The sequence below is a fragment of the Osmerus eperlanus genome, chromosome 10, assembly GCF_963692335.1.
Source record: "Osmerus eperlanus chromosome 10, fOsmEpe2.1, whole genome shotgun sequence".
NCBI classification, from domain to species: Eukaryota; Metazoa; Chordata; class Actinopteri; order Osmeriformes; family Osmeridae; genus Osmerus; species Osmerus eperlanus.
The window spans coordinates 17,365,443-17,509,621 of NC_085027.1; positions in this window are offsets into that span (position 1 = coordinate 17,365,443).

Consider the following 144,179-nt stretch of genomic DNA (forward strand, 5'->3'; position numbering starts at 1 on the left):
CTTGTCGTTAGCATGGATTAAGTGATTTACAGTTGATTTGAGTCAGTGTGGCCCGTTTTAGGCTGAAATCTAAGTCAAAGGCATGTAATGTGAACTAGTGCAATGCCAAACATTGTAAATGCCTTGAAAACGCTATTCAGGAGCTGAAAAGCACTTTAAAGCAATAAAAGAATGAAAGTCTCAATACTCGGAATCTAATGGCTAAATCTTGACAGTAGCATGGATTAAGTGATTTACAGTTGATTTGAGTCAGTGTGGCCCATTTTAGGCTGAAATCTAAGTCAAAGGCATGTAATGTAACTCGTACAATGCCAAACATTGTAAATGCATTGAAAACGCTATTCAGGAGCTGAAAAGCACTTTAAAGCAATAAAACAATGAAAGTCTCAAAACTCGCAATCTAATGAATAGATCTTGTCGTTAGCATGGATTAAGTGATTTACAGTTGATTTGAGTCAGTGTGGCCCGTTTTAGGCTGAAATCTAAGTCAAAGGCATGTAATGTGAACTAGTGCAATGCCAAACATTGTAAATGCCTTGAAAACGCTATTCAGGAGCTGAAAAGCACTTTAAAGCAATAAAAGAATGAAAGTCTCAATACTCGGAATCTAATGGCTAAATCTTGACAGTAGCATGGATTAAGTGATTTACAGTTGATTTGAGTCAGTGTGGCCCATTTTAGGCTGAAATCTAAGTCAAAGGCATGTAATGTAACTCGTACAATGCCAAACATTGTAAATGCATTGAAAACGCTATTCAGGAGCTGAAAAGCACTTTAAAGCAATAAAACAATGAAAGTCTCAAAACTCGCAATCTAATGAATAGATCTTGTCGTTAGCATGGATTAAGTGATTTACAGTTGATTTGAGTCAGTGTGGCCCGTTTTAGGCTGAAATCTAAGTCAAAGGCATGTAATGTGAACTAGTGCAATGCCAAACATTGTAAATGCCTTGAAAACGCTATTCAGGAGCTGAAAAGCACTTTAAAGCAATAAAAGAATGAAAGTCTCAATACTCGGAATCTAATGGCTAAATCTTGTAAGTACCATTGATTAGGTAATTACAGTTGATTTGAGTCAGTGTGTTCTGTTTTAGGCTGAAATCTAAGTCAAAGGCATGTAATGTAAACTCGTACAATGCCAAACATTGTAAATGCATTGAAAACGCTATTCAGGAGCTGAAAAGCACTTTAAAGCAATAAAACAATGAAAGTCTCAAAACTCGCAATCTAATGAATAGATCTTGTCGTTAGCATGGATTAAGTGATTTACAGTTGATTTGAGTCAGTGTGGCCCGTTTTAGGCTGAAATCTAAGTCAAAGGCATGTAATGTAAACTCGTACAATGCCAAACATTGTAAATGCATTGAAAACGCTATTCAGGAGCTGAAAAGCACTTTAAAGCAATAAAACAATGAAAGTCTCAAAACTCGCAATCTAATAAATAGATCTTGTCGTTAGCATGGATTAGGTGATTTACAGTTGATTTGAGTCAGTGTGGCCTGTTTTAGGCTGAAATCTAAGTCAAAGGCATGTAATGTAACTCGTACAATGCCAAACATTGTAAATGCATTGAAAACGCTATTCAGGAGCTGAAAAGCACTTTAAAGCAATAAAAGAATGAAAGTCTCAAAACTCGGAATCTAATGACTAAATCTTGTAAGTACCATTGATTAGGTAATTACAGTTGATTTGAGTCAGTGTGTTCTGTTTTAGGCTGAAATCTAAGTCAAAGGCATGTAATGTAAACTCGTACAATGCCAAACATTGTAAATGCATTGAAAACGCTATTCAGGAGCTGAAAAGCACTTTAAAGCAATATAACAATGAAAGTCTCAAAACTCGCAATCTAATGAATAGATCTTGTCGTTAGCATGGATTAAGTGATTTACAGTTGATTTGAGTCAGTGTGGCCCGTTTTAGGCTGAAATATATGTCAAAGGCATGTAATGTAACTCGTACAATGCCAAACATTGTAAATGCATTGAAAACGCTATTCAGGAGCTGAAAAGCACTTTAAAGCAATAAAACAATGAAAGTCTCAAAACTCGCAATCTAATAAATAGATCTTGTCGTTAGCATGGATTATGTGATTTACAGTTGATTTGAGTCAGTGTGGCCTGTTTTAGGCTGAAATCTAAGTCAAAGGCATGTAATGTGAACTAGTGCAATTCCAAACATTGTAAATGCCTTGAAAACGCTATTCAGGAGCTGAAAAGCACTTTAAAGCAATAAAAGACTGAAAGTCTCAAAACTCGGAATCTAATGGCTAAATCTTGACAGTAGCATGGATTAAGTGATTTACAGTTGATTTGAGTCAGTGTGGCCCGTTTTAGGCTGAAATCTAAGTCAAAGGCATGTAATGTAAACTCGTACAATGCCAAACATTGTAAATGCATTGAAAACGCTATTCAGGAGCTGAAAAGCACTTTAAAGCAATAAAACAATGAAAGTCTCAAAACTCGCAATCTAATAAATAGATCTTGTCGTTAGCATGGATTATGTGATTTACAGTTGATTTGAGTCAGTGTGGCCTGTTTTAGGCTGAAATCTAAGTCAAAGGCATGTAATGTGAACTAGTGCAATTCCAAACATTGTAAATGCCTTGAAAACGCTATTCAGGAGCTGAAAAGCACTTTAAAGCAATAAAAGACTGAAAGTCTCAAAACTCGGAATCTAATGGCTAAATCTTGACAGTAGCATGGATTAAGTGATTTACAGTTGATTTGAGTCAGTGTGGCCCGTTTTAGGCTGAAATCTAAGTCAAAGGCATGTAATGTAAACTCGTACAATGCCAAACATTGTAAATGCATTGAAAACGCTATTCAGGAGCTGAAAAGCACTTTAAAGCAATAAAAAAATGAAAGTCTCAAAACTCGCAATCTAATGAATAGATCTTGTCGTTAGCATGGATTAGGTGATTTACAGTTGATTTGAGTCAGTGTGGCCTGTTTTAGGCTGAAATCTAAGTCAAAGGCATGTAATGTGAACTAGTGCAATTCCAAACATTGTAAATGCCTTGAAAACGCTATTCAGGAGCTGAAAAGCACTTTAAAGCAATAAAAGACTGAAAGTCTCAAAACTCGGAATCTAATGGCTAAATCTTGACAGTAGCATGGATTAAGTGATTTACAGTTGATTTGAGTCAGTGTGGCCCGTTTTAGGCTGAAATCTAAGTCAAAGGCATGTAATGTAAACTCGTACAATGCCAAACATTGTAAATGCATTGAAAACGCTATTCAGGAGCTGAAAAGCACTTTAAAGCAATAAAACAATGAAAGTCTCAAAACTCGCAATCTAATGAATAGATCTTGTCGTTAGCATGGATTAGGTGATTTACAGTTGATTTGAGTCAGTGTGGCCCATTTTAGGCTGAAATCTAAGTCAAAGGCATGTAATGTAACTCGTACAATGCCAAACATTGTAAATGCCTTGAAAACGCTATTCAGGAGCTGAAAAGCACTTTAAAGCAATAAAAGAATGAAAGTCTCAAAACTCGCAATCTAATGAATAGATCTTGTCGTTAGCATGGATTAAGTGATTTACAGTTGATTTGATTCAGTGTGGCCCGTTTTAGGCTGAAATATATGTCAAAGGCATGTAATGTAAACTCGTACAATGCCAAACATTGTAAATGCATTGAAAACACTATTCAGGAGCTGAAAAGCACTTTAAAGCAATAAAACAATGAAAGTCTCAAAACTCGCAATCTAATGAATAGATCTTGTCGTTAGCATGGATTAAGTGATTTACAGTTGATTTGAGTCAGTGTGGCCCGTTTTAGGCTGAAATCTAAGTCAAAGGCATGTAATGTGAACTAGTGCAATGCCAAACATTGTAAATGCCTTGAAAACGCTATTCAGGAGCTGAAAAGCACTTTAAAGCAATAAAAGAATGAAAGTCTCAATACTCAGAATCTAATGGCTAAATCTTGACAGTAGCATGGATTAAGTGATTTACAGTTGATTTGAGTCAGTGTGGCCCATTTTAGGCTGAAATCTAAGTCAAAGGCATGTAATGTAACTCGTACAATGCCAAACATTGTAAATGCATTAAAAACGCTATTCAGGAGCTGAAAAGCACTTTAAAGCAATAAAACAATGAAAGTCTCAAAACTCGCAATCTAATAAATAGATCTTGTCGTTAGCATGGATTAAGTGATTTACAGTTGATTTGAGTCAGTGTGGCCTGTTTTAGGCTGAAATCTAAGTCAAAGGCATGTAATGTGAACTAGTGCAATTCCAAACATTGTAAATGCCTTGAAAACGCTATTCAGGAGCTGAAAAGCACTTTAAAGCAATAAAAGAATGAAAGTCTCAAAACTCGGAATCTAATGGCTAAATCTTGTAAGTACCATTGATTAGGTAATTACAGTTGATTTGAGTCAGTGTGTTCTGTTTTAGGCTGAAATCTAAGTCAAAGGCATGTAATGTAAACTCGTACAATGTCAAACATTGTAAATGCATTGAAAACGCTATTCAGGAGCTGAAAAGCACTTTAAAGCAATAAAAGAATGAAAGTCTAAAAACTCGGAATCTAATGGCTAAATCTTGTAAGTACCATTGATTAGGTAATTACAGTTGATTTGAGTCAGTGTGTTCTGTTTTAGGCTGAAATCTAAGTCAAAGGCATGTAATGTAAACTCGTACAATGCCAAACATTGTAAATGCATTGAAAACGCTATTCAGGAGCTGAAAAGCACTTTAAAGCAATATAACAATGAAAGTCTCAAAACTCGCAATCTAATGAATAGATCTTGTCGTTAGCATGGATTAGGTGATTTACAGTTGATTTGAGTCAGTGTGGCCTGTTTTAGGCTGAAATCTAAGTCAAAGGCATGTAATGTGAACTAGTGCAATTCCAAACATTGTAAATGCCTTGAAAACGCTATTCAGGAGCTGAAAAGCACTTTAAAGCAATAAAAGACTGAAAGTCTCAAAACTCGGAATCTAATGGCTAAATCTTGACAGTAGCATGGATTAAGTGATTTACAGTTGATTTGAGTCAGTGTGGCCCGTTTTAGGCTGAAATCTAAGTCAAAGGCATGTAATGTAAACTCGTACAATGCCAAACATTGTAAATGCATTGAAAACGCTATTCAGGAGCTGAAAAGCACTTTAAAGCAATAAAAAAATGAAAGTCTCAAAACTCGCAATCTAATGAATAGATCTTGTCGTTAGCATGGATTAGGTGATTTACAGTTGATTTGAGTCAGTGTGGCCTGTTTTAGGCTGAAATCTAAGTCAAAGGCATGTAATGTGAACTAGTGCAATTCCAAACATTGTAAATGCCTTGAAAACGCTATTCAGGAGCTGAAAAGCACTTTAAAGCAATAAAAGACTGAAAGTCTCAAAACTCGGAATCTAATGGCTAAATCTTGACAGTAGCATGGATTAAGTGATTTACAGTTTATTTGAGTCAGTGTGGCCCGTTTTAGGCTGAAATCTAAGTCAAAGGCATGTAATGTAAACTCGTACAATGCCAAACATTGTAAATGCATTGAAAACGCTATTCAGGAGCTGAAAAGCACTTTAAAGCAATAAAACAATGAAAGTCTCAAAACTCGCAATCTAATGAATAGATCTTGTCGTTAGCATGGATTAAGTGATTTACAGTTGATTTGAGTCAGTGTGGCCCGTTTTAGGCTGAAATCTAAGTCAAAGGCATGTAATGTAAACTCGTACAATGCCAAACATTGTAAATGCATTGAAAACGCTATTCAGGAGCTGAAAAGCACTTTAAAGCAATAAAACAATGAAAGTCTCAAAACTCGCAATCTAATGAATAGATCTTGTCGTTAGCATGGATTAAGTGATTTACAGTTGATTTGAGTCAGTGTGGCCCGTTTTAGGCTGAAATCTAAGTCAAAGGCATGTAATGTGAACTAGTGCAATGCCAAACATTGTAAATGCCTTGAAAACGCTATTCAGGAGCTGAAAAGCACTTTAAAGCAATAAAAGAATGAAAGTCTCAAAACTCGGAATCTAATGAATAGATCTTGTCGTTAGCATGGATTAAGTGATTTACAGTTGATTTGAGTCAGTGTGGCCCGTTTTAGGCTGAAATCTAAGTCAAAGGCATGTAATGTGAACTAGTGCAATGCCAAACATTGTAAATGCATTGAAAACGCTATTCAGGAGCTGAAAAGCACTTTAAAGCAATAAAAGACTGAAAGTCTCAAAACTCGGAATCTAATGGCTAAATCTTGACAGTAGCATGGATTAAGTGATTTACAGCTGATTTGAGTCAGTGTGGCCCGTTTTAGGCTGAAATCTACGTCAAAGGCATGTAATGTAAACTCGTACAATGCCAAACATTGTAAATGCATTGAAAACGCTATTCAGGAGCTGAAAAGCACTTTAAAGCAATAAAACAATGAAAGTCTCAAAACTCGCAATCTAATGAATAGATCTTGTCGTTAGCATGGATTAGGTGATTTACAGTTGATTTGAGTCAGTGTGGCCCATTTTAGGCTGAAATCTAAGTCAAAGGCATGTATGTAACTCGTACAATGCCAAACATTGTAAATGCATTGAAAACGCTATTCAGGAGCTGAAAAGCACTTTAAAGCAATAAAAGAATGAAAGTCTCAAAACTCGGAATCTAATGGCTAAATCTTGTAAGTACCATTGATTAGGTAATTACAGTTGATTTGAGTCAGTGTGTTCTGTTTTAGGCTGAAATCTAAGTCAAAGGCATGTAATGTAAACTCGTACAATGCCAAACATTGTAAATGCATTGAAAACGCTATTCAGGAGCTGAAAAGCACTTTAAAGCAATAAAACAATGAAAGTCTCAAAACTCGCAATCTAATGAATAGATCTTGTCGTTAGCATGGATTAAGTGATTTACAGTTGATTTGAGTCAGTGTGGCCCGTTTTAGGCTGAAATCTAAGTCAAAGGCATGTAATGTGAACTAGTGCAATGCCAAACATTGTAAATGCATTGAAAACGCTATTCAGGAGCTGAAAAGCACTTTAAAGCAATAAAACAATGAAAGTCTCAAAACTCGCAATCTAATAAATAGATCTTGTCGTTAGCATGGATTAGGTGATTTACAGTTGATTTGAGTCAGTGTGGCCTGTTTTAGGCTGAAATCTAAGTCAAAGGCATGTAATGTGAACTAGTGCGATTCCAAACATTGTAAATGCCTTGAAAACGCTATTCAGGAGCTGAAAAGCACTTTAAAGCAATAAAAGAATGAAAGTCTCAAAACTCGGAATCTAATGGCTAAATCTTGTAAGTACCATTGATTAGGTAATTACAGTTGATTTGAGTCAGTGTGTTCTGTTTTAGGCTGAAATATAAGTCAAAGGCATGTAATGTAAACTCGTACAATGCCAAACATTGTAAATGCATTGAAAACGCTATTCAGGAGCTGAAAAGCACTTTAAAGCAATAAAACAATGAAAGTCTCAAAACTCGCAATCTAATGAATAGATCTTGTCGTTAGCATGGATTAAGTGATTTACAGTTGATTTGAGTCAGTGTGGCCCGTTTTAGGCTGAAATCTAAGTCAAAGGCATGTAATGTGAACTAGTGCAATGCCAAACATTGTAAATGCCTTGAAAACGCTATTCAGGAGCTGAAAAGCACTTTAAAGCAATAAAAGAATGAAAGTCTCAATACTCGGAATCTAATGGCTAAATCTTGACAGTAGCATGGATTAAGTGATTTACAGTTGATTTGAGTCAGTGTGGCCCGTTTTAGGCTGAAATCTAAGTCAAAGGCATGTAATGTGAACTAGTACAGTGCAAAACATTGTAAATGCCTCGAAAACTCTATTCAGGAGATGAAAAGCACTTTAAAGCAATAAAACAATGAAAGTCTCAAAACTCGCAATCTAATGAATAGATCTTGTCGTTAGCATGGATTAAGTGATTTACAGTTGATTTGAGTCAGTGTGGCCCGTTTTAGGCTGAAATCTATGTCAAAGGCATGTAATGTACACTCGTACAATGCCAAACATTGTAAATGCCTTGAAAACGCTATTCAGGAGATGAAAAGCACTTTAAAGCAATAAAACAATGAAAGTCTCAAAACTCGCAATCTAATGAATAGATCTTGTCGTTAGCATGGATTAAGTGATTTACAGTTGATTTGAGTCAGTGTGGCCCGTTTTAGGCTGAAATCTATGTCAAAGGCATGTAATGTACACTCGTACAATGCCAAACATTGTAAATGCATTGAAAACGCTATTCAGGAGCTGAAAAGCACTTTAAAGCCATAAAACAATGAAAGTCTCAAAACTCGCAATCTAATGAATATATCTTGTCGTTAACATGGATTAAGTGATTTACAGTTGATTTGAGTCAGTGTGGCCCGTTTTAGGCTGAAATCTAAGTCAAAGGCATGTAATGTAAACTCGTACAATGCCAAACATTGTAAATGCATTGAAAACGCTATTCAGGAGCTGAAAAGCACTTTAAAGCAATAAAACAATGAAAGTCTCAAAACTCGCAATCTAATGAATAGATCTTGTCGTTAGCATGGATTAAGTGATTTACAGTTGATTTGAGTCAGTGTGGCCCGTTTTAGGCTGAAATCTATGTCAAAGGCATGTAATGTACACTCGTACAATGCCAAACATTGTAAATGCATTGAAAACGCTATTCAGGAGCTGAAAAGCACTTTAAAGCCAAAAAACAATGAAAGTCTCAAAACTCGCAATCTAATGAATAGATCTTGTCGTTAGCATGGATTAGGTGATTTACAGTTGATTTGAGTCAGTGTGGCCTGTTTTAGGCTGAAATCTAAGTCAAAGGCATGTAATGTAACTCGTACAATGCCAAACATTGTAAATGCATTGAAAACGCTATTCAGGAGCTGAAAAGCACTTTAAAGCAATAAAAGAATGAAAGTCTCAAAACTCGGAATCTAATGGCTAAATCTTGTAAGTACCATTGATTAGGTAATTACAGTTGATTTGAGTCAGTGTGTTCTGTTTTAGGCTGAAATCTAAGTCAAAGGCATGTAATGTAAACTCGTACAATGCCAAACATTGTAAATGCATTGAAAACGCTATTCAGGAGCTGAAAAGCACTTTAAAGCAATAAAACAATGAAAGTCTCAAAACTCGCAATCTAATGAATAGATCTTGTCGTTAGCATGGATTAAGTGATTTACAGTTGATTTGAGTCAGTGTGGCCCGTTTTAGGCTGAAATCTAAGTCAAAGGCATGTAATGTGAACTAGTGCAATGCCAAACATTGTAAATGCATTGAAAACGCTATTCAGGAGCTGAAAAGCACTTTAAAGCAATAAAAGAATGAAAGTCTCAAAACTCGGAATCTAATGGCTAAATCTTGTAAGTACCATTGATTAGGTAATTACAGTTGATTTGAGTCAGTGTGTTCTGTTTTAGGCTGAAATCTAAGTCAAAGGCATGTAATGTAAACTCGTACAATGCCAAACATTGTAAATGCATTGAAAACGCTATTCAGGAGCTGAAAAGCACTTTAAAGCAATAAAACCATGAAAGTCTCAAAACTCGCAATCTAATGAATAGATCTTGTCGTTAGCATGGATTAAGTGATTTACAGTTGATTTGAGTCAGTGTGGCCCGTTTTAGGCTGAAATCTAAGTCAAAGGCATGTAATGTGAACTAGTGCAATGCCAAACATTGTAAATGCCTTGAAAACGCTATTTAGGAGCTGAAAAGCACTTTAAAGCAATAAAAGAATGAAAGTCTCAATACTCGGAATCTAATGGCTAAATCTTGACAGTAGCATGGATTAAGTGATTTACAGTTGATTTGAGTCAGTGTGGCCCATTTTAGGCTGAAATCTAAGTCAAAGGCATGTAATGTAACTCGTACAATGCCAAACATTGTAAATGCATTGAAAACGCTATTCAGGAGCTGAAAAGCACTTTAAAGCAATAAAACAATGAAAGTCTCAAAACTCGCAATCTAATGAATAGATCTTGTCGTTAGCATGGATTAAGTGATTTACAGTTGATTTGAGTCAGTGTGGCCCGTTTTAGGCTGAAATCTAAGTCAAAGGCATGTAATGTGAACTAGTGCAATGCCAAACATTGTAAATGCCTTGAAAACGCTATTCAGGAGCTGAAAAGCACTTTAAAGCAATAAAACAATGAAAGTCTCAAAACTTGCAATCTAATGAATAGATCTTGTCGTTAGCATGGATTAAGTGATTTACAGTTGATTTGAGTCAGTGTGGCCCGTTTTAGGCTGAAATCTATGTCAAAGGCATGTAATGTACACTCGTACAATGCCAAACATTGTAAATGCATTGAAAACGCTATTCAGGAGCTGAAAAGCACTTTAAAGCCATAAAACAATGAAAGTCTCAAAACTCGCAATCTAATGAATAGATCTTGTCGTTAGCATGGATTAGGTGATTTACAGTTGATTTGAGTCAGTGTGGCCCATTTTAGGCTGAAATCTAAGTCAAAGGCATGTAATGTAAACTAGTGCAATGCCAAACATTGTAAATGCATTGAAAACGCTATTCAGGAGCTGAAAAGCACTTTAAAGCAATAAAACAATGAAAGTCTCAAAACTCGCAATCTAATAAATAGATCTTGTCGTTAGCATGGATTAGGTGATTTACAGTTGATTTGAGTCAGTGTGGCCTGTTTTAGGCTGAAATCTAAGTCAAAGGCATGTAATGTAACTCGTACAATGCCAAACATTGTAAATGCATTGAAAACGCTATTCAGGAGCTGAAAAGCACTTTAAAGCAATAAAAGAATGAAAGTCTCAAAACTCGGAATCTAATGACTAAATCTTGTAAGTACCATTGATTAGGTAATTACAGTTGATTTGAGTCAGTGTGTTCTGTTTTAGGCTGAAATCTAAGTCAAAGGCATGTAATGTAAACTCGTACAATGCCAAACATTGTAAATGCATTGAAAACGCTATTCAGGAGCTGAAAAGCACTTTAAAGCAATAAAACAATGAAAGTCTCAAAACTCGCAATCTAATGAATAGATCTTGTCGTTAGCATGGATTAAGTGATTTACAGTTGATTTGAGTCAGTGTGGCCCGTTTTAGGCTGAAATCTAAGTCAAAGGCATGTAATGTGAACTAGTGCAATGCCAAACATTGTAAATGCCTTGAAAACGCTATTCAGGAGCTGAAAAGCACTTTAAAGCAATAAAAGAATGAAAGTCTCAATACTCGGAATCTAATGGCTAAATCTTGACAGTAGCATGGATTAAGTGATTTACAGTTGATTTGAGTCAGTGTGGCCCATTTTAGGCTGAAATCTAAGTCAAAGGCATGTAATGTAACTCGTACAATGCCAAACATTGTAAATGCATTGAAAACGCTATTCAGGAGCTGAAAAGCACTTTAAAGCAATAAAACAATGAAAGTCTCAAAACTCGCAATCTAATGAATAGATCTTGTCGTTAGCATGGATTAAGTGATTTACAGTTGATTTGAGTCAGTGTGGCCCGTTTTAGGCTGAAATCTAAGTCAAAGGCATGTAATGTGAACTAGTGCAATGCCAAACATTGTAAATGCCTTGAAAACGCTATTCAGGAGCTGAAAAGCACTTTAAAGCAATAAAAGAATGAAAGTCTCAATACTCGGAATCTAATGGCTAAATCTTGACAGTAGCATGGATTAAGTGATTTACAGTTGATTTGAGTCAGTGTGGCCCATTTTAGGCTGAAATCTAAGTCAAAGGCATGTAATGTAACTCGTACAATGCCAAACATTGTAAATGCATTGAAAACGCTATTCAGGAGCTGAAAAGCACTTTAAAGCAATAAAACAATGAAAGTCTCAAAACTCGCAATCTAATGAATAGATCTTGTCGTTAGCATGGATTAAGTGATTTACAGTTGATTTGAGTCAGTGTGGCCCGTTTTAGGCTGAAATCTAAGTCAAAGGCATGTAATGTGAACTAGTGCAATGCCAAACATTGTAAATGCCTTGAAAACGCTATTCAGGAGCTGAAAAGCACTTTAAAGCAATAAAAGAATGAAAGTCTCAATACTCGGAATCTAATGGCTAAATCTTGTAAGTACCATTGATTAGGTAATTACAGTTGATTTGAGTCAGTGTGTTCTGTTTTAGGCTGAAATCTAAGTCAAAGGCATGTAATGTAAACTCGTACAATGCCAAACATTGTAAATGCATTGAAAACGCTATTCAGGAGCTGAAAAGCACTTTAAAGCAATAAAACAATGAAAGTCTCAAAACTCGCAATCTAATGAATAGATCTTGTCGTTAGCATGGATTAAGTGATTTACAGTTGATTTGAGTCAGTGTGGCCCGTTTTAGGCTGAAATCTAAGTCAAAGGCATGTAATGTAAACTCGTACAATGCCAAACATTGTAAATGCATTGAAAACGCTATTCAGGAGCTGAAAAGCACTTTAAAGCAATAAAACAATGAAAGTCTCAAAACTCGCAATCTAATGAATAGATCTTGTCGTTAGCATGGATTAAGTGATTTACAGTTGATTTGAGTCAGTGTGGCCCGTTTTAGGCTGAAATCTAAGTCAAAGGCATGTAATGTGAACTAGTGCAATGCCAAACATTGTAAATGCCTTGAAAACGCTATTCAGGAGCTGAAAAGCACTTTAAAGCAATAAAAGAATGAAAGTCTCAATACTCGGAATCTAATGGCTAAATCTTGACAGTAGCATGGATTAAGTGATTTACAGTTGATTTGAGTCAGTGTGGCCCATTTTAGGCTGAAATCTAAGTCAAAGGCATGTAATGTAACTCGTACAATGCCAAACATTGTAAATGCATTGAAAACGCTATTCAGGAGCTGAAAAGCACTTTAAAGCAATAAAACAATGAAAGTCTCAAAACTCGCAATCTAATGAATAGATCTTGTCGTTAGCATGGATTAAGTGATTTACAGTTGATTTGAGTCAGTGTGGCCCGTTTTAGGCTGAAATCTAAGTCAAAGGCATGTAATGTGAACTAGTGCAATGCCAAACATTGTAAATGCCTTGAAAACGCTATTCAGGAGCTGAAAAGCACTTTAAAGCAATAAAAGAATGAAAGTCTCAATACTCGGAATCTAATGGCTAAATCTTGTAAGTACCATTGATTAGGTAATTACAGTTGATTTGAGTCAGTGTGTTCTGTTTTAGGCTGAAATCTAAGTCAAAGGCATGTAATGTACACTCGTACAATGCCAAACATTGTAAATGCATTGAAAACGCTATTCAGGAGCTGAAAAGCACTTTAAAGCCATAAAACAATGAAAGTCTCAAAACTCGCAATCTAATGAATAGATTTTGTCGTTAGCATGGATTAGGTGATTTACAGTTGATTTGAGTCAGTGTGGCCCATTTTAGGCTGAAATCTAAGTCAAAGGCATGTAATGTAACTCGTACAATGCCAAACATTGTAAATGCATTGAAAACGCTATTCAGGAGCTGAAAAGCACTTTAAAGCAATAAAAGAATGAAAGTCTCAAAACTCGGAATCTAATGGCTAAATCTTGTAAGTACCATTGATTAGGTAATTACAGTTGATTTGAGTCAGTGTGTTCTGTTTTAGGCTGAAATCTAAGTCAAAGGCATGTAATGTAAACTCGTACAATGTCAAACATTGTAAATGCATTGAAAACGCTATTCAGGAGCTGAAAAGCACTTTAAAGCAATAAAAGAATGAAAGTCTCAAAACTCGGAATCTAATGGCTAAATCTTGTAAGTACCATTGATTAGGTAATTACAGTTGATTTGAGTCAGTGTGTTCTGTTTTAGGCTGAAATCTAAGTCAAAGGCATGTAATGTAAACTCGTACAATGCCAAACATTGTAAATGCATTGAAAACGCTATTCAGGAGCTGAAAAGCACTTTAAAGCAATAAAACAATGAAAGTCTCAAAACTCGCAATCTAATGAATAGATCTTGTCGTTAGCATGGATTAAGTGATTTACAGTTGATTTGAGTCAGTGTGGCCCGTTTTAGGCTGAAATCTAAGTCAAAGGCATGTAATGTGAACTAGTGCAATGCCAAACATTGTAAATGCATTGAAAACGCTATTCAGGAGCTGAAAAGCACTTTAAAGCAATAAAACAATGAAAGTCTCAAAACTCGCAATCTAATAAATAGATCTTGTCGTTAGCATGGATTAGGTGATTTACAGTTGATTTGAGTCAGTGTGGCCTGTTTTAGGCTGAAATCTAAGTCAAAGGCATGTAATGTGAACTAGTGCGATTCCAAACATTGTAAATGCCTTGAAAACGCTATTCAGGAGCTGAAAAGCACTTTAAAGCAATAAAAGAATGAAAGTCTCAAAACTCGGAATCTAATGGCTAAATCTTGTAAGTACCATTGATTAGGTAATTACAGTTGATTTGAGTCAGTGTGTTCTGTTTTAGGCTGAAATATAAGTCAAAGGCATGTAATGTAAACTCGTACAATGCCAAACATTGTAAATGCATTGAAAACGCTATTCAGGAGCTGAAAAGCACTTTAAAGCAATAAAACAATGAAAGTCTCAAAACTCGCAATCTAATGAATAGATCTTGTCGTTAGCATGGATTAAGTGATTTACAGTTGATTTGAGTCAGTGTGGCCCGTTTTAGGCTGAAATCTAAGTCAAAGGCAAGTAATGTAACTGTACAATGCCAAACATTGTAAATGCATTGAAAACGCTATTCAGGAGCTGAAAAGCACTTTAAAGCAATAAAACAATGAAAGTCTCAAAACTCGCAATCTAATGAATAGATCTTGTCGTTAGCATGGATTAAGTGATTTACAGTTGATTTGAGTCAGTGTGGCCCGTTTTAGGCTGAAATCTAAGTCAAAGGCATGTAATGTAAACTCGTACAATGCCAAACATTGTAAATGCATTGAAAACGCTATCCAGGAGCTGAAAAGCACTTTAAAGCAATAAAACAATGAAAGTCTCAAAACTCGCAATCTAATGAATAGATCTTGTCGTTAGCATGGATTAAGTGATTTACAGTTGATTTGAGTCAGTGTGGCCCGTTTTAGGCTGAAATCTAAGTCAAAGGCATGTAATGTAAACTCGTACAATGCCAAACATTGTAAATGCATTGAAAACGCTATTCAGGAGCTGAAAAGCACTTTAAAGCAATAAAACAATGAAAGTCTCAAAACTCGCAATCTAATGAATAGATCTTGTCGTTAGCATGGATTAAGTGATTTACAGTTGATTTGAGTCAGTGTGGCCCGTTTTAGGCTGAAATCTAAGTCAAAGGCATGTAATGTGAACTAGTGCAATGCCAAACATTGTAAATGCCTTGAAAACGCTATTCAGGAGCTGAAAAGCACTTTAAAGCAATAAAAGAATGAAAGTCTCAATACTCGGAATCTAATGGCTAAATCTTGTAAGTACCATTGATTAGGTAATTACAGTTGATTTGAGTCAGTGTGTTCTGTTTTAGGCTGAAATCTAAGTCAAAGGCATGTAATGTACACTTGTACAATGCCAAACATTGTAAATGCATTGAAAACGCTATTCAGGAGCTGAAAAGCACTTTAAAGCCATAAAACAATGAAAGTCTCAAAACTCGCAATCTAATGAATAGATCTTGTCGTTAGCATGGATTAGGTGATTTACAGTTGATTTGAGTCAGTGTGGCCCATTTTAGGCTGAAATCTAAGTCAAAGGCATGTAATGTAACTCGTACAATGCCAAACATTGTAAATGCATTGAAAACTCTATTCAGGAGCTGAAAAGCACTTTAAAGCAATAAAAGAATGAAAGTCTCAAAACTCGGAATCTAATGGCTAAATCTTGTAAGTACCATTGATTAGGTAATTACAGTTGATTTGAGTCAGTGTGTTCTGTTTTAGGCTGAAATCTAAGTCAAAGGCATGTAATGTAAACTCGTACAATGTCAAACATTGTAAATGCATTGAAAACGCTATTCAGGAGCTGAAAAGCACTTTAAAGCAATAAAAGAATGAAAGTCTCAAAACTCGGAATCTAATGGCTAAATCTTGTAAGTACCATTGATTAGGTAATTACAGTTGATTTGAGTCAGTGTGTTCTGTTTTAGGCTGAAATCTAAGTCAAAGGCATGTAATGTAAACTCGTACAATGCCAAACATTGTAAATGCATTGAAAACGCTATTCAGGAGCTGAAAAGCACTTTAAAGCAATAAAACAATGAAAGTCTCAAAACTCGCAATCTAATGAATAGATCTTGTCGTTAGCATGGATTAAGTGATTTACAGTTGATTTGAGTCAGTGTGGCCCGTTTTAGGCTGAAATCTAAGTCAAAGGCATGTAATGTAAACTCGTACAATGCCAAACATTGTAAATGCATTGAAAACGCTATTCAGGAGCTGAAAAGCACTTTAAAGCAATAAAACAATGAAAGTCTCAAAACTCGCAATCTAATGAATAGATCTTGTCGTTAGCATGGATTAAGTGATTTACAGTTGATTTGAGTCAGTGTGGCCCGTTTTAGGCTGAAATCTAAGTCAAAGGCATGTAATGTAAACTCGTACAATGCCAAACATTGTAAATGCATTGAAAACGCTATTCAGGAGCTGAAAAGCACTTTAAAGCAATAAAACAATGAAAGTCTCAAAACTCGCAATCTAATGAATAGATCTTGTCGTTAGCATGGATTAAGTGATTTACAGTTGATTTGAGTCAGTGTGGCCCGTTTTAGGCTGAAATCTAAGTCAAAGGCATGTAATGTGAACTAGTGCAATGCCAAACATTGTAAATGCCTTGAAAACGCTATTCAGGAGCTGAAAAGCACTTTAAAGCAATAAAAGAATGAAAGTCTCAATACTCGGAATCTAATGGCTAAATCTTGTAAGTACCATTGATTAGGTAATTACAGTTGATTTGAGTCAGTGTGTTCTGTTTTAGGCTGAAATCTAAGTCAAAGGCATGTAATGTACACTCGTACAATTCCAAACATTGTAAATGCATTGAAAACGCTATTCAGGAGCTGAAAAGCACTTTAAAGCCATAAAACAATGAAAGTCTCAAAACTCGCAATCTAATGAATAGATCTTGTCGTTAGCATGGATTAGGTGATTTACAGTTGATTTGAGTCAGTGTGGCCCATTTTAGGCTGAAATCTAAGTCAAAGGCATGTAATGTAACTCGTACAATGCCAAACATTGTAAATGCATTGAAAACGCTATTCAGGAGCTGAAAAGCACTTTAAAGCAATAAAAGAATGAAAGTCTCAATACTCGGAATCTAATGGCTAAATCTTGTAAGTACCATTGATTAGGTAATTACAGTTGATTTGAGTCAGTGTGTTCTGTTTTAGGCTGAAATCTAAGTCAAAGGCATGTAATGTACACTCGTACAATGCCAAACATTGTAAATGCATTGAAAACGCTATTCAGGAGCTGAAAAGCACTTTAAAGCCATAAAACAATGAAAGTCTCAAAACTCGCAATCTAATGAATAGATCTTGTCGTTAGCATGGATTAGGTGATTTACAGTTGATTTGAGTCAGTGTGGCCCATTTTAGGCTGAAATCTAAGTCAAAGGCATGTAATGTAACTCGTACAATGCCAAACATTGTAAATGCATTGAAAACGCTATTCAGGAGCTGAAAAGCACTTTAAAGCAATAAAAGAATGAAAGTCTCAAAACTCGGAATCTAATGGCTAAATCTTGTAAGTACCATTGATTAGGTAATTACAGTTGATTTGAGTCAGTGTGTTCTGTTTTAGGCTGAAATCTAAGTCAAAGGCATGTAATGTAAACTCGTACAATGTCAAACATTGTAAATGCATTGAAAACGCTATTCAGGAGCTGAAAAGCACTTTAAAGCAATAAAAGAATGAAAGTCTCAAAACTCGGAATCTAATGGCTAAATCTTGTAAGTACCATTGATTAGGTAATTACAGTTGATTTGAGTCAGTGTGTTCTGTTTTAGGCTGAAATCTAAGTCAAAGGCATGTAATGTAAACTCGTACAATGCCAAACATTGTAAATGCATTGAAAACGCTATTCAGGAGCTGAAAAGCACTTTAAAGCAATAAAACAATGAAAGTCTCAAAACTCGCAATCTAATGAATAGATCTTGTCGTTAGCATGGATTAAGTGATTTACAGTTGATTTGAGTCAGTGTGGCCCGTTTTAGGCTGAAATCTAAGTCAAAGGCATGTAATGTAAACTCGTACAATGCCAAACATTGTAAATGCATTGAAAACGCTATTCAGGAGCTGAAAAGCACTTTAAAGCAATAAAACAATGAAAGTCTCAAAACTCGCAATCTAATGAATAGATCTTGTCGTTAGCATGGATTAAGTGATTTACAGTTGATTTGAGTCAGTGTGGCCCGTTTTAGGCTGAAATCTAAGTCAAAGGCATGTAATGTGAACTAGTGCAATGCCAAACATTGTAAATGCCTTGAAAACGCTATTCAGGAGCTGAAAAGCACTTTAAAGCAATAAAAGAATGAAAGTCTCAATACTCGGAATCTAATGGCTAAATCTTGTAAGTACCATTGATTAGGTAATTACAGTTGATTTGAGTCAGTGTGTTCTGTTTTAGGCTGAAATCTAAGTCAAAGGCATGTAATGTACACTCGTACAATGCCAAACATTGTAAATGCATTGAAAACGCTATTCAGGAGCTGAAAAGCACTTTAAAGCCATAAAACAATGAAAGTCTCAAAACTCGCAATCTAATGAATAGATTTTGTCGTTAGCATGGATTAGGTGATTTACAGTTGATTTGAGTCAGTGTGGCCCATTTTAGGCTGAAATCTAAGTCAAAGGCATGTAATGTAACTCGTACAATGCCAAACATTGTAAATGCATTGAAAACGCTATTCAGGAGCTGAAAAGCACTTTAAAGCAATAAAAGAATGAAAGTCTCAAAACTCGGAATCTAATGGCTAAATCTTGTAAGTACCATTGATTAGGTAATTACAGTTGATTTGAGTCAGTGTGTTCTGTTTTAGGCTGAAATCTAAGTCAAAGGCATGTAATGTAAACTCGTACAATGTCAAACATTGTAAATGCATTGAAAACGCTATTCAGGAGCTGAAAAGCACTTTAAAGCAATAAAAGAATGAAAGTCTCAAAACTCGGAATCTAATGGCTAAATCTTGTAAGTACCATTGATTAGGTAATTACAGTTGATTTGAGTCAGTGTGTTCTGTTTTAGGCTGAAATCTAAGTCAAAGGCATGTAATGTAAACTCGTACAATGCCAAACATTGTAAATGCATTGAAAACGCTATTCAGGAGCTGAAAAGCACTTTAAAGCAATAAAACAATGAAAGTCTCAAAACTCGCAATCTAATGAATAGATCTTGTCGTTAGCATGGATTAAGTGATTTACAGTTGATTTGAGTCAGTGTGGCCCGTTTTAGGCTGAAATCTAAGTCAAAGGCATGTAATGTGAACTAGTGCAATGCCAAACATTGTAAATGCATTGAAAACGCTATTCAGGAGCTGAAAAGCACTTTAAAGCAATAAAACAATGAAAGTCTCAAAACTCGCAATCTAATAAATAGATCTTGTCGTTAGCATGGATTAGGTGATTTACAGTTGATTTGAGTCAGTGTGGCCTGTTTTAGGCTGAAATCTAAGTCAAAGGCATGTAATGTGAACTAGTGCGATTCCAAACATTGTAAATGCCTTGAAAACGCTATTCAGGAGCTGAAAAGCACTTTAAAGCAATAAAAGAATGAAAGTCTCAAAACTCGGAATCTAATGGCTAAATCTTGTAAGTACCATTGATTAGGTAATTACAGTTGATTTGAGTCAGTGTGTTCTGTTTTAGGCTGAAATATAAGTCAAAGGCATGTAATGTAAACTCGTACAATGCCAAACATTGTAAATGCATTGAAAACGCTATTCAGGAGCTGAAAAGCACTTTAAAGCAATAAAACAATGAAAGTCTCAAAACTCGCAATCTAATGAATAGATCTTGTCGTTAGCATGGATTAAGAGATTTACAGTTGATTTGAGTCAGTGTGGCCCATTTTAGGCTGAAATCTAAGTCAAAGGCAAGTAATGTAACTGTACAATGCCAAACATTGTAAATGCATTGAAAACGCTATTCAGGAGCTGAAAAGCACTTTAAAGCAATAAAACAATGAAAGTCTCAAAACTCGCAATCTAATGAATAGATCTTGTCGTTAGCATGGATTAAGTGATTTACAGTTGATTTGAGTCAGTGTGGCCCGTTTTAGGCTGAAATCTAAGTCAAAGGCATGTAATGTAAACTCGTACAATGCCAAACATTGTAAATGCATTGAAAACGCTATCCAGGAGCTGAAAAGCACTTTAAAGCAATAAAACAATGAAAGTCTCAAAACTCGCAATCTAATGAATAGATCTTGTCGTTAGCATGGATTAAGTGATTTACAGTTGATTTGAGTCAGTGTGGCCCGTTTTAGGCTGAAATCTAAGTCAAAGGCATGTAATGTAAACTCGTACAATGCCAAACATTGTAAATGCATTGAAAACGCTATTCAGGAGCTGAAAAGCACTTTAAAGCAATAAAACAATGAAAGTCTCAAAACTCGCAATCTAATGAATAGATCTTGTCGTTAGCATGGATTAAGTGATTTACAGTTGATTTGAGTCAGTGTGGCCCGTTTTAGGCTGAAATCTAAGTCAAAGGCATGTAATGTGAACTAGTGCAATGCCAAACATTGTAAATGCCTTGAAAACGCTATTCAGGAGCTGAAAAGCACTTTAAAGCAATAAAAGAATGAAAGTCTCAATACTCGGAATCTAATGGCTAAATCTTGTAAGTACCATTGATTAGGTAATTACAGTTGATTTGAGTCAGTGTGTTCTGTTTTAGGCTGAAATCTAAGTCAAAGGCATGTAATGTACACTCGTACAATGCCAAACATTGTAAATGCATTGGAAACGCTATTCAGGAGCTGAAAAGCACTTTAAAGCCATAAAACAATGAAAGTCTCAAAACTCGCAATCTAATGAATAGATCTTGTCGTTAGCATGGATTAGGTGATTTACAGTTGATTTGAGTCAGTGTGGCCCATTTTAGGCTGAAATCTAAGTCAAAGGCATGTAATGTAACTCGTACAATGCCAAACATTGTAAATGCATTGAAAACGCTATTCAGGAGCTGAAAAGCACTTTAAAGCAATAAAAGAATGAAAGTCTCAAAACTCGGTATCTAATGGCTAAATCTTGTAAGTACCATTGATTAGGTAATTACAGTTGATTTGAGTCAGTGTGTTCTGTTTTAGGCTGAAATCTAAGTCAAAGGCATGTAATGTAAACTCGTACAATGTCAAACATTGTAAATGCATTGAAAACGCTATTCAGGAGCTGAAAAGCACTTTAAAGCAATAAAAGAATGAAAGTCTCAAAACTCGGAATCTAATGGCTAAATCTTGTAAGTACCATTGATTAGGTAATTACAGTTGATTTGAGTCAGTGTGTTCTGTTTTAGGCTGAAATCTAAGTCAAAGGCATGTAATGTGAACTAGTGCAATGCCAAACATTGTAAATGCATTGAAAACGCTATTCAGGAGCTGAAAAGCACTTTAAAGCAATAAAACAATGAAAGTCTCAAAACTCGCAATCTAATAAATAGATCTTGTCGTTAGCATGGATTAGGTGATTTACAGTTGATTTGAGTCAGTGTGGCCTGTTTTAGGCTGAAATCTAAGTCAAAGGCATGTAATGTGAACTAGTGCGATTCCAAACATTGTAAATGCCTTGAAAACGCTATTCAGGAGCTGAAAAGCACTTTAAAGCAATAAAAGAATGAAAGTCTCAAAACTCGGAATCTAATGGCTAAATCTTGTAAGTACCATTGATTAGGTAATTACAGTTGATTTGAGTCAGTGTGTTCTGTTTTAGGCTGAAATATAAGTCAAAGGCATGTAATGTAAACTCGTACAATGCCAAACATTGTAAATGCATTGAAAACGCTATTCAGGAGCTGAAAAGCACTTTAAAGCAATAAAACAATGAAAGTCTCAAAACTCGCAATCTAATGAATAGATCTTGTCGTTAGCACGGATTAAGAGATTTACAGTTGATTTGAGTCAGTGTGGCCCATTTTAGGCTGAAATCTAAGTCAAAGGCAAGTAATGTAACTGTATAATGCCAAACATTGTAAATGCATTGAAAACGCTATTCAGGAGCTGAAAAGCACTTTAAAGCAATAAAACAATGAAAGTCTCAAAACTCGCAATCTAATGAATAGATCTTGTCGTTAGCATGGATTAAGTGATTTACAGTTGATTTGAGTCAGTGTGGCCCGTTTTAGGCTGAAATCTAAGTCAAAGGCATGTAATGTGAACTAGTACAGTGCAAAACATTGTAAATGCCTCGAAAACTCTATTCAGGAGCTGAAAAGCACTTTACAGCAAAAAAAGAATGAAAGTCTCAAACCTCTGAATCTAATGGCTAAATCTCGTCAATGCCATGGATTAGGTGATTTACAGTTGATTTGAGTCCGTCAAAGGCATGTAATGTGAACTCGTACAATGCCAAACATTGTAAATGCATTGAAAACGCTATTCAGGAACTGAAAATCAATTTAAAGCAATAAAACAATGAAAGTCTCAAAACTCGCATTCTAATGAATAGATCTTGTCGTTAGCATGGATTAAGTGATTTACAGTTGATTTGAGTCAGTGTGGCCCGTTTTAGGCTGAAATCTATGTCAAAGGCATGTAATGTACACTCGTACAATGCCAAACATTGTAAATGCATTGAAAACGCTATTCAGGAGCTGAAAAGCACTTTAAAGCCATAAAACAATGAAAGTCTCAAAACTCGCAATCTAATGAATAGATCTTGTCGTTAGCATGGATTAGGTGATTTACAGTTGATTTGAGTCAGTGTGGCCCATTTTAGGCTGACATCTAAGTCAAAGGCATGTAATGTAACTCGTACAATGCCAAACATTGTAAATGCATTGAAAACGCTATTCAGGAGCTGAAAAGCACTTTAAAGCAATAAAAGAATGAAAGTCTCAAAACTCGGAATCTAATGGCTAAATCTTGTAAGTACCATTGATTAGGTAATTACAGTTGATTTGAGTCAGTGTGTTCTGTTTTAGGCTGAAATCTAAGTCAAAGGCATGTAATGTAAACTCGTACAATGTCAAACATTGTAAATGCATTGAAAACGCTATTCAGGAGCTGAAAAGCACTTTAAAGCAATAAAAGAATGAAAGTCTCAAAACTCGGAATCTAATGGCTAAATCTTGTAAGTACCATTGATTAGGTAATTACAGTTGATTTGAGTCAGTGTGGCCCGTTTTAGGCTGAAATCTAAGTCAAAGGCATGTAATGTGAACTAGTGCAATGCCAAACATTGTAAATGCATTGAAAACGCTATTCAGGAGCTGAAAAGCACTTTAAAGCAATAAAAGAATGAAAGTCTCAAAACTCGGTATCTAATGGCTAAATCTTGTAAGTACCATTGATTAGGTAATTACAGTTGATTTGAGTCAGTGTGTTCTGTTTTAGGCTGAAATCTAAGTCAAAGGCATGTAATGTAAACTCGTACAATGTCAAACATTGTAAATGCATTGAAAACGCTATTCAGGAGCTGAAAAGCACTTTAAAGCAATAAAAGAATGAAAGTCTCAAAACTCGGAATCTAATGGCTAAATCTTGTAAGTACCATTGATTAGGTAATTACAGTTGATTTGAGTCAGTGTGTTCTGTTTTAGGCTGAAATCTAAGTCAAAGGCATGTAATGTAAACTCGTACAATGCCAAACATTGTAAATGCATTGAAAACGCTATTCAGGAGCTGAAAAGCACTTTAAAGCAATAAAACAATGAAAGTCTCAAAACTCGCAATCTAATGAATAGATCTTGTCGTTAGCATGGATTAGGTGATTTACAGTTGATTTGTGTCAGTGTGGCCTGTTTTAGGCTGAAATCTAAGTCAAAGGCATGTCATGTGAACTAGTGCGATTCCAAACATTGTAAATGCCTTGAAAACGCTATTCAGGAGCTGAAAAGCACTTTAAAGCAATAAAAGAATGAAAGTCTCAAAACTCGGAATCTAATGGCTAAATCTTGTAAGTACCATTGATTAGGTAATTACAGTTGATTTGAGTCAGTGTGTTCTGTTTTAGGCTGAAATATAAGTCAAAGGCATGTAATGTAAACTCGTACAATGCCAAACATTGTAAATGCATTGAAAACGCTATTCAGGAGCTGAAAAGCACTTTAAAGCAATAAAACAATGAAAGTCTCAAAACTCGCAATCTAATGAATAGATCTTGTCGTTAGCATGGATTAAGAGATTTACAGTTGATTTGAGTCAGTGTGGCCCATTTTAGGCTGAAATCTAAGTCAAAGGCAAGTAATGTAACTGTACAATGCCAAACATTGTAAATGCATTGAAAACGCTATTCAGGAGCTGAAAAGCACTTTAAAGCAATAAAACAATGAAAGTCTCAAAACTCGCAATCTAATGAATAGATCTTGTCGTTAGCATGGATTAAGTGATTTACAGTTGATTTGAGTCAGTGTGGCCCGTTTTAGGCTGAAATCTAAGTCAAAGGCATGTAATGTGAACTAGTACAGTGCAAAACATTGTAAATGCCTCGAAAACTCTATTCAGGAGCTGAAAAGCACTTTACAGCAAAAAAAGAATGAAAGTCTCAAACCTCTGAATCTAATGGCTAAATCTCGTCAATGCCATGGATTAGGTGATTTACAGTTGATTTGAGTCAGTCAAAGGCATGTAATGTGAACTCGTACAATGCCAAACATTGTAAATGCATTGAAAACGCTATTCAGGAACTGAAAATCAATTTAAAGCAATAAAACAATGAAAGTCTCAAAACTCGCAATCTAATGAATAGATCTTGTCGTTAGCATGGATTAAGTGATTTACAGTTGATTTGAGTCAGTGTGGCCCGTTTTAGGCTGAAATCTATGTCAAAGGCATGTAATGTACACTCGTACAATGCCAAACATTGTAAATGCATTGAAAACGCTATTCAGGAGCTGAAAAGCACTTTAAAGCCATAAAACAATGAAAGTCTCAAAACTCGCAATCTAATGAATAGATCTTGTCGTTAGCATGGATTAGGTGATTTACAGTTGATTTGAGTCAGTGTGGCCCATTTTAGGCTGACATCTAAGTCAAAGGCATGTAATGTAACTCGTACAATGCCAAACATTGTAAATGCATTGAAAACGCTATTCAGGAGCTGAAAAGCACTTTAAAGCAATAAAAGAATGAAAGTCTCAAAACTCGGAATCTAATGGCTAAATCTTGTAAGTACCATTGATTAGGTAATTACAGTTGATTTGAGTCAGTGTGTTCTGTTTTAGGCTGAAATCTAAGTCAAAGGCATGTAATGTAAACTCGTACAATGTCAAACATTGTAAATGCATTGAAAACGCTATTCAGGAGCTGAAAAGCACTTTAAAGCAATAAAAGAATGAAAGTCTCAAAACTCGGAATCTAATGGCTAAATCTTGTAAGTACCATTGATTAGGTAATTACAGTTGATTTGAGTCAGTGTGTTCTGTTTTAGGCTGAAATATAAGTCAAAGGCATGTAATGTAAACTCGTACAATGCCAAACATTGTAAATGCATTGAAAACGCTATTCAGGAGCTGAAAAGCACTTTAAAGCAATAAAACAATGAAAGTCTCAAAACTCGCAATCTAATGAATAGATCTTGTCGTTAGCATGGATTAAGAGATTTACAGTTGATTTGAGTCAGTGTGGCCCATTTTAGGCTGAAATCTAAGTCAAAGGCAAGTAATGTAACTGTACAATGCCAAACATTGTAAATGCATTGAAAACGCTATTCAGGAGCTGAAAAGCACTTTAAAGCAATAAAACAATGAAAGTCTCAAAACTCGCAATCTAATGAATAGATCTTGTCGTTAGCATGGATTAAGTGATTTACAGTTGATTTGAGTCAGTGTGGCCCGTTTTAGGCTGAAATCTAAGTCAAAGGCATGTAATGTGAACTAGTACAGTGCAAAACATTGTAAATGCCTCGAAAACTCTATTCAGGAGCTGAAAAGCACTTTACAGCAAAAAAAGAATGAAAGTCTCAAACCTCTGAATCTAATGGCTAAATCTCGTCAATGCCATGGATTAGGTGATTTACAGTTGATTTGAGTCAGTCAAAGGCATGTAATGTGAACTCGTACAATGCCAAACATTGTAAATGCATTGAAAACGCTATTCAGGAACTGAAAATCAATTTAAAGCAATAAAACAATGAAAGTCTCAAAACTCGCAATCTAATGAATAGATCTTGTCGTTAGCATGGATTAAGTGATTTACAGTTGATTTGAGTCAGTGTGGCCCGTTTTAGGCTGAAATCTATGTCAAAGGCATGTAATGTACACTCGTACAATGCCAAACATTGTAAATGCATTGAAAACGCTATTCAGGAGCTGAAAAGCACTTTAAAGCCATAAAACAATGAAAGTCTCAAAACTCGCAATCTAATGAATAGATCTTGTCGTTAGCATGGATTAGGTGATTTACAGTTGATTTGAGTCAGTGTGGCCCATTTTAGGCTGACATCTAAGTCAAAGGCATGTAATGTAACTCGTACAATGCCAAACATTGTAAATGCATTGAAAACGCTATTCAGGAGCTGAAAAGCACTTTAAAGCAATAAAAGAATGAAAGTCTCAAAACTCGGAATCTAATGGCTAAATCTTGTAAGTACCATTGATTAGGTAATTACAGTTGATTTGAGTCAGTGTGTTCTGTTTTAGGCTGAAATCTAAGTCAAAGGCATGTAATGTAAACTCGTACAATGTCAAACATTGTAAATGCATTGAAAACGCTATTCAGGAGCTGAAAAGCACTTTAAAGCAATAAAAGAATGAAAGTCTCAAAACTCGGAATCTAATGGCTAAATCTTGTAAGTACCATTGATTAGGTAATTACAGTTGATTTGAGTCAGTGTGTTCTGTTTTAGGCTGAAATCTAAGTCAAAGGCATGTAATGTAAACTCGTACAATGTCAAACATTGTAAATGCATTGAAAACGCTATTCAGGAGCTGAAAAGCACTTTAAAGCAATAAAACAATGAAAGTCTCAAAACTCGCAATCTAATGAATAGATCTTGTCGTTAGCATGGATTAAGTGATTTACAGTTGATTTGAGTCAGTGTGGCCCGTTTTAGGCTGAAATCTAAGTCAAAGGCATGTAATGTGAACTAGTGCAATGCCAAACATTGTAAATGCATTGAAAACGCTATTCAGGAGCTGAAAAGCACTTTAAAGCAATAAAACAATGAAAGTCTCAAAACTCGCAATCTAATAAATAGATCTTGTCGTTAGCATGGATTAGGTGATTTACAGTTGATTTGAGTCAGTGTGGCCTGTTTTAGGCTGAAATCTAAGTCAAAGGCATGTAATGTGAACTAGTGCGATTCCAAACATTGTAAATGCCTTGAAAACGCTATTCAGGAGCTGAAAAGCACTTTAAAGCAATAAAACAATGAAAGTCTCAAAACTCGGAATCTAATGGCTAAATCTTGTAAGTACCATTGATTAGGTAATTACAGTTGATTTGAGTCAGTGTGTTCTGTTTTAGGCTGAAATCTAAGTCAAAGGCATGTAATGTAAACTCGTACAATGCCAAACATTGTAAATGCATTGAAAACGCTACTCAGGAGCTGAAAAGCACTTTAAAGCAATAAAACAATGAAAGTCTCAAAACTCGCAATCTAATGAATAGATCTTGTCGTTAGCATGGATTAAGTGATTTACAGTTGATTTGAGTCAGTGTGGCCCGTTTTAGGCTGAAATCTAAGTCAAAGGCATGTAATGTGAACTAGTGCAATGCCAAACATTGTAAATGCATTGAAAACGCTATTCAGGAGCTGAAAAGCACTTTAAAGCAATAAAACAATGAAAGTCTCAAAACTCGCAATCTAATAAATAGATCTTGTCGTTAGCATGGATTAGGTGATTTACAGTTGATTTGAGTCAGTGTGGCCTGTTTTAGGCTGAAATCTAAGTCAAAGGCATGTAATGTGAACTAGTGCGATTCCAAACATTGTAAATGCCTTGAAAACGCTATTCAGGAGCTGAAAAGCACTTTAAAGCAATAAAAGAATGAAAGTCTCAAAACTCGGAATCTAATGGCTAAATCTTGTAAGTACCATTGATTAGGTAATTACAGTTGATTTGAGTCAGTGTGTTCTGTTTTAGGCTGAAATATAAGTCAAAGGCATGTAATGTAAACTCGTACAATGCCAAACATTGTAAATGCATTGAAAACGCTATTCAGGAGCTGAAAAGCACTTTAAAGCAATAAAACAATGAAAGTCTCAAAACTCGCAATCTAATGAATAGATCTTGTCGTTAGCATGGATTAAGTGATTTACAGTTGATTTGAGTCAGTGTGGCCCGTTTTAGGCTGAAATCTAAGTCAAAGGCATGTAATGTGAACTAGTGCAATGCCAAACATTGTAAATGCCTTGAAAACGCTATTCAGGAGCTGAAAAGCACTTTAAAGCAATAAAAGAATGAAAGTCTCAATACTCGGAATCTAATGGCTAAATCTTGACAGTAGCATGGATTAAGTGATTTACAGTTGATTTGAGTCAGTGTGGCCCGTTTTAGGCTGAAATCTAAGTCAAAGGCATGTAATGTGAACTAGTACAGTGCAAAACATTGTAAATGCCTCGAAAACTCTATTCAGGAGATGAAAAGCACTTTAAAGCAATAAAACAATGAAAGTCTCAAAACTCGCAATCTAATGAATAGATCTTGTCGTTAGCATGGATTAAGTGATTTACAGTTGATTTGAGTCAGTGTGGCCCGTTTTAGGCTGAAATCTATGTCAAAGGCATGTAATGTACACTCGTACAATGCCAAACATTGTAAATGCCTTGAAAACGCTATTCAGGAGATGAAAAGCACTTTAAAGCAATAAAACAATGAAAGTCTCAAAACTCGCAATCTAATGAATAGATCTTGTCGTTAGCATGGATTAGGTGATTTACAGTTGATTTGAGTCAGTGTGGCCCATTTTAGGCTGAAATCTAAGTCAAAGGCATGTAATGTAAACTAGTGCAATGCCAAACATTGTAAATGCATTGAAAACGCTATTCAGGAGCTGAAAAGCACTTTAAAGCAATAAAACAATGAAAGTCTCAAAACTCGCAATCTAATAAATAGATCTTGTCGTTAGCATGGATTAGGTGATTTACAGTTGATTTGAGTCAGTGTGGCCTGTTTTAGGCTGAAATCTAAGTCAAAGGCATGTAATGTAACTCGTACAATGCCAAACATTGTAAATGCATTGAAAACGCTATTCAGGAGCTGAAAAGCACTTTAAAGCAATAAAAGAATGAAAGTCTCAAAACTCGGAATCTAATGGCTAAATCTTGTAAGTACCATTGATTAGGTAATTACAGTTGATTTGAGTCAGTGTGTTCTGTTTTAGGCTGAAATCTAAGTCAAAGGCATGTAATGTAAACTCGTACAATGCCAAACATTGTAAATGCATTGAAAACGCTATTCAGGAGCTGAAAAGCACTTTAAAGCAATAAAACAATGAAAGTCTCAAAACTCGCAATCTAATGAATAGATCTTGTCGTTAGCATGGATTAAGTGATTTACAGTTGATTTGAGTCAGTGTGGCCCGTTTTAGGCTGAAATCTAAGTCAAAGGCATGTAATGTGAACTAGTGCAATGCCAAACATTGTAAATGCCTTGAAAACGCTATTCAGGAGCTGAAAAGCACTTTAAAGCAATAAAAGAATGAAAGTCTCAATACTCGGAATCTAATGGCTAAATCTTGACAGTAGCATGGATTAAGTGATTTACAGTTGATTTGAGTCAGTGTGGCCCATTTTAGGCTGAAATCTAAGTCAAAGGCATGTAATGTAACTCGTACAATGCCAAACATTGTAAATGCATTGAAAACGCTATTCAGGAGCTGAAAAGCACTTTAAAGCAATAAAACAATGAAAGTCTCAAAACTCGCAATCTAATAAATAGATCTTGTCGTTAGCATGGATTAGGTGATTTACAGTTGATTTGAGTCAGTGTGGCCTGTTTTAGGCTGAAATCTAAGTCAAAGTCATGTAATGTGAACTAGTGCAATTCCAAACATTGTAAATGCCTTGAAAACGCTATTCAGGAGCTGAAAAGCACTTTAAAGCAATAAAAGAATGAAAGTCTCAAAACTCGGAATCTAATGGCTAAATCTTGTAAGTACCATTGATTAGGTAATTACAGTTGATTTGAGTCAGTGTGTTCTGTTTTAGGCTGAAATATAAGTCAAAGGCATGTAATGTAAACTCGTACAATGCCAAACATTGTAAATGCATTGAAAACGCTATTCAGGAGCTGAAAAGCACTTTAAAGCAATAAAACAATGAAAGTCTCAAAACTCGCAATCTAATGAATAGATCTTGTCGTTAGCATGGATTAAGTGATTTACAGTTGATTTGAGTCAGTGTGGCCCGTTTTAGGCTGAAATCTAAGTCAAAGGCATGTAATGTGAACTAGTGCAATGCCAAACATTGTAAATGCATTGAAAACGCTATTCAGGAGCTGAAAAGCACTTTAAAGCAATAAAACAATGAAAGTCTCAAAACTCGCAATCTAATAAATAGATCTTGTCGTTAGCATGGATTAGGTGATTTACAGTTGATTTGAGTCAGTGTGGCCTGTTTTAGGCTGAAATCTAAGTCAAAGGCATGTAATGTGAACTAGTGCGATTCCAAACATTGTAAATGCCTTGAAAACGCTATTCAGGAGCTGAAAAGCACTTTAAAGCAATAAAAGAATGAAAGTCTCAAAACTCGGAATCTAATGGCTAAATCTTGTAAGTACCATTGATTAGGTAATTACAGTTGATTTGAGTCAGTGTGTTCTGTTTTAGGCTGAAATATAAGTCAAAGGCATGTAATGTAAACTCGTACAATGCCAAACATTGTAAATGCATTGAAAACGCTATTCAGGAGCTGAAAAGCACTTTAAAGCAATAAAACAATGAAAGTCTCAAAACTCGCAATCTAATGAATAGATCTTGTCGTTAGCATGGATTAAGTGATTTACAGTTGATTTGAGTCAGTGTGGCCCGTTTTAGGCTGAAATCTAAGTCAAAGGCATGTAATGTGAACTAGTGCAATGCCAAACATTGTAAATGCCTTGAAAACGCTATTCAGGAGCTGAAAAGCACTTTAAAGCAATAAAAGAATGAAAGTCTCAATACTCGGAATCTAATGGCTAAATCTTGACAGTAGCATGGATTAAGTGATTTACAGTTGATTTGAGTCAGTGTGGCCCGTTTTAGGCTGAAATCTAAGTCAAAGGCATGTAATGTGAACTAGTACAGTGCAAAACATTGTAAATGCCTCGAAAACTCTATTCAGGAGATGAAAAGCACTTTAAAGCAATAAAACAATGAAAGTCTCAAAACTCGCAATCTAATGAATAGATCTTGTCGTTAGCATGGATTAAGTGATTTACAGTTGATTTGAGTCAGTGTGGCCCGTTTTAGGCTGAACTCTATGTCAAAGGCATGTCATGTACACTCGTACAATGCCAAACATTGTAAATGCCTTGAAAACGCTATTCAGGAGATGAAAAGCACTTTAAAGCAATAAAACAATGAAAGTCTCAAAACTCGCAATCTAATGAATAGATCTTGTCGTTAGCATGGATTAGGTGATTTACAGTTGATTTGAGTCAGTGTGGCCCATTTTAGGCTGAAATCTAAGTCAAAGGCATGTAATGTAAACTAGTGCAATGCCAAACATTGTAAATGCATTGAAAACGCTATTCAGGAGCTGAAAAGCACTTTAAAGCAATAAAACAATGAAAGTCTCAAAACTCGCAATCTAATAAATAGATCTTGTCGTTAGCATGGATTAGGTGATTTACAGTTGATTTGAGTCAGTGTGGCCTGTTTTAGGCTGAAATCTAAGTCAAAGGCATGTAATGTAACTCGTACAATGCCAAACATTGTAAATGCATTGAAAACGCTATTCAGGAGCTGAAAAGCACTTTAAAGCAATAAAAGAATGAAAGTCTCAAAACTCGGAATCTAATGGCTAAATCTTGTAAGTACCATTGATTAGGTAATTACAGTTGATTTGAGTCAGTGTGTTCTGTTTTAGGCTGAAATCTAAGTCAAAGGCATGTAATGTAAACTCGTACAATGCCAAACATTGTAAATGCATTGAAAACGCTATTCAGGAGCTGAAAAGCACTTTAAAGCAATAAAACAATGAAAGTCTCAAAACTCGCAATCTAATGAATAGATCTTGTCGTTAGCATGGATTAAGTGATTTACAGTTGATTTGAGTCAGTGTGGCCCGTTTTAGGCTGAAATCTAAGTCAAAGGCATGTAATGTGAACTAGTGCAATGCCAAACATTTTAAATGCCTTGAAAACGCTATTCAGGAGCTGAAAAGCACTTTAAAGCAATAAAAGAATGAAAGTCTCAATACTCGGAATCTAATGGCTAAATCTTGACAGTAGCATGGATTAAGTGATTTACAGTTGATTTGAGTCAGTGTGGCCCATTTTAGGCTGAAATCTAAGTCAAAGGCATGTAATGTAACTCGTACAATGCCAAACATTGTAAATGCATTGAAAACGCTATTCAGGAGCTGAAAAGCACTTTAAAGCAATAAAACAATGAAAGTCTCAAAACTCGCAATCTAATAAATAGATCTTGTCGTTAGCATGGATTAGGTGATTTACAGTTGATTTGAGTCAGTGTGGCCTGTTTTAGGCTGAAATCTAAGTCAAAGGCATGTAATGTAACTCGTACAATGCCAAACATTGTAAATGCATTGAAAACGCTATTCAGGAGCTGAAAAGCACTTTAAAGCAATAAAAGAATGAAAGTCTCAAAACTCGGAATCTAATGGCTAAATCTTGTAAGTACCATTGATTAGGTAATTACAGTTGATTTGAGTCAGTGTGTTCTGTTTTAGGCTGAAATCTAAGTCAAAGGCATGTAATGTAAACTCGTACAATGCCAAACATTGTAAATGCATTGAAAACGCTATTCAGGAGCTGAAAAGCACTTTAAAGCAATAAAACAATGAAAGTCTCAAAACTCGCAATCTAATGAATAGATCTTGTCGTTAGCATGGATTAAGTGATTTACAGTTGATTTGAGTCAGTGTGGCCCGTTTTAGGCTGAAATCTAAGTCAAAGGCATGTAATGTGAACTAGTGCAATGCCAAACATTGTAAATGCCTTGAAAACGCTATTCAGGAGCTGAAAAGCACTTTAAAGCAATAAAAGAATGAAAGTCTCAATACTCGGAATCTAATGGCTAAATCTTGACAGTAGCATGGATTAAGTGATTTACAGTTGATTTGAGTCAGTGTGGCCCATTTTAGGCTGAAATCTAAGTCAAAGGCATGTAATGTAACTCGTACAATGCCAAACATTGTAAATGCATTGAAAACGCTATTCAGGAGCTGAAAAGCACTTTAAAGCAATAAAACAATGAAAGTCTCAAAACTCGCAATCTAATAAATAGATCTTGTCGTTAGCATGGATTAGGTGATTTACAGTTGATTTGAGTCAGTGTGGCCTGTTTTAGGCTGAAATCTAAGTCAAAGGCATGTAATGTGAACTAGTGCAATTCCAAACATTGTAAATGCCTTGAAAACGCTATTCAGGAGCTGAAAAGCACTTTAAAGCAATAAAAGAATGAAAGTCTCAATACTCGGAATCTAATGGCTAAATCTTGACAGTAGCATGGATTAAGTGATTTACAGTTGATTTGAGTCAGTGTGGCCCATTTTAGGCTGAAATCTAAGTCAAAGGCATGTAATGTAACTCGTACAATGCCAAACATTGTAAATGCATTGAAAACGCTATTCAGGAGCTGAAAAGCACTTTAAAGCAATAAAACAATGAAAGTCTCAAAACTCGCAATCTAATGAATAGATCTTGTCGTTAGCATGGATTAAGTGATTTACAGTTGATTTGAGTCAGTGTGGCCCGTTTTAGGCTGAAATCTAAGTCAAAGGCATGTAATGTGAACTAGTGCAATGCCAAACATTGTAAATGCCTTGAAAACGCTATTCAGGAGCTGAAAAGCACTTTAAAGCAATAAAAGAATGAAAGTCTCAATACTCGGAATCTAATGGCTAAATCTTGACAGTAGCATGGATTAAGTGATTTACAGTTGATTTGAGTCAGTGTGGCCCGTTTTAGGCTGAAATCTAAGTCAAAGGCATGTAATGTGAACTAGTGCAATGCCAAACATTGTAAATGCCTTGAAAACGCTATTCAGGAGCTGAAAAGCACTTTAAAGCAATAAAACAATGAAAGTCTCAAAACTTGCAATCTAATGAATAGATCTTGTCGTTAGCATGGATTAAGTGATTTACAGTTGATTTGAGTCAGTGTGGCCCGTTTTAGGCTGAAATCTATGTCAAAGGCATGTAATGTACACTCGTACAATGCCAAACATTGTAAATGCATTGAAAACGCTATTCAGGAGCTGAAAAGCACTTTAAAGCCATAAAACAATGAAAGTCTCAAAACTCGCAATCTAATGAATAGATCTTGTCGTTAGCATGGATTAGGTGATTTACAGTTGATTTGAGTCAGTGTGGCCCATTTTAGGCTGAAATCTAAGTCAAAGGCATGTAATGTAAACTAGTGCAATGCCAAACATTGTAAATGCATTGAAAACGCTATTCAGGAGCTGAAAAGCACTTTAAAGCAATAAAACAATGAAAGTCTCAAAACTCGCAATCTAATAAATAGATCTTGTCGTTAGCATGGATTAGGTGATTTACAGTTGATTTGAGTCAGTGTGGCCTGTGTTAGGCTGAAATCTAAGTCAAAGGCATGTAATGTAACTCGTACAATGCCAAACATTGTAAATGCATTGAAAACGCTATTCAGGAGCTGAAAAGCACTTTAAAGCAATAAAAGAATGAAAGTCTCAAAACTCGGAATCTAATGGCTAAATCTTGTAAGTACCATTGATTAGGTAATTACAGTTGATTTGAGTCAGTGTGTTCTGTTTTAGGCTGAAATCTAAGTCAAAGGCATGTAATGTAAACTCGTACAATGCCAAACATTGTAAATGCATTGAAAACGCTATTCAGGAGCTGAAAAGCACTTTAAAGCAATAAAACAATGAAAGTCTCAAAACTCGCAATCTAATGAATAGATCTTGTCGTTAGCATGGATTAAGTGATTTACAGTTGATTTGAGTCAGTGTGGCCCGTTTTAGGCTGAAATCTAAGTCAAAGGCATGTAATGTGAACTAGTGCAATGCCAAACATTGTAAATGCCTTGAAAACGCTATTCAGGAGCTGAAAAGCACTTTAAAGCAATAAAAGAATGAAAGTCTCAATACTCGGAATCTAATGGCTAAATCTTGACAGTAGCATGGATTAAGTGATTTACAGTTGATTTGAGTCAGTGTGGCCCATTTTAGGCTGAAATCTAAGTCAAAGGCATGTAATGTAACTCGTACAATGCCAAACATTGTAAATGCATTGAAAACGCTATTCAGGAGCTGAAAAGCACTTTAAAGCAATAAAACAATGAAAGTCTCAAAACTCGCAATCTAATGAATAGATCTTGTCGTTAGCATGGATTAAGTGATTTACAGTTGATTTGAGTCAGTGTGGCCCGTTTTAGGCTGAAATCTAAGTCAAAGGCATGTAATGTGAACTAGTGCAATGCCAAACATTGTAAATGCCTTGAAAACGCTATTCAGGAGCTGAAAAGCACTTTAAAGCAATAAAAGAATGAAAGTCTCAATACTCGGAATCTAATGGCTAAATCTTGACAGTAGCATGGATTAAGTGATTTACAGTTGATTTGAGTCAGTGTGGCCCATTTTAGGCTGAAATCTAAGTCAAAGGCATGTAATGTAACTCGTACAATGCCAAACATTGTAAATGCATTGAAAACGCTATTCAGGAGCTGAAAAGCACTTTAAAGCAATAAAACAATGAAAGTCTCAAAACTCGCAATCTAATAAATAGATCTTGTCGTTAGCATGGATTAGGTGATTTACAGTTGATTTGAGTCAGTGTGGCCTGTTTTAGGCTGAAATCTAAGTCAAAGGCATGTAATGTGAACTAGTGCAATTCCAAACATTGTAAATGCCTTGAAAACGCTATTCAGGAGCTGAAAAGCACTTTAAAGCAATAAAAGAATGAAAGTCTCAATACTCGGAATCTAATGGCTAAATCTTGACAGTAGCATGGATTAAGTGATTTACAGTTGATTTGAGTCAGTGTGGCCCATTTTAGGCTGAAATCTAAGTCAAAGGCATGTAATGTAACTCGTACAATGCCAAACATTGTAAATGCATTGAAAACGCTATTCAGGAGCTGAAAAGCACTTTAAAGCAATAAAACAATGAAAGTCTCAAAACTCGCAATCTAATGAATAGATCTTGTCGTTAGCATGGATTAAGTGATTTACAGTTGATTTGAGTCAGTGTGGCCCGTTTTAGGCTGAAATCTAAGTCAAAGGCATGTAATGTGAACTAGTGCAATGCCAAACATTGTAAATGCCTTGAAAACGCTATTCAGGAGCTGAAAAGCACTTTAAAGCAATAAAAGAATGAAAGTCTCAATACTCGGAATCTAATGGCTAAATCTTGACAGTAGCATGGATTAAGTGATTTACAGTTGATTTGAGTCAGTGTGGCCCGTTTTAGGCTGAAATCTAAGTCAAAGGCATGTAATGTGAACTAGTGCAATGCCAAACATTGTAAATGCCTTGAAAACGCTATTCAGGAGCTGAAAAGCACTTTAAAGCAATAAAACAATGAAAGTCTCAAAACTTGCAATCTAATGAATAGATCTTGTCGTTAGCATGGATTAAGTGATTTACAGTTGATTTGAGTCAGTGTGGCCCGTTTTAGGCTGAAATCTATGTCAAAGGCATGTAATGTACACTCGTACAATGCCAAACATTGTAAATGCATTGAAAACGCTATTCAGGAGCTGAAAAGCACTTTAAAGCCATAAAACAATGAAAGTCTCAAAACTCGCAATCTAATGAATAGATCTTGTCGTTAGCATGGATTAGGTGATTTACAGTTGATTTGAGTCAGTGTGGCCCATTTTAGGCTGAAATCTAAGTCAAAGGCATGTAATGTAAACTAGTGCAATGCCAAACATTGTAAATGCATTGAAAACGCTATTCAGGAGCTGAAAAGCACTTTAAAGCAATAAAACAATGAAAGTCTCAAAACTCGCAATCTAATAAATAGATCTTGTCGTTAGCATGGATTAGGTGATTTACAGTTGATTTGAGTCAGTGTGGCCTGTGTTAGGCTGAAATCTAAGTCAAAGGCATGTAATGTAACTCGTACAATGCCAAACATTGTAAATGCATTGAAAACGCTATTCAGGAGCTGAAAAGCACTTTAAAGCAATAAAAGAATGAAAGTCTCAAAACTCGGAATCTAATGGCTAAATCTTGTAAGTACCATTGATTAGGTAATTACAGTTGATTTGAGTCAGTGTGTTCTGTTTTAGGCTGAAATCTAAGTCAAAGGCATGTAATGTAAACTCGTACAATGCCAAACATTGTAAATGCATTGAAAACGCTATTCAGGAGCTGAAAAGCACTTTAAAGCAATAAAACAATGAAAGTCTCAAAACTCGCAATCTAATGAATAGATCTTGTCGTTAGCATGGATTAAGTGATTTACAGTTGATTTGAGTCAGTGTGGCCCGTTTTAGGCTGAAATCTAAGTCAAAGGCATGTAATGTGAACTAGTGCAATGCCAAACATTGTAAATGCCTTGAAAACGCTATTCAGGAGCTGAAAAGCACTTTAAAGCAATAAAAGAATGAAAGTCTCAATACTCGGAATCTAATGGCTAAATCTTGACAGTAGCATGGATTAAGTGATTTACAGTTGATTTGAGTCAGTGTGGCCCATTTTAGGCTGAAATCTAAGTCAAAGGCATGTAATGTAACTCGTACAATGCCAAACATTGTAAATGCATTGAAAACGCTATTCAGGAGCTGAAAAGCACTTTAAAGCAATAAAAGAATGAAAGTCTCAATACTCGGAATCTAATGGCTAAATCTTGACAGTAGCATGGATTAAGTGATTTACAGTTGATTTGAGTCAGTGTGGCCCGTTTTAGGCTGAAATCTAAGTCAAAGGCATGTAATGTGAACTCGTGCAATGCCAAACATTGTAAATGCCTTGAAAACGCTATTCAGGAGCTGAAAAGCACTTTAAAGCAATAAAAGAATGAAAGTCTCAATACTCGGAATCTAATGGCTAAATCTTGACAGTAGCATGGATTAAGTGATTTACAGTTGATTTGAGTCAGTGTGGCCCGTTTTAGGCTGAAATCTAAGTCAAAGGCATGTAATGTGAACTAGTACAGTGCAAAACATTGTAAATGCCTCGAAAACTCTATTCAGGAGATGAAAAGCACTTTAAAGCAATAAAACAATGAAAGTCTCAAAACTCGCAATCTAATGAATAGATCTTGTCGTTAGCATGGATTAAGTGATTTACAGTTGATTTGAGTCAGTGTGGCCCGTTTTAGGCTGAAATCTATGTCAAAGGCATGTCATGTACACTCGTACAATGCCAAACATTGTAAATGCCTTGAAAACGCTATTCAGGAGATGAAAAGCACTTTAAAGCAATAAAACAATGAAAGTCTCAAAACTCGCAATCTAATGAATAGATCTTGTCGTTAGCATGGATTAGGTGATTTACAGTTGATTTGAGTCAGTGTGGCCCATTTTAGGCTGAAATCTAAGTCAAAGGCATGTAATGTAAACTAGTGCAATGCCAAACATTGTAAATGCATTGAAAACGCTATTCAGGAGCTGAAAAGCACTTTAAAGCAATAAAACAATGAAAGTCTCAAAACTCGCAATCTAATAAATAGATCTTGTCGTTAGCATGGATTAGGTGATTTACAGTTGATTTGAGTCAGTGTGGCCTGTTTTAGGCTGAAATCTAAGTCAAAGGCATGTAATGTAACTCGTACAATGCCAAACATTGTAAATGCATTGAAAACGCTATTCAGGAGCTGAAAAGCACTTTAAAGCAATAAAAGAATGAAAGTCTCAAAACTCGGAATCTAATGGCTAAATCTTGTAAGTACCATTGATTAGGTAATTACAGTTGATTTGAGTCAGTGTGTTCTGTTTTAGGCTGAAATCTAAGTCAAAGGCATGTAATGTAAACTCGTACAATGCCAAACATTGTAAATGCATTGAAAACGCTATTCAGGAGCTGAAAAGCACTTTAAAGCAATAAAACAATGAAAGTCTCAAAACTCGCAATCTAATGAATAGATCTTGTCGTTAGCATGGATTAAGTGATTTACAGTTGATTTGAGTCAGTGTGGCCCGTTTTAGGCTGAAATCTAAGTCAAAGGCATGTAATGTGAACTAGTGCAATGCCAAACATTGTAAATGCCTTGAAAACGCTATTCAGGAGCTGAAAAGCACTTTAAAGCAATAAAAGAATGAAAGTCTCAATACTCGGAATCTAATGGCTAAATCTTGACAGTAGCATGGATTAAGTGATTTACAGTTGATTTGAGTCAGTGTGGCCCATTTTAGGCTGAAATCTAAGTCAAAGGCATGTAATGTAACTCGTACAATGCCAAACATTGTAAATGCATTGAAAACGCTATTCAGGAGCTGAAAAGCACTTTAAAGCAATAAAACAATGAAAGTCTCAAAACTCGCAATCTAATAAATAGATCTTGTCGTTAGCATGGATTAGGTGATTTACAGTTGATTTGAGTCAGTGTGGCCTGTTTTAGGCTGAAATCTAAGTCAAAGGCATGTAATGTGAACTAGTGCAATTCCAAACATTGTAAATGCCTTGAAAACGCTATTCAGGAGCTGAAAAGCACTTTAAAGCAATAAAAGAATGAAAGTCTCAATACTCGGAATCTAATGGCTAAATCTTGACAGTAGCATGGATTAAGTGATTTACAGTTGATTTGAGTCAGTGTGGCCCATTTTAGGCTGAAATCTAAGTCAAAGGCATGTAATGTAACTCGTACAATGCCAAACATTGTAAATGCATTGAAAACGCTATTCAGGAGCTGAAAAGCACTTTAAAGCAATAAAACAATGAAAGTCTCAAAACTCGCAATCTAATGAATAGATCTTGTCGTTAGCATGGATTAAGTGATTTACAGTTGATTTGAGTCAGTGTGGCCCGTTTTAGGCTGAAATCTAAGTCAAAGGCATGTAATGTGAACTAGTGCAATGCCAAACATTGTAAATGCCTTGAAAACGCTATTCAGGAGCTGAAAAGCACTTTAAAGCAATAAAAGAATGAAAGTCTCAATACTCGGAATCTAATGGCTAAATCTTGACAGTAGCATGGATTAAGTGATTTACAGTTGATTTGAGTCAGTGTGGCCCGTTTTAGGCTGAAATCTAAGTCAAAGGCATGTAATGTGAACTAGTGCAATGCCAAACATTGTAAATGCATTGAAAACGCTATTCAGGAGCTGAAAAGCACTTTAAAGCAATAAAAGAATGAAAGTCTCAAAACTCGGAATCTAATGGCTAAATCTTGTAAGTACCATTGATTAGGTAATTACAGTTGATTTGAGTCAGTGTGTTCTGTTTTAGGCTGAAATCTAAGTCAAAGGCATGTAATGTAAACTCGTACAATGCCAAACATTGTAAATGCATTGAAAACGCTATTCAGGAGCTGAAAAGCACTTTAAAGCAATAAAACAATGAAAGTCTCAAAACTCGCAATCTAATGAATAGATCTTGTCGTTAGCATGGATTAAGTGATTTACAGTTGATTTGAGTCAGTGTGGCCCGTTTTAGGCTGAAATCTAAGTCAAAGGCATGTAATGTGAACTAGTGCAATGCCAAACATTGTAAATGCCTTGAAAACGCTATTCAGGAGCTGAAAAGCACTTTAAAGCAATAAAAGAATGAAAGTCTCAATACTCGGAATCTAATGGCTAAATCTTGACAGTAGCATGGATTAAGTGATTTACAGTTGATTTGAGTCAGTGTGGCCCATTTTAGGCTGAAATCTAAGTCAAAGGCATGTAATGTAACTCGTACAATGCCAAACATTGTAAATGCATTGAAAACGCTATTCAGGAGCTGAAAAGCACTTTAAAGCAATAAAACAATGAAAGTCTCAAAACTCGCAATCTAATAAATAGATCTTGTCGTTAGCATGGATTAGGTGATTTACAGTTGATTTGAGTCAGTGTGGCCTGTTTTAGGCTGAAATCTAAGTCAAAGGCATGTAATGTGAACTAGTGCAATTCCAAACATTGTAAATGCCTTGAAAACGCTATTCAGGAGCTGAAAAGCACTTTAAAGCAATAAAAGAATGAAAGTCTCAATACTCGGAATCTAATGGCTAAATCTTGACAGTAGCATGGATTAAGTGATTTACAGTTGATTTGAGTCAGTGTGGCCCATTTTAGGCTGAAATCTAAGTCAAAGGCATGTAATGTAACTCGTACAATGCCAAACATTGTAAATGCATTGAAAACGCTATTCAGGAGCTGAAAAGCACTTTAAAGCAATAAAACAATGAAAGTCTCAAAACTCGCAATCTAATGAATAGATCTTGTCGTTAGCATGGATTAAGTGATTTACAGTTGATTTGAGTCAGTGTGGCCCGTTTTAGGCTGAAATCTAAGTCAAAGGCATGTAATGTGAACTAGTGCAATGCCAAACATTGTAAATGCCTTGAAAACGCTATTCAGGAGCTGAAAAGCACTTTAAAGCAATAAAAGAATGAAAGTCTCAATACTCGGAATCTAATGGCTAAATCTTGACAGTAGCATGGATTAAGTGATTTACAGTTGATTTGAGTCAGTGTGGCCCGTTTTAGGCTGAAATCTAAGTCAAAGGCATGTAATGTGAACTAGTGCAATGCCAAACATTGTAAATGCCTTGAAAACGCTATTCAGGAGCTGAAAAGCACTTTAAAGCAATAAAACAATGAAAGTCTCAAAACTTGCAATCTAATGAATAGATCTTGTCGTTAGCATGGATTAAGTGATTTACAGTTGATTTGAGTCAGTGTGGCCCGTTTTAGGCTGAAATCTATGTCAAAGGCATGTAATGTACACTCGTACAATGCCAAACATTGTAAATGCATTGAAAACGCTATTCAGGAGCTGAAAAGCACTTTAAAGCCATAAAACAATGAAAGTCTCAAAACTCGCAATCTAATGAATAGATCTTGTCGTTAGCATGGATTAGGTGATTTACAGTTGATTTGAGTCAGTGTGGCCCATTTTAGGCTGAAATCTAAGTCAAAGGCATGTAATGTAAACTAGTGCAATGCCAAACATTGTAAATGCATTGAAAACGCTATTCAGGAGCTGAAAAGCACTTTAAAGCAATAAAACAATGAAAGTCTCAAAACTCGCAATCTAATAAATAGATCTTGTCGTTAGCATGGATTAGGTGATTTACAGTTGATTTGAGTCAGTGTGGCCTGTTTTAGGCTGAAATCTAAGTCAAAGGCATGTAATGTAACTCGTACAATGCCAAACATTGTAAATGCATTGAAAACGCTATTCAGGAGCTGAAAAGCACTTTAAAGCAATAAAAGAATGAAAGTCTCAAAACTCGGAATCTAATGGCTAAATCTTGTAAGTACCATTGATTAGGTAATTACAGTTGATTTGAGTCAGTGTGTTCTGTTTTAGGCTGAAATCTAAGTCAAAGGCATGTAATGTAAACTCGTACAATGCCAAACATTGTAAATGCATTGAAAACGCTATTCAGGAGCTGAAAAGCACTTTAAAGCAATAAAACAATGAAAGTCTCAAAACTCGCAATCTAATGAACAGATCTTGTCGTTAGCATGGATTAAGTGATTTACAGTTGATTTGAGTCAGTGTGGCCCGTTTTAGGCTGAAATCTAAGTCAAAGGCATGTAATGTGAACTAGTGCAATGCCAAACATTGTAAATGCCTTGAAAACGCTATTCAGGAGCTGAAAAGCACTTTAAAGCAATAAAAGAATGAAAGTCTCAATACTCGGAATCTAATGGCTAAATCTTGACAGTAGCATGGATTAAGTGATTTACAGTTGATTTGAGTCAGTGTGGCCCATTTTAGGCTGAAATCTAAGTCAAAGGCATGTAATGTAACTCGTACAATGCCAAACATTGTAAATGCATTGAAAACGCTATTCAGGAGCTGAAAAGCACTTTAAAGCAATAAAAGAATGAAAGTCTCAATACTCGGAATCTAATGGCTAAATCTTGACAGTAGCATGGATTAAGTGATTTACAGTTGATTTGAGTCAGTGTGGCCCGTTTTAGGCTGAAATCTAAGTCAAAGGCATGTAATGTGAACTAGTGCAATGCCAAACATTGTAAATGCCTTGAAAACGCTATTCAGGAGCTGAAAAGCACTTTAAAGCAATAAAACAATGAAAGTCTCAAAACTTGCAATCTAATGAATAGATCTTGTCGTTAGCATGGATTAAGTGATTTACAGTTGATTTGAGTCAGTGTGGCCCGTTTTAGGCTGAAATCTATGTCAAAGGCATGTAATGTACACTCGTACAATGCCAAACATTGTAAATGCATTGAAAACGCTATTCAGGAGCTGAAAAGCACTTTAAAGCAATAAAACAATGAAAGTCTCAAAACTCGCAATCTAATAAATAGATCTTGTCGTTAGCATGGATTAGGTGATTTACAGTTGATTTGAGTCAGTGTGGCCTGTTTTAGGCTGAAATCTAAGTCAAAGGCATGTAATGTAACTCGTACAATGCCAAACAATGTAAATGCATTGAAAACGCTATTCAGGAGCTGAAAAGCACTTTAAAGCAATAAAAGAATGAAAGTCTCAAAACTCGGAATCTAATGGCTAAATCTTGTAAGTACCATTGATTAGGTAATTACAGTTGATTTGAGTCAGTGTGTTCTGTTTTAGGCTGAAATCTAAGTCAAAGGCATGTAATGTAAACTCGTACAATGCCAAACATTGTAAATGCATTGAAAACGCTATTCAGGAGCTGAAAAGCACTTTAAAGCAACAAAACAATGAAAGTCTCAAAACTCGCAATCTAATGAATAGATCTTGTCGTTAGCATGGATTAAGTGATTTACAGTTGATTTGAGTCAGTGTGGCCCGTTTTAGGCTGAAATCTAAGTCAAAGGCATGTAATGTGAACTAGTGCAATGCCAAACATTGTAAATGCCTTGAAAACGCTATTCAGGAGCTGAAAAGCACTTTAAAGCAATAAAAGAATGAAAGTCTCAATACTCGGAATCTAATGGCTAAATCTTGACAGTAGCATGGATTAAGTGATTTACAGTTGATTTGAGTCAGTGTGGCCCATTTTAGGCTGAAATCTAAGTCAAAGGCATGTAATGTAACTCGTACAATGCCAAACATTGTAAATGCATTGAAAACGCTATTCAGGAGCTGAAAAGCACTTTAAAGCAATAAAACAATGAAAGTCTCAAAACTCGCAATCTAATGAATAGATCTTGTCGTTAGCATGGATTAAGTGATTTACAGTTGATTTGAGTCAGTGTGGCCCGTTTTAGGCTGAAATCTAAGTCAAAGGCATGTAATGTGAACTAGTGCAATGCCAAACATTGTAAATGCCTTGAAAACGCTATTCAGGAGCTGAAAAGCACTTTAAAGCAATAAAAGAATGAAAGTCTCAAAACTCGCAATCTAATGAATAGATCTTGTCGTTAGCATGGATTAAGTGATTTACAGTTGATTTGAGTCAGTGTGGCCCGTTTTAGGCTGAAATCTAAGTCAAAGGCATGTAATGTAAACTCGTACAATGCCAAACATTGTAAATGCATTGAAAACGCTATTCAGGAGCTGAAAAGCACTTTAAAGCAATAAAACAATGAAAGTCTCAAAACTCGCAATCTAATGAATAGATCTTGTCGTTAGCATGGATTAAGTGATTTACAGTTGATTTGAGTCAGTGTGGCCCGTTTTAGGCTGAAATCTAAGTCAAAGGCATGTAATGTGAACTAGTGCAATGCCAAACATTGTAAATGCCTTGAAAACGCTATTCAGGAGCTGAAAAGCACTTTAAAGCAATAAAAGAATGAAAGTCTCAAAACTCGCAATCTAATGAATAGATCTTGTCGTTAGCATGGATTAAGTGATTTACAGTTGATTTGAGTCAGTGTGGCCCGTTTTAGGCTGAAATCTAAGTCAAAGGCATGTAATGTAAACTCGTACAATGCCAAACATTGTAAATGCATTGAAAACGCTATTCAGGAGCTGAAAAGCACTTTAAAGCAATAAAACAATGAAAGTCTCAAAACTCGCAATCTAATGAATAGATCTTGTCGTTAGCATGGATTAAGTGATTTACAGTTGATTTGAGTCAGTGTGGCCCGTTTTAGGCTGAAATCTAAGTCAAAGGCATGTAATGTGAACTAGTGCAATGCCAAACATTGTAAATGCCTTGAAAACGCTATTCAGGAGCTGAAAAGCACTTTAAAGCAATAAAAGAATGAAAGTCTCAATACTCGGAATCTAATGGCTAAATCTTGACAGTAGCATGGATTAAGTGATTTACAGTTGATTTGAGTCAGTGTGGCCCATTTTAGGCTGAAATCTAAGTCAAAGGCATGTAATGTAACTCGTACAATGCCAAACATTGTAAATGCATTGAAAACGCTATTCAGGAGCTGAAAAGCACTTTAAAGCAATAAAACAATGAAAGTCTCAAAACTCGCAATCTAATGAATAGATCTTGTCGTTAGCATGGATTAAGTGATTTACAGTTGATTTGAGTCAGTGTGGCCCGTTTTAGGCTGAAATCTAAGTCAAAGGCATGTAATGTGAACTAGTGCAATGCCAAACATTGTAAATGCCTTGAAAACGCTATTCAGGAGCTGAAAAGCACTTTAAAGCAATAAAAGAATGAAAGTCTCAATACTCGGAATCTAATGGCTAAATCTTGACAGTAGCATGGATTAAGTGATTTACAGTTGATTTGAGTCAGTGTGGCCCGTTTTAGGCTGAAATCTAAGTCAAAGGCATGTAATGTGAACTAGTGCAATGCCAAACATTGTAAATGCCTTGAAAACGCTATTCAGGAGCTGAAAAGCACTTTAAAGCAATAAAAGAATGAAAGTCTCAATACTCGGAATCTAATGGCTAAATCTTGACAGTAGCATGGATTAAGTGATTTACAGTTGATTTGAGTCAGTGTGGCCCGTTTTAGGCTGAAATCTAAGTCAAAGGCATGTAATGTAAACTCGTACAATGCCAAACATTGTAAATGCATTGAAAACGCTATTCAGGAGCTGAAAAGCACTTTAAAGCAATAAAACAATGAAAGTCTCAAAACTCGCAATCTAATGAATAGATCTTGTCGTTAGCATGGATTAAGTGATTTACAGTTGATTTGAGTCAGTGTGGCCCGTTTTAGGCTGAAATCTAAGTCAAAGGCATGTAATGTGAACTAGTGCAATGCCAAACATTGTAAATGCCTTGAAAACGCTATTCAGGAGCTGAAAAGCACTTTAAAGCAATAAAAGAATGAAAGTCTCAATACTCGGAATCTAATGGCTAAATCTTGACAGTAGCATGGATTAAGTGATTTACAGTTGATTTGAGTCAGTGTGGCCCATTTTAGGCTGAAATCTAAGTCAAAGGCATGTAATGTAACTCGTACAATGCCAAACATTGTAAATGCATTGAAAACGCTATTCAGGAGCTGAAAAGCACTTTAAAGCAATAAAACAATGAAAGTCTCAAAACTCGCAATCTAATGAATAGATCTTGTCGTTAGCATGGATTAAGTGATTTACAGTTGATTTGAGTCAGTGTGGCCCGTTTTAGGCTGAAATCTAAGTCAAAGGCATGTAATGTGAACTAGTGCAATGCCAAACATTGTAAATGCCTTGAAAACGCTATTCAGGAGCTGAAAAGCACTTTAAAGCAATAAAAGAATGAAAGTCTCAATACTCGGAATCTAATGGCTAAATCTTGACAGTAGCATGGATTAAGTGATTTACAGTTGATTTGAGTCAGTGTGGCCCGTTTTAGGCTGAAATCTAAGTCAAAGGCATGTAATGTGAACTAGTGCAATGCCAAACATTGTAAATGCCTTGAAAACGCTATTCAGGAGCTGAAAAGCACTTTAAAGCAATAAAACAATGAAAGTCTCAAAACTTGCAATCTAATGAATAGATCTTGTCGTTAGCATGGATTAAGTGATTTACAGTTGATTTGAGTCAGTGTGGCCCGTTTTAGGCTGAAATCTATGTCAAAGGCATGTAATGTACACTCGTACAATGCCAAACATTGTAAATGCATTGAAAACGCTATTCAGGAGCTGAAAAGCACTTTAAAGCCATAAAACAATGAAAGTCTCAAAACTCGCAATCTAATGAATAGATCTTGTCGTTAGCATGGATTAGGTGATTTACAGTTGATTTGAGTCAGTGTGGCCCATTTTAGGCTGAAATCTAAGTCAAAGGCATGTAATGTAAACTAGTGCAATGCCAAACATTGTAAATGCATTGAAAACGCTATTCAGGAGCTGAAAAGCACTTTAAAGCAATAAAACAATGAAAGTCTCAAAACTCGCAATCTAATAAATAGATCTTGTCGTTAGCATGGATTAGGTGATTTACAGTTGATTTGAGTCAGTGTGGCCTGTTTTAGGCTGAAATCTAAGTCAAAGGCATGTAATGTAACTCGTACAATGCCAAACATTGTAAATGCATTGAAAACGCTATTCAGGAGCTGAAAAGCACTTTAAAGCAATAAAAGAATGAAAGTCTCAAAACTCGGAATCTAATGGCTAAATCTTGTAAGTACCATTGATTAGGTAATTACAGTTGATTTGAGTCAGTGTGTTCTGTTTTAGGCTGAAATCTAAGTCAAAGGCATGTAATGTAAACTCGTACAATGCCAAACATTGTAAATGCATTGAAAACGCTATTCAGGAGCTGAAAAGCACTTTAAAGCAATAAAACAATGAAAGTCTCAAAACTCGCAATCTAATGAATAGATCTTGTCGTTAGCATGGATTAAGTGATTTACAGTTGATTTGAGTCAGTGTGGCCCCTTTTAGGCTGAAATCTAAGTCAAAGGCATGTAATGTGAACTAGTGCAATGCCAAACATTGTAAATGCCTTGAAAACGCTATTCAGGAGCTGAAAAGCACTTTAAAGCAATAAAAGAATGAAAGTCTCAATACTCGGAATCTAATGGCTAAATCTTGACAGTAGCATGGATTAAGTGATTTACAGTTGATTTGAGTCAGTGTGGCCCATTTAAGGCTGAAATCTAAGTCAAAGGCATGTAATGTAACTCGTACAATGCCAAACATTGTAAATGCATTGAAAACGCTATTCAGGAGCTGAAAAGCACTTTAAAGCAATAAAACAATGAAAGTCTCAAAACTCGCAATCTAATGAATAGATCTTGTCGTTAGCATGGATTAAGTGATTTACAGTTGATTTGAGTCAGTGTGGCCCGTTTTAGGCTGAAATCTAAGTCAAAGGCATGTAATGTGAACTAGTGCAATGCCAAACATTGTAAATGCCTTGAAAACGCTATTCAGGAGCTGAAAAGCACTTTAAAGCAATAAAAGAATGAAAGTCTCAATACTCGGAATCTAATGGCTAAATCTTGACAGTAGCATGGATTAAGTGATTTACAGTTGATTTGAGTCAGTGTGGCCCGTTTTAGGCTGAAATCTAAGTCAAAGGCATGTAATGTGAACTAGTGCAATGCCAAACATTGTAAATGCCTTGAAAACGCTATTCAGGAGCTGAAAAGCACTTTAAAGCAATAAAACAATGAAAGTCTCAAAACTTGCAATCTAATGAATAGATCTTGTCGTTAGCATGGATTAAGTGATTTACAGTTGATTTGAGTCAGTGTGGCCCGTTTTAGGCTGAAATCTATGTCAAAGGCATGTAATGTACACTCGTACAATGCCAAACATTGTAAATGCATTGAAAACGCTATTCAGGAGCTGAAAAGCACTTTAAAGCCATAAAACAATGAAAGTCTCAAAACTCGCAATCTAATGAATAGATCTTGTCGTTAGCATGGATTAGGTGATTTACAGTTGATTTGAGTCAGTGTGGCCCATTTTAGGCTGAAATCTAAGTCAAAGGCATGTAATGTAAACTAGTGCAATGCCAAACATTGTAAATGCATTGAAAACGCTATTCAGGAGCTGAAAAGCACTTTAAAGCAATAAAACAATGAAAGTCTCAAAACTCGCAATCTAATAAATAGATCTTGTCGTTAGCATGGATTAGGTGATTTACAGTTGATTTGAGTCAGTGTGGCCTATTTTAGGCTGAAATCTAAGTCAAAGGCATGTAATGTAACTCGTACAATGCCAAACATTGTAAATGCATTGAAAACGCTATTCAGGAGCTGAAAAGCACTTTAAAGCAATAAAAGAATGAAAGTCTCAAAACTCGGAATCTAATGGCTAAATCTTGTAAGTACCATTGATTAGGTAATTACAGTTGATTTGAGTCAGTGTGTTCTGTTTTAGGCTGAAATCTAAGTCAAAGGCATGTAATGTAAACTCGTACAATGCCAAACATTGTAAATGCATTGAAAACGCTATTCAGGAGCTGAAAAGCACTTTAAAGCAATAAAACAATGAAAGTCTCAAAACTCGCAATCTAATGAATAGATCTTGTCGTTAGCATGGATTAAGTGATTTACAGTTGATTTGAGTCAGTGTGGCCCGTTTTAGGCTGAAATCTAAGTCAAAGGCATGTAATGTGAACTAGTGCAATGCCAAACATTGTAAATGCCTTGAAAACGCTATTCAGGAGCTGAAAAGCACTTTAAAGCAATAAAAGACTGAAAGTCTCAAAACTCGGAATCTAATGGCTAAATCTTGACAGTAGCATGGATTAAGTGATTTACAGTTGATTTGAGTCAGTGTGGCCCGTTTTAGGCTGAAATCTAAGTCAAAGGCATGTAATGTAAACTCGTACAATGCCAAACATTGTAAATGCATTGAAAACGCTATTCAGGAGCTGAAAAGCACTTTAAAGCAATAAAACAATGAAAGTCTCAAAACTCGCAATCTAATGAATAGATCTTGTCGTTAGCATGGATTAAGTGATTTACAGTTGATTTGAGTCAGTGTGGCCCGTTTTAGGCTGAAATCTAAGTCAAAGGCATGTAATGTGAACTAGTGCAATGCCAAACATTGTAAATGCATTGAAAACGCTATTCAGGAGCTGAAAAGCACTTTAAAGCAATAAAACAATGAAAGTCTCAAAACTCGCAATCTAATAAATAGATCTTGTCGTTAGCATGGATTAGGTGATTTACAGTTGATTTGAGTCAGTGTGGCCTGTTTTAGGCTGAAATCTAAGTCAAAGGCATGTAATGTGAACTAGTGCGATTCCAAACATTGTAAATGCCTTGAAAACGCTATTCAGGAGCTGAAAAGCACTTTAAAGCAATAAAAGAATGAAAGTCTCAAAACTCGGAATCTAATGGCTAAATCTTGTAAGTACCATTGATTAGGTAATTACAGTTGATTTGAGTCAGTGTGTTCTGTTTTAGGCTGAAATCTAAGTCAAAGGCATGTAATGTAAACTCGTACAATGCCAAACATTGTAAATGCATTGAAAACGCTATTCAGGAGCTGAAAAGCACTTTAAAGCAATAAAACAATGAAAGTCTCAAAACTCGCAATCTAATGAATAGATCTTGTCGTTAGCATGGATTAAGTGATTTACAGTTGATTTGAGTCAGTGTGGCCCGTTTTAGGCTGAAATCTAAGTCAAAGGCATGTAATGTGAACTAGTGCAATGCCAAACATTGTAAATGCATTGAAAACGCTATTCAGGAGCTGAAAAGCACTTTAAAGCAATAAAACAATGAAAGTCTCAAAACTCGCAATCTAATAAATAGATCTTGTCGTTAGCATGGATTAGGTGATTTACAGTTGATTTGAGTCAGTGTGGCCTGTTTTAGGCTGAAATCTAAGTCAAAGGCATGTAATGTGAACTAGTGCGATTCCAAACATTGTAAATGCCTTGAAAACGCTATTCAGGAGCTGAAAAGCACTTTAAAGCAATAAAAGAATGAAAGTCTCAAAACTCGGAATCTAATGGCTAAATCTTGTAAGTACCATTGATTAGGTAATTACAGTTGATTTGAGTCAGTGTGTTCTGTTTTAGGCTGAAATATAAGTCAAAGGCATGTAATGTAAACTCGTACAATGCCAAACATTGTAAATGCATTGAAAACGCTATTCAGGAGCTGAAAAGCACTTTAAAGCACTAAAACAATGAAAGTCTCAAAACTCGCAATCTAATGAATAGATCTTGTCGTTAGCATGGATTAAGTGATTTACAGTTGATTTGAGTCAGTGTGGCCCGTTTTAGGCTGAAATCTAAGTCAAAGGCATGTAATGTGAACTAGTGCAATGCCAAACATTGTAAATGCCTTGAAAACGCTATTCAGGAGCTGAAAAGCACTTTAAAGCAATAAAAGAATGAAAGTCGCAATACTCGGAATCTAATGGCTAAATCTTGACAGTAGCATGGATTAAGTGATTTACAGTTGATTTGAGTCAGTGTGGCCCGTTTTAGGCTGAAATCTAAGTCAAAGGCATGTAATGTGAACTAGTACAGTGCAAAACATTGTAAATGCCTCGAAAACTCTATTCAGGAGATGAAAAGCACTTTAAAGCAATAAAACAATGAAAGTCTCAAAACTCGCAATCTAATGAATAGATCTTGTCGTTAGCATGGATTAAGTGATTTACAGTTGATTTGAGTCAGTGTGGCCCGTTTTAGGCTGAAATCTATGTCAAAGGCATGTAATGTACACTCGTACAATGCCAAACATTGTAAATGCATTGAAAACGCTATTCAGGAGCTGAAAAGCACTTTAAAGCCATAAAACAATGAAAGTCTCAAAACTCGCAATCTAATGAATATATCTTGTCGTTAGCATGGATTAAGTGATTTACAGTTGATTTGAGTCAGTGTGGCCCGTTTTAGGCTGAAATCTAAGTCAAAGGCATGTAATGTAAACTCGTACAATGCCAAACATTGTAAATGCATTGAAAACGCTATTCAGGAGCTGAAAAGCACTTTAAAGCAATAAAACAATGAAAGTCTCAAAACTCGCAATCTAATGAATTGATCTTGTCGTTAGCATGGATTAAGAGATTTACAGTTGATTTGAGTCAGTGTGGCCCATTTTAGGCTGAAATCTAAGTCAAAGGCAAGTAATGTAACTGTACAATGCCAAACATTGTAAATGCATTGAAAACGCTATTCAGGAGCTGAAAAGCACTTTAAAGCAATAAAACAATGAAAGTCTCAAAACTCGCAATCTAATGAATAGATCTTGTCGTTAGCATGGATTAAGTGATTTACAGTTGATTTGAGTCAGTGTGGCCCGTTTTAGGCTGAAATCTAAGTCAAAGGCATGTAATGTAAACTCGTACAATGCCAAACATTGTAAATGCATTGAAAACGCTATTCAGGAGCTGAAAAGCACTTTAAAGCAATAAAACAATGAAAGTCTCAAAACTCGCAATCTAATGAATAGATCTTGTCGTTAGCATGGATTAAGTGATTTACAGTTGATTTGAGTCAGTGTGGCCCGTTTTAGGCTGAAATCTAAGTCAAAGGCATGTAATGTGAACTAGTGCAATGCCAAACATTGTAAATGCCTTGAAAACGCTATTCAGGAGCTGAAAAGCACTTTAAAGCAATAAAAGAATGAAAGTCTCAATACTCGGAATCTAATGGCTAAATCTTGTAAGTACCATTGATTAGGTAATTACAGTTGATTTGAGTCAGTGTGTTCTGTTTTAGGCTGAAATCTAAGTCAAAGGCATGTAATGTAAACTCGTACAATGCCAAACATTGTAAATGCATTGAAAACGCTATTCAGGAGCTGAAAAGCACTTTAAAGCAATAAAACAATGAAAGTCTCAAAACTCGCAATCTAATGAATAGATCTTGTCGTTAGCATGGATTAAGTGATTTACAGTTGATTTGAGTCAGTGTGGCCCGTTTTAGGCTGAAATCTAAGTCAAAGGCATGTAATGTAAACTCGTACAATGCCAAACATTGTAAATGCATTGAAAACGCTATTCAGGAGCTGAAAAGCACTTTAAAGCAATAAAAGAATGAAAGTCTCAAAACTCGGAATCTAATGGCTAAATCTTGTAAGTACCATTGATTAGGTAATTACAGTTGATTTGAGTCAGTGTGTTCTGTTTTAGGCTGAAATCTAAGTCAAAGGCAGGTAATGTAAACTCGTACAATGTCAAACATTGTAAATGCATTGAAAACGCTATTCAGGAGCTGAAAAGCACTTTAAAGCAATAAAAGAATGAAAGTCTCAAAACTCGGAATCTAATGGCTAAATCTTGTAAGTACCATTGATTAGGTAATTACAGTTGATTTGAGTCAGTGTGTTCTGTTTTAGGCTGACATCTAAGTCAAAGGCATGTAATGTAAACTCGTACAATGCCAAACATTGTAAATGCATTGAAAACGCTATTCAGGAGCTGAAAAGCACTTTAAAGCAATAAAACAATGAAAGTCTCAAAACTCGCAATCTAATGAATAGATCTTGTCGTTAGCATGGATTAAGTGATTTACAGTTGATTTGAGTCAGTGTGGCCCGTTTTAGGCTGAAATCTAAGTCAAAGGCATGTAATGTGAACTAGTGCAATGCCAAACATTGTAAATGCCTTGAAAACGCTATTCAGGAGCTGAAAAGCACTTTAAAGCAATAAAAGACTGAAAGTCTCAAAACTCGGAATCTAATGGCTAAATCTTGACAGTAGCATGGATTAAGTGATTTACAGTTGATTTGAGTCAGTGTGGCCCGTTTTAGGCTGAAATCTAAGTCAAAGGCATGTAATGTAAACTCGTACAATGCCAAACATTGTAAATGCATTGAAAACGCTATTCAGGAGCTAAAAAGCACTTTAAAGCAATAAAACAATGAAAGTCTCAAAACTCGCAATCTAATGAATAGATCTTGTCGTTAGCATGGATTAGGTGATTTACAGTTGATTTGAGTCAGTGTGGCCCATTTTAGGCTGAAATCTAAGTCAAAGGCATGTAATGTAACTCGTACAATGCCAAACATTGTAAATGCATTGAAAACGCTATTCAGGAGCTGAAAAGCACTTTAAAGCAATAAAAGAATGAAAGTCTCAAAACTCGGAATCTAATGGCTAAATCTTGTAAGTACCATTGATTAGGTAATTACAGTTGATTTGAGTCAGTGTGTTCTGTTTTAGGCTGAAATCTAAGTCAAAGGCATGTAATGTAAACTCGTACAATGTCAAACATTGTAAATGCATTGAAAACGCTATTGAGGAGCTGAAAAGCACTTTAAAGCAATAAAAGAATGAAAGTCTAAAAACTCGGAATCTAATGGCTAAATCTTGTAAGTACCATTGATTAGGTAATTACAGTTGATTTGAGTCAGTGTGTTCTGTTTTAGGCTGACATCTAAGTCAAAGGCATGTAATGTAAACTCGTACAATGCCAAACATTGTAAATGCATTGAAAACGCTATTCAGGAGCTGAAAAGCACTTTAAAGCAATAAAACAATGAAAGTCTCAAAACTCGCAATCTAATGAATAGATCTTGTCGTTAGCATGGATTAAGTGATTTACAGTTGATTTGAGTCAGTGTGGCCCGTTTTAGGCTGAAATCTAAGTCAAAGGCATGTAATGTGAACTAGTGCAATGCCAAACATTGTAAATGCCTTGAAAACGCTATTCAGGAGCTGAAAAGCACTTTAAAGCAATAAAAGACTGAAAGTCTCAAAACTCGGAATCTAATGGCTAAATCTTGACAGTAGCATGGATTAAGTGATTTACAGTTGATTTGAGTCAGTGTGGCCCGTTTTAGGCTGAAATCTAAGTCAAAGGCATGTAATGTAAACTCGTACAATGCCAAACATTGTAAATGCATTGAAAACGCTATTCAGGAGCTAAAAAGCACTTTAAAGCAATAAAACAATGAAAGTCTCAAAACTCGCAATCTAATGAATAGATCTTGTCGTTAGCATGGATTAGGTGATTTACAGTTGATTTGAGTCAGTGTGGCCCATTTTAGGCTGAAATCTAAGTCAAAGGCATGTAATGTAACTCGTACAATGCCAAACATTGTAAATGCATTGAAAACGCTATTCAGGAGCTGAAAAGCACTTTAAAGCAATAAAAGAATGAAAGTCTCAAAACTCGGAATCTAATGGCTAAATCTTGTAAGTACCATTGATTAGGTAATTACAGTTGATTTGAGTCAGTGTGTTCTGTTTTAGGCTGAAATCTAAGTCAAAGGCATGTAATGTAAACTCGTACAATGTCAAACATTGTAAATGCATTGAAAACGCTATTGAGGAGCTGAAAAGCACTTTAAAGCAATAAAAGAATGAAAGTCTAAAAACTCGGAATCTAATGGCTAAATCTTGTAAGTACCATTGATTAGGTAATTACAGTTGATTTGAGTCAGTGTGTTCTGTTTTAGGCTGACATCTAAGTCAAAGGCATGTAATGTAAACTCGTACAATGCCAAACATTGTAAATGCATTGAAAACGCTATTCAGGAGCTGAAAAGCACTTTAAAGCAATAAAACAATGAAAGTCTCAAAACTCGCAATCTAATGAATAGATCTTGTCGTTAGCATGGATTAAGTGATTTACAGTTGATTTGAGTCAGTGTGGCCCGTTTTAGGCTGAAATCTAAGTCAAAGGCATGTAATGTGAACTAGTGCAATGCCAAACATTGTAAATGCCTTGAAAACGCTATTCAGGAGCTGAAAAGCACTTTAAAGCAATAAAAGAATGAAAGTCTCAAAACTCGGAATCTAATGGCTAAATCTTGACATTAGCATGGATTAAGTGATTTACAGTTGATTTGAGTCAGTGTGGCCCATTTTAGGCTGAAATCTAAGTCAAAGGCATGTAATGTAACTCGTACAATGCCAAACATTGTAAATGCATTGAAAACGCTATTCAGGAGATGAAAAGCACTTTAAAGCAATAAAACAATGAAAGTCTCAAAACTCGCAATCTAATGAATAGATCTTGTCGTTAGCATGGATTAAGTGATTTACAGTTGATTTGAGTCAATGTGGCCCGTTTTAGGCTGAAATCTAAGTCAAAGGCATGTAATGTAAACTCGTACAATGCCAAACATTGTAAATGCATTGAAAACGCTATTCAGGAGCTGAAAAGCACTAAAGCAATAAAACAATGAAAGTCTCAAAACTCGCAATCTAATGAATAGATCTTGTCGTTAGCATGGATTAGGTGATTTACAGTTGATTTGAGTCAGTGTGGCCCATTTTAGGCTGAAATCTAAGTCAAAGGCATGTAATGTAACTCGTACAATGCCAAACATTGTAAATGCATTGAAAACGCTATTCAGGAGCTGAAAAGCACTTTAAAGCAATAAAAGAATGAAAGTCTAAAAACTCGGAATCTAATGGCTAAATCTTGTAAGTACCATTGATTAGGTAATAACAGTTGATTTGAGTTAGTGTGTTCTGTTTTAGGCTGAAATCTAAGTCAAAGGCATGTAATGTAAACTCGTACAATGCCAAACATTGTAAATGCATTGAAAACGCTATTCAGGAGCTGAAAAGCACTTTAAAGCAATAAAACAATGAAAGTCTCAAAACTTGGAATCTAATGAATAGATCTTGTCGGTAGTATGGATTAGGTGATTTACAGTTGATTTGAGTCAGTGTGGCCCATTTTAGCCTGAAATCTAAGTCAAAGGCATGTAATGTAACTCGTACAATGCCAAACATTGTAAATGCATTGAAAACGCTATTCAGGAGCTGAAAAGCACTTTAAAGCAATAAAAGAATGAAAGTCTCAAAACTCGGAATCTAATGGCTAAATCTTGTAAGTACCATTGATTAGGTAATTACAGTTGATTTGAGTCAGTGTGTTCTGTTTTAGGCTGAAATCTAAGTCAAAGGCATGTAATGTAAACTCGTACAATGCCAAACATTGTAAATGCATTGAAAACGCTATTCAGGAGCTGAAAAGCACTTTAAAGCAATAAAACAATGAAAGTCTCAAAACTCGCAATCTAATGAATAGATCTTGTCGTTAGCATGGATTAAGTGATTTACAGTTGATTTGAGTCAGTGTGGCCCGTTTTAGGCTGAAATCTAAGTCAAAGGCATGTAATGTGAACTAGTGCAATGCCAAACATTGTAAATGCCTTGAAAACGCTATTCAGGAGCTGAAAAGCACTTTAAAGCAATAAAAGAATGAAAGTCTCAATACTCGGAATCTAATGGCTAAATCTTGACAGTAGCATGGATTAAGTGATTTACAGTTGATTTGAGTCAGTGTGGCCCATTTTAGGCTGAAATCTAAGTCAAAGGCATGTAATGTAACTCGTACAATGCCAAACATTGTAAATGCATTGAAAACGCTATTCAGGAGCTGAAAAGCAGTTTAAAGCAATAAAACAATGAAAGTCTCAAAACTCGCAATCTAATAAATAGATCTTGTCGTTAGCATGGATTAGGTGATTTACAGTTGATTTGAGTCAGTGTGGCCTGTTTTAGGCTGAAATCTAAGTCAAAGGCATGTAATGTGAACTAGTGCAATTTCAAACATTGTAAATGCCTTGAAAACGCTATTCAGGAGCTGAAAAGCACTTTAAAGCAATAAAAGAATGAAAGTCTCAAAACTCGGAATCTAATGGCTAAATCTTGTAAGAACCATTGATTAGGTAATTACAGTTGATTTGAGTCAGTGTGTTCTGTTTTAGGCTGAAATCTAAGTCAAAGGCATGTAATGTAAACTCGTACAATGCCAAACATTGTAAATGCATTGAAAACGCTATTCAGGAGCTGAAAAGCACTTTAAAGCAATAAAACAATGAAAGTCTCAAAACTCGCAATCTAATGAATAGATCTTGTCGTTAGCATTGAATAAGTGATTTACAGTTGATTTGAGTCAGTGTGGCCCGTTTTAGGCTGAAATCTAAGTCAAAGGCATGTAATGTGAACCAGTGAAATGCCAAACATTGTAAATGCCTTGAAAACGCTATTCAGGAGCTGAAAAGCACTTTAAAGCAATAAAAGAATGAAAGTCTCAATACTCGGAATCTAATGGCTAAATCTTGACAGTAGCATGGATTAAGTGATTTACAGTTGATTTGAGTCAGTGTGGCCCATTTTAGGCTGAAATCTAAGTCAAAGGCATGTAATGTAACTCGTACAATGCCAAACATTGTAAATGCATTGAAAACGCTATTCAGGAGCTGAAAAGCACTTTAAAGCAATAAAACAATGAAAGTCTCAAAACTCGCAATCTAATAAGTAGATCTTGTCGTTAGCATGGATTAGGTGATTTACAGTTGATTTGAGTCAGTGTGGCCCATTTTAGCCTGAAATCTAAGTCAAAGGCATGTAATGTAACTCGTACAATGCCAAACATTGTAAATGCATTGAAAACGCTATTCAGGAGCTGAAAAGCACTTTAAAGCAATAAAAGAATGAAAGTCTCAAAACTCGGAATCTAATGGCTAAATCTTGTAAGTACCATTGATTAGGTAATTACAGTTGATTTGAGTCAGTGTGTTCTGTTTTAGGCTGAAATCTAAGTCAAAGGCATGTAATGTAAACTCGTACAATGCCAAACATTGTAAATGCATTGAAAACGCTATTCAGGAGCTGAAAAGCACTTTAAAGCAATAAAACAATGAAAGTCTCAAAACTCGCAATCTAATGAATAGATCTTGTCGTTAGCATGGATTAAGTGATTTACAGTTGATTTGAGTCAGTGTGGCCCGTTTTAGGCTGAAATCTAAGTCAAAGGCATGTAATGTGAACTAGTGCAATGCCAAACATTGTAAATGCCTTGAAAACGCTATTCAGGAGCTGAAAAGCACTTTAAAGCAATAAAAGAATGAAAGTCTCAATACTCGGAATCTAATGGCTAAATCTTGACAGTAGCATGGATTAAGTGATTTACAGTTGATTTGAGTCAGTGTGGCCCATTTTAGGCTGAAATCTAAGTCAAAGGCATGTAATGTAACTCGTACAATGCCAAACATTGTAAATGCATTGAAAACGCTATTCAGGAGCTGAAAAGCAGTTTAAAGCAATAAAACAATGAAAGTCTCAAAACTCGCAATCTAATAAATAGATCTTGTCGTTAGCATGGATTAGGTGATTTACAGTTGATTTGAGTCAGTGTGGCCTGTTTTAGGCTGAAATCTAAGTCAAAGGCATGTAATGTGAACTAGTGCAATTTCAAACATTGTAAATGCCTTGAAAACGCTATTCAGGAGCTGAAAAGCACTTTAAAGCAATAAAAGAATGAAAGTCTCAAAACTCGGAATCTAATGGCTAAATCTTGTAAGAACCATTGATTAGGTAATTACAGTTGATTTGAGTCAGTGTGGCCTGTTTTAGGCTGAAATCTAAGTCAAAGGCATGTAATGTAAACTCGTACAATGCCAAACATTGTAAATGCATTGAAAACGCTATTCAGGAGCTGAAAAGCACTTTAAAGCAATAAAACAATGAAAGTCTCAAAACTCGCAATCTAATGAATAGATCTTGTCGTTAGCATTGAATAAGTGATTTACAGTTGATTTGAGTCAGTGTGGCCCGTTTTAGGCTGAAATCTAAGTCAAAGGCATGTAATGTGAACCAGTGAAATGCCAAACATTGTAAATGCCTTGAAAACGCTATTCAGGAGCTGAAAAGCACTTTAAAGCAATAAAAGAATGAAAGTCTCAAAACTCGGAATCTAATGGCTAAATCTTGTAAGTACCATTGATTAGGTAATTACAGTTGATTTGAGTCAGTGTGTTCTGTTTTAGGCTGAAATCTAAGTCAAAGGCATGTAATGTAAACTCGTACAATGCCAAACATTGTAAATGCATTGAAAACGCTATTCAGGAGCTGAAAAGCACTTTAAAGCAATAAAACAATGAAAGTCTCAAAACTCGCAATCTAATGAATAGATCTTGTCGTTAGCATGGATTAAGTGATTTACAGTTGATTTGAGTCAGTGTGGCCCGTTTTAGGCTGAAATCTAAGTCAAAGGCATGTAATGTGAACTAGTGCAATGCCAAACATTGTAAATGCCTTGAAAACGCTATTCAGGAGCTGAAAAGCACTTTAAAGCAATAAAAGAATGAAAGTCTCAAAACTCGGAATCTAATGGCTAAATCTCGTCAATGCCATGGATTAGGTGATTTACAGTTGATTTGAGTCAGTCAAAGGCATGTAATGTGAACTCGTACAATGCCAAACATTGTAAATGCATTGAAAACGCTATTCAGGAACTGAAAATCAATTTAAAGCCATAAAAGAATGAAAGTCTCAAAACTTGGAATCTAATGAATAGATCTTGTCGGTAGTATGGATTATGTGATTTACAGTTGATTTGAGTCAGTGTGGCCTGTTTTAGGCTGAAATCTAAGTCAAAGTCATGTAATGTGAACTAGTGCAATGCCAAACATTGTAAATGCCTTGAAAACGCTATTCAGGAGATGAAAAGCACTTTAAAGCAATAAAAGAATGAAAGTCTCAAAACTCGCAATCTAATGAATAGATCTTGTCATTAGCATGGATTAGGTGATTTACAGTTGATTTGAGTCAGTGTGGCCTGTTTTAGGCTGAAATCTAAGTCAAAGGCATGTAATGTAAACTCGTACAATGCCAAACATTGTAAATGCATTGAAAACGCTATTCAGGAGCTGAAAAGCACTTTAAAGCAATAAAACAATGAAAGTCTCAAAACTCGCAATCTAATGAATAGATCTTGTCGTTAGCATGGATTAAGTGATTTACAGTTTATTTGAGTCAGTGTGGCCCGTTTTAGGCTGAAATCTATGTCAAAGGCATGTAATGTACACTCGTACAATGCCAAACATTGTAAATGCATTGAAAACGCTATTCAGGAGCTGAAAAGCACTTTAAAGCAATAAAACAATGAAAGTCTCAAAACTCGCAATCTAATAAATAGATCTTGTCGTTAGCATGGATTAAGTGATTTACAGTTGATTTGAGTCAGTGTGGCCTGTTTTAGGCTGAAATCTAAGTCAAAGGCATGTAATGTGAACTAGTGCAATTCCAAACATTGTTAGCATTGTTAGCATGGATTAAGTGATTTACAGTTGATTTGAGTCAGTGTGGCCTGTTTTAGGCTGAAATCTAAGTCAAAGGCATGTAATGTGAACTAGTGCAATTCCAAACATTGTAAATGCCTTGAAAACGCTATTCAGGAGCTGAAAAGCACTTTAAAGCAATAAAAGAATGAAAGTCTCAAAACTCGGAATCTAATGGCTAAATCTTGACAGTAGCATGGATTAAGTGATTTACAGTTGATTTGAGTCAGTGTGGCCCGTTTTAGGCTGAAATCTAAGTCAAAGGCATGTAATGTAAACTCGTACAATGCCAAACATTGTAAATGCATTGAAAACGCTATTCAGAAGCTGAAAAGCACTTTAAAGCAATAAAACAATGAAAGTCTCAAAACTCGCAATCTAATGAATAGATCTTGTCGTTAGCATGGATTAGGTGATTTACAGTTGATTTGAGTCAGTGTGGCCCATTTTAGCCTGAAATCTAAGTCAAAGGCATGTAATGTAACTCGTACAATGCCAAACATTGTAAATGCATTGAAAACGCTATTCAGGAGCTGAAAAGCACTTTAAAGCAATAAAAGAATGAAAGTCTCAAAACTCGGAATCTAATGGCTAAATCTTGTAAGTACCATTGATTAGGTAATTACAGTTGATTTGAGTCAGTGTGTTCTGTTTTAGGCTGAAATCTAAGTCAAAGGCATGTAATGTAAACTCGTACAATGCCAAACATTGTAAATGCATTGAAAACGCTATTCAGGAGCTGAAAAGCACTTTAAAGCAATAAAACAAGGAAAGTCTCAAAACTCGCAATCTAATAAATAGATCTTGTCGTTAGCATGGATTAAGTGATTTACAGTTGATTTGAGTCAGTGTGGCCCGTTTTAGGCTGAAATCTAAGTCAAAGGCATGTAATGTGAACTAGTGCAATGCCAAACATTGTAAATGCCTTGAAAACGCTATTCAGGAGCTGAAAAGCACTTTAAAGCAATAAAAGAATGAAAGTCTCAAAACTCGGAATCTAATGGCTAAATCTCGTCAATGCCATGGATTAGGTGATTTACAGTTGATTTGAGTCAGTCAAAGGCATGTAATGTGAACTCGTACAATGCCAAACATTGTAAATGCATTGAAAACGCTATTCAGGAACTGAAAATCAATTTAAAGCCATAAAAGAATGAAAGTCTCAAAACTTGGAATCTAATGAATAGATCTTGTCGATAGTATGGATTATGTGATTTACAGTTGATTTGAGTCAGTGTGGCCTGTTTTAGGCTGAAATCTAAGTCAAAGTCATGTAATGTGAACTAGTGCAATGCCAAACATTGTAAATGCCTTGAAAACGCTATTCAGGAGATGAAAAGCACTTTAAAGCAATAAAAGAATGAAAGTCTCAAAACTCGCAATCTAATGAATAGATCTTGTCATTAGCATGGATTAGGTGATTTACAGTTGATTTGAGTCAGTGTGGCCTGTTTTAGGCTGAAATCTAAGTCAAAGGCATGTAATGTAAACTCGTACAATGCCAAACATTGTAAATGCATTGAAAACGCTATTCAGGAGCTGAAAAGCACTTTAAAGCAATAAAACAATGAAAGTCTCAAAACTCGCAATCTAATGAATAGATCTTGTCGTTAGCATGGATTAAGTGATTTACAGTTGATTTGAGTCAGTGTGGCCCGTTTTAGGCTGAAATCTATGTCAAAGGCATGTAATGTACACTCGTACAATGCCAAACATTGTAAATGCATTGAAAACGCTATTCAGGAGCTGAAAAGCACTTTAAAGCAATAAAACAATGAAAGTCTCAAAACTCGGAATCTAATGGCTAAATCTTGTAAGTACCATTGATTAGGTAATTACAGTTGATTTGAGTCAGTGTGTTCTGTTTTAGGCTGAAATCTAAGTCAAAGGCATGTAATGTAAACTCGTACAATGCCAAACATTGTAAATGCATTGAAAACGCTATTCAGGAGCTGAAAAGCACTTTAAAGCAATAAAACAATGAAAGTCTCAAAACTCGCAATCTAATGAATAGATCTTGTCGTTAGCATGGATTAAGTGATTTACAGTTGATTTGAGTCAGTGTGGCCCGTTTTAGGCTGAAATCTAAGTCAAAGGCATGTAATGTGAACTAGTGCAATGCCAAACATTGTAAATGCCTTGAAAACGCTATTCAGGAGCTGAAAAGCACTTTAAAGCAATAAAAGAATGAAAGTCTCAAAACTCGCAATCTAATGAATAGATCTTGTCATTAGCATGGATTAGGTGATTTACAGTTGATTTGAGTCAGTGTGGCCTGTTTTAGGCTGAAATCTAAGTCAAAGGCATGTAATGTAAACTCGTACAATGCCAAACATTGTAAATGCATTGAAAACGCTATTCAGGAGCTGAAAAGCACTTTAAAGCAATAAAACAATGAAAGTCTCAAAACTCGCAATCTAATGAATAGATCTTGTCGTTAGCATGGATTAAGTGATTTACAGTTGATTTGAGTCAGTGTGGCCCGTTTTAGGCTGAAATCTATGTCAAAGGCATGTAATGTACACTCGTACAATGCCAAACATTGTAAATGCATTGAAAACGCTATTCAGGAGCTGAAAAGCACTTTAAAGCAATAAAACAATGAAAGTCTCAAAACTCGGAATCTAATGGCTAAATCTTGTAAGTACCATTGATTAGGTAATTACAGTTGATTTGAGTCAGTGTGTTCTGTTTTAGGCTGAAATCTAAGTCAAAGGCATGTAATGTAAACTCGTACAATGCCAAACATTGTAAATGCATTGAAAACACTATTCAGGAGCTGAAAAGCACTTTAAAGCAATAAAACAATGAAAGTCTCAAAACTCGCAATCTAATGAATAGATCTTGTCGTTAGCATGGATTAAGTGATTTACAGTTGATTTGAGTCAGTGTGGCCCGTTTTAGGCTGAAATCTAAGTCAAAGGCATGTAATGTGAACTAGTGCAATGCCAAACATTGTAAATGCATTGAAAACGCTATTCAGGAACTGAAAATCAATTTAAAGCCATAAAAGAATGAAAGTCTCAAAACTTGGAATCTAATGATTAGATCTTGTCGGTAGTATGGAGGATTATGTGATTTACAGTTGATTTGAGTCAGTGTGGCCTGTTTTAGGCTGAAATCTAAGTCAAAGTCATGTAATGTGAACTAGTGCAATGCAAACATTGTAAATGCCTTGAAAACGCTATTCAGGAGATGAAAAGCACTTTAAAGCAATAAAAGAATGAAAGTCTCAAACTCGCAATCTAATGAATAGATCTTGTCATTAGCATGGATTAGGTGATTTACAGTTGATTTGAGTCAGTGTGGCCTGTTTTAGGCTGAAATCTAAGTCAAAGGCATGTAATGTAAACTCGTACAATGCCAAACATTGTAAATGCATTGAAAACGCTATTCAGGAGCTGAAAAGCACTTTAAAGCAATAAAACAATGAAAGTCTCAAAACTCGCAATCTAATGAATAGATCTTGTCGTTAGCATGGATTAAGTGATTTACAGTTGATTTGAGTCAGTGTGGCCCGTTTTAGGCTGAAATCTATGTCAAAGGCATGTAATGTACACTCGTACAATGCCAAACATTGTAAATGCATTGAAAACGCTATTCAGGAGCTGAAAAGCACTTTAAAGCAATAAACAATGAAAGTCTCAAAACTCGCAATCTAATAAATAGATCTTGTCGTTAGCATGGATTAAGTGATTTACAGTTGATTTGAGTCAGTGTGGCCTGTTTTAGGCTGAAATCTAAGTCAAAGGCATGTAATGTGAACTAGTGCAATTCCAAACATTGTAAATGCCTTGAAAACGCTATTCAGGAGCTGAAAAGCACTTTAAAGCAATAAAAGAATGAAAGTCTCAAAACTCGGAATCTAATGGCTAAATCTTGACAGTAGCATGGATTAAGTGATTTACAGTTGATTTGAGTCAGTGTGGCCCGTTTTAGGCTGAAATCTAAGTCAAAGGCATGTAATGTAAACTCGTACAATGCCAAACATTGTAAATGCATTGAAAACGCTATTCAGAAGCTGAAAAGCACTTTAAAGCAATAAAACAATGAAAGTCTCAAAACTCGCAATCTAATGAATAGATCTTGTCGTTTAGCATGGATTAGGTGATTTATAGTTGATTTGAGTCAGTCAAAGGCATGTAATGTGAACTCGTACAATGCCAAACATTGTAAATGCATTGAAAACGCTATTCAGGAACTGAAAATCAATTTAAAGCCATAAAGAATGAAAGTCTCAAAACTTGGAATCTAATGATTAGATCTTGTCGGTAGTATGGATTATGTGATTTACAGTTGATTTGAGTCAGTGTGGCCTGTTTTAGGCTGAAATCTAAGTCAAAGTCATGTAATGTGAACTAGTGCAATGCCAAACATTGTAAATGCCTTGAAAACGCTATTCAGGAGATGAAAAGCACTTTAAAGCAATAAAGAATGAAAGTCTCAAAACTCGCAATCTAATGAATAGATCTTGTCATTAGCATGGATTAGGTGATTTACAGTTGATTTGAGTCAGTGTGGCCTGTTTTAGGCTGAAATCTAAGTCAAAGGCATGTAATGTAAACTCGTACAATGCCAAACATTGTAAATGCCTTGAAAACGCTATTCAGGAGCTGAAAAGCACTTTAAAGCAATAAAACAATGAAAGTCTCAAAACTCGCAATCTAATGAATAGATCTTGTCGTTAGCATGGATTAGGTGATTTACAGTTGATTTGAGTCAGTCAAAGGCATGTAATGTGAACTCGTACAATGCCAAACATTGTAAATGCATTGAAAACGCTATTCAGGAACTGAAAATCAATTTAAAGCCATAAAAGAATGAAAGTCTCAAAACTTGGAATCTAATGATTAGATCTTGTCGGTAGTATGGATTATGTGATTTACAGTTGATTTGAGTCAGTGTGGCCTGTTTTAGGCTGAAATCTAAGTCAAAGTCATGTAATGTGAACTAGTGCAATGCCAAACATTGTAAATGCCTTGAAAACGCTATTCAGGAGATGAAAAGCACTTTAAAGCAATAAAAGAATGAAAGTCTCAAAACTCGCAATCTAATGAATAGATCTTGTCATTAGCATGGATTAGGTGATTTACAGTTGATTTGAGTCAGTGTGGCCTGTTTTAGGCTGAAATCTAAGTCAAAGGCATGTAATGTAAACTCGTACAATGCCAAACATTGTAAATGCATTGAAAACGCTATTCAGGAGCTGAAAAGCACTTTAAAGCAATAAAACAATGAAAGTCTCAAACTCGCAATCTAATGAATAGATCTTGTCGTTAGCATGGATTAAATGATTTACAGTTGATTTGAGTCAGTGTGGCCCGTTTTAGGCTGAAATCTATGTCAAAGGCATTTAATGTACACTCGTACAATGCCAAACATTGTAAATGCATTGAAAACGCTATTCAGGAGCTGAAAAGCACTTTAAAGCAATAAAACAATGAAAGTCTCAAACTCGCAATCTAATAAATAGATCTTGTCGTTAGCATGGATTAAGTGATTTACAGTTGATTTGAGTCAGTGTGGCCTGTTTTAGGCTGAAATCTAAGTCAAAGGCATGTAATGTGAACTAGTGCAATTCCAAACATTGTAAATGCCTTGAAAACGCTATTCAGGAGCTGAAAGCACTTTAAAGCAATAAAAGAATGAAAGTCTCAAAACTCGGAATCTAATGGCTAAATCTTGACAGTAGCATGGATTAAGTGATTTACAGTTGATTTGAGTCAGTGTGGCCCGTTTTAGGCTGAAATCTAAGTCAAAGGCATGTAATGTAAACTCGTACAATGCCAAACATTGTAAATGCATTGAAAACGCTATTCAGAAGCTGAAAAGCACTTTAAAGCAATAAAACAATGAAAGTCTCAAAACTCGCAATCTAATGAATAGATCTTGTCGTTAGCATGGATTAGGTGATTTACAGTTGATTTGAGTCAGTCAAAGGCATGTAATGTGAACTCGTACAATGCCAAACATTGTAAATGCATTGAAAACGCTATTCAGGAACTGAAAATCAATTTAAAGCCATAAAAGAATGAAAGTCTCAAAACTTGGAATCTAATGATTAGATCTTGTCGGTAGTATGGATTATGTTATTTACAGTTGATTTGAGTCAGTGTGGCCTGTTTTAGGCTGAAATCTAAGTCAAAGTCATGTAATGTGAACTAGTGCAATGCCAAACATTGTAAATGCCTTGAAAACGCTATTCAGGAGATGAAAAGCACTTTAAAGCAATAAAAGAATGAAAGTCTCAAAACTCGCAATCTAATGAATAGATCTTGTCATTAGCATGGATTAGGTGATTTACAGTTGATTTGAGTCAGTGTGGCCTGTTTTAGGCTGAAATCTAAGTCAAAGGCATGTAATGTAAACTCGTACAATGCCAAACATTGTAAATGCATTGAAAACGCTATTCAGGAGCTGAAAAGCACTTTAAAGCAATAAAACAATGAAAGTCTCAAAACTCGCAATCTAATGAATAGATCTTGTCGTTAGCATGGATTAAGTGATTTACAGTTGATTTGAGTCAGTGTGGCCTGTTTTAGGCTGAAATCTAAGTCAAAGGCATGTAATGTGAACTAGTGCAATTCCAAACATTGTAAATGCCTTGAAAACGCTATTCAGGAGCTGAAAAGCACTTTAAAGCAATAAAAGAATGAAAGTCTCAAAACTCGGAATCTAATGGCTAAATCTTGACAGTAGCATGGATTAAGTGATTTACAGTTGATTTGAGTCAGTGTGGCCCGTTTTAGGCTGAAATCTAAGTCAAAGGCATGTAATGTAAACTCGTACAATGCCAAACATTGTAAATGCATTGAAAACGCTATTCAGAAGCTGAAAAGCACTTTAAAGCAATAAAACAATGAAAGTCTCAAAACTCGCAATCTAATGAATAGATCTTGTCGTTAGCATGGATTAGGTGATTTACAGTTGATTTGAGTCAGTCAAAGGCATGTAATGTGAACTCGTACAATGCCAAACATTGTAAATGCATTGAAAACGCTATTCAGGAACTGAAAATCAATTTAAAGCCATAAAAGAATGAAAGTCTCAAAACTTGGAATCTAATGATTAGATCTTGTCGGTAGTATGGATTATGTGATTTACAGTTGATTTGAGTCAGTGTGGCCTGTTTTAGGCTGAAATCTAAGTCAAAGTCATGTAATGTGAACTAGTGCAATGCCAAACATTGTAAATGCCTTGAAAACGCTATTCAGGAGATGAAAAGCACTTTAAAGCAATAAAAGAATGAAAGTCTCAAAACTCGCAATCTAATGAATAGATCTTGTCATTAGCATGGATTAGGTGATTTACAGTTGATTTGAGTCAGTGTGGCCTGTTTTAGGCTGAAATCTAAGTCAAAGGCATGTAATGTAAAGTGGTACAATGCCAAACATTGTAAATGCCTTGAAAACGCTATTCAGGAGCTGAAAAGCACTTTAAAGCAATAAAACAATGAAAGTCTCAAAACTCGCAATCTAATGAATAGATCTTGTCGTTAGCATGGATTAGGTGATTTACAGTTGATTTGAGTCAGTCAAAGGCATGTAATGTGAACTCGTACAATGCCAAACATTGTAAATGCATTGAAAACGCTATTCAGGAACTGAAAATCAATTTAAAGCCATAAAAGAATGAAAGTCTCAAAACTTGGAATCTAATGATTAGATCTTGTCGGTAGTATGGATTATGTGATTTACAGTTGATTTGAGTCAGTGTGGCCTGTTTTAGGCTGAAATCTAAGTCAAAGTCATGTAATGTGAACTAGTGCAATGCCAAACATTGTAAATGCCTTGAAAACGCTATTCAGGAGATGAAAAGCACTTTAAAGCAATAAAAGAATGAAAGTCTCAAAACTCGCAATCTAATGAATAGATCTTGTCATTAGCATGGATTAGGTGATTTACAGTTGATTTGAGTCAGTGTGGCCTGTTTTAGGCTGAAATCTAAGTCAAAGGCATGTAATGTAAACTCGTACAATGCCAAACATTGTAAATGCATTGAAAACGCTATTCAGGAGCTGAAAAGCACTTTAAAGCAATAAAACAATGAAAGTCTCAAAACTCGCAATCTAATGAATAGATCTTGTCGTTAGCATGGATTAAGTGATTTACAGTTGATTTGAGTCAGTGTGGCCCGTTTTAGGCTGAAATCTATGTCAAAGGCATGTAATGTACACTCGTACAATGCCAAACATTGTAAATGCATTGAAAACGCTATTCAGGAGCTGAAAAGCACTTTAAAGCAATAAAACAATGAAAGTCTCAAAACTCGCAATCTAATAAATAGATCTTGTCGTTAGCATGGATTAAGTGATTTACAGTTGATTTGAGTCAGTGTGGCCTGTTTTAGGCTGAAATCTAAGTCAAAGGCATGTAATGTGAACTAGTGCAATTCCAAACATTGTAAATGCCTTGAAAACGCTATTCAGGAGCTGAAAAGCACTTTAAAGCAATAAAAGAATGAAAGTCTCAAAACTCGGAATCTAATGGCTAAATCTTGACAGTAGCATGGATTAAGTGATTTACAGTTGATTTGAGTCAGTGTGGCCCGTTTTAGGCTGAAATCTAAGTCAAAGGCATGTAATGTAAACTCGTACAATGCCAAACATTGTAAATGCATTGAAAACGCTATTCAGAAGCTGAAAAGCACTTTAAAGCAATAAAACAATGAAAGTCTCAAAACTCGCAATCTAATGAATAGATCTTGTCGTTAGCATGGATTAGGTGATTTACAGTTGATTTGAGTCAGTCAAAGGCATGTAATGTGAACTCGTACAATGCCAAACATTGTAAATGCATTGAAAACGCTATTCAGGAACTGAAAATCAATTTAAAGCCATAAAAGAATGAAAGTCTCAAAACTTGGAATCTAATGATTAGATCTTGTCGGTAGTATGGATTATGTGATTTACAGTTGATTTGAGTCAGTGTGGCCTGTTTTAGGCTGAAATCTAAGTCAAAGTCATGTAATGTGAACTAGTGCAATGCCAAACATTGTAAATGCCTTGAAAACGCTATTCAGGAGATGAAAAGCACTTTAAAGCAATAAAAGAATGAAAGTCTCAAAACTCGGAATCTAATGGCTAAATCTTGACAGTAGCATGGATTAAGTGATTTACAGTTGATTTGAGTCAGTGTGGCCCGTTTTAGGCTGAAATCTAAGTCAAAGGCATGTAATGTAAACTCGTACAATGCCAAACATTGTAAATGCATTGAAAACGCTATTCAGAAGCTGAAAAGCACTTTAAAGCAATAAAACAATGAAAGTCTCAAAACTCGCAATCTAATGAATAGATCTTGTCGTTAGCATGGATTAGGTGATTTACAGTTGATTTGAGTCAGTGTGGCCCATTTTAGCCTGAAATCTAAGTCAAAGGCATGTAATGTAACTCGTACAATGCCAAACATTGTAAATGCATTGAAAACGCTATTCAGGAGCTGAAAAGCACTTTAAAGCAATAAAAGAATGAAAGTCTCAAAACTCGGAATCTAATGGCTAAATCTTGTAAGTACCATTGATTAGGTAATTACAGTTGATTTGAGTCAGTGTGTTCTGTTTTAGGCTGAAATCTAAGTCAAAGGCATGTAATGTAAACTCGTACAATGCCAAACATTGTAAATGCATTGAAAACGCTATTCAGGAGCTGAAAAGCACTTTAAAGCAATAAAACAATGAAAGTCTCAAAACTCGCAATCTAATGAATAGATCTTGTCGTTAGCATGGATTAAGTGATTTACAGTTGATTTGAGTCAGTGTGGCCCGTTTTAGGCTGAAATCTATGTCAAAGGCATGTAATGTACACTCGTACAATGCCAAACATTGTAAATGCATTGAAAACGCTATTCAGGAGCTGAAAAGCACTTTAAAGCAATAAAACAATGAAAGTCTCAAAACTCGCAATCTAATAAATAGATCTTGTCGTTAGCATGGATTAAGTGATTTACAGTTGATTTGAGTCAGTGTGGCCTGTTTTAGGCTGAAATCTAAGTCAAAGGCATGTAATGTGAACTAGTGCAATTCCAAACATTGTAAATGCCTTGAAAACGCTATTCAGGAGCTGAAAAGCACTTTAAAGCAATAAAAGAATGAAAGTCTCAAAACTCGGAATCTAATGGCTAAATCTTGACAGTAGCATGGATTAAGTGATTTACAGTTGATTTGAGTCAGTGTGGCCCGTTTTAGGCTGAAATCTAAGTCAAAGGCATGTAATGTAAACTCGTACAATGCCAAACATTGTAAATGCATTGAAAACGCTATTCAGAAGCTGAAAAGCACTTTAAAGCAATAAAACAATGAAAGTCTCAAAACTCGCAATCTAATGAATAGATCTTGTCGTTAGCATGGATTAGGTGATTTACAGTTGATTTGAGTCAGTCAAAGGCATGTAATGTGAACTCGTACAATGCCAAACATTGTAAATGCATTGAAAACGCTATTCAGGAACTGAAAATCAATTTAAAGCCATAAAAGAATGAAAGTCTCAAAACTTGGAATCTAATGATTAGATCTTGTCGGTAGTATGGATTATGTGATTTACAGTTGATTTGAGTCAGTGTGGCCTGTTTTAGGCTGAAATCTAAGTCAAAGTCATGTAATGTGAACTAGTGCAATGCCAAACATTGTAAATGCCTTGAAAACGCTATTCAGGAGATGAAAAGCACTTTAAAGCAATAAAAGAATGAAAGTCTCAAAACTCGGAATCTAATGGCTAAATCTTGACAGTAGCATGGATTAAGTGATTTACAGTTGATTTGAGTCAGTGTGGCCCGTTTTAGGCTGAAATCTAAGTCAAAGGCATGTAATGTAAACTCGTACAATGCCAAACATTGTAAATGCATTGAAAACGCTATTCAGAAGCTGAAAAGCACTTTAAAGCAATAAAACAATGAAAGTCTCAAAACTCGCAATCTAATGAATAGATCTTGTCGTTAGCATGGATTAGGTGATTTACAGTTGATTTGAGTCAGTGTGGCCCATTTTAGCCTGAAATCTAAGTCAAAGGCATGTAATGTAACTCGTACAATGCCAAACATTGTAAATGCATTGAAAACGCTATTCAGGAGCTGAAAAGCACTTTAAAGCAATAAAAGAATGAAAGTCTCAAAACTCGGAATCTAATGGCTAAATCTTGTAAGTACCATTGATTAGGTAATTACAGTTGATTTGAGTCAGTGTGTTCTGTTTTAGGCTGAAATCTAAGTCAAAGGCATGTAATGTAAACTCGTACAATGCCAAACATTGTAAATGCATTGAAAACGCTATTCAGGAGCTGAAAAGCACTTTAAAGCAATAAAACAATGAAAGTCTCAAAACTCGCAATCTAATAAATAGATCTTGTCGTTAGCATGGATTAAGTGATTTACAGTTGATTTGAGTCAGTGTGGCCTGTTTTAGGCTGAAATCTAAGTCAAAGGCATGTAATGTGAACTAGTGCAATTCCAAACATTGTAAATGCCTTGAAAACGCTATTCAGGAGCTGAAAAGCACTTTAAAGCAATAAAAGAATGAAAGTCTCAAAACTCGGAATCTAATGGCTAAATCTTGACAGTAGCATGGATTAAGTGATTTACAGTTGATTTGAGTCAGTGTGGCCCGTTTTAGGCTGAAATCTAAGTCAAAGGCATGTAATGTAAACTCGTACAATGCCAAACATTGTAAATGCATTGAAAACGCTATTCAGAAGCTGAAAAGCACTTTAAAGCAATAAAACAATGAAAGTCTCAAAACTCGCAATCTAATGAATAGATCTTGTCGTTAGCATGGATTAGGTGATTTACAGTTGATTTGAGTCAGTCAAAGGCATGTAATGTGAACTCGTACAATGCCAAACATTGTAAATGCATTGAAAACGCTATTCAGGAACTGAAAATCAATTTAAAGCCATAAAAGAATGAAAGTCTCAAAACTTGGAATCTAATGATTAGATCTTGTCGGTAGTATGGATTATGTGATTTACAGTTGATTTGAGTCAGTGTGGCCTGTTTTAGGCTGAAATCTAAGTCAAAGTCATGTAATGTGAACTAGTGCAATGCCAAACATTGTAAATGCCTTGAAAACGCTATTCAGGAGATGAAAAGCACTTTAAAGCAATAAAAGAATGAAAGTCTCAAAACTCGGAATCTAATGGCTAAATCTTGACAGTAGCATGGATTAAGTGATTTACAGTTGATTTGAGTCAGTGTGGCCCGTTTTAGGCTGAAATCTAAGTCAAAGGCATGTAATGTAAACTCGTACAATGCCAAACATTGTAAATGCATTGAAAACGCTATTCAGAAGCTGAAAAGCACTTTAAAGCAATAAAACAATGAAAGTCTCAAAACTCGCAATCTAATGAATAGATCTTGTCGTTAGCATGGATTAGGTGATTTACAGTTGATTTGAGTCAGTGTGGCCCATTTTAGCCTGAAATCTAAGTCAAAGGCATGTAATGTAACTCGTACAATGCCAAACATTGTAAATGCATTGAAAACGCTATTCAGGAGCTGAAAAGCACTTTAAAGCAATAAAAGAATGAAAGTCTCAAAACTCGGAATCTAATGGCTAAATCTTGTAAGTACCATTGATTAGGTAATTACAGTTGATTTGAGTCAGTGTGTTCTGTTTTAGGCTGAAATCTAAGTCAAAGGCATGTAATGTAAACTCGTACAATGCCAAACATTGTAAATGCATTGAAAACGCTATTCAGGAGCTGAAAAGCACTTTAAAGCAATAAAACAATGAAAGTCTCAAAACTCGCAATCTAATGAATAGATCTTGTCGTTAGCATGGATTAAGTGATTTACAGTTGATTTGAGTCAGTGTGGCCCGTTTTAGGCTGAAATCTAAGTCAAAGGCATGTAATGTGAACTAGTGCAATGCCAAACATTGTAAATGCCTTGAAAACGCTATTCAGGAGCTGAAAAGCACTTTAAAGCAATAAAAGAATGAAAGTCTCAAAACTCGGAATCTAATGGCTAAATCTCGTCAATGCCATGGATTAGGTGATTTACAGTTGATTTGAGTCAGTCAAAGGCATGTAATGTGAACTCGTACAATGCCAAACATTGTAAATGCATTGAAAACGCTATTCAGGAACTGAAAATCAATTTAAAGCCATAAAAGAATGAAAGTCTCAAAACTTGGAATCTAATGAATAGATCTTGTCGGTAGTATGGATTATGTGATTTACAGTTGATTTGAGTCAGTGTGGCCTGTTTTAGGCTGAAATCTAAGTCAAAGTCATGTAATGTGAACTAGTGCAATGCCAAACATTGTAAATGCCTTGAAAACGCTATTCAGGAGATGAAAAGCACTTTAAAGCAATAAAACAATGAAAGTCTCAAAACTCGCAATCTAATGAATAGATCTTGTCGTTAGCATGGATTAGGTGATTTACAGTTGATTTGAGTCAGTGTGGCCCATTTTAGCCTGAAATCTAAGTCAAAGAGATGTAATGTAACTCGTACAATGCCAAACATTGTAAATGCATTGAAAACGCTATTCAGGAGCTGAAAAGCACTTTAAAGCAATAAAAGAATGAAAGTCTCAAAACTCGGAATCTAATGGCTAAATCTTGTAAGTACCATTGATTAGGTAATTACAGTTGATTTGAGTCAGTGTGTTCTGTTTTAGGCTGAAATCTAAGTCAAAGGCATGTAATGTAAACTCGTACAATGCCAAACATTGTAAATGCATTGAAAACGCTATTCAGGAGCTGAAAAGCACTTTAAAGCAATAAAACAATGAAAGTCTCAAAACTCGCAATCTAATAAATAGATCTTGTCGTTAGCATGGATTAGGTGATTTACAGTTGATTTGAGTCAGTGTGGCCTGTTTTAGGCTGAAATCTAAGTCAAAGGCATGTAATGTGAACTAGTGCAATTTCAAACATTGTAAATGCCTTGAAAACGCTATTCAGGAGCTGAAAAGCACTTTAAAGCAATAAAAGAATGAAAGTCTCAAAACTCGGAATCTAATGGCTAAATCTTGTAAGAACCATTGATTAGGTAATTACAGTTGATTTGAGTCAGTGTGGCCTGTTTTAGGCTGAAATCTAAGTCAAAGGCATGTAATGTAAACTCGTACAATGCCAAACATTGTAAATGCATTGAAAACGCTATTCAGGAGCTGAAAAGCACTTTAAAGCAATAAAACAATGAAAGTCTCAAAACTCGCAATCTAATGAATAGATCTTGTCGTTAGCATTGAATAAGTGATTTACAGTTGATTTGAGTCAGTGTGGCCCGTTTTAGGCTGAAATCTAAGTCAAAGGCATGTAATGTGAACCAGTGAAATGCCAAACATTGTAAATGCCTTGAAAACGCTATTCAGGAGCTGAAAAGCACTTTAAAGCAATAAAAGAATGAAAGTCTCAAAACTCGGAATCTAATGGCTAAATCTTGTAAGTACCATTGATTAGGTAATTACAGTTGATTTGAGTCAGTGTGTTCTGTTTTAGGCTGAAATCTAAGTCAAAGGCATGTAATGTAAACTCGTACAATGCCAAACATTGTAAATGCATTGAAAACGCTATTCAGGAGCTGAAAAGCACTTTAAAGCAATAAAACAATGAAAGTCTCAAAACTCGCAATCTAATGAATAGATCTTGTCGTTAGCATGGATTAAGTGATTTACAGTTGATTTGAGTCAGTGTGGCCCGTTTTAGGCTGAAATCTAAGTCAAAGGCATGTAATGTGAACTAGTGCAATGCCAAACATTGTAAATGCCTTGAAAACGCTATTCAGGAGCTGAAAAGCACTTTAAAGCAATAAAAGAATGAAAGTCTCAAAACTCGGAATCTAATGGCTAAATCTCGTCAATGCCATGGATTAGGTGATTTACAGTTGATTTGAGTCAGTCAAAGGCATGTAATGTGAACTCGTACAATGCCAAACATTGTAAATGCATTGAAAACGCTATTCAGGAACTGAAAATCAATTTAAAGCCATAAAAGAATGAAAGTCTCAAAACTTGGAATCTAATGAATAGATCTTGTCGGTAGTATGGATTATGTGATTTACAGTTGATTTGAGTCAGTGTGGCCTGTTTTAGGCTGAAATCTAAGTCAAAGTCATGTAATGTGAACTAGTGCAATGCCAAACATTGTAAATGCCTTGAAAACGCTATTCAGGAGATGAAAAGCACTTTAAAGCAATAAAAGAATGAAAGTCTCAAAACTCGCAATCTAATGAATAGATCTTGTCATTAGCATGGATTAGGTGATTTACAGTTGATTTGAGTCAGTGTGGCCTGTTTTAGGCTGAAATCTAAGTCAAAGGCATGTAATGTAAACTCGTACAATGCCAAACATTGTAAATGCATTGAAAACGCTATTCAGGAGCTGAAAAGCACTTTAAAGCAATAAAACAATGAAAGTCTCAAAACTCGCAATCTAATGAATAGATCTTGTCGTTAGCATGGATTAAGTGATTTACAGTTTATTTGAGTCAGTGTGGCCCGTTTTAGGCTGAAATCTATGTCAAAGGCATGTAATGTACACTCGTACAATGCCAAACATTGTAAATGCATTGAAAACGCTATTCAGGAGCTGAAAAGCACTTTAAAGCAATAAAACAATGAAAGTCTCAAAACTCGCAATCTAATAAATAGATCTTGTCGTTAGCATGGATTAAGTGATTTACAGTTGATTTGAGTCAGTGTGGCCTGTTTTAGGCTGAAATCTAAGTCAAAGGCATGTAATGTGAACTAGTGCAATTCCAAACATTGTTAGCATTGTTAGCATGGATTAAGTGATTTACAGTTGATTTGAGTCAGTGTGGCCTGTTTTAGGCTGAAATCTAAGTCAAAGGCATGTAATGTGAACTAGTGCAATTCCAAACATTGTAAATGCCTTGAAAACGCTATTCAGGAGCTGAAAAGCACTTTAAAGCAATAAAAGAATGAAAGTCTCAAAACTCGGAATCTAATGGCTAAATCTTGACAGTAGCATGGATTAAGTGATTTACAGTTGATTTGAGTCAGTGTGGCCCATTTTAGCCTGAAATCTAAGTCAAAGGCATGTAATGTAACTCGTACAATGCCAAACATTGTAAATGCATTGAAAACGCTATTCAGGAGCTGAAAAGCACTTTAAAGCAATAAAAGAATGAAAGTCTCAAAACTCGGAATCTAATGGCTAAATCTTGTAAGTACCATTGATTAGGTAATTACAGTTGATTTGAGTCAGTGTGTTCTGTTTTAGGCTGAAATCTAAGTCAAAGGCATGTAATGTAAACTCGTACAATGCCAAACATTGTAAATGCATTGAAAACGCTATTCAGGAGCTGAAAAGCACTTTAAAGCAATAAAACAAGGAAAGTCTCAAAACTCGCAATCTAATAAATAGATCTTGTCGTTAGCATGGATTAAGTGATTTACAGTTGATTTGAGTCAGTGTGGCCCGTTTTAGGCTGAAATCTAAGTCAAAGGCATGTAATGTGAACTAGTGCAATGCCAAACATTGTAAATGCCTTGAAAACGCTATTCAGGAGCTGAAAAGCACTTTAAAGCAATAAAAGAATGAAAGTCTCAAAACTCGGAATCTAATGGCTAAATCTCGTCAATGCCATGGATTAGGTGATTTACAGTTGATTTGAGTCAGTCAAAGGCATGTAATGTGAACTCGTACAATGCCAAACATTGTAAATGCATTGAAAACGCTATTCAGGAACTGAAAATCAATTTAAAGCCATAAAAGAATGAAAGTCTCAAAACTTGGAATCTAATGAATAGATCTTGTCGGTAGTATGGATTATGTGATTTACAGTTGATTTGAGTCAGTGTGGCCTGTTTTAGGCTGAAATCTAAGTCAAAGTCATGTAATGTGAACTAGTGCAATGCCAAACATTGTAAATGCCTTGAAAACGCTATTCAGGAGATGAAAAGCACTTTAAAGCAATAAAAGAATGAAAGTCTCAAAACTCGCAATCTAATGAATAGATCTTGTCATTAGCATGGATTAGGTGATTTACAGTTGATTTGAGTCAGTGTGGCCTGTTTTAGGCTGAAATCTAAGTCAAAGGCATGTAATGTAAACTCGTACAATGCCAAACATTGTAAATGCATTGAAAACGCTATTCAGGAGCTGAAAAGCACTTTAAAGCAATAAAACAATGAAAGTCTCAAAACTCGCAATCTAATGAATAGATCTTGTCGTTAGCATGGATTAAGTGATTTACAGTTGATTTGAGTCAGTGTGGCCCGTTTTAGGCTGAAATCTATGTCAAAGGCATGTAATGTACACTCGTACAATGCCAAACATTGTAAATGCATTGAAAACGCTATTCAGGAGCTGAAAAGCACTTTAAAGCAATAAAACAATGAAAGTCTCAAAACTCGGAATCTAATGGCTAAATCTTGTAAGTACCATTGATTAGGTAATTACAGTTGATTTGAGTCAGTGTGTTCTGTTTTAGGCTGAAATCTAAGTCAAAGGCATGTAATGTAAACTCGTACAATGCCAAACATTGTAAATGCATTGAAAACGCTATTCAGGAGCTGAAAAGCACTTTAAAGCAATAAAACAATGAAAGTCTCAAAACTCGCAATCTAATGAATAGATCTTGTCGTTAGCATGGATTAAGTGATTTACAGTTGATTTGAGTCAGTGTGGCCCGTTTTAGGCTGAAATCTAAGTCAAAGGCATGTAATGTGAACTAGTGCAATGCCAAACATTGTAAATGCCTTGAAAACGCTATTCAGGAGCTGAAAAGCACTTTAAAGCAATAAAAGAATGAAAGTCTCAAAACTCGCAATCTAATGAATAGATCTTGTCATTAGCATGGATTAGGTGATTTACAGTTGATTTGAGTCAGTGTGGCCTGTTTTAGGCTGAAATCTAAGTCAAAGGCATGTAATGTAAACTCGTACAATGCCAAACATTGTAAATGCATTGAAAACGCTATTCAGGAGCTGAAAAGCACTTTAAAGCAATAAAACAATGAAAGTCTCAAAACTCGCAATCTAATGAATAGATCTTGTCGTTAGCATGGATTAAGTGATTTACAGTTGATTTGAGTCAGTGTGGCCCGTTTTAGGCTGAAATCTATGTCAAAGGCATGTAATGTACACTCGTACAATGCCAAACATTGTAAATGCATTGAAAACGCTATTCAGGAGCTGAAAAGCACTTTAAAGCAATAAAACAATGAAAGTCTCAAAACTCGGAATCTAATGGCTAAATCTTGTAAGTACCATTGATTAGGTAATTACAGTTGATTTGAGTCAGTGTGTTCTGTTTTAGGCTGAAATCTAAGTCAAAGGCATGTAATGTAAACTCGTACAATGCCAAACATTGTAAATGCATTGAAAACGCTATTCAGGAGCTGAAAAGCACTTTAAAGCAATAAAACAATGAAAGTCTCAAAACTCGCAATCTAATGAATAGATCTTGTCGTTAGCATGGATTAAGTGATTTACAGTTGATTTGAGTCAGTGTGGCCCGTTTTAGGCTGAAATCTAAGTCAAAGGCATGTAATGTGAACTAGTGCAATGCCAAACATTGTAAATGCATTGAAAACGCTATTCAGGAACTGAAAATCAATTTAAAGCCATAAAAGAATGAAAGTCTCAAAACTTGGAATCTAATGATTAGATCTTGTCGGTAGTATGGATTATGTGATTTACAGTTGATTTGAGTCAGTGTGGCCTGTTTTAGGCTGAAATCTAAGTCAAAGTCATGTAATGTGAACTAGTGCAATGCCAAACATTGTAAATGCCTTGAAAACGCTATTCAGGAGATGAAAAGCACTTTAAAGCAATAAAAGAATGAAAGTCTCAAAACTCGCAATCTAATGAATAGATCTTGTCATTAGCATGGATTAGGTGATTTACAGTTGATTTGAGTCAGTGTGGCCTGTTTTAGGCTGAAATCTAAGTCAAAGGCATGTAATGTAAACTCGTACAATGCCAAACATTGTAAATGCATTGAAAACGCTATTCAGGAGCTGAAAAGCACTTTAAAGCAATAAAACAATGAAAGTCTCAAAACTCGCAATCTAATGAATAGATCTTGTCGTTAGCATGGATTAAGTGATTTACAGTTGATTTGAGTCAGTGTGGCCCGTTTTAGGCTGAAATCTATGTCAAAGGCATGTAATGTACACTCGTACAATGCCAAACATTGTAAATGCATTGAAAACGCTATTCAGGAGCTGAAAAGCACTTTAAAGCAATAAAACAATGAAAGTCTCAAAACTCGCAATCTAATAAATAGATCTTGTCGTTAGCATGGATTAAGTGATTTACAGTTGATTTGAGTCAGTGTGGCCTGTTTTAGGCTGAAATCTAAGTCAAAGGCATGTAATGTGAACTAGTGCAATTCCAAACATTGTAAATGCCTTGAAAACGCTATTCAGGAGCTGAAAAGCACTTTAAAGCAATAAAAGAATGAAAGTCTCAAAACTCGGAATCTAATGGCTAAATCTTGACAGTAGCATGGATTAAGTGATTTACAGTTGATTTGAGTCAGTGTGGCCCGTTTTAGGCTGAAATCTAAGTCAAAGGCATGTAATGTAAACTCGTACAATGCCAAACATTGTAAATGCATTGAAAACGCTATTCAGAAGCTGAAAAGCACTTTAAAGCAATAAAACAATGAAAGTCTCAAAACTCGCAATCTAATGAATAGATCTTGTCGTTAGCATGGATTAGGTGATTTATAGTTGATTTGAGTCAGTCAAAGGCATGTAATGTGAACTCGTACAATGCCAAACATTGTAAATGCATTGAAAACGCTATTCAGGAACTGAAAATCAATTTAAAGCCATAAAAGAATGAAAGTCTCAAAACTTGGAATCTAATGATTAGATCTTGTCGGTAGTATGGATTATGTGATTTACAGTTGATTTGAGTCAGTGTGGCCTGTTTTAGGCTGAAATCTAAGTCAAAGTCATGTAATGTGAACTAGTGCAATGCCAAACATTGTAAATGCCTTGAAAACGCTATTCAGGAGATGAAAAGCACTTTAAAGCAATAAAAGAATGAAAGTCTCAAAACTCGCAATCTAATGAATAGATCTTGTCATTAGCATGGATTAGGTGATTTACAGTTGATTTGAGTCAGTGTGGCCTGTTTTAGGCTGAAATCTAAGTCAAAGGCATGTAATGTAAACTCGTACAATGCCAAACATTGTAAATGCCTTGAAAACGCTATTCAGGAGCTGAAAAGCACTTTAAAGCAATAAAACAATGAAAGTCTCAAAACTCGCAATCTAATGAATAGATCTTGTCGTTAGCATGGATTAGGTGATTTACAGTTGATTTGAGTCAGTCAAAGGCATGTAATGTGAACTCGTACAATGCCAAACATTGTAAATGCATTGAAAACGCTATTCAGGAACTGAAAATCAATTTAAAGCCATAAAAGAATGAAAGTCTCAAAACTTGGAATCTAATGATTAGATCTTGTCGGTAGTATGGATTATGTGATTTACAGTTGATTTGAGTCAGTGTGGCCTGTTTTAGGCTGAAATCTAAGTCAAAGTCATGTAATGTGAACTAGTGCAATGCCAAACATTGTAAATGCCTTGAAAACGCTATTCAGGAGATGAAAAGCACTTTAAAGCAATAAAAGAATGAAAGTCTCAAAACTCGCAATCTAATGAATAGATCTTGTCATTAGCATGGATTAGGTGATTTACAGTTGATTTGAGTCAGTGTGGCCTGTTTTAGGCTGAAATCTAAGTCAAAGGCATGTAATGTAAACTCGTACAATGCCAAACATTGTAAATGCATTGAAAACGCTATTCAGGAGCTGAAAAGCACTTTAAAGCAATAAAACAATGAAAGTCTCAAAACTCGCAATCTAATGAATAGATCTTGTCGTTAGCATGGATTAAATGATTTACAGTTGATTTGAGTCAGTGTGGCCCGTTTTAGGCTGAAATCTATGTCAAAGGCATTTAATGTACACTCGTACAATGCCAAACATTGTAAATGCATTGAAAACGCTATTCAGGAGCTGAAAAGCACTTTAAAGCAATAAAACAATGAAAGTCTCAAAACTCGCAATCTAATAAATAGATCTTGTCGTTAGCATGGATTAAGTGATTTACAGTTGATTTGAGTCAGTGTGGCCTGTTTTAGGCTGAAATCTAAGTCAAAGGCATGTAATGTGAACTAGTGCAATTCCAAACATTGTAAATGCCTTGAAAACGCTATTCAGGAGCTGAAAAGCACTTTAAAGCAATAAAAGAATGAAAGTCTCAAAACTCGGAATCTAATGGCTAAATCTTGACAGTAGCATGGATTAAGTGATTTACAGTTGATTTGAGTCAGTGTGGCCCGTTTTAGGCTGAAATCTAAGTCAAAGGCATGTAATGTAAACTCGTACAATGCCAAACATTGTAAATGCATTGAAAACGCTATTCAGAAGCTGAAAAGCACTTTAAAGCAATAAAACAATGAAAGTCTCAAAACTCGCAATCTAATGAATAGATCTTGTCGTTAGCATGGATTAGGTGATTTACAGTTGATTTGAGTCAGTCAAAGGCATGTAATGTGAACTCGTACAATGCCAAACATTGTAAATGCATTGAAAACGCTATTCAGGAACTGAAAATCAATTTAAAGCCATAAAAGAATGAAAGTCTCAAAACTTGGAATCTAATGATTAGATCTTGTCGGTAGTATGGATTATGTGATTTACAGTTGATTTGAGTCAGTGTGGCCTGTTTTAGGCTGAAATCTAAGTCAAAGTCATGTAATGTGAACTAGTGCAATGCCAAACATTGTAAATGCCTTGAAAACGCTATTCAGGAGATGAAAAGCACTTTAAAGCAATAAAAGAATGAAAGTCTCAAAACTCGCAATCTAATGAATAGATCTTGTCATTAGCATGGATTAGGTGATTTACAGTTGATTTGAGTCAGTGTGGCCTGTTTTAGGCTGAAATCTAAGTCAAAGGCATGTAATGTAAACTCGTACAATGCCAAACATTGTAAATGCATTGAAAACGCTATTCAGGAGCTGAAAAGCACTTTAAAGCAATAAAACAATGAAAGTCTCAAAACTCGCAATCTAATGAATAGATCTTGTCGTTAGCATGGATTAAGTGATTTACAGTTGATTTGAGTCAGTGTGGCCCGTTTTAGGCTGAAATCTATGTCAAAGGCATTTAATGTACACTCGTACAATGCCAAACATTGTAAATGCATTGAAAACGCTATTCAGGAGCTGAAAAGCACTTTAAAGCAATAAAACAATGAAAGTCTCAAAACTCGCAATCTAATAAATAGATCTTGTCGTTAGCATGGATTAAGTGATTTACAGTTGATTTGAGTCAGTGTGGCCTGTTTTAGGCTGAAATCTAAGTCAAAGGCATGTAATGTGAACTAGTGCAATTCCAAACATTGTAAATGCCTTGAAAACGCTATTCAGGAGCTGAAAAGCACTTTAAAGCAATAAAAGAATGAAAGTCTCAAAACTCGGAATCTAATGGCTAAATCTTGACAGTAGCATGGATTAAGTGATTTACAGTTGATTTGAGTCAGTGTGGCCCGTTTTAGGCTGAAATCTAAGTCAAAGGCATGTAATGTAAACTCGTACAATGCCAAACATTGTAAATGCATTGAAAACGCTATTCAGAAGCTGAAAAGCACTTTAAAGCAATAAAACAATGAAAGTCTCAAAACTCGCAATCTAATGAATAGATCTTGTCGTTAGCATGGATTAGGTGATTTACAGTTGATTTGAGTCAGTCAAAGGCATGTAATGTGAACTCGTACAATGCCAAACATTGTAAATGCATTGAAAACGCTATTCAGGAACTGAAAATCAATTTAAAGCCATAAAAGAATGAAAGTCTCAAAACTTGGAATCTAATGATTAGATCTTGTCGGTAGTATGGATTATGTGATTTACAGTTGATTTGAGTCAGTGTGGCCTGTTTTAGGCTGAAATCTAAGTCAAAGTCATGTAATGTGAACTAGTGCAATGCCAAACATTGTAAATGCCTTGAAAACGCTATTCAGGAGATGAAAAGCACTTTAAAGCAATAAAAGAATGAAAGTCTCAAAACTCGCAATCTAATGAATAGATCTTGTCATTAGCATGGATTAGGTGATTTACAGTTGATTTGAGTCAGTGTGGCCTGTTTTAGGCTGAAATCTAAGTCAAAGGCATGTAATGTAAAGTGGTACAATGCCAAACATTGTAAATGCCTTGAAAACGCTATTCAGGAGCTGAAAAGCACTTTAAAGCAATAAAACAATGAAAGTCTCAAAACTCGCAATCTAATGAATAGATCTTGTCGTTAGCATGGATTAGGTGATTTACAGTTGATTTGAGTCAGTCAAAGGCATGTAATGTGAACTCGTACAATGCCAAACATTGTAAATGCATTGAAAACGCTATTCAGGAACTGAAAATCAATTTAAAGCCATAAAAGAATGAAAGTCTCAAAACTTGGAATCTAATGATTAGATCTTGTCGGTAGTATGGATTATGTGATTTACAGTTGATTTGAGTCAGTGTGGCCTGTTTTAGGCTGAAATCTAAGTCAAAGTCATGTAATGTGAACTAGTGCAATGCCAAACATTGTAAATGCCTTGAAAACGCTATTCAGGAGATGAAAAGCACTTTAAAGCAATAAAAGAATGAAAGTCTCAAAACTCGCAATCTAATGAATAGATCTTGTCATTAGCATGGATTAGGTGATTTACAGTTGATTTGAGTCAGTGTGGCCTGTTTTAGGCTGAAATCTAAGTCAAAGGCATGTAATGTAAACTCGTACAATGCCAAACATTGTAAATGCATTGAAAACGCTATTCAGGAGCTGAAAAGCACTTTAAAGCAATAAAACAATGAAAGTCTCAAAACTCGCAATCTAATGAATAGATCTTGTCGTTAGCATGGATTAAGTGATTTACAGTTGATTTGAGTCAGTGTGGCCCGTTTTAGGCTGAAATCTATGTCAAAGGCATGTAATGTACACTCGTACAATGCCAAACATTGTAAATGCATTGAAAACGCTATTCAGGAGCTGAAAAGCACTTTAAAGCAATAAAACAATGAAAGTCTCAAAACTCGCAATCTAATAAATAGATCTTGTCGTTAGCATGGATTAAGTGATTTACAGTTGATTTGAGTCAGTGTGGCCTGTTTTAGGCTGAAATCTAAGTCAAAGGCATGTAATGTGAACTAGTGCAATTCCAAACATTGTAAATGCCTTGAAAACGCTATTCAGGAGCTGAAAAGCACTTTAAAGCAATAAAAGAATGAAAGTCTCAAAACTCGGAATCTAATGGCTAAATCTTGACAGTAGCATGGATTAAGTGATTTACAGTTGATTTGAGTCAGTGTGGCCCGTTTTAGGCTGAAATCTAAGTCAAAGGCATGTAATGTAAACTCGTACAATGCCAAACATTGTAAATGCATTGAAAACGCTATTCAGAAGCTGAAAAGCACTTTAAAGCAATAAAACAATGAAAGTCTCAAAACTCGCAATCTAATGAATAGATCTTGTCGTTAGCATGGATTAGGTGATTTACAGTTGATTTGAGTCAGTCAAAGGCATGTAATGTGAACTCGTACAATGCCAAACATTGTAAATGCATTGAAAACGCTATTCAGGAACTGAAAATCAATTTAAAGCCATAAAAGAATGAAAGTCTCAAAACTTGGAATCTAATGATTAGATCTTGTCGGTAGTATGGATTATGTGATTTACAGTTGATTTGAGTCAGTGTGGCCTGTTTTAGGCTGAAATCTAAGTCAAAGTCATGTAATGTGAACTAGTGCAATGCCAAACATTGTAAATGCCTTGAAAACGCTATTCAGGAGATGAAAAGCACTTTAAAGCAATAAAAGAATGAAAGTCTCAAAACTCGGAATCTAATGGCTAAATCTTGACAGTAGCATGGATTAAGTGATTTACAGTTGATTTGAGTCAGTGTGGCCCGTTTTAGGCTGAAATCTAAGTCAAAGGCATGTAATGTAAACTCGTACAATGCCAAACATTGTAAATGCATTGAAAACGCTATTCAGAAGCTGAAAAGCACTTTAAAGCAATAAAACAATGAAAGTCTCAAAACTCGCAATCTAATGAATAGATCTTGTCGTTAGCATGGATTAGGTGATTTACAGTTGATTTGAGTCAGTGTGGCCCATTTTAGCCTGAAATCTAAGTCAAAGGCATGTAATGTAACTCGTACAATGCCAAACATTGTAAATGCATTGAAAACGCTATTCAGGAGCTGAAAAGCACTTTAAAGCAATAAAAGAATGAAAGTCTCAAAACTCGGAATCTAATGGCTAAATCTTGTAAGTACCATTGATTAGGTAATTACAGTTGATTTGAGTCAGTGTGTTCTGTTTTAGGCTGAAATCTAAGTCAAAGGCATGTAATGTAAACTCGTACAATGCCAAACATTGTAAATGCATTGAAAACGCTATTCAGGAGCTGAAAAGCACTTTAAAGCAATAAAACAATGAAAGTCTCAAAACTCGCAATCTAATGAATAGATCTTGTCGTTAGCATGGATTAAGTGATTTACAGTTGATTTGAGTCAGTGTGGCCCGTTTTAGGCTGAAATCTATGTCAAAGGCATGTAATGTACACTCGTACAATGCCAAACATTGTAAATGCATTGAAAACGCTATTCAGGAGCTGAAAAGCACTTTAAAGCAATAAAACAATGAAAGTCTCAAAACTCGCAATCTAATAAATAGATCTTGTCGTTAGCATGGATTAAGTGATTTACAGTTGATTTGAGTCAGTGTGGCCTGTTTTAGGCTGAAATCTAAGTCAAAGGCATGTAATGTGAACTAGTGCAATTCCAAACATTGTAAATGCCTTGAAAACGCTATTCAGGAGCTGAAAAGCACTTTAAAGCAATAAAAGAATGAAAGTCTCAAAACTCGGAATCTAATGGCTAAATCTTGACAGTAGCATGGATTAAGTGATTTACAGTTGATTTGAGTCAGTGTGGCCCGTTTTAGGCTGAAATCTAAGTCAAAGGCATGTAATGTAAACTCGTACAATGCCAAACATTGTAAATGCATTGAAAACGCTATTCAGAAGCTGAAAAGCACTTTAAAGCAATAAAACAATGAAAGTCTCAAAACTCGCAATCTAATGAATAGATCTTGTCGTTAGCATGGATTAGGTGATTTACAGTTGATTTGAGTCAGTCAAAGGCATGTAATGTGAACTCGTACAATGCCAAACATTGTAAATGCATTGAAAACGCTATTCAGGAACTGAAAATCAATTTAAAGCCATAAAAGAATGAAAGTCTCAAAACTTGGAATCTAATGATTAGATCTTGTCGGTAGTATGGATTATGTGATTTACAGTTGATTTGAGTCAGTGTGGCCTGTTTTAGGCTGAAATCTAAGTCAAAGTCATGTAATGTGAACTAGTGCAATGCCAAACATTGTAAATGCCTTGAAAACGCTATTCAGGAGATGAAAAGCACTTTAAAGCAATAAAAGAATGAAAGTCTCAAAACTCGGAATCTAATGGCTAAATCTTGACAGTAGCATGGATTAAGTGATTTACAGTTGATTTGAGTCAGTGTGGCCCGTTTTAGGCTGAAATCTAAGTCAAAGGCATGTAATGTAAACTCGTACAATGCCAAACATTGTAAATGCATTGAAAACGCTATTCAGAAGCTGAAAAGCACTTTAAAGCAATAAAACAATGAAAGTCTCAAAACTCGCAATCTAATGAATAGATCTTGTCGTTAGCATGGATTAGGTGATTTACAGTTGATTTGAGTCAGTGTGGCCCATTTTAGCCTGAAATCTAAGTCAAAGGCATGTAATGTAACTCGTACAATGCCAAACATTGTAAATGCATTGAAAACGCTATTCAGGAGCTGAAAAGCACTTTAAAGCAATAAAAGAATGAAAGTCTCAAAACTCGGAATCTAATGGCTAAATCTTGTAAGTACCATTGATTAGGTAATTACAGTTGATTTGAGTCAGTGTGTTCTGTTTTAGGCTGAAATCTAAGTCAAAGGCATGTAATGTAAACTCGTACAATGCCAAACATTGTAAATGCATTGAAAACGCTATTCAGGAGCTGAAAAGCACTTTAAAGCAATAAAACAATGAAAGTCTCAAAACTCGCAATCTAATGAATAGATCTTGTCGTTAGCATGGATTAAGTGATTTACAGTTGATTTGAGTCAGTGTGGCCCGTTTTAGGCTGAAATCTATGTCAAAGGCATGTAATGTACACTCGTACAATGCCAAACATTGTAAATGCATTGAAAACGCTATTCAGGAGCTGAAAAGCACTTTAAAGCAATAAAACAATGAAAGTCTCAAAACTCGCAATCTAATAAATAGATCTTGTCGTTAGCATGGATTAAGTGATTTACAGTTGATTTGAGTCAGTGTGGCCTGTTTTAGGCTGAAATCTAAGTCAAAGGCATGTAATGTGAACTAGTGCAATTCCAAACATTGTAAATGCCTTGAAAACGCTATTCAGGAGCTGAAAAGCACTTTAAAGCAATAAAAGAATGAAAGTCTCAAAACTCGGAATCTAATGGCTAAATCTTGACAGTAGCATGGATTAAGTGATTTACAGTTGATTTGAGTCAGTGTGGCCCGTTTTAGGCTGAAATCTAAGTCAAAGGCATGTAATGTAAACTCGTACAATGCCAAACATTGTAAATGCATTGAAAACGCTATTCAGAAGCTGAAAAGCACTTTAAAGCAATAAAACAATGAAAGTCTCAAAACTCGCAATCTAATGAATAGATCTTGTCGTTAGCATGGATTAGGTGATTTACAGTTGATTTGAGTCAGTCAAAGGCATGTAATGTGAACTCGTACAATGCCAAACATTGTAAATGCATTGAAAACGCTATTCAGGAACTGAAAATCAATTTAAAGCCATAAAAGAATGAAAGTCTCAAAACTTGGAATCTAATGATTAGATCTTGTCGGTAGTATGGATTATGTGATTTACAGTTGATTTGAGTCAGTGTGGCCTGTTTTAGGCTGAAATCTAAGTCAAAGTCATGTAATGTGAACTAGTGCAATGCCAAACATTGTAAATGCCTTGAAAACGCTATTCAGGAGATGAAAAGCACTTTAAAGCAATAAAAGAATGAAAGTCTCAAAACTCGGAATCTAATGGCTAAATCTTGACAGTAGCATGGATTAAGTGATTTACAGTTGATTTGAGTCAGTGTGGCCCGTTTTAGGCTGAAATCTAAGTCAAAGGCATGTAATGTAAACTCGTACAATGCCAAACATTGTAAATGCATTGAAAACGCTATTCAGAAGCTGAAAAGCACTTTAAAGCAATAAAACAATGAAAGTCTCAAAACTCGCAATCTAATGAATAGATCTTGTCGTTAGCATGGATTAGGTGATTTACAGTTGATTTGAGTCAGTGTGGCCCATTTTAGCCTGAAATCTAAGTCAAAGGCATGTAATGTAACTCGTACAATGCCAAACATTGTAAATGCATTGAAAACGCTATTCAGGAGCTGAAAAGCACTTTAAAGCAATAAAAGAATGAAAGTCTCAAAACTCGGAATCTAATGGCTAAATCTTGTAAGTACCATTGATTAGGTAATTACAGTTGATTTGAGTCAGTGTGTTCTGTTTTAGGCTGAAATCTAAGTCAAAGGCATGTAATGTAAACTCGTACAATGCCAAACATTGTAAATGCATTGAAAACGCTATTCAGGAGCTGAAAAGCACTTTAAAGCAATAAAACAATGAAAGTCTCAAAACTCGCAATCTAATAAATAGATCTTGTCGTTAGCATGGATTAAGTGATTTACAGTTGATTTGAGTCAGTGTGGCCTGTTTTAGGCTGAAATCTAAGTCAAAGGCATGTAATGTGAACTAGTGCAATTCCAAACATTGTAAATGCCTTGAAAACGCTATTCAGGAGCTGAAAAGCACTTTAAAGCAATAAAAGAATGAAAGTCTCAAAACTCGGAATCTAATGGCTAAATCTTGACAGTAGCATGGATTAAGTGATTTACAGTTGATTTGAGTCAGTGTGGCCCGTTTTAGGCTGAAATCTAAGTCAAAGGCATGTAATGTAAACTCGTACAATGCCAAACATTGTAAATGCATTGAAAACGCTATTCAGAAGCTGAAAAGCACTTTAAAGCAATAAAACAATGAAAGTCTCAAAACTCGCAATCTAATGAATAGATCTTGTCGTTAGCATGGATTAGGTGATTTACAGTTGATTTGAGTCAGTCAAAGGCATGTAATGTGAACTCGTACAATGCCAAACATTGTAAATGCATTGAAAACGCTATTCAGGAACTGAAAATCAATTTAAAGCCATAAAAGAATGAAAGTCTCAAAACTTGGAATCTAATGATTAGATCTTGTCGGTAGTATGGATTATGTGATTTACAGTTGATTTGAGTCAGTGTGGCCTGTTTTAGGCTGAAATCTAAGTCAAAGTCATGTAATGTGAACTAGTGCAATGCCAAACATTGTAAATGCCTTGAAAACGCTATTCAGGAGATGAAAAGCACTTTAAAGCAATAAAAGAATGAAAGTCTCAAAACTCGGAATCTAATGGCTAAATCTTGACAGTAGCATGGATTAAGTGATTTACAGTTGATTTGAGTCAGTGTGGCCCGTTTTAGGCTGAAATCTAAGTCAAAGGCATGTAATGTAAACTCGTACAATGCCAAACATTGTAAATGCATTGAAAACGCTATTCAGAAGCTGAAAAGCACTTTAAAGCAATAAAACAATGAAAGTCTCAAAACTCGCAATCTAATGAATAGATCTTGTCGTTAGCATGGATTAGGTGATTTACAGTTGATTTGAGTCAGTGTGGCCCATTTTAGCCTGAAATCTAAGTCAAAGGCATGTAATGTAACTCGTACAATGCCAAACATTGTAAATGCATTGAAAACGCTATTCAGGAGCTGAAAAGCACTTTAAAGCAATAAAAGAATGAAAGTCTCAAAACTCGGAATCTAATGGCTAAATCTTGTAAGTACCATTGATTAGGTAATTACAGTTGATTTGAGTCAGTGTGTTCTGTTTTAGGCTGAAATCTAAGTCAAAGGCATGTAATGTAAACTCGTACAATGCCAAACATTGTAAATGCATTGAAAACGCTATTCAGGAGCTGAAAAGCACTTTAAAGCAATAAAACAATGAAAGTCTCAAAACTCGCAATCTAATGAATAGATCTTGTCGTTAGCATGGATTAAGTGATTTACAGTTGATTTGAGTCAGTGTGGCCCGTTTTAGGCTGAAATCTAAGTCAAAGGCATGTAATGTGAACTAGTGCAATGCCAAACATTGTAAATGCCTTGAAAACGCTATTCAGGAGCTGAAAAGCACTTTAAAGCAATAAAAGAATGAAAGTCTCAAAACTCGGAATCTAATGGCTAAATCTCGTCAATGCCATGGATTAGGTGATTTACAGTTGATTTGAGTCAGTCAAAGGCATGTAATGTGAACTCGTACAATGCCAAACATTGTAAATGCATTGAAAACGCTATTCAGGAACTGAAAATCAATTTAAAGCCATAAAAGAATGAAAGTCTCAAAACTTGGAATCTAATGAATAGATCTTGTCGGTAGTATGGATTATGTGATTTACAGTTGATTTGAGTCAGTGTGGCCTGTTTTAGGCTGAAATCTAAGTCAAAGTCATGTAATGTGAACTAGTGCAATGCCAAACATTGTAAATGCCTTGAAAACGCTATTCAGGAGATGAAAAGCACTTTAAAGCAATAAAACAATGAAAGTCTCAAAACTCGCAATCTAATGAATAGATCTTGTCGTTAGCATGGATTAGGTGATTTACAGTTGATTTGAGTCAGTGTGGCCCATTTTAGCCTGAAATCTAAGTCAAAGAGATGTAATGTAACTCGTACAATGCCAAACATTGTAAATGCATTGAAAACGCTATTCAGGAGCTGAAAAGCACTTTAAAGCAATAAAAGAATGAAAGTCTCAAAACTCGGAATCTAATGGCTAAATCTTGTAAGTACCATTGATTAGGTAATTACAGTTGATTTGAGTCAGTGTGTTCTGTTTTAGGCTGAAATCTAAGTCAAAGGCATGTAATGTAAACTCGTACAATGCCAAACATTGTAAATGCATTGAAAACGCTATTCAGGAGCTGAAAAGCACTTTAAAGCAATAAAACAATGAAAGTCTCAAAACTCGCAATCTAATGAATAGATCTTGTCGTTAGCATGGATTAAGTGATTTACAGTTGATTTGAGTCAGTGTGGCCCGTTTTAGGCTGAAATCTATGTCAAAGGCATGTAATGTACACTCGTACAATGCCAAACATTGTAAATGCATTGAAAACGCTATTCAGGAGCTGAAAAGCACTTTAAAGCAATAAAACAATGAAAGTCTCAAAACTCGCAATCTAATAAATAGATCTTGTCGTTAGCATGGATTAAGTGATTTACAGTTGATTTGAGTCAGTGTGGCCTGTTTTAGGCTGAAATCTAAGTCAAAGGCATGTAATGTGAACTAGTGCAATTCCAAACATTGTAAATGCCTTGAAAACGCTATTCAGGAGCTGAAAAGCACTTTAAAGCAATAAAAGAATGAAAGTCTCAAAACTCGGAATCTAATGGCTAAATCTTGACAGTAGCATGGATTAAGTGATTTACAGTTGATTTGAGTCAGTGTGGCCCGTTTTAGGCTGAAATCTAAGTCAAAGGCATGTAATGTAAACTCGTACAATGCCAAACATTGTAAATGCATTGAAAACGCTATTCAGAAGCTGAAAAGCACTTTAAAGCAATAAAACAATGAAAGTCTCAAAACTCGCAATCTAATGAATAGATCTTGTCGTTAGCATGGATTAGGTGATTTACAGTTGATTTGAGTCAGTCAAAGGCATGTAATGTGAACTCGTACAATGCCAAACATTGTAAATGCATTGAAAACGCTATTCAGGAACTGAAAATCAATTTAAAGCCATAAAAGAATGAAAGTCTCAAAACTTGGAATCTAATGATTAGATCTTGTCGGTAGTATGGATTATGTGATTTACAGTTGATTTGAGTCAGTGTGGCCTGTTTTAGGCTGAAATCTAAGTCAAAGTCATGTAATGTGAACTAGTGCAATGCCAAACATTGTAAATGCCTTGAAAACGCTATTCAGGAGATGAAAAGCACTTTAAAGCAATAAAAGAATGAAAGTCTCAAAACTCGGAATCTAATGGCTAAATCTTGACAGTAGCATGGATTAAGTGATTTACAGTTGATTTGAGTCAGTGTGGCCCGTTTTAGGCTGAAATCTAAGTCAAAGGCATGTAATGTAAACTCGTACAATGCCAAACATTGTAAATGCATTGAAAACGCTATTCAGAAGCTGAAAAGCACTTTAAAGCAATAAAACAATGAAAGTCTCAAAACTCGCAATCTAATGAATAGATCTTGTCGTTAGCATGGATTAGGTGATTTACAGTTGATTTGACTCAGTGTGGCCCATTTTAGCCTGAAATCTAAGTCAAAGGCATGTAATGTAACTCGTACAATGCCAAACATTGTAAATGCATTGAAAACGCTATTCAGGAGCTGAAAAGCACTTTAAAGCAATAAAAGAATGAAAGTCTCAAAACTCGGAATCTAATGGCTAAATCTTGTAAGTACCATTGATTAGGTAATTACAGTTGATTTGAGTCAGTGTGTTCTGTTTTAGGCTGAAATCTAAGTCAAAGGCATGTAATGTAAACTCGTACAATGCCAAACATTGTAAATGCATTGAAAACGCTATTCAGGAGCTGAAAAGCACTTTAAAGCAATAAAACAATGAAAGTCTCAAAACTCGCAATCTAATAAATAGATCTTGTCGTTAGCATGGATTAAGTGATTTACAGTTGATTTGAGTCAGTGTGGCCTGTTTTAGGCTGAAATCTAAGTCAAAGGCATGTAATGTGAACTAGTGCAATTCCAAACATTGTAAATGCCTTGAAAACGCTATTCAGGAGCTGAAAAGCACTTTAAAGCAATAAAAGAATGAAAGTCTCAAAACTCGGAATCTAATGGCTAAATCTTGACAGTAGCATGGATTAAGTGATTTACAGTTGATTTGAGTCAGTGTGGCCCGTTTTAGGCTGAAATCTAAGTCAAAGGCATGTAATGTAAACTCGTACAATGCCAAACATTGTAAATGCATTGAAAACGCTATTCAGAAGCTGAAAAGCACTTTAAAGCAATAAAACAATGAAAGTCTCAAAACTCGCAATCTAATGAATAGATCTTGTCGTTAGCATGGATTAGGTGATTTACAGTTGATTTGAGTCAGTCAAAGGCATGTAATGTGAACTCGTACAATGCCAAACATTGTAAATGCATTGAAAACGCTATTCAGGAACTGAAAATCAATTTAAAGCCATAAAAGAATGAAAGTCTCAAAACTTGGAATCTAATGATTAGATCTTGTCGGTAGTATGGATTATGTGATTTACAGTTGATTTGAGTCAGTGTGGCCTGTTTTAGGCTGAAATCTAAGTCAAAGTCATGTAATGTGAACTAGTGCAATGCCAAACATTGTAAATGCCTTGAAAACGCTATTCAGGAGATGAAAAGCACTTTAAAGCAATAAAAGAATGAAAGTCTCAAAACTCGGAATCTAATGGCTAAATCTTGACAGTAGCATGGATTAAGTGATTTACAGTTGATTTGAGTCAGTGTGGCCCGTTTTAGGCTGAAATCTAAGTCAAAGGCATGTAATGTAAACTCGTACAATGCCAAACATTGTAAATGCATTGAAAACGCTATTCAGAAGCTGAAAAGCACTTTAAAGCAATAAAACAATGAAAGTCTCAAAACTCGCAATCTAATGAATAGATCTAGTCGTTAGCATGGATTAGGTGATTTACAGTTGATTTGAGTCAGTGTGGCCCATTTTAGCCTGAAATCTAAGTCAAAGGCATGTAATGTAACTCGTACAATGCCAAACATTGTAAATGCATTGAAAACGCTATTCAGGAGCTGAAAAGCACTTTAAAGCAATAAAAGAATGAAAGTCTCAAAACTCGGAATCTAATGGCTAAATCTTGTAAGTACCATTGATTAGGTAATTACAGTTGATTTGAGTCAGTGTGTTCTGTTTTAGGCTGAAATCTAAGTCAAAGGCATGTAATGTAAACTCGTACAATGCCAAACATTGTAAATGCATTGAAAACGCTATTCAGGAGCTGAAAAGCACTTTAAAGCAATAAAACAATGAAAGTCTCAAAACTCGCAATCTAATGAATAGATCTTGTCGTTAGCATGGATTAAGTGATTTACAGTTGATTTGAGTCAGTGTGGCCCGTTTTAGGCTGAAATCTAAGTCAAAGGCATGTAATGTGAACTAGTGCAATGCCAAACATTGTAAATGCCTTGAAAACGCTATTCAGGAGCTGAAAAGCACTTTAAAGCAATAAAAGAATGAAAGTCTCAAAACTCGGAATCTAATGGCTAAATCTCGTCAATGCCATGGATTAGGTGATTTACAGTTGATTTGAGTCAGTCAAAGGCATGTAATGTGAACTCGTACAATGCCAAACATTGTAAATGCATTGAAAACGCTATTCAGGAACTGAAAATCAATTTAAAGCCATAAAAGAATGAAAGTCTCAAAACTTGGAATCTAATGAATAGATCTTGTCGGTAGTATGGATTATGTGATTTACAGTTGATTTGAGTCAGTGTGGCCTGTTTTAGGCTGAAATCTAAGTCAAAGTCATGTAATGTGAACTAGTGCAATGCCAAACATTGTAAATGCCTTGAAAACGCTATTCAGGAGATGAAAAGCACTTTAAAGCAATAAAACAATGAAAGTCTCAAAACTCGCAATCTAATGAATAGATCTTGTCGTTAGCATGGATTAGGTGATTTACAGTTGATTTGAGTCAGTGTGGCCCATTTTAGCCTGAAATCTAAGTCAAAGAGATGTAATGTAACTCGTACAATGCCAAACATTGTAAATGCATTGAAAACGCTATTCAGGAGCTGAAAAGCACTTTAAAGCAATAAAAGAATGAAAGTCTCAAAACTCGGAATCTAATGGCTAAATCTTGTAAGTACCATTGATTAGGTAATTAAAGTTGATTTGAGTCAGTGTGTTCTGTTTTAGGCTGAAATCTAAGTCAAAGGCATGTAATGTAAACTCGTACAATGCCAAACATTGTAAATGCATTGAAAACGCTATTCAGGAGCTGAAAAGCACTTTAAAGCAATAAAACAATGAAAGTCTCAAAACTCGCAATCTAATGAATAGATCTTGTCGTTAGCATGGATTAAGTGATTTACAGTTGATTTGAGTCAGTGTGGCCCGTTTTAGGCTGAAATCTAAGTCAAAGGCATGTAATGTGAACTAGTGCAATGCCAAACATTGTAAATGCCTTGAAAACGCTATTCAGGAGCTGAAAAGCACTTTAAAGCAATAAAAGAATGAAAGTCTCAAAACTCGGAATCTAATGGCTAAATCTCGTCAATGCCATGGATTAGGTGATTTACAGTTGATTTGAGTCAGTCAAAGGCATGTAATGTGAACTCGTACAATGCCAAACATTGTAAATGCATTGAAAACGCTATTCAGGAACTGAAAATCAATTTAAAGCCATAAAAGAATGAAAGTCTCAAAACTTGGAATCTAATGAATAGATCTTGTCGGTAGTATGGATTATGTGATTTACAGTTGATTTGAGTCAGTGTGGCCTGTTTTAGGCTGAAATCTAAGTCAAAGTCATGTAATGTGAACTAGTGCAATGCCAAACATTGTAAATGCCTTGAAAACGCTATTCAGGAGATGAAAAGCACTTTAAAGCAATAAAAGAATGAAAGTCTCAAAACTCGCAATCTAATGAATAGATCTTGTCATTAGCATGGATTAGGTGATTTACAGTTGATTTGAGTCAGTGTGGCCTGTTTTAGGCTGAAATCTAAGTCAAAGGCATGTAATGTAAACTCGTACAATGCCAAACATTGTAAATGCATTGAAAACGCTATTCAGGAACTGAAAATCAATTTAAAGCCATAAAAGAATGAAAGTCTCAAAACTTGGAATCTAATGAATAGATCTTGTCGGTAGTATGGATTATGTGATTTACAGTTGATTTGAGTCAGTGTGGCCTGTTTTAGGCTGAAATCTAAGTCAAAGTCATGTAATGTGAACTAGTGCAATGCCAAACATTGTAAATGCCTTGAAAACGCTATTCAGGAGATGAAAAGCACTTTAAAGCAATAAAAGAATGAAAGTCTCAAAACTCGCAATCTAATGAATAGATCTTGTCATTAGCATGGATTAGGTGATTTACAGTTGATTTGAGTCAGTGTGGCCTGTTTTAGGCTGAAATCTAAGTCAAAGGCATGTAATGTAAACTCGTACAATGCCAAACATTGTAAATGCATTGAAAACGCTATTCAGGAGCTGAAAAGCACTTTAAAGCAATAAAAGAATGAAAGTCTCAAAACTCGGAATCTAATGGCTAAATCTTGTAAGTACCATTGATTAGGTAATTACAGTTGATTTGAGTCAGTGTGTTCTGTTTTAGGCTGAAATCTAAGTCAAAGGCATGTAATGTAAACTCGTACAATGCCAAACATTGTAAATGCCTTGAAAACGCTATTCAGGAGCTGAAAAGCACTTTAAAGCAATAAAAGAATGAAAGTCTCAATACTCGGAATCTAATGGCTAAATCTTGACAGTAGCATGGATTAAGTGAATTACAGTTGATTTGAGTCAGTGTGGCCCATTTTAGGCTGAAATCTAAGTCAAAGGCATGTAATGTAACTCGTACAATGCCAAACATTGTAAATGCATTGAAAACGCTATTGAGGAGCTGAAAAGCACTTTAAAGCAATAAAAGAATGAAAGTCTCAAAACTCGGAATCTAATGGCTAAATCTTGTAAGTACCATTGATTAGGTAATTACAGTTGATTTGAGTCAGTGTGTTCTGTTTTAGGCTGAAATCTAAGTCAAAGGCATGTAATGTAAACTCGTACAATGCCAAACATTGTAAATGCATTGAAAACGCTATTCAGGAGCTGAAAAGCACTTTAAAGCAATAAAAGAATGAAAGTCTCAAAACTCGGAATCTAATGGCTAAATCCTGTAAGTACCATTGATTAGGTAATTACAGTTGATTTGAGTCAGTGTGTTCTGTTTTAGGCTGAAATCTAAGTCAAAGGCATGTAATGTAAACTCGTACAATGCCAAACATTGTAAATGCATTGAAAACGCTATTCAGGAGCTGAAAAGCACTTTAAAGCAATAAAACAATGAAAGTCTCAAAACTCGCAATCTAATGAATAGATCTTGTCGTTAGCATAGATTAAGTGATTTACAGTTGATTTGAGTCAGTGTGGCCCGTTTTAGGCTGAAATCTAAGTCAAAGGCATGTAATGTGAACTAGTGCAATGCCAAACATTGTAAATGCCTTGAAAACGCTATTCAGGAGCTGAAAAGCACTTTAAAGCAATAAAAGAATGAAAGTCTCAATACTCGGAATCTAATGGCTAAATCTTGACAGTAGCATGGATTAAGTGAATTACAGTTGATTTGAGTCAGTCAAAGGCATGTAATGTGAACTCGTACAATGCCAAACATTGTAAATGCCTTGAAAACGCTATTCAGGAGCTGAAAAGCACTTTAAAGCAATAAAAGACTGAAAGTCTCAAACCTCTGAATCTAATGGCTAAATCTCGTCAATGCCATGGATTAGGTGATTTACAGTTGATTTGAGTCAGTCAAAGGCATGTAATGTGAACTCGTACAATGCCAAACATTGTAAATGCATTGAAAACGCTATTCAGGAACTGAAAATCAATTTAAAGCCATAAAAGAATGAAAGTCTCAAAACTTGGAATCTAATGAATAGATCTTGTCGGTAGTATGGATTAGGTGATTTACAGTTGATTTGAGTCAGTGTGGCCTGTTTTAGGCTGAAATCTAAGTCAAAGTCATGTAATGTGAACTAGTGCAATGCCAAACATTGTAAATGCCTTGAAAACGCTATTCAGTAGATGAAAAGCACTTTAAAGCAATAAAACAATGAAAGTCTCAAAACTCGCAATCTAATGAATAGATCTTGTCGTTAGCATGGATTAAGTGATTTACAGTTGATTTGAGTCAGTGTGGCCCGTTTTAGGCTGAAATCTATGTCAAAGGCATGTAATGTACACTCGTACAATGCCAAACATTGTAAATGCATTGAAAACGCTATTCAGGAGCTGAAAAGCACTTTAAAGCCATAAAACAATGAAAGTCTCAAAACTCGCAATCTAATGAATAGATCTTGTCGTTAGCATGGATTAGGTGATTTACAGTTGATTTGAGTCAGTGTGGCCCATTTTAGGCTGAAATCTAAGTCAAAGGCATGTAATGTAACTCGTACAATGCCAAACATTGTAAATGCATTGAAAACGCTATTCAGGAGCTGAAAAGCACTTTAAAGCAATAAAAGAATGAAAGTCTCAAAACTCGGAATCTTATGGCTAAATCTTGTAAGTACCATTGATTAGGTAATTACAGTTGATTTGAGTCAGTGTGTTCTGTTTTAGGCTGAAATCTAAGTCAAAGGCATGTAATGTAAACTCGTACAATGTCAAACATTGTAAATGCATTGAAAACGCTATTCAGGAGCTGAAAAGCACTTTAAAGCAATAAAAGAATGAAAGTCTCAAAACTCGGAATCTAATGGCTAAATCTTGTAAGTACCATTGATTAGGTAATTACAGTTGATTTGAGTCAGTGTGTTCTGTTTTAGGCTGAAATCTAAGTCAAAGGCATGTAATGTAAACTCGTACAATGCCAAACATTGTAAATGCATTGAAAACGCTATTCAGGAGCTGAAAAGCACTTTAAAGCAATAAAACAATGAAAGTCTCAAAACTCGCAATCTAATGAATAGATCTTGTCGTTAGCATGGATTAAGTGATTTACAGTTGATTTGAGTCAGTGTGGCCCGTTTTAGGCTGAAATCTAAGTCAAAGGCATGTAATGTGAACTAGTGCAATGCCAAACATTGTAAATGCCTTGAAAACGCTATTCAGGATCTGAAAAGCACTTTAAAGCAATAAAAGAATGAAAGTCTCAATACTCGGAATCTAATGGCTAAATCTTGACAGTAGCATGGATTAAGTGAATTACAGTTGATTTGAGTCAGTGTGGCCCATTTTAGGCTGAAATCTAAGTCAAAGGCATGTAATGTAACTCGTACAATGCCAAACATTGTAAATGCATTGAAAACGCTATTCAGGAGCTGAAAAGCACTTTAAAGCAATAAAACAATGAAAGTCTCAAAACTCGCAATCTAATAAATAGATCTTGTCGTTAGCATGGATTAGGTGATTTACAGTTGATTTGAGTCAGTGTGGCCTGTTTTAGGCTGAAATCTAAGTCAAAGGCATGTAATGTGAACTAGTGCAATTCCAAACATTGTAAATGCCTTGAAAACGCTATTCAGGAGCTGAAAAGCACTTTAAAGCAATAAAAGACTGAAAGTCTCAAAACTCGGAATCTAATGGCTAAATCTTGACAGTAGCATGGATTAAGTGATTTACAGTTGATTTGAGTCAGTGTGGCCCGTTTTAGGCTGAAATCTAAGTCAAAGGCATGTAATGTAAACTCGTACAATGCCAAACATTGTAAATGCATTGAAAACGCTATTCAGGAGCTGAAAAGCACTTTAAAGCAATAAAACAATGAAAGTCTCAAAACTCGCAATCTAATGAATAGATCTTGTCGTTAGCATGGATTAAGTGATTTACAGTTGATTTGAGTCAGTGTGGCCCGTTTTAGGCTGAAATCTATGTCAAAGGCATGTAATGTACACTCGTACAATGCCAAACATTGTAAATGCATTGAAAACGCTATTCAGGAGCTGAAAAGCACTTTAAAGCCATAAAACAATGAAAGTCTCAAAACTCGCAATCTAATGAATAGATCTTGTCGTTAGCATGGATTAGGTGATTTACAGTTGATTTGAGTCAGTGTGGCCCATTTTAGGCTGAAATCTAAGTCAAAGGCATGTAATGTAACTCGTACAATGCCAAACATTGTAAATGCATTGAAAACGCTATTCAGGAGCTGAAAAGCACTTTAAAGCAATAAAAGAATGAAAGTCTCAAAACTCGGAATCTTATGGCTAAATCTTGTAAGTACCATTGATTAGGTAATTACAGTTGATTTGAGTCAGTGTGTTCTGTTTTAGGCTGAAATCTAAGTCAAAGGCATGTAATGTAAACTCGTACAATGTCAAACATTGTAAATGCATTGAAAACGCTATTCAGGAGCTGAAAAGCACTTTAAAGCAATAAAAGAATGAAAGTCTCAAAACTCGGAATCTAATGGCTAAATCTTGTAAGTACCATTGATTAGGTAATTACAGTTGATTTGAGTCAGTGTGTTCTGTTTTAGGCTGAAATCTAAGTCAAAGGCATGTAATGTAAACTCGTACAATGCCAAACATTGTAAATGCATTGAAAACGCTATTCAGGAGCTGAAAAGCACTTTAAAGCAATAAAACAATGAAAGTCTCAAAACTCGCAATCTAATGAATAGATCTTGTCGTTAGCATGGATTAAGTGATTTACAGTTGATTTGAGTCAGTGTGGCCCGTTTTAGGCTGAAATCTAAGTCAAAGGCATGTAATGTGAACTAGTGCAATGCCAAACATTGTAAATGCCTTGAAAACGCTATTCAGGATCTGAAAAGCACTTTAAAGCAATAAAAGAATGAAAGTCTCAATACTCGGAATCTAATGGCTAAATCTTGACAGTAGCATGGATTAAGTGAATTACAGTTGATTTGAGTCAGTGTGGCCCATTTTAGGCTGAAATCTAAGTCAAAGGCATGTAATGTAACTCGTACAATGCCAAACATTGTAAATGCATTGAAAACGCTATTCAGGAGCTGAAAAGCACTTTAAAGCAATAAAACAATGAAAGTCTCAAAACTCGCAATCTAATAAATAGATCTTGTCGTTAGCATGGATTAGGTGATTTACAGTTGATTTGAGTCAGTGTGGCCTGTTTTAGGCTGAAATCTAAGTCAAAGGCATGTAATGTGAACTAGTGCAATTCCAAACATTGTAAATGCCTTGAAAACGCTATTCAGGAGCTGAAAAGCACTTTAAAGCAATAAAAGACTGAAAGTCTCAAAACTCGGAATCTAATGGCTAAATCTTGACAGTAGCATGGATTAAGTGATTTACAGTTGATTTGAGTCAGTGTGGCCCGTTTTAGGCTGAAATCTAAGTCAAAGGCATGTAATGTAAACTCGTACAATGCCAAACATTGTAAATGCATTGAAAACGCTATTCAGGAGCTGAAAAGCACTTTAAAGCAATAAAACAATGAAAGTCTCAAAACTCGCAATCTAATGAATAGATCTTGTCGTTAGCATGGATTAAGTGATTTACAGTTGATTTGAGTCAGTGTGGCCCGTTTTAGGCTGAAATCTATGTCAAAGGCATGTAATGTACACTCGTACAATGCCAAACATTGTAAATGCATTGAAAACGCTATTCAGGAGCTGAAAAGCACTTTAAAGCCATAAAACAATGAAAGTCTCAAAACTCGCAATCTAATGAATAGATCTTGTCGTTAGCATGGATTAGGTGATTTACAGTTGATTTGAGTCAGTGTGGCCCATTTTAGGCTGAAATCTAAGTCAAAGGCATGTAATGTAACTCGTACAATGCCAAACATTGTAAATGCATTGAAAACGCTATTCAGGAGCTGAAAAGCACTTTAAAGCAATAAAAGAATGAAAGTCTCAAAACTCGGAATCTTATGGCTAAATCTTGTAAGTACCATTGATTAGGTAATTACAGTTGATTTGAGTCAGATTGTTCTGTTTTAGGCTGAAATCTAAGTCAAAGGCATGTAATGTAAACTCGTACAATGTCAAACATTGTAAATGCATTGAAAACGCTATTCAGGAGCTGAAAAGCACTTTAAAGCAATAAAAGAATGAAAGTCTCAAAACTCGGAATCTAATGGCTAAATCTTGTAAGTACCATTGATTAGGTAATTACAGTTGATTTGAGTCAGTGTGTTCTGTTTTAGGCTGAAATCTAAGTCAAAGGCATGTAATGTAAACTCGTACAATGCCAAACATTGTAAATGCATTGAAAACGCTATTCAGGAGCTGAAAAGCACTTTAAAGCAATAAAACAATGAAAGTCTCAAAACTCGCAATCTAATGAATAGATCTTGTCGTTAGCATGGATTAGGTGATTTACAGTTGATTTGAGTCAGTGTGGCCCATTTTAGCCTGAAATCTAAGTCAAAGGCATGTAATGTAACTCGTACAATGCCAAACATTGTAAATGCATTGAAAACACTATTCAGGAGCTGAAAAGCACTTTAAAGCAATAAAAGAATGAAAGTCTCAAAACTCGGAATCTAATGGCTAAATCTTGTAAGTACCATTGATTAGGTAATTACAGTTGATTTGAGTCAGTGTGTTCTGTTTTAGGCTGAAATCTAAGTCAAAGGCATGTAATGTAAACTCGTACAATGCCAAACATTGTAAATGCATTGAAAACGCTATTCAGAAGCTGAAAAGCACTTTAAAGCAATAAAACAATGAAAGTCTCAAAACTCGCAATCTAATGAATAGATCTTGTCGTTAGCATGGATTAGGTGATTTACAGTTGATTTGAGTCAGTGTGGCCCATTTTAGCCTGAAATCTAAGTCAAAGGCATGTAATGTAACTCGTACAATGCCAAACATTGTAAATGCATTGAAAACGCTATTCAGGAGCTGAAAAGCACTTTAAAGCAATAAAAGAATGAAAGTCTCAAAACTCGGAATCTAATGGCTAAATCTTGTAAGTACCATTGATTAGGTAATTACAGTTGATTTGAGTCAGTGTGTTCTGTTTTAGGCTGAAATCTAAGTCAAAGGCATGTAATGTAAACTCGTACAATGCCAAACATTGTAAATGCATTGAAAACGCTATTCAGGAGCTGAAAAGCACTTTAAAGCAATAAAACAATGAAAGTCTCAAAACTCGCAATCTAATGAATAGATCTTGTCGTTAGCATGGATTAAGTGATTTACAGTTGATTTGAGTCAGTGTGGCCCGTTTTAGGCTGAAATCTAAGTCAAAGGCATGTAATGTGAACTAGTGCAATGCCAAACATTGTAAATGCCTTGAAAACGCTATTCAGGAGCTGAAAAGCACTTTAAAGCAATAAAAGAATGAAAGTCTCAAAACTCGGAATCTAATGGCTAAATCTCGTCAATGCCATGGATTAGGTGATTTACAGTTGATTTGAGTCAGTCAAAGGCATGTAATGTGAACTCGTACAATGCCAAACATTGTAAATGCATTGAAAACGCTATTCAGGAGCTGAAAAGCACTTTAAAGCAATAAAAGAATGAAAGTCTCAAAACTCGGAATCTAATGGCTAAATCTCGTCAATGCCATGGATTAGGTGATTTACAGTTGATTTGAGTCAGTCAAAGGCATGTAATGTGAACTCGTACAATGCCAAACATTGTAAATGCATTGAAAACGCTATTCAGGAACTGAAAATCAATTTAAAGCCATAAAAGAATGAAAGTCTCAAAACTTGGAATCTAATGAATAGATCTTGTCGGTAGTATGGATTATGTGATTTACAGTTGATTTGAGTCAATGTGGCCTGTTTTAGGCTGAAATCTAAGTCAAAGTCATGTAATGTGAACTAGTGCAATGCCAAACATTGTAAATGCCTTGAAAACGCTATTCAGGAGATGAAAAGCACTTTAAAGCAATAAAAGAATGAAAGTCTCAAAACTCGCAATCTAATGAATAGATCTTGTAAGTACCATTGATTAGGAAATTACAGTTGATTTGAGTCAGTGTGTTCTGTTTTAGGCTGAAATCTAAGTCAAAGGCATGTAATGTAAACTCGTACAATGCCAAACATTGTAAATGCATTGAAAACGCTATTCAGGAGCTGAAAAGCACTTTAAAGCAATAAAACAATGAAAGTCTCAAAACTCGCAATCCAATGAATAGATCTTGTCGTTAGCATGGATTAGGTGATTTACAGTTGATTTGAGTCAGTGTGGCCCATTTTAGCCTGAAATCTAAGTCAAAGGCATGTAATGTAACTCGTACAATGCCAAACATTGTAAATGCATTGAAAACGCTATTCAGGAGCTGAAAAGCACTTTAAAGCAATAAAAGAATGAAAGTCTCAAAACTCGGAATCTAATGGCTAAATCTTGTAAGTACCATTGATTAGGTAATTACAGTTGATTTGAGTCAGTGTGTTCTGTTTTAGGCTGAAATTAAGTCAAAGGCATGTAATGTAAACTCGTACAATGCCAAACATTGTAAATGCATTGAAAACGCTATTCAGGAGCTGAAAAGCACTTTAAAGCAATAAAACAATGAAAGTCTCAAAACTCGCAATCTAATGAATAGATCTTGTCGTTAGCATGGATTAAGTGATTTACAGTTGATTTGAGTCAGTGTGGCCCGTTTTAGGCTGAAATCTAAGTCAAAGGCATGTAATGTGAACTAGTGCAATGCCAAACATTGTAAATGCCTTGAAAACGCTATTCAGGAGCTGAAAAGCACTTTAAAGCAATAAAAGAATGAAAGTCTCAAAACTCGGAATCTAATGGCTAAATCTCGTCAATGCCATGGATTAGGTGATTTACAGTTGATTTGAGTCAGTCAAAGGCATGTAATGTGAACTCGTACAATGCCAAACATTGTAAATGCATTGAAAACGCTATTCAGGAGCTGAAAAGCACTTTAAAGCAATAAAAGAATGAAAGTCTCAAAACTCGGAATCTAATGGCTAAATCTCGTCAATGCCATGGATTAGGTGATTTACAGTTGATTTGAGTCAGTCAAAGGCATGTAATGTGAACTCGTACAATGCCAAACATTGTAAATGCATTGAAAACGCTATTCAGGAACTGAAAATCAATTTAAAGCCATAAAAGAATGAAAGTCTCAAAACTTGGAATCTAATGAATAGATCTTGTCGGTAGTATGGATTATGTGATTTACAGTTGATTTGAGTCAATGTGGCCTGTTTTAGGCTGAAATCTAAGTCAAAGTCATGTAATGTGAACTAGTGCAATGCCAAACATTGTAAATGCCTTGAAAACGCTATTCAGGAGATGAAAAGCACTTTAAAGCAATAAAAGAATGAAAGTCTCAAAACTCGCAATCTAATGAATAGATCTTGTAAGTACCATTGATTAGGAAATTACAGTTGATTTGAGTCAGTGTGTTCTGTTTTAGGCTGAAATCTAAGTCAAAGGCATGTAATGTAAACTCGTACAATGCCAAACATTGTAAATGCATTGAAAACGCTATTCAGGAGCTGAAAAGCACTTTAAAGCAATAAAACAATGAAAGTCTCAAAACTCGCAATCTAATGAATAGATCTTGTCGTTAGCATGGATTAGGTGATTTACAGTTGATTTGAGTCAGTGTGGCCCATTTTAGCCTGAAATCTAAGTCAAAGGCATGTAATGTAACTCGTACAATGCCAAACATTGTAAATGCATTGAAAACGCTATTCAGGAGCTGAAAAGCACTTTAAAGCAATAAAAGAATGAAAGTCTCAAAACTCGGAATCTAATGGCTAAATCTTGTAAGTACCATTGATTAGGTAATTACAGTTGATTTGAGTCAGTGTGTTCTGTTTTAGGCTGAAATCTAAGTCAAAGGCATGTAATGTGAACTAGTGCAATGCCAAACATTGTAAATGCCTTGAAAACGCTATTCAGGATCTGAAAAGCACTTTAAAGCAATAAAAGAATGAAAGTCTCAATACTCGGAATCTAATGGCTAAATCTTGACAGTAGCATGGATTAAGTGAATTACAGTTGATTTGAGTCAGTGTGGCCCATTTTAGGCTGAAATCTAAGTCAAAGGCATGTAATGTAACTCGTACAATGCCAAACATTGTAAATGCATTGAAAACGCTATTCAGGAGCTGAAAAGCACTTTAAAGCAATAAAACAATGAAAGTCTCAAAACTCGCAATCTAATAAATAGATCTTGTCGTTAGCATGGATTAGGTGATTTACAGTTGATTTGAGTCAGTGTGGCCTGTTTTAGGCTGAAATCTAAGTCAAAGGCATGTAATGTGAACTAGTGCAATTCCAAACATTGTAAATGCCTTGAAAACGCTATTCAGGAGCTGAAAAGCACTTTAAAGCAATAAAAGACTGAAAGTCTCAAAACTCGGAATCTAATGGCTAAATCTTGACAGTAGCATGGATTAAGTGATTTACAGTTGATTTGAGTCAGTGTGGCCCGTTTTAGGCTGAAATCTAAGTCAAAGGCATGTAATGTAAACTCGTACAATGCCAAACATTGTAAATGCATTGAAAACGCTATTCAGGAGCTGAAAAGCACTTTAAAGCAATAAAACAATGAAAGTCTCAAAACTCGCAATCTAATGAATAGATCTTGTCGTTAGCATGGATTAAGTGATTTACAGTTGATTTGAGTCAGTGTGGCCCGTTTTAGGCTGAAATCTATGTCAAAGGCATGTAATGTACACTCGTACAATGCCAAACATTGTAAATGCATTGAAAACGCTATTCAGGAGCTGAAAAGCACTTTAAAGCCATAAAACAATGAAAGTCTCAAAACTCGCAATCTAATGAATAGATCTTGTCGTTAGCATGGATTAGGTGATTTACAGTTGATTTGAGTCAGTGTGGCCCATTTTAGGCTGAAATCTAAGTCAAAGGCATGTAATGTAACTCGTACAATGCCAAACATTGTAAATGCATTGAAAACGCTATTCAGGAGCTGAAAAGCACTTTAAAGCAATAAAAGAATGAAAGTCTCAAAACTCGGAATCTTATGGCTAAATCTTGTAAGTACCATTGATTAGGTAATTACAGTTGATTTGAGTCAGATTGTTCTGTTTTAGGCTGAAATCTAAGTCAAAGGCATGTAATGTAAACTCGTACAATGTCAAACATTGTAAATGCATTGAAAACGCTATTCAGGAGCTGAAAAGCACTTTAAAGCAATAAAAGAATGAAAGTCTCAAAACTCGGAATCTAATGGCTAAATCTTGTAAGTACCATTGATTAGGTAATTACAGTTGATTTGAGTCAGTGTGTTCTGTTTTAGGCTGAAATCTAAGTCAAAGGCATGTAATGTAAACTCGTACAATGCCAAACATTGTAAATGCATTGAAAACGCTATTCAGGAGCTGAAAAGCACTTTAAAGCAATAAAACAATGAAAGTCTCAAAACTCGCAATCTAATGAATAGATCTTGTCGTTAGCATGGATTAGGTGATTTACAGTTGATTTGAGTCAGTGTGGCCCATTTTAGCCTGAAATCTAAGTCAAAGGCATGTAATGTAACTCGTACAATGCCAAACATTGTAAATGCATTGAAAACACTATTCAGGAGCTGAAAAGCACTTTAAAGCAATAAAAGAATGAAAGTCTCAAAACTCGGAATCTAATGGCTAAATCTTGTAAGTACCATTGATTAGGTAATTACAGTTGATTTGAGTCAGTGTGTTCTGTTTTAGGCTGAAATCTAAGTCAAAGGCATGTAATGTAAACTCGTACAATGCCAAACATTGTAAATGCATTGAAAACGCTATTCAGAAGCTGAAAAGCACTTTAAAGCAATAAAACAATGAAAGTCTCAAAACTCGCAATCTAATGAATAGATCTTGTCGTTAGCATGGATTAGGTGATTTACAGTTGATTTGAGTCAGTGTGGCCCATTTTAGCCTGAAATCTAAGTCAAAGGCATGTAATGTAACTCGTACAATGCCAAACATTGTAAATGCATTGAAAACGCTATTCAGGAGCTGAAAAGCACTTTAAAGCAATAAAAGAATGAAAGTCTCAAAACTCGGAATCTAATGGCTAAATCTTGTAAGTACCATTGATTAGGTAATTACAGTTGATTTGAGTCAGTGTGTTCTGTTTTAGGCTGAAATCTAAGTCAAAGGCATGTAATGTAAACTCGTACAATGCCAAACATTGTAAATGCATTGAAAACGCTATTCAGGAGCTGAAAAGCACTTTAAAGCAATAAAACAATGAAAGTCTCAAAACTCGCAATCTAATGAATAGATCTTGTCGTTAGCATGGATTAAGTGATTTACAGTTGATTTGAGTCAGTGTGGCCCGTTTTAGGCTGAAATCTAAGTCAAAGGCATGTAATGTGAACTAGTGCAATGCCAAACATTGTAAATGCCTTGAAAACGCTATTCAGGAGCTGAAAAGCACTTTAAAGCAATAAAAGAATGAAAGTCTCAAAACTCGGAATCTAATGGCTAAATCTCGTCAATGCCATGGATTAGGTGATTTACAGTTGATTTGAGTCAGTCAAAGGCATGTAATGTGAACTCGTACAATGCCAAACATTGTAAATGCATTGAAAACGCTATTCAGGAGCTGAAAAGCACTTTAAAGCAATAAAAGAATGAAAGTCTCAAAACTCGGAATCTAATGGCTAAATCTCGTCAATGCCATGGATTAGGTGATTTACAGTTGATTTGAGTCAGTCAAAGGCATGTAATGTGAACTCGTACAATGCCAAACATTGTAAATGCATTGAAAACGCTATTCAGGAACTGAAAATCAATTTAAAGCCATAAAAGAATGAAAGTCTCAAAACTTGGAATCTAATGAATAGATCTTGTCGGTAGTATGGATTATGTGATTTACAGTTGATTTGAGTCAATGTGGCCTGTTTTAGGCTGAAATCTAAGTCAAAGTCATGTAATGTGAACTAGTGCAATGCCAAACATTGTAAATGCCTTGAAAACGCTATTCAGGAGATGAAAAGCACTTTAAAGCAATAAAAGAATGAAAGTCTCAAAACTCGCAATCTAATGAATAGATCTTGTAAGTACCATTGATTAGGAAATTACAGTTGATTTGAGTCAGTGTGTTCTGTTTTAGGCTGAAATCTAAGTCAAAGGCATGTAATGTAAACTCGTACAATGCCAAACATTGTAAATGCATTGAAAACGCTATTCAGGAGCTGAAAAGCACTTTAAAGCAATAAAACAATGAAAGTCTCAAAACTCGCAATCCAATGAATAGATCTTGTCGTTAGCATGGATTAGGTGATTTACAGTTGATTTGAGTCAGTGTGGCCCATTTTAGCCTGAAATCTAAGTCAAAGGCATGTAATGTAACTCGTACAATGCCAAACATTGTAAATGCATTGAAAACGCTATTCAGGAGCTGAAAAGCACTTTAAAGCAATAAAAGAATGAAAGTCTCAAAACTCGGAATCTAATGGCTAAATCTTGTAAGTACCATTGATTAGGTAATTACAGTTGATTTGAGTCAGTGTGTTCTGTTTTAGGCTGAAATTAAGTCAAAGGCATGTAATGTAAACTCGTACAATGCCAAACATTGTAAATGCATTGAAAACGCTATTCAGGAGCTGAAAAGCACTTTAAAGCAATAAAACAATGAAAGTCTCAAAACTCGCAATCTAATGAATAGATCTTGTCGTTAGCATGGATTAAGTGATTTACAGTTGATTTGAGTCAGTGTGGCCCGTTTTAGGCTGAAATCTAAGTCAAAGGCATGTAATGTGAACTAGTGCAATGCCAAACATTGTAAATGCCTTGAAAACGCTATTCAGGAGCTGAAAAGCACTTTAAAGCAATAAAAGAATGAAAGTCTCAAAACTCGGAATCTAATGGCTAAATCTCGTCAATGCCATGGATTAGGTGATTTACAGTTGATTTGAGTCAGTCAAAGGCATGTAATGTGAACTCGTACAATGCCAAACATTGTAAATGCATTGAAAACGCTATTCAGGAGCTGAAAAGCACTTTAAAGCAATAAAAGAATGAAAGTCTCAAAACTCGGAATCTAATGGCTAAATCTCGTCAATGCCATGGATTAGGTGATTTACAGTTGATTTGAGTCAGTCAAAGGCATGTAATGTGAACTCGTACAATGCCAAACATTGTAAATGCATTGAAAACGCTATTCAGGAACTGAAAATCAATTTAAAGCCATAAAAGAATGAAAGTCTCAAAACTTGGAATCTAATGAATAGATCTTGTCGGTAGTATGGATTATGTGATTTACAGTTGATTTGAGTCAATGTGGCCTGTTTTAGGCTGAAATCTAAGTCAAAGTCATGTAATGTGAACTAGTGCAATGCCAAACATTGTAAATGCCTTGAAAACGCTATTCAGGAGATGAAAAGCACTTTAAAGCAATAAAAGAATGAAAGTCTCAAAACTCGCAATCTAATGAATAGATCTTGTAAGTACCATTGATTAGGAAATTACAGTTGATTTGAGTCAGTGTGTTCTGTTTTAGGCTGAAATCTAAGTCAAAGGCATGTAATGTAAACTCGTACAATGCCAAACATTGTAAATGCATTGAAAACGCTATTCAGGAGCTGAAAAGCACTTTAAAGCAATAAAACAATGAAAGTCTCAAAACTCGCAATCTAATGAATAGATCTTGTCGTTAGCATGGATTAGGTGATTTACAGTTGATTTGAGTCAGTGTGGCCCATTTTAGCCTGAAATCTAAGTCAAAGGCATGTAATGTAACTCGTACAATGCCAAACATTGTAAATGCATTGAAAACGCTATTCAGGAGCTGAAAAGCACTTTAAAGCAATAAAAGAATGAAAGTCTCAAAACTCGGAATCTAATGGCTAAATCTTGTAAGTACCATTGATTAGGTAATTACAGTTGATTTGAGTCAGTGTGTTCTGTTTTAGGCTGAAATCTAAGTCAAAGGCATGTAATGTAAACTCGTACAATGCCAAACATTGTAAATGCATTGAAAACGCTATTCAGAAGCTGAAAAGCACTTTAAAGCAATAAAACAATGAAAGTCTCAAAACTCGCAATCTAATGAATAGATCTTGTCGTTAGCATGGATTAGGTGATTTACAGTTGATTTGAGTCAGTGTGGCCCATTCTAGCCTGAAATCTAAGTCAAAGGCATGTAATGTAACTCGTACAATGCCAAACATTGTAAATGCATTGAAAACGCTATTCAGGAGCTGAAAAGCACTTTAAAGCAATAAAAGAATGAAAGTCTCAAAACTCGGAATCTAATGGCTAAATCTTGTAAGTACCATTGATTAGGTAATTACAGTTGATTTGAGTCAGTGTGTTCTGTTTTAGGCTGAAATCTAAGTCAAAGGCATGTAATGTAAACTCGTACAATGCCAAACATTGTAAATGCATTGAAAACGCTATTCAGGAGCTGAAAAGCACTTTAAAGCAATAAAACAATGAAAGTCTCAAAACTCGCAATCTAATGAATAGATCTTGTCGTTAGCATGGATTAAGTGATTTACAGTTGATTTGAGTCAGTGTGGCCCGTTTTAGGCTGAAATCTAAGTCAAAGGCATGTAATGTGAACTAGTGCAATGCCAAACATTGTAAATGCCTTGAAAACGCTATTCAGGAGCTGAAAAGCACTTTAAAGCAATAAAAGAATGAAAGTCTCAAAACTCGGAATCTAATGGCTAAATCTCGTCAATGCCATGGATTAGGTGATTTACAGTTGATTTGAGTCAGTCAAAGGCATGTAATGTGAACTCGTACAATGCCAAACATTGTAAATGCATTGAAAACGCTATTCAGGAGCTGAAAAGCACTTTAAAGCAATAAAAGAATGAAAGTCTCAAAACTCGGAATCTAATGGCTAAATCTCGTCAATGCCATGGATTAGGTGATTTACAGTTGATTTGAGTCAGTCAAAGGCATGTAATGTGAACTCGTACAATGCCAAACATTGTAAATGCATTGAAAACGCTATTCAGGAACTGAAAATCAATTTAAAGCCATAAAAGAATGAAAGTCTCAAAACTTGGAATCTAATGAATAGATCTTGTCGGTAGTATGGATTATGTGATTTACAGTTGATTTGAGTCAGTGTGGCCCGTTTTAGGCTGAAATCTATGTCAAAGGCATGTAATGTACACTCGTACAATGCCAAACATTGTAAATGCATTGAAAACGCTATTCAGGAGCTGAAAAGCACTTTAAAGCCATAAAACAATGAAAGTCTCAAAACTCGCAATCTAATGAATAGATCTTGTCGTTAGCATGGATTAGGTGATTTACAGTTGATTTGAGTCAGTGTGGCCCATTTTAGCCTGAAATCTAAGTCAAAGGCATGTAATGTAACTCGTACAATGCCAAACATTGTAAATGCATTGAAAACGCTATTCAGGAGCTGAAAAGCACTTTAAAGCAATAAAAGAATGAAAGTCTCAAAACTCGGAATCTAATGGCTAAATCTTGTAAGTACCATTGATTAGGTAATTACAGTTGATTTGAGTCAGTGTGTTCTGTTTTAGGCTGAAATCTAAGTCAAAGGCATGTAATGTAAACTCGTACAATGCCAAACATTGTAAATGCATTGAAAACGCTATTCAGAAGCTGAAAAGCACTTTAAAGCAATAAAAGAATGAAAGTCTCAAAACTCGGAATCTAATGGCTAAATCTTGTAAGTACCATTGATTAGGTAATTACAGTTGATTTGAGTCAGTGTGTTCTGTTTTAGGCTGAAATCTAAGTCAAAGGCATGTAATGTAAACTCGTACAATGCCAAACATTGTAAATGCATTGAAAACGCTATTCAGAAGCTGAAAAGCACTTTAAAGCAATAAAACAATGAAAGTCTCAAAACTCGCAATCTAATGAATAGATCTTGTCGTTAGCATGGATTAGGTGATTTACAGTTGATTTGAGTCAGTGTGGCCCATTTTAGCCTGAAATCTAAGTCAAAGGCATGTAATGTAACTCGTACAATGCCAAACATTGTAAATGCATTGAAAACGCTATTCAGGAGCTGAAAAGCACTTTAAAGCAATAAAAGAATGAAAGTCTCAAAACTCGCAATCTAATGGCTAAATCTTGTAAGTACCATTGATTAGGTAATTACAGTTGATTTGAGTCAGTGTGTTCTGTTTTAGGCTGAAATCTAAGTCAAAGGCATGTAATGTAAACTCGTACAATGCCAAACATTGTAAATGCATTGAAAACGCTATTCAGGAGCTGAAAAGCACTTTAAAGCAATAAAACAATGAAAGTCTCAAAACTCGCAATCTAATGAATAGATCTTGTCGTTAGCATGGATTAAGTGATTTACAGTTGATTTGAGTCAGTGTGGCCCGTTTTAGGCTGAAATCTAAGTCAAAGGCATGTAATGTGAACTAGTGCAATGCCAAACATTGTAAATGCCTTGAAAACGCTATTCAGGAGCTGAAAAGCACTTTAAAGCAATAAAAGAATGAAAGTCTCAAAACTCGGAATCTAATGGCTATATCTCGTCAATGCCATGGATTAGGTGATTTACAGTTGATTTGAGTCAGTCAAAGGCATGTAATGTGAACTCGTACAATGCCAAACATTGTAAATGCATTGAAAACGCTATTCAGGAGCTGAAAAGCACTTTAAAGCAATAAAAGAATGAAAGTCTCAAAACTCGGAATCTAATGGCTAAATCTCGTCAATGCCATGGATTAGGTGATTTACAGTTGATTTGAGTCAGTCAAAGGCATGTAATGTGAACTCGTACAATGCCAAACATTGTAAATGCATTGAAAACGCTATTCAGGAACTGAAAATCAATTTAAAGCCATAAAAGAATGAAAGTCTCAAAACTTGGAATCTAATGAATAGATCTTGTCGGTAGTATGGATTATGTGATTTACAGTTGATTTGAGTCAATGTGGCCTGTTTTAGGCTGAAATCTAAGTCAAAGTCATGTAATGTGAACTAGTGCAATGCCAAACATTGTAAATGCCTTGAAAACGCTATTCAGGAGATGAAAAGCACTTTAAAGCAATAAAAGAATGAAAGTCTCAAAACTCGCAATCTAATGAATAGATCTTGTAAGTACCATTGATTAGGAAATTACAGTTGATTTGAGTCAGTGTGTTCTGTTTTAGGCTGAAATCTAAGTCAAAGGCATGTAATGTAAACTCGTACAATGCCAAACATTGTAAATGCATTGAAAACGCTATTCAGGAGCTGAAAAGCACTTTAAAGCAATAAAACAATGAAAGTCTCAAAACTCGGAATCTAATGGCTAAATCTTGTAAGTACCATTGATTAGGTAATTACAGTTGATTTGAGTCAGTGTGTTCTGTTTTAGGCTGAAATCTAAGTCAAAGGCATGTAATGTAAACTCGTACAATGCCAAACATTGTAAATGCATTGAAAACGCTATTCAGAAGCTGAAAAGCACTTTAAAGCAATAAAACAATGAAAGTCTCAAAACTCGCAATCTAATGAATAGATCTTGTCGTTAGCATGGATTAGGTGATTTACAGTTGATTTGAGTCAGTGTGGCCCATTTTAGCCTGAAATCTAAGTCAAAGGCATGTAATGTAACTCGTACAATGCCAAACATTGTAAATGCATTGAAAACGCTATTCAGGAGCTGAAAAGCACTTTAAAGCAATAAAAGAATGAAAGTCTCAAAACTCGGAATCTAATGGCTAAATCTTGTAAGTACCATTGATTAGGTAATTACAGTTGATTTGAGTCAGTGTGTTCTGTTTTAGGCTGAAATCTAAGTCAAAGGCATGTAATGTAAACTCGTACAATGTCAAACATTGTAAATGCATTGAAAACGCTATTCAGGAGCTGAAAAGCACTTTAAAGCAATAAAAGAATGAAAGTCTCAAAACTCGGAATCTAATGGCTAAATCTTGTAAGTACCATTGATTAGGTAATTACAGTTGATTTGAGTCAGCGTGTTCTGTTTTAGGCTGAAATCTAAGTCAAAGGCATGTAATGTAAACTCGTACAATGCCAAACATTGTAAATGCATTGAAAACGCTATTCAGAAGCTGAAAAGCACTTTAAAGCAATAAAACAATGAAAGTCTCAAAACTCGCAATCTAATGAATAGATCTTGTCGTTAGCATGGATTAGGTGATTTACAGTTGATTTGAGTCAGTGTGGCCCATTTTAGCCTGAAATCTAAGTCAAAGGCATGTAATGTAACTCGTACAATGCCAAACGTAAATGCATTGAAAACGCCATTCAGGAGCTGAAAAGCACTTTAAAGCAATAAAAGAATGAAAGTCTCAAAACTCGGAATCTAATGGCTAAATCTTGTAAGTACCATTGATTAGGTAATTACAGTTGATTTGAGTCAGTGTGTTCTGTTTTAGGCTGAAATCTAAGTCAAAGGCATGTAATGTAAACTCGTACAATGCCAAACATTGTAAATGCATTGAAAACGCTATTCAGGAGCTGAAAAGCACTTTAAAGCAATAAAACAATGAAAGTCTCAAAACTCGCAATCTAATGAAAGATCTTGTCGTTAGCATGGATTAAGTGATTTACAGTTGATTTGAGTCAGTGTGGCCCGTTTTAGGCTGAAATCTAAGTCAAAGGCATGTAATGTGAACTAGTGCAATGCCAAACATTGTAAATGCCTTGAAAACGCTATTCAGGAGCTGAAAAGCACTTTAAAGCAATAAAAGAATGAAAGTCTCAAAACTCGGAATCTAATGGCTAAATCTCGTCAATGCCATGGATTAGGTGATTTACAGTTGATTTGAGTCAGTCAAAGGCATGTAATGTGAACTCGTACAATGCCAAACATTGTAAATGCATTGAAAACGCTATTCAGGAGCTGAAAAGCACTTTAAAGCAATAAAAGAATGAAAGTCTCAAAACTCGGAATCTAATGGCTAAATCTCGTCAATGCCATGGATTAGGTGATTTACAGTTGATTTGAGTCAGTCAAAGGCATGTAATGTGAACTCGTACAATGCCAAACATTGTAAATGCATTGAAAACGCTATTCAGGAACTGAAAATCAATTTAAAGCCATAAAAGAATGAAAGTCTCAAAACTTGGAATCTAATGAATAGATCTTGTCGGTAGTATGGATTATGTGATTTACAGTTGATTTGAGTCAATGTGGCCTGTTTTAGGCTGAAATCTAAGTCAAAGTCATGTAATGTGAACTAGTGCAATGCCAAACATTGTAAATGCCTTGAAAACGCTATTCAGGAGATGAAAAGCACTTTAAAGCAATAAAAGAATGAAAGTCTCAAAACTCACAATCTAATGAATAGATCTTGTAAGTACCATTGATTAGGAAATTACAGTTGATTTGAGTCAGTGTGTTCTGTTTTAGGCTGAAATCTAAGTCAAAGGCATGTAATGTAAACTCGTACAATGCCAAACATTGTAAATGCATTGAAAACGCTATTCAGGAGCTGAAAAGCACTTTAAAGCAATAAAACAATGAAAGTCTCAAAACTCGCAATCTAATGAATAGATCTTGTCGTTAGCATGGATTAGGTGATTTACAGTTGATTTGAGTCAGTGTGGCCCATTTTAGCCTGAAATCTAAGTCAAAGGCATGTAATGTAACTCGTACAATGCCAAACATTGTAAATGCATTGAAAACGCTATTCAGGAGCTGAAAAGCACTTTAAAGCAATAAAAGAATGAAAGTCTCAAAACTCGGAATCTAATGGCTAAATCTTGTAAGTACCATTGATTAGGTAATTACAGTTGATTTGAGTCAGTGTGTTCTGTTTTAGGCTGAAATTAAGTCAAAGGCATGTAATGTAAACTCGTACAATGCCAAACATTGTAAATGCATTGAAAACGCTATTCAGGAGCTGAAAAGCACTTTAAAGCAATAAAACAATGAAAGTCTCAAAACTCGCAATCTAATGAATAGATCTTGTCGTTAGCATGGATTAAGTGATTTACAGTTGATTTGAGTCAGTGTGGCCCGTTTTAGGCTGAAATCTAAGTCAAAGGCATGTAATGTGAACTAGTGCAATGCCAAACATTGTAAATGCCTTGAAAACGCTATTCAGGAGCTGAAAAGCACTTTAAAGCAATAAAAGAATGAAAGTCTCAAAACTCGGAATCTAATGGCTAAATCTCGTCAATGCCATGGATTAGGTGATTTACAGTTGATTTGAGTCAGTCAAAGGCATGTAATGTGAACTCGTACAATGCCAAACATTGTAAATGCATTGAAAACGCTATTCAGGAGCTGAAAAGCACTTTAAAGCAATAAAAGAATGAAAGTCTCAAAACTCGGAATCTAATGGCTAAATCTCGTCAATGCCATGGATTAGGTGATTTACAGTTGATTTGAGTCAGTCAAAGGCATGTAATGTGAACTCGTACAATGCCAAACATTGTAAATGCATTGAAAACGCTATTCAGGAACTGAAAATCAATTTAAAGCCATAAAAGAATGAAAGTCTCAAAACTTGGAATCTAATGAATAGATCTTGTCGGTAGTATGGATTATGTGATTTACAGTTGATTTGAGTCAATGTGGCCTGTTTTAGGCTGAAATCTAAGTCAAAGTCATGTAATGTGAACTAGTGCAATGCCAAACATTGTAAATGCCTTGAAAACGCTATTCAGGAGATGAAAAGCACTTTAAAGCAATAAAAGAATGAAAGTCTCAAAACTCGCAATCTAATGAATAGATCTTGTAAGTACCATTGATTAGGAAATTACAGTTGATTTGAGTCAGTGTGTTCTGTTTTAGGCTGAAATCTAAGTCAAAGGCATGTAATGTAAACTCGTACAATGCCAAACATTGTAAATGCATTGAAAACGCTATTCAGGAGCTGAAAAGCACTTTAAAGCAATAAAACAATGAAAGTCTCAAAACTCGCAATCTAATGAATAGATCTTGTCGTTAGCATGGATTAGGTGATTTACAGTTGATTTGAGTCAGTGTGGCCCATTTTAGCCTGAAATCTAAGTCAAAGGCATGTAATGTAACTCGTACAATGCCAAACATTGTAAATGCATTGAAAACGCTATTCAGGAGCTGAAAAGCACTTTAAAGCAATAAAAGAATGAAAGTCTCAAAACTCGGAATCTAATGGCTAAATCTTGTAAGTACCATTGATTAGGTAATTACAGTTGATTTGAGTCAGTGTGTTCTGTTTTAGGCTGAAATCTAAGTCAAAGGCATGTAATGTAAACTCGTACAATGCCAAACATTGTAAATGCATTGAAAACGCTATTCAGAAGCTGAAAAGCACTTTAAAGCAATAAAACAATGAAAGTCTCAAAACTCGCAATCTAATGAATAGATCTTGTCGTTAGCATGGATTAGGTGATTTACAGTTGATTTGAGTCAGTGTGGCCCATTTTAGCCTGAAATCTAAGTCAAAGGCATGTAATGTAACTCGTACAATGCCAAACATTGTAAATGCATTGAAAACGCTATTCAGGAGCTGAAAAGCACTTTAAAGCAATAAAAGAATGAAAGTCTCAAAACTCGGAATCTAATGGCTAAATCTTGTAAGTACCATTGATTAGGTAATTACAGTTGATTTGAGTCAGTGTGTTCTGTTTTAGGCTGAAATCTAAGTCAAAGGCATGTAATGTAAACTCGTACAATGCCAAACATTGTAAATGCATTGAAAACGCTATTCAGGAGCTGAAAAGCACTTTAAAGCAATAAAACAATGAAAGTCTCAAAACTCGCAATCTAATGAATAGATCTTGTCGTTAGCATGGATTAAGTGATTTACAGTTGATTTGAGTCAGTGTGGCCCGTTTTAGGCTGAAATCTAAGTCAAAGGCATGTAATGTGAACTAGTGCAATGCCAAACATTGTAAATGCCTTGAAAACGCTATTCAGGAGCTGAAAAGCACTTTAAAGCAATAAAAGAATGAAAGTCTCAAAACTCGGAATCTAATGGCTAAATCTCGTCAATGCCATGGATTAGGTGATTTACAGTTGATTTGAGTCAGTCAAAGGCATGTAATGTGAACTCGTACAATGCCAAACATTGTAAATGCATTGAAAACGCTATTCAGGAGCTGAAAAGCACTTTAAAGCAATAAAAGAATGAAAGTCTCAAAACTCGGAATCTAATGGCTAAATCTCGTCAATGCCATGGATTAGGTGATTTACAGTTGATTTGAGTCAGTCAAAGGCATGTAATGTGAACTCGTACAATGCCAAACATTGTAAATGCATTGAAAACGCTATTCAGGAACTGAAAATCAATTTAAAGCCATAAAAGAATGAAAGTCTCAAAACTTGGAATCTAATGAATAGATCTTGTCGGTAGTATGGATTATGTGATTTACAGTTGATTTGAGTCAGTGTGGCCCGTTTTAGGCTGAAATCTATGTCAAAGGCATGTAATGTACACTCGTACAATGCCAAACATTGTAAATGCATTGAAAACGCTATTCAGGAGCTGAAAAGCACTTTAAAGCCATAAAACAATGAAAGTCTCAAAACTCGCAATCTAATGAATAGATCTTGTCGTTAGCATGGATTAGGTGATTTACAGTTGATTTGAGTCAGTGTGGCCCATTTTAGCCTGAAATCTAAGTCAAAGGCATGTAATGTAACTCGTACAATGCCAAACATTGTAAATGCATTGAAAACGCTATTCAGGAGCTGAAAAGCACTTTAAAGCAATAAAAGAATGAAAGTCTCAAAACTCGGAATCTAATGGCTAAATCTTGTAAGTACCATTGATTAGGTAATTACAGTTGATTTGAGTCAGTGTGTTCTGTTTTAGGCTGAAATCTAAGTCAAAGGCATGTAATGTAAACTCGTACAATGCCAAACATTGTAAATGCATTGAAAACGCTATTCAGAAGCTGAAAAGCACTTTAAAGCAATAAAACAATGAAAGTCTCAAAACTCGCAATCTAATGAATAGATCTTGTCGTTAGCATGGATTAGGTGATTTACAGTTGATTTGAGTCAGTGTGGCCCATTTTAGCCTGAAATCTAAGTCAAAGGCATGTAATGTAACTCGTACAATGCCAAACATTGTAAATGCATTGAAAACGCTATTCAGGAGCTGAAAAGCACTTTAAAGCAATAAAAGAATGAAAGTCTCAAAACTCGCAATCTAATGGCTAAATCTTGTAAGTACCATTGATTAGGTAATTACAGTTGATTTGAGTAAGTGTGTTCTGTTTTAGGCTGAAATCTAAGTCAAAGGCATGTAATGTAAACTCGTACAATGCCAAACATTGTAAATGCATTGAAAACGCTATTCAGGAGCTGAAAAGCACTTTAAAGCAATAAAACAATGAAAGTCTCAAAACTCGCAATCTAATGAATAGATCTTGTCGTTAGCATGGATTAAGTGATTTACAGTTGATTTGAGTCAGTGTGGCCCGTTTTAGGCTGAAATCTAAGTCAAAGGCATGTAATGTGAACTAGTGCAATGCCAAACATTGTAAATGCCTTGAAAACGCTATTCAGGAGCTGAAAAGCACTTTAAAGCAATAAAAGAATGAAAGTCTCAAAACTCGGAATCTAATGGCTAAATCTCGTCAATGCCATGGATTAGGTGATTTACAGTTGATTTGAGTCAGTCAAAGGCATGTAATGTGAACTCGTACAATGCCAAACATTGTAAATGCATTGAAAACGCTATTCAGGAGCTGAAAAGCACTTTAAAGCAATAAAAGAATGAAAGTCTCAAAACTCGGAATCTAATGGCTAAATCTCGTCAATGCCATGGATTAGGTGATTTACAGTTGATTTGAGTCAGTCAAAGGCATGTAATGTGAACTCGTACAATGCCAAACATTGTAAATGCATTGAAAACGCTATTCAGGAACTGAAAATCAATTTAAAGCCATAAAAGAATGAAAGTCTCAAAACTTGGAATCTAATGAATAGATCTTGTCGGTAGTATGGATTATGTGATTTACAGTTGATTTGAGTCAATGTGGCCTGTTTTAGGCTGAAATCTAAGTCAAAGTCATGTAATGTGAACTAGTGCAATGCCAAACATTGTAAATGCCTTGAAAACGCTATTCAGGAGATGAAAAGCACTTTAAAGCAATAAAAGAATGAAAGTCTCAAAACTCGCAATCTAATGAATAGATCTTGTAAGTACCATTGATTAGGAAATTACAGTTGATTTGAGTCAGTGTGTTCTGTTTTAGGCTGAAATCTAAGTCAAAGGCATGTAATGTAAACTCGTACAATGCCAAACATTGTAAATGCATTGAAAACGCTATTCAGGAGCTGAAAAGCACTTTAAAGCAATAAAACAATGAAAGTCTCAAAACTCGCAATCTAATGAATAGATCTTGTCGTTAGCATGGATTAGGTGATTTACAGTTGATTTGAGTCAGTGTGGCCCATTTTAGCCTGAAATCTAAGTCAAAGGCATGTAATGTAACTCGTACAATGCCAAACATTGTAAATGCATTGAAAACGCTATTCAGGAGCTGAAAAGCACTTTAAAGCAATAAAAGAATGAAAGTCTCAAAACTCGGAATCTAATGGCTAAATCTTGTAAGTACCATTGATTAGGTAATTACAGTTGATTTGAGTCAGTGTGTTCTGTTTTAGGCTGAAATCTAAGTCAAAGGCATGTAATGTAAACTCGTACAATGCCAAACATTGTAAATGCATTGAAAACGCTATTCAGAAGCTGAAAAGCACTTTAAAGCAATAAAACAATGAAAGTCTCAAAACTCGCAATCTAATGAATAGATCTTGTCGTTAGCATGGATTAGGTGATTTACAGTTGATTTGAGTCAGTGTGGCCCATTTTAGCCTGAAATCTAAGTCAAAGGCATGTAATGTAACTCGTACAATGCCAAACATTGTAAATGCATTGAAAACGCTATTCAGGAGCTGAAAAGCACTTTAAAGCAATAAAAGAATGAAAGTCTCAAAACTCGGAATCTAATGGCTAAATCTTGTAAGTACCATTGATTAGGTAATTACAGTTGATTTGAGTCAGTGTGTTCTGTTTTAGGCTGAAATCTAAGTCAAAGGCATGTAATGTAAACTCGTACAATGTCAAACATTGTAAATGCATTGAAAACGCTATTCAGGAGCTGAAAAGCACTTTAAAGCAATAAAAGAATGAAAGTCTCAAAACTCGGAATCTAATGGCTAAATCTTGTAAGTACCATTGATTAGGTAATTACAGTTGATTTGAGTCAGCGTGTTCTGTTTTAGGCTGAAATCTAAGTCAAAGGCATGTAATGTAAACTCGTACAATGCCAAACATTGTAAATGCATTGAAAACGCTATTCAGAAGCTGAAAAGCACTTTAAAGCAATAAAACAATGAAAGTCTCAAAACTCGCAATCTAATGAATAGATCTTGTCGTTAGCATGGATTAGGTTATTTACAGTTGATTTGAGTCAGTGTGGCCCATTTTAGCCTGAAATCTAAGTCAAAGGCATGTAATGTAACTCGTACAATGCCAAACGTAAATGCATTGAAAACGCTATTCAGGAGCTGAAAAGCACTTTAAAGCAATAAAAGAATGAAAGTCTCAAAACTCGGAATCTAATGGCTAAATCTTGTAAGTACCATTGATTAGGTAATTACAGTTGATTTGAGTCAGTGTGTTCTGTTTTAGGCTGAAATCTAAGTCAAAGGCATGTAATGTAAACTCGTACAATGCCAAACATTGTAAATGCATTGAAAACGCTATTCAGGAGCTGAAAAGCACTTTAAAGCAATAAAACAATGAAAGTCTCAAAACTCGCAATCTAATGAAAGATCTTGTCGTTAGCATGGATTAAGTGATTTACAGTTGATTTGAGTCAGTGTGGCCCGTTTTAGGCTGAAATCTAAGTCAAAGGCATGTAATGTGAACTAGTGCAATGCCAAACATTGTAAATGCCTTGAAAACGCTATTCAGGAGCTGAAAAGCACTTTAAAGCAATAAAAGAATGAAAGTCTCAAAACTCGGAATCTAATGGCTAAATCTCGTCAATGCCATGGATTAGGTGATTTACAGTTGATTTGAGTCAGTCAAAGGCATGTAATGTGAACTCGTACAATGCCAAACATTGTAAATGCATTGAAAACGCTATTCAGGAGCTGAAAAGCACTTTAAAGCAATAAAAGAATGAAAGTCTCAAAACTCGGAATCTAATGGCTAAATCTCGTCAATGCCATGGATTAGGTGATTTACAGTTGATTTGAGTCAGTCAAAGGCATGTAATGTGAACTCGTACAATGCCAAACATTGTAAATGCATTGAAAACGCTATTCAGGAGCTGAAAAGCACTTTAAAGCAATAAAAGAATGAAAGTCTCAAAACTCGGAATCTAATGGCTAAATCTCGTCAATGCCATGGATTAGGTGATTTACAGTTGATTTGAGTCAGTCAAAGGCATGTAATGTGAACTCGTACAATGCCAAACATTGTAAATGCATTGAAAACGCTATTCAGGAACTGAAAATCAATTTAAAGCCATAAAAGAATGAAAGTCTCAAAACTTGGAATCTAATGAATAGATCTTGTCGGTAGTATGGATTATGTGATTTACAGTTGATTTGAGTCAGTGTGGCCCGTTTTAGGCTGAAATCTATGTCAAAGGCATGTAATGTACACTCGTACAATGCCAAACATTGTAAATGCATTGAAAACGCTATTCAGGAGCTGAAAAGCACTTTAAAGCCATAAAACAATGAAAGTCTCAAAACTCGCAATCTAATGAATAGATCTTGTCGTTAGCATGGATTAGGTGATTTACAGTTGATTTGAGTCAGTGTGGCCCATTTTAGCCTGAAATCTAAGTCAAAGGCATGTAATGTAACTCGTACAATGCCAAACATTGTAAATGCATTGAAAACGCTATTCAGGAGCTGAAAAGCACTTTAAAGCAATAAAAGAATGAAAGTCTCAAAACTCGGAATCTAATGGCTAAATCTTGTAAGTACCATTGATTAGGTAATTACAGTTGATTTGAGTCAGTGTGTTCTGTTTTAGGCTGAAATCTAAGTCAAAGGCATGTAATGTAAACTCGTACAATGCCAAACATTGTAAATGCATTGAAAACGCTATTCAGAAGCTGAAAAGCACTTTAAAGCAATAAAACAATGAAAGTCTCAAAACTCGCAATCTAATGAATAGATCTTGTCGTTAGCATGGATTAGGTGATTTACAGTTGATTTGAGTCAGTGTGGCCCATTTTAGCCTGAAATCTAAGTCAAAGGCATGTAATGTAACTCGTACAATGCCAAACATTGTAAATGCATTGAAAACGCTATTCAGGAGCTGAAAAGCACTTTAAAGCAATAAAAGAATGAAAGTCTCAAAACTCGGAATCTAATGGCTAAATCTTGTAAGTACCATTGATTAGGTAATTACAGTTGATTTGAGTCAGTGTGTTCTGTTTTAGGCTGAAATCTAAGTCAAAGGCATGTAATGTAAACTCGTACAATGCCAAACATTGTAAATGCATTGAAAACGCTATTCAGGAGCTGAAAAGCACTTTAAAGCAATAAAACAATGAAAGTCTCAAAACTCGCAATCTAATGAATAGATCTTGTCGTTAGCATGGATTAAGTGATTTACAGTTGATTTGAGTCAGTGTGGCCCGTTTTAGGCTGAAATCTAAGTCAAAGGCATGTAATGTGAACTAGTGCAATGCCAAACATTGTAAATGCCTTGAAAACGCTATTCAGGAGCTGAAAAGCACTTTAAAGCAATAAAAGAATGAAAGTCTCAAAACTCGGAATCTAATGGCTAAATCTCGTCAATGCCATGGATTAGGTGATTTACAGTTGATTTGAGTCAGTCAAAGGCATGTAATGTGAACTCGTACAATGCCAAACATTGTAAATGCATTGAAAACGCTATTCAGGAGCTGAAAAGCACTTTAAAGCAATAAAAGAATGAAAGTCTCAAAACTCGGAATCTAATGGCTAAATCTCGTCAATGCCATGGATTAGGTGATTTACAGTTGATTTGAGTCAGTCAAAGGCATGTAATGTGAACTCGTACAATGCCAAACATTGTAAATGCATTGAAAACGCTATTCAGGAACTGAAAATCAATTTAAAGCCATAAAAGAATGAAAGTCTCAAAACTTGGAATCTAATGAATAGATCTTGTCGGTAGTATGGATTATGTGATTTACAGTTGATTTGAGTCAATGTGGCCTGTTTTAGGCTGAAATCTAAGTCAAAGTCATGTAATGTGAACTAGTGCAATGCCAAACATTGTAAATGCCTTGAAAACGCTATTCAGGAGATGAAAAGCACTTTAAAGCAATAAAAGAATGAAAGTCTCAAAACTCGCAATCTAATGAATAGATCTTGTAAGTACCATTGATTAGGAAATTACAGTTGATTTGAGTCAGTGTGTTCTGTTTTAGGCTGAAATCTAAGTCAAAGGCATGTAATGTAAACTCGTACAATGCCAAACATTGTAAATGCATTGAAAACGCTATTCAGAAGCTGAAAAGCACTTTAAAGCAATAAAACAATGAAAGTCTCAAAACTCGCAATCTAATGAATAGATCTTGTCGTTAGCATGGATTAGGTGATTTACAGTTGATTTGAGTCAGTGTGGCCCATTTTAGCCTGAAATCTAAGTCAAAGGCATGTAATGTAACTCGTACAATGCCAAACATTGTAAATGCATTGAAAACGCTATTCAGGAGCTGAAAAGCACTTTAAAGCAATAAAAGAATGAAAGTCTCAAAACTCGGAATCTAATGGCTAAATCTTGTAAGTACCATTGATTAGGTAATTACAGTTGATTTGAGTCAGTGTGTTCTGTTTTAGGCTGAAATCTAAGTCAAAGGCATGTAATGTAAACTCGTACAATGTCAAACATTGTAAATGCATTGAAAACGCTATTCAGGAGCTGAAAAGCACTTTAAAGCAATAAAAGAATGAAAGTCTCAAAACTCGGAATCTAATGGCTAAATCTTGTAAGTACCATTGATTAGGTAATTACAGTTGATTTGAGTCAGTGTGTTCTGTTTTAGGCTGAAATCTAAGTCAAAGGCATGTAATGTAAACTCGTACAATGCCAAACATTGTAAATGCATTGAAAACGCTATTCAGAAGCTGAAAAGCACTTTAAAGCAATAAAACAATGAAAGTCTCAAAACTCGCAATCTAATGAATAGATCTTGTCGTTAGCATGGATTAGGTGATTTACAGTTGATTTGAGTCAGTGTGGCCCATTTTAGCCTGAAATCTAAGTCAAAGGCATGTAATGTAACTCGTACAATGCCAAACATTGTAAATGCATTGAAAACGCTATTCAGGAGCTGAAAAGCACTTTAAAGCAATAATAGAATGAAAGTCTCAAAACTCGGAATCTAATGGCTAAATCTTGTAAGTACCATTGATTAGGTAATTACAGTTGATTTGAGTCAGTGTGTTCTGTTTTAGGCTGAAATCTAAGTCAAAGGCATGTAATGTAAACTCGTACAATGCCAAACATTGTAAATGCATTGAAAACGCTATTCAGGAGCTGAAAAGCACTTTAAAGCAATAAAACAATGAAAGTCTCAAAACTCGCAATCTAATGAATAGATCTTGTCGTTAGCATGGATTAAGTGATTTACAGTTGATTTGAGTCAGTGTGGCCCGTTTTAGGCTGAAATCTAAGTCAAAGGCATGTAATGTGAACTAGTGCAATGCCAAACATTGTAAATGCCTTGAAAACGCTATTCAGGAGCTGAAAAGCACTTTAAAGCAATAAAAGAATGAAAGTCTCAAAACTCGGAATCTAATGGCTAAATCTCGTCAATGCCATGGATTAGGTGATTTACAGTTGATTTGAGTCAGTCAAAGGCATGTAATGTGAACTCGTACAATGCCAAACATTGTAAATGCATTGAAAACGCTATTCAGGAGCTGAAAAGCACTTTAAAGCAATAAAAGAATGAAAGTCTCAAAACTCGGAATCTAATGGCTAAATCTCGTCAATGCCATGGATTAGGTGATTTACAGTTGATTTGAGTCAGTCAAAGGCATGTAATGTGAACTCGTACAATGCCAAACATTGTAAATGCATTGAAAACGCTATTCAGGAACTGAAAATCAATTTAAAGCCATAAAAGAATGAAAGTCTCAAAACTTGGAATCTAATGAATAGATCTTGTCGGTAGTATGGATTATGTGATTTACAGTTGATTTGAGTCAGTGTGGCCTGTTTTAGGCTGAAATCTAAGTCAAAGTCATGTAATGTGAACTAGTGCAATGCCAAACATTGTAAATGCCTTGAAAACGCTATTCAGGAGATGTAAAGCACTTTAAAGCAATAAAAGAATGAAAGTCTCAAAACTCGCAATCTAATGAATAGATCTTGTAAGTACCATTGATTAGGTAATTACAGTTGATTTGAGTCAGTGTGTTCTGTTTTAGGCTGAAATCTAAGTCAAAGGCATGTAATGTAAACTCGTACAATGCCAAACATTGTAAATGCATTGAAAACGCTATTCAGGAGCTGAAAAGCACTTTAAAGCAATAAAACAATGAAAGTCTCAAAACTCGCAATCTAATGAATAGATCTTGTCGTTAGCATGGATTAGGTGATTTACAGTTGATTTGAGTCAGTATGGCCCATTTTAGCCTGAAATCTAAGTCAAAGGCATGTAATGTAACTCGTACAATGCCAAACATTGTAAATGCATTGAAAACGCTATTCAGGAGCTGAAAAGCACTTTAAAGCAATAAAAGAATGAAAGTCTCAAAACTCGGAATCTAATGGCTAAATCTTGTAAGTACCATTGATTAGGTAATTACAGTTGATTTGAGTCAGTGTTTTCTGTTTTAGGCTGAAATCTAAGTCAAAGGCATGTAATGTAAACTCGTACAATGCCAAACATTGTAAATGCATTGAAAACGCTATTCAGAAGCTGAAAAGCACTTTAAAGCAATAAAACAATGAAAGTCTCAAAACTCGCAATCTAATGAATAGATCTTGTCGTTAGCATGGATTAGGTGATTTACAGTTGATTTGAGTCAGTGTGGCCCATTTTAGCCTGAAATCTAAGTCAAAGGCATGTAATGTAACTCGTACAATGCCAAACATTGTAAATGCATTGAAAACGCTATTCAGGAGCTGAAAAGCACTTTAAAGCAATAAAAGAATGAAAGTCTCAAAACTCGGAATCTAATGGCTAAATCTTGTAAGTACCATTGATTAGGTAATTACAGTTGATTTGAGTCAGTGTGTTCTGTTTTAGGCTGAAATCTAAGTCAAAGGCATGTAATGTAAACTCGTACAATGCCAAACATTGTAAATGCATTGAAAACGCTATTCAGGAGCTGAAAAGCACTTTAAAGCAATAAAACAATGAAAGTCTCAAAACTCGCAATCTAATGAATAGATCTTGTCGTTAGCATGGATTAAGTGATTTACAGTTGATTTGAGTCAGTGTGGCCCGTTTTAGGCTGAAATCTAAGTCAAAGGCATGTAATGTGAACTAGTGCAATGCCAAACATTGTAAATGCCTTGAAAACGCTATTCAGGAGCTGAAAAGCACTTTAAAGCAATAAAAGAATGAAAGTCTCAAAACTCGGAATCTAATGGCTAAATCTCGTCAATGCCATGGATTAGGTGATTTACAGTTGATTTGAGTCAGTCAAAGGCATGTAATGTGAACTCGTACAATGCCAAACATTGTAAATGCATTGAAAACGCTATTCAGGAGCTGAAAAGCACTTTAAAGCAATAAAAGAATGAAAGTCTCAAAACTCGGAATCTAATGGCTAAATCTCGTCAATGCCATGGATTAGGTGATTTACAGTTGATTTGAGTCAGTCAAAGGCATGTAATGTGAACTCGTACAATGCCAAACATTGTAAATGCATTGAAAACGCTATTCAGGAACTGAAAATCAATTTAAAGCCATAAAAGAATGAAAGTCTCAAAACTTGGAATCTAATGAATAGATCTTGTCGGTAGTATGGATTATGTGATTTACAGTTGATTTGAGTCAGTGTGGCCTGTTTTAGGCTGAAATCTAAGTCAAAGTCATGTAATGTGAACTAGTGCAATGCCAAACATTGTAAATGCCTTGAAAACGCTATTCAGGAGATGAAAAGCACTTTAAAGCAATAAAACAATGAAAGTCTCAAAACTCGCAATCTAATGAATAGATCTTGTAAGTACCATTGATTAGGTAATTACAGTTGATTTGAGTCAGTGTGTTCTGTTTTAGGCTGAAATCTAAGTCAAAGGCATGTAATGTAAACTCGTACAATGCCAAACATTGTAAATGCATTGAAAACGCTATTCAGGAGCTGAAAAGCACTTTAAAGCAATAAAACAATGAAAGTCTCAAAACTCGCAATCTAATGAATAGATCTTGTCGTTAGCATGGATTAAGTGATTTACAGTTGATTTGAGTCAGTGTGGCCCGTTTTAGGCTGAAATCTAAGTCAAAGGCATGTAATGTGAACTAGTGCAATGCCAAACATTGTAAATGCCTTGAAAACGCTATTCAGGAGCTGAAAAGCACTTTAAAGCAATAAAAGAATGAAAGTCTCAAAACTCGGAATCTAATGGCTAAATCTCGTCAATGCCATGGATTAGGTGATTTACAGTTGATTTGAGTCAGTCAAAGGCATGTAATGTGAACTCGTACAATGCCAAACATTGTAAATGCATTGAAAACGCTATTCAGGAACTGAAAATCAATTTAAAGCCATAAAAGAATGAAAGTCTCAAAACTTGGAATCTAATGAATAGATCTTGTCGGTAGTATGGATTATGTGATTTACAGTTGATTTGAGTCAGTGTGGCCTGTTTTAGGCTGAAATCTAAGTCAAAGTCATGTAATGTGAACTAGTGCAATGCCAAACATTGTAAATGCCTTGAAAACGCTATTCAGGAGATGAAAAGCACTTTAAAGCAATAAAAGAATGAAAGTCTCAAAACTCGCAATCTAATGAATAGATCTTGTAAGTACCATTGATTAGGTAATTACAGTTGATTTGAGTCAGTGTGTTCTGTTTTAGGCTGAAATCTAAGTCAAAGGCATGTAATGTAAACTCGTACAATGCCAAACATTGTAAATGCATTGAAAACGCTATTCAGGAGCTGAAAAGCACTTTAAAGCAATAAAACAATGAAAGTCTCAAAACTCGCAATCTAATGAATAGATCTTGTCGTTAGCATGGATTAAGTGATTTACAGTTGATTTGAGTCAGTGTGGCCCGTTTTAGGCTGAAATCTAAGTCAAAGGCATGTAATGTGAACTAGTGCAATGCCAAACATTGTAAATGCCTTGAAAACGCTATTCAGGAGCTGAAAAGCACTTTAAAGCAATAAAAGAATGAAAGTCTCAAAACTCGGAATCTAATGGCTAAATCTCGTCAATGCCATGGATTAGGTGATTTACAGTTGATTTGAGTCAGTCAAAGGCATGTAATTTGAACTCGTACAATGCCAAACATTGTAAATGCATTGAAAACGCTATTCAGGAACTGAAAATCAATTTAAAGCCATAAAAGAATGAAAGTCTCAAAACTTGGAATCTAATGAATAGATCTTGTCGGTAGTATGGATTATGTGATTTACAGTTGATTTGAGTCAGTGTGGCCTGTTTTAGGCTGAAATCTAAGTCAAAGTCATGTAATGTGAACTAGTGCAATGCCAAACATTGTAAATGCCTTGAAAACGCTATTCAGGAGATGAAAAGCACTTTAAAGCAATAAAAGAATGAAAGTCTCAAAACTCGCAATCTAATGAATAGATCTTGTCGTTAGCATGGATTAAGTGATTTACAGTTGATTTGAGTCAGTGTGGCCCGTTTTAGGCTGAAATCTATGTCAAAGGCATGTAATGTACACTCGTACAATGCCAAACATTGTAAATGCATTGAAAACGCTATTCAGGAGCTGAAAAGCACTTTAAAGCAATAAAACAATGAAAGTCTCAAAACTCGCAATCTAATAAATAGATCTTGTCGTTAGCATGGATTAAGTGATTTACAGTTGATTTGAGTCAGTGTGGCCTGTTTTAGGCTGAAATCTAAGTCAAAGGCATGTAATGTGAACTAGTGCAATTCCAAACATTGTAAATGCCTTGAAAACGCTATTCAGGAGCTGAAAAGCACTTTAAAGCAATAAAAGAATGAAAGTCTCAAAACTCGGAATCTAATGGCTAAATCTTGACAGTAGCATGGATTAAGTGATTTACAGTTGATTTGAGTCAGTGTGGCCCGTTTTAGGCTGAAATCTAAGTCAAAGGCATGTAATGTAAACTCGTACAATGCCAAACATTGTAAATGCATTGAAAACGCTATTCAGAAGCTGAAAAGCACTTTAAAGCAATAAAACAATGAAAGTCTCAAAACTCGCAATCTAATGAATAGATCTTGTCGTTAGCATGGATTAGGTGATTTACAGTTGATTTGAGTCAGTCAAAGGCATGTAATGTGAACTCGTACAATGCCAAACATTGTAAATGCATTGAAAACGCTATTCAGGAACTGAAAATCAATTTAAAGCCATAAAAGAATGAAAGTCTCAAAACTTGGAATCTAATGATTAGATCTTGTCGGTAGTATGGATTATGTGATTTACAGTTGATTTGAGTCAGTGTGGCCTGTTTTAGGCTGAAATCTAAGTCAAAGTCATGTAATGTGAACTAGTGCAATGCCAAACATTGTAAATGCCTTGAAAACGCTATTCAGGAGATGAAAAGCACTTTAAAGCAATAAAAGAATGAAAGTCTCAAAACTCGCAATCTAATGAATAGATCTTGTCATTAGCATGGATTAGGTGATTTACAGTTGATTTGAGTCAGTGTGGCCTGTTTTAGGCTGAAATCTAAGTCAAAGGCATGTAATGTAAACTCGTACAATGCCAAACATTGTAAATGCATTGAAAACGCTATTCAGGAGCTGAAAAGCACTTTAAAGCAATAAAACAATGAAAGTCTCAAAACTCGCAATCTAATGAATAGATCTTGTCGTTAGCATGGATGAAGTGATTTACAGTTGATTTGAGTCAGTGTGGCCCGTTTTAGGCTGAAATCTAAGTCAAAGGCATGTAATGTAAACTCGTACAATGCCAAACATTGTAAATGCATTGAAAACGCTATTCAGAAGCTGAAAAGCACTTTAAAGCAATAAAACAATGAAAGTCTCAAAACTCGCAATCTAATGAATAGATCTTGTCGTTAGCATGGATTAGGTGATTTACAGTTGATTTGAGTCAGTGTGGCCCATTTTAGCCTGAAATCTAAGTCAAAGGCATGTAATGTAACTCGTACAATGCCAAACATTGTAAATGCATTGAAAACGCTATTCAGGAGCTGAAAAGCACTTTAAAGCAATAAAAGAATGAAAGTCTCAAAACTCGGAATCTAATGGCTAAATCTTGTAAGTACCATTGATTAGGTAATTACAGTTGATTTGAGTCAGTGTGTTCTGTTTTAGGCTGAAATCTAAGTCAAAGGCATGTAATGTAAACTCGTACAATGCCAAACATTGTAAATGCATTGAAAACGCTATTCAGGAGCTGAAAAGCACTTTAAAGCAATAAAACAATGAAAGTCTCAAAACTCGCAATCTAATGAATAGATCTTGTCGTTAGCATGGATTAAGTGATTTACAGTTGATTTGAGTCAGTGTGGCCCGTTTTAGGCTGAAATCTAAGTCAAAGGCATGTAATGTGAACTAGTGCAATGCCAAACATTGTAAATGCCTTGAAAACGCTATTCAGGAGCTGAAAAGCACTTTAAAGCAATAAAAGAATGAAAGTCTAAAAACTCGGAATCTAATGGCTAAATCTCGTCAATGCCATGGATTAGGTGATTTACAGTTGATTTGAGTCAGTCAAAGGCATGTAATGTGAACTCGTACAATGCCAAACATTGTAAATGCATTGAAAACGCTATTCAGGAACTGAAAATCAATTTAAAGCAATAAAACAATGAAAGTCTCAAAACTCGCAATCTAATGAATAGATCTTGTCGTTAGCATGGATTAAGTGATTTACAGTTGATTTGAGTCAGTGTGGCCCGTTTTAGGCTGAAATCTATGTCAAAGGCATGTAATGTACACTCGTACAATGCCAAACATTGTAAATGCATTGAAAACGCTATTCAGGAGCTGAAAAGCACTTTAAAGCCATAAAACAATGAAAGTCTCAAAACTCGCAGTCTAATGAATAGATCTTGTCGTTAGCATGGATTAGGTGATTTACAGTTGATTTGAGTCAGTGTGGCCCATTTTAGGCTGAAATCTAAGTCAAAGGCATGTAATGTAACTCGTACAATGCCAAACATTGTAAATGCATTGAAAACGCTATTCAGGAGCTGAAAAGCACTTTAAAGCAATAAAAGAATGAAAGTCTCAAAACTCGGAATCTTATGGCTAAATCTTGTAAGTACCATTGATTAGGTGATTTACAGTTGATTTGAGTCAGTCAAAGGCATGTAATTTGAACTCGTACAATGCCAAACATTGTAAATGCATTGAAAACGCTATTCAGGAACTGAAAATCAATTTAAAGCCATAAAAGAATGAAAGTCTCAAAACTTGGAATCTAATGAATAGATCTTGTCGGTAGTATGGATTATGTGATTTACAGTTGATTTGAGTCAGTGTGGCCTGTTTTAGGCTGAAATCTAAGTCAAAGTCATGTAATGTGAACTAGTGCAATGCCAAACATTGTAAATGCCTTGAAAACGCTATTCAGGAGATGAAAAGCACTTTAAAGCAATAAAAGAATGAAAGTCTCAAAACTCGCAATCTAATGAATAGATCTTGTCGTTAGCATGGATTAAGTGATTTACAGTTGATTTGAGTCAGTGTGGCCCGTTTTAGGCTGAAATCTATGTCAAAGGCATGTAATGTACACTCGTACAATGCCAAACATTGTAAATGCATTGAAAACGCTATTCAGGAGCTGAAAAGCACTTTAAAGCAATAAAACAATGAAAGTCTCAAAACTCGCAATCTAATAAATAGATCTTGTCGTTAGCATGGATTAAGTGATTTACAGTTGATTTGAGTCAGTGTGGCCTGTTTTAGGCTGAAATCTAAGTCAAAGGCATGTAATGTGAACTAGTGCAATTCCAAACATTGTAAATGCCTTGAAAACGCTATTCAGGAGCTGAAAAGCACTTTAAAGCAATAAAAGAATGAAAGTCTCAAAACTCGGAATCTAATGGCTAAATCTTGACAGTAGCATGGATTAAGTGATTTACAGTTGATTTGAGTCAGTGTGGCCCGTTTTAGGCTGAAATCTAAGTCAAAGGCATGTAATGTAAACTCGTACAATGCCAAACATTGTAAATGCATTGAAAACGCTATTCAGAAGCTGAAAAGCACTTTAAAGCAATAAAACAATGAAAGTCTCAAAACTCGCAATCTAATGAATAGATCTTGTCGTTAGCATGGATTAGGTGATTTACAGTTGATTTGAGTCAGTCAAAGGCATGTAATGTGAACTCGTACAATGCCAAACATTGTAAATGCATTGAAAACGCTATTCAGGAACTGAAAATCAATTTAAAGCCATAAAAGAATGAAAGTCTCAAAACTTGGAATCTAATGATTAGATCTTGTCGGTAGTATGGATTATGTGATTTACAGTTGATTTGAGTCAGTGTGGCCTGTTTTAGGCTGAAATCTAAGTCAAAGTCATGTAATGTGAACTAGTGCAATGCCAAACATTGTAAATGCCTTGAAAACGCTATTCAGGAGATGAAAAGCACTTTAAAGCAATAAAAGAATGAAAGTCTCAAAACTCGCAATCTAATGAATAGATCTTGTCATTAGCATGGATTAGGTGATTTACAGTTGATTTGAGTCAGTGTGGCCTGTTTTAGGCTGAAATCTAAGTCAAAGGCATGTAATGTAAACTCGTACAATGCCAAACATTGTAAATGCATTGAAAACGCTATTCAGGAGCTGAAAAGCACTTTAAAGCAATAAAACAATGAAAGTCTCAAAACTCGCAATCTAATGAATAGATCTTGTCGTTAGAAGTGATTTACAGTTGATTTGAGTCAGTGTGGCCCGTTTTAGGCTGAAATCTAAGTCAAAGGCATGTAATGTAAACTCGTACAATGCCAAACATTGTAAATGCATTGAAAACGCTATTCAGAAGCTGAAAAGCACTTTAAAGCAATAAAACAATGAAAGTCTCAAAACTCGCAATCTAATGAATAGATCTTGTCGTTAGCATGGATTAGGTGATTTACAGTTGATTTGAGTCAGTGTGGCCCATTTTAGCCTGAAATCTAAGTCAAAGGCATGTAATGTAACTCGTACAATGCCAAACATTGTAAATGCATTGAAAACGCTATTCAGGAGCTGAAAAGCACTTTAAAGCAATAAAAGAATGAAAGTCTCAAAACTCGGAATCTAATGGCTAAATCTTGTAAGTACCATTGATTAGGTAATTACAGTTGATTTGAGTCAGTGTGTTCTGTTTTAGGCTGAAATCTAAGTCAAAGGCATGTAATGTAAACTCGTACAATGCCAAACATTGTAAATGCATTGAAAACGCTATTCAGGAGCTGAAAAGCACTTTAAAGCAATAAAACAATGAAAGTCTCAAAACTCGCAATCTAATGAATAGATCTTGTCGTTAGCATGGATTAAGTGATTTACAGTTGATTTGAGTCAGTGTGGCCCGTTTTAGGCTGAAATCTAAGTCAAAGGCATGTAATGTGAACTAGTGCAATGCCAAACATTGTAAATGCCTTGAAAACGCTATTCAGGAGCTGAAAAGCACTTTAAAGCAATAAAAGAATGAAAGTCTCAAAACTCGGAATCTAATGGCTAAATCTCGTCAATGCCATGGATTAGGTGATTTACAGTTGATTTGAGTCAGTCAAAGGCATGTAATGTGAACTCGTACAATGCCAAACATTGTAAATGCATTGAAAACGCTATTCAGGAACTGAAAATCAATTTAAAGCAATAAAACAATGAAAGTCTCAAAACTCGCAATCTAATGAATAGATCTTGTCGTTAGCATGGATTAAGTGATTTACAGTTGATTTGAGTCAGTGTGGCCCGTTTTAGGCTGAAATCTATGTCAAAGGCATGTAATGTACACTCGTACAATGCCAAACATTGTAAATGCATTGAAAACGCTATTCAGGAGCTGAAAAGCACTTTAAAGCCATAAAACAATGAAAGTCTCAAAACTCGCAGTCTAATGAATAGATCTTGTCGTTAGCATGGATTAGGTGATTTACAGTTGATTTGAGTCAGTGTGGCCCATTTTAGGCTGAAATCTAAGTCAAAGGCATGTAATGTAACTCGTACAATGCCAAACATTGTAAATGCATTGAAAACGCTATTCAGGAGCTGAAAAGCACTTTAAAGCAATAAAAGAATGAAAGTCTCAAAACTCGGAATCTTATGGCTAAATCTTGTAAGTACCATTGATTAGGTAATTACAGTTGATTTGAGTCAGTGTGTTCTGTTTTAGGCTGAAATCTAAGTCAAAGGCATGTAATGTAAACTCGTACAATGTCAAACATTGTAAATGCATTGAAAACGCTATTCAGGAGCTGAAAAGCACTTTAAAGCAATAAAAGAATGAAAGTCTCAAAACTCGGAATCTAATGGCTAAATCTTGTAAGTACCATTGATTAGGTAATTACAGTTGATTTGAGTCAGTGTGTTTCTGTTTTAGGCTGAAATCTAAGTCAAAGGCATGTAATGTAAACTCGTACAATGCCAAACATTGTAAATGCATTGAAAACGCTATTCAGGAACTGAAAATCAATTTAAAGCAATAAAACAATGAAAAGTCTCAAAACTCGCAATCTAATGAATAGATCTTGTCGTTAGCATGGATTAAGTGATTTACAGTTGATTTGAGTCAGTGTGGCCCGTTTTAGGCTGAAATCTATGTCAAAGGCATGTAATGTACACTCGTACAATGCCAAACATTGTAAATGCATTGAAAACGCTATTCAGGAGCTGAAAAGCACTTTAAAGCCATAAAACAATGAAAGTCTCAAAACTCGCAATCTAATGAATAGATCTTGTCGTTAGCATGGATTAGGTGATTTACAGTTGATTTGAGTCAGTGTGGCCCATTTTAGGCTGAAATCTAAGTCAAAGGCATGTAATGTAACTCGTACAATGCCAAACATTGTAAATGCATTGAAAACGCTATTCAGGAGCTGAAAAGCACTTTAAAGCAATAAAAGAATGAAAGTCTCAAAACTCGGAATCTTATGGCTAAATCTTGTAAGTACCATTGATTAGGTAAATTACAGTTGATTTGAGTCAGTGTGTTCTGTTTTAGGCTGAAATCTAAGTCAAAGGCATGTAATGTAAACTCGTACAATGTCAAACATTGTAAATGCATTGAAAACGCTATTCAGGAGCTGAAAAGCACTTTAAAGCAATAAAAGAATGAAAGTCTCAAAACTCGGAATCTAATGGCTAAATCTTGTAAGTACCATTGATTAGGTAATTACAGTTGATTTGAGTCAGTGTGTTCTGTTTTAGGCTGAAATCTAAGTCAAAGGCAATGTAATGTAAACTCGTACAATGCCAAACATTGTAAATGCATTGAAAACGCTATTCAGGATCTGAAAAGCACTTTAAAGCAATAAAAGAATGAAAGTCTCAATACTCGGAATCTAATGGCTAAATCTTGACAGTAGCATGGATTAAGTGAATTACAGTTGATTTGAGTCAGGTGTGGCCCATTTTAGGCTGAAATCTAAGTCAAAGGCATGTAATTGTAACTCGTACAATGCCAAACATTGTAAATGCATTGAAAACGCTATTCAGGAGCTGAAAAGCACTTTAACACAATAAAACAATGAAAGTCTCAAAACTCGCAATCTAATAAATAGATCTTGTCGTTAGCATGGATTAGGTGATTTACAGTTGATTTGAGTCAGTGTGGCCTGTTTTAGGCTGAAATCTAAGTCAAAGGCATGTAATGTGAACTAGTGCAATTCCAAACATTGTAAATGCCTTGAAAACGCTATTCAGGAGCAGAAAAGCACTTTAAAGCAATAAAAGACTGAAAGTCTCAAAACTCGGAATCTAATGGCTAAATCTTGACAGTAGCATGGATTAAGTGATTTACAGTTGATTTGAGTCAGTGTGGCCCCGTTTTAGGCTGAAATCTAAGTCAAAGGCATGTAATGTAAACTCGTACAATGCCAAACATTGTAAATGCATTGAAAACGCTATTCAGGGAGCTGAAAAGCACTTTAAAGCAATAAAACAATGAAAGTCTCAAAACTCGCAATCTAATGAATAGATCTTGTCGTTAGCATGGATTAGGTGATTTACAGTTGATTTGAGTCAGTGTGGCCCGTTTTAGGCTGAAATCTATGTCAAAGGCATGTAATGTACACTCGTACAATGCCAAACATTGTAAATGCATTGAAAACGCTATTCAGGAGCTGAAAAGCACTTTAAAGCCATAAAACAATGAAAGTCTCAAAACTCGCAATCTAATGAATAGATCTTGTCGTTAGCATGGATTAGGTGATTTACAGTTGATTTGAGTCAGTGTGGCCCATTTTAGGCTGAAATCTAAGTCAAAGGCATGTAATGTAACTCGTACAATGCCAAACATTGTAAATGCATTGAAAACGCTATTCAGGAGCTGAAAAGCACTTTAAAGCAATAAAAGAATGAAAGTCTCAAACTCGGAATCTTATGGCTAAATCTTGTAAGTACCATTGATTAGGTAATTACAGTTGATTTGAGTCAGTGTGTTCTGTTTTAGGCTGAAATCTAAGTCAAAGGCATGTAATGTAAACTCGTACAATGTCAAACATTGTAAATGCATTGAAAACGCTATTCAGGAGCTGAAAAGCACTTTAAAGCAATAAAAGAATGAAAGTCTCAAAACTCGGAATCTAATGGCTAAATCTTGTAAGTACCATTGATTAGGTAATTACAGTTGATTTGAGTCAGTGTGTTCTGTTTTAGGCTGAAATCTAAGTCAAAGGCATGTAATGTAAACTCGTACAATGCCAAACATTGTAAATGCATTGAAAACGCTATTCAGGAGCTGAAAAGCACTTTAAAGCAATAAAACAATGAAAGTCTCAAAACTCGCAATCTAATGAATAGATCTTGTCGTTAGCATGGATTAAGTGATTTACAGTTGATTTGAGTCAGTGTGGCCCGTTTTAGGCTGAAATCTAAGTCAAAGGCATGTAATGTGAACTAGTGCAATGCCAAACATTGGTAAATGCCTTGAAAACGCTATTCAGGATCTGAAAAGCACTTTAAAGCAATAAAAGAATGAAAGTCTCAATACTCGGAATCTAATGGCTAAATCTTGACAGTAGCATGGATTAAGTGAATTACAGTTGATTTGAGTCAGTGTGGCCCATTTTAGGCTGAAATCTAAGTCAAAGGCATGTAATGTAACTCGTACAATGCCAAACATTGTAAATGCATTGAAAACGCTATTCAGGAGCTGAAAAGCACTTTAAAGCAATAAAACAATGAAAGTCTCAAAACTCGCAATCTAATAAAATAGATCTTGTCGTTAGCATGGATTAGGTGATTTACAGTTGATTTGAGTCAGTGTGGCCTGTTTTAGGCTGAAATCTAAGTCAAAGGCATGTAATGTGAACTAGTGCAATTCCAAACATTGTAAATGCCTTGAAAACGCTATTCAGGAGCTGAAAAGCACTTTAAAGCAATAAAAGACTGAAAGTCTCCAAAACTCGGAATCTAATGGCTAAATCTTGACAGTAGCATGGATTAAGTGATTTACAGTTGATTTGAGTCAGTGTGGCCCGTTTTAGGCTGAAATCTAAGTCAAAGGCATGTAATGTAAACTCGTACAATGCCAAACATTGTAAATGCATTGAAAACGCTATTCAGGAGCTGAAAAGCACTTTAAAGCAATAAAACAATGAAAGTCTCAAAACTCGCAATCTAATGAATAGATCTTGTCGTTAGCATGGATTAAGTGATTTACAGTTGATTTGAGTCAGTGTGGCCCGTTTTAGGCTGAAATCTATGTCAAAGGCATGTAATGTACACTCGTACAATGCCAAACATTGTAAATGCATTGAAAACGCTATTCAGGAGCTGAAAAGCACTTTAAAGCCATAAAACAATGAAAGTCTCAAAACTCGCAATCTAATGAATAGATCTTGTCGTTAGCATGGATTAGGTGATTTACAGTTGATTTGAGTCAGTGTGGCCCATTTTAGGCTGAAATCTAAGTCAAAGGCATGTAATGTAACTCGTACAATGCCAAACATTGTAAATGCATTGAAAACGCTATTCAGGAGCTGAAAAGGCACTTTAAAGCAATAAAAGAATGAAAGTCTCAAAACTCGGAATCTAATGGCTAAATCTTGTAAGTACCATTGATTAGGTAATTACAGTTGATTTGAGTCAGTGTGTTCTGTTTTAGGCTGAAATCTAAGTCAAAGCATGTAATGTAAACTCGTACAATGTCAAACATTGTAAATGCATTGAAAACGCTATTCAGGAGCTGAAAAGCACTTTAAAAGCAATAAAAGAATGAAAGTCTCAAAACTCGGAATCTAATGGCTAAATCTTGTAAGTACCATTGATTAGGTAATTACAGTTGATTTGAGTCAGTGTGTTCTGTTTAGGCTGAAATCTAAGTCAAAGGCATGTAATGTAAACTCGTACAATGCCAAACATTGTAAATGCATTGAAAACGCTATTCAGGAGCTGAAAAGCACTTTAAAGCAATAAAACAATGAAAGTCTCAAAACTCGCAATCTAATGAATAGATCTTGTCGTTAGCATGGATTAGGTGATTTACCAGTTGATTTGAGTCAGTGTGGCCCATTTTAGCCTGAAATCTAAGTCAAAGGCATGTAATGTAACTCGTACAATGCCAAACATTGTAAATGCATTGAAAACGCTATTCAGGAGCTGAAAAGCACTTTAAAGCAATAAAAGAATGAAAGTCTCAAAACTCGGAATCTAATGGCTAAATCTTGTAAGTACCATTGATTAGGTAATTACAGTTGATTTGAGTCAGTGTGTTCTGTTTTAGGCTGAAATCTAAGTCAAAGGCATGTAATGTAAACTCGTACAATGCCAAACATTGTAAATGCATTGAAAACGCTATTCAGGAGCTGAAAAGCACTTTAAAGCAATAAAACAATGAAAGTCTCAAAACTCGCAATCTAATGAATAGATCTTGTCGTTAGCATGGATTAAGTGATTTACAGTTGATTTGAGTCAGTGTGGCCCGTTTTAGGCTGAAATCTAAGTCAAAGGCATGTAATGTGAACTAGTGCAATGCCAAACATTGTAAATGCCTTGAAAACGCTATTCAGGAGCTGAAAAGCACTTTAAAGCAATAAAAGACTGAAAGTCTCAAAACTCGGAATCTAATGGCTAAATCTCGTCAATGCCATGGATTAGGTGATTTACAGTTGATTTGAGTCAGTCAAAGGCATGTAATGTGAACTCGTACAATGCCAAACATTGTAAATGCATTGAAAACTCTATTCAGGAGCTGAAAAGCACTTTAAAGCAATAAAAGGACTGAAAGTCTCAAAACTCGGAATCTAATGGCTAAATCTCGTCAATGCCATGGATTAGGTGATTTACAGTTGATTTGAGTCAGTCAAAGGCATGTAATGTGAACTCGTACAATGCCAAACATTGTAAATGCATTGAAAACGCTATTCAGGAGCTGAAAAGCACTTTAAAGCAATAAAAGAATGAAAGTCTCAAAACTCGGAATCTAATGGCTAAATCTCGTCAATGCCATGGATTAGGTGATTTACAGTTGATTTGAGTCAGTCAAAGGCATGTAATGTGAACTCGTACAATGCCAAACATTGTAAATGCATTGAAAACGCTATTCAGGAACTGAAAATCAATTTAAAGCCATAAAAGAATGAAAGTCTCAAAACTTGGAATCTAATGAATAGATCTTGTCGGTAGTATGGATTATGTGATTTACAGTTGATTTGAGTCAGTGTGGCCTGTTTTAGGCTGAAATCTAAGTCAAAGTCATGTAAATGTGAACTAGTGCAATGCCAAACATTGTAAATGCCTTGAAAACGCTATTCAGGAGATGAAAGCACTTTAAAGCAATAAAAGAATGAAAGTCTCAAAACTCGCAATCTAATGAATAGATCTTGTAAGTACCATTGATTAGGTAATTACAGTTGATTTGAGTCAGTGTGTTCTGTTTTAGGCTGAAATCTAAGTCAAAGGCATGTAATGTAAACTCGTACAATGCCAAACATTGTAAATGCATTGAAAACGCTATTCAGGAGCTGAAAAGCACTTTAAAGCAATAAAACAATGAAAGTCTCAAAACTCGCAATCTAATGAATAGATCTTGTCGTTAGCATGGATTAAGTGATTTACAGTTGATTTGAGTCAGTGTGGCCCGTTTTAGGCTGAAATCTAAGTCAAAGGCATGTAATGTGAACTAGTGCAATGCCAAACATTGTAAATGCCTTGAAAACGCTATTCAGGAGCTGAAAAGCACTTTAAAGCAATAAAAGAATGAAAGTCTCAAAACTCGGAATCTAATGGCTAAATCTCGTCAATGCCATGGATTAGGTGATTTACAGTTGATTTGAGTCAGTCAAAGGCATGTAATGTGAACTCGTACAATGCCAAACATTGTAAATGCATTGAAAACGCTATTCAGGAACTGAAAATCAATTTAAAGCCATAAAAGAATGAAAGTCTCAAAACTTGGAATCTAATGAATAGATCTTGTCGGTAGTATGGATTATGTGATTTACAGTTGATTTGAGTCAGTGTGGCCTGTTTTAGGCTGAAATCTAAGTCAAAGTCATGTAATGTGAACTAGTGCAATGCCAAACATTGTAAATGCCTTGAAAACGCTATTCAGGAGATGAAAAGCACTTTAAAGCAATAAAAGAATGAAAGTCTCAAAACTCGCAATCTAATGAATAGATCTTGTCATTAGCATGGATTAGGTGATTTACAGTTGATTTGAGTCAGTGTGGCCTGTTTTAGGCTGAAATCTAAGTCAAAGGCATGTAATGTAAACTCGTACAATGCCAAACATTGTAAATGCATTGAAAACGCTATTCAGGAGCTGAAAAGCACTTTAAAGCAATAAAAGAATGAAAGTCTCAAAACTCGCAATCTAATGGCTAAATCTTGTAAGTACCATTGATTAGGTAATTACAGTTGATTTGAGTCAGTGTGTTCTGTTTTAGGCTGAAATCTAAGTCAAAGGCATGTAATGTAAACTCGTACAATGCCAAACATTGTAAATGCATTGAAAACGCTATTCAGGAGCTGAAAAGCACTTTAAAGCAATAAAACAATGAAAGTCTCAAAACTCGCAATCTAATGAATAGATCTTGTCGTTAGCATGGATTAAGTAATTTACAGTTGATTTGAGTCAGTGTGGCCCGTTTTAGGCTGAAATCTAAGTCAAAGGCATGTAATGTGAACTAGTGCAATGCCAAACATTGTAAATGCCTTGAAAACGCTATTCAGGAGCTGAAAAGCACTTTAAAGCAATAAAAGACTGAAAGTCTCAAAACTCGGAATCTAATGGCTAAATCTCGTCAATGCCATGGATTAGGTGATTTACAGTTGATTTGAGTCAGTCAAAGGCATGTAATGTGAACTCGTACAATGCCAAACATTGTAAATGCATTGAAAACGCTATTCAGGAGCTG